General features: G+C 45.6%; 5 protein-coding genes across 6 annotated transcripts; 4 read left to right on the plus strand and 1 right to left on the minus strand.

The window, feature by feature from the left end:
- The first annotated feature begins 17,314 nt into the window (after positions 1-17,314).
- On the plus strand, positions 17,315-32,448 carry LOC137534663 (gastrula zinc finger protein XlCGF53.1-like). Of its 2 annotated transcripts, none has more exons than XM_068256276.1 (7): positions 17,315-17,388; positions 19,543-19,680; positions 19,811-19,981; positions 21,608-21,686; positions 21,809-21,906; positions 22,030-22,234; positions 30,537-32,448. In XM_068256276.1, exons 2-7 carry the CDS (start codon positions 19,585-19,587, stop codon positions 31,406-31,408), a joined length of 1,521 nt encoding a protein of 506 aa, XP_068112377.1. In that variant the 5' UTR covers positions 17,315-17,388; positions 19,543-19,584; the 3' UTR covers positions 31,409-32,448. The 2 variants fall into 2 exon arrangements, with proteins under 2 accessions (XP_068112377.1, XP_068112378.1); XM_068256277.1 differs by having other exon boundaries at positions 17,344-17,388; positions 19,563-19,680.
- Positions 32,449-41,804: 9,356 nt separating this feature from the next.
- On the plus strand, positions 41,805-90,924 carry LOC137536848 (zinc finger protein 585A-like). Its single transcript, XM_068259035.1, has 6 exons — positions 41,805-42,432; positions 49,793-49,881; positions 84,770-84,848; positions 84,962-85,059; positions 85,160-85,424; positions 86,864-90,924. The coding sequence occupies exons 1-6, from the start codon at positions 41,805-41,807 to the stop codon at positions 87,712-87,714; spliced, it is 2,010 nt and encodes a 669-aa protein (XP_068115136.1). The 3' UTR covers positions 87,715-90,924.
- Positions 56,268-71,930, minus strand: LOC137534651 (oocyte zinc finger protein XlCOF6-like). Its single transcript, XM_068256258.1, has 8 exons — positions 71,828-71,930; positions 65,177-65,238; positions 64,253-64,338; positions 64,033-64,137; positions 63,836-63,923; positions 61,671-61,768; positions 61,448-61,556; positions 56,268-57,875 (listed from the first exon to the last, which is right to left on the minus strand). The coding sequence occupies exons 2-8, from the start codon at positions 65,208-65,210 to the stop codon at positions 56,401-56,403; spliced, it is 1,995 nt and encodes a 664-aa protein (XP_068112359.1). The 5' UTR covers positions 65,211-65,238; positions 71,828-71,930; the 3' UTR covers positions 56,268-56,400.
- A 6,474-nt stretch (positions 90,925-97,398) lies between the features above and the next one.
- On the plus strand, positions 97,399-107,865 carry LOC137534666 (gastrula zinc finger protein XlCGF57.1-like). Its single transcript, XM_068256280.1, has 6 exons — positions 97,399-97,438; positions 100,235-100,305; positions 101,756-101,853; positions 101,988-102,252; positions 103,042-104,615; positions 105,335-107,865. Exons 2-5 carry the CDS (start codon positions 100,275-100,277, stop codon positions 104,136-104,138), a joined length of 1,491 nt encoding a protein of 496 aa, XP_068112381.1. The 5' UTR covers positions 97,399-97,438; positions 100,235-100,274; the 3' UTR covers positions 104,139-104,615; positions 105,335-107,865.
- Positions 107,866-120,668: 12,803 nt separating this feature from the next.
- Positions 120,669-138,756, plus strand: LOC137534659 (gastrula zinc finger protein XlCGF48.2-like). Its single transcript, XM_068256272.1, has 7 exons — positions 120,669-120,757; positions 123,334-123,452; positions 129,715-129,864; positions 129,982-130,048; positions 130,160-130,257; positions 132,200-132,491; positions 137,321-138,756. Exons 1-7 carry the CDS (start codon positions 120,739-120,741, stop codon positions 138,286-138,288), a joined length of 1,713 nt encoding a protein of 570 aa, XP_068112373.1. The 5' UTR covers positions 120,669-120,738; the 3' UTR covers positions 138,289-138,756.
- Positions 138,757-144,179: the final 5,423 nt, after the last annotated feature.

Raw genomic sequence — 144,179 nt, forward strand, 5'->3', positions numbered from 1 at the left:
TACGGGTACATGAAAATACGCGTCTTTTAAATCCACGGAGCACATCCAATCTCCTGGCTGTAGAGCTGAAATTATGGATTGAAGACTTTCCATTTTGAATTTTGGGACTAAGATGTATCTGTTTAAACTTTTTAAGTCCAGCACTGGCCTCAATTTCCTGGTTTTCTTCTTTATCAGAAACAGTGGTGAGTAATAACCTCTTCCTCTTTCTGAATGCGGTACATGAATCACTGCTCTCTGTTGAAGTAACTCTGCCACATAATCTCTGAGAGTTACCCATTTTTCCTGATTCTGTGGAATCTTTGTTTGAACAAAACGTTTTTCTGGAGGTAAAGTCCTGAAGTCCCACAGATGACCCCTTGAAACAGTTTCGACCACCCAACTGTTTTGCACCTCTCCCGCCCAGATTTCCTTGAAATATAGAAGTCTGGCTCCTACCGGAAAACCCTGGACGGGCAACACATCAAAAGGGCTTTGAAGCTTCTGCCGAAGTTGGAATAGATCTGGACTTATTTGACCTCTGGAAAGCCGTCTGTGGCCTACGCCAATTTTTTCTATATTCTCTACCTGGCCTGTATGACTTGGCCTCTGTATACCTGTTAGGCTGCTGTCTTCTAAACTGCGAATAACTCTGTTTTCTAAATTTTCGGTCTTGCGGCAACAGTCCCGACTTGCCGCCGGTCACCCTGGAGATCGCCGCATCCATTTTAGACCCAAAAAGATTTTTGCCGTCAAAAGGGATCTTTATCCAGGACTGCTTTGATGTGGGATCCGCCGCCCATGGCTTCAACCATAATGATCTCTTTGCCATTACACTGTACAACATAGCTCTGCTTGCGGACCTAATTATATCTACACTTGCCTCACCTAAAAAATCTGCTGTTAGACTTAAGTTTTGTAAGGTATCTATAATATCTTCCATACTTCCCTTCCTACGAATTCTTTTCTGAGTGTCCTCCACCCAGATCTTCATTGCTTTCGCTATTGATGTTAGAGAGATTGCTGCCCGAGAACATTCTCCGGAGGCTAGATATGACCTTTTAAGATCTTGATCGATCTGTCGATCCATCACATCTCTGAAGTAGACTGAGTCTTCCAATGGTAGAGTGACGTTACGAACGATTCTGATTACCGATGCATCCACCACTGGAACCGATTGAATTAATGATTCATCCTCTTCTTTCAAAGGATATAGTTTTTGAAACTTGTTTTTAAACGATGGTTTTTTCACTGTTTTGTCCCATTCATCCTTGATAACGTCTCTTATTTCTTCCATCAGAGGAAAAGACACTTTCACCTTGCGCAGATTCTTGAAATATCTCCTTTTTTTAGGTTTTGGAGAAGAGGCGTCTTCCTGTCACTGAATAGTGTCCTTGACTTTTCCCACATAAGACGGCACCAGCGAGAAATCGAAGCTTTCTGTCTCTTCTTCAGAATCGTCTTCCGAACTTCCATCCTGAGAGGAATATTTCGACTCTCTAGATGTTGGAGCTCTATGATCCCACGTCATTTCAGCTACCGTGTCTTTAACAACTTGTTTAATGAGAGTCGATACTTCCCTATCCTCACGGGCAATGTCCAAGTGACACACATCACATACTTTCTTGTTGGCCAGAGATGGTCTGCCACAAATCCAACAGCCCTCCCTCGGAGGCAAAGACTTTGTCTTAGATCAGTGGTGCTCAACCTTTTTTGGTCCGAGGGCCGAACTTCAAATCAAGAAAAATCTCGAGGGCCGGAACACATGCATACAAAATTTCGATGTAAAACTTTTAACGTTTTTCTAGTAACAGTTAACATGGTGTTGGAAATGGAAAGAAAACGACAATATAAGAATTGTTGTACTCACCATTTGATGCACATTTTCTTAATGAGAAGTTTGCGGCTGTTTTTCAGAAACCAATTTCTGGATATTTGGCTCCAAATTGTGGGGCTGAGGGGGCTGTCGGCTCTGTGTGGGGCTGAGGGGGCTGTCGGCTCTGTGTGGGGCTGAGGGGGCTGTCGGCTCTGTGTGGGGCTGAGGGGGCTGTCGGCTCTGTGTGGTGCTGAGGGGGCTGCCGGCTCTGTGTGGGGCTGAGGGGGCTGTCGGATCTGTGTGGGGCTGAGGGGGCTGTCGGCTCTGTGTGGTGCTGAGGGGGCTGCCAGCTCTGTCTGGTGCTGAGGGGGCTGCCGGCTCTGTGTGGGGCTGAGGGGGCTGCCGGCTCTGTGTGGGGCTGAGGAGGCTGCCCGCGGTGTCCTGCAGGGGGGAGAGGGTAGGGTGGTATTGCGCAGCACTAACTTATCGACTGAGGCTGCCCGCGGTGTCCTGCGGAGGAGAGGAGAGGATCGGGTGGTATTGTAGTGTCGCACTCGGCAGGTATTGCGTAGTCCCGCGCATACACCAGCGTGAGCTCCGTATTCAGCCCCGGGTAGCGCTGGGATAGTTAGAAAGCCTCGCTCATTGGTTACTGCAGGAACCTTCCTCCAATAGGAATTAGGCTGATTCCTATTGGAGAAAGGTTCCTGCAGTAACCAATGAGCGAGGCTTTCTAACTATCCCAGCGCTACCCGGGGCTGAATACGAGCACACGCGGGTGTATGCGCGAGACTACGCAATACTTGCCGAGTGCTGATACTTATAACTGTAACAATACCACCCGATCCTCTCCTCTCCGCAGGACACCGCCGCGCGGGCCACAGAAACTGGCCTCGCGGGCCACAAATGGCCCGCGGGCCGTAGGTTGGGCACAGCTGTCTTAGATGATGTGGAGGCAATAGGCTGTTCAGATTCTTCACTAGAGGACAAAATCCTTCTACACGAGGATTTACGAATTGGTTTTGGTGCTGACCACAGCCCTTTATCCGCTTCTGAATCACTTGAAGAAGACTTCGAATCAAGATGTTGACTGATGACCGTATCCAGTAATTTTTGTTTGGATCGGTTTTGTAATCTTCGACGTACGCCATCCTCTTGAGGGCGTCTGAAAGAAAACCAACAGGACAATATTGAGCTGTTGGACCAAATCTCTCTCTCTTTTTTTTTTTTTTTTTTTTTTTATACTTACCACCCTTACCTTATAGCTTTAGAGCTCTCTCCCTTATTTTTCCCCATTACAGCTGTAATCAGAAAAAAAGTCAAAATGAATCTGGTGCTCTACTGCTCCTCAAAAGAACTAAAAAGATAATTTTAAAGAAATATTTGATAACCTATCTCTAGCTACTATTGTGTATATGTATATACTCAAAACCCAAGAACCTTCTATAACAATCCTATCTGTGAGGTCTCACTGTTACCCTTCTTCCTACCTGAGACAAATTTATGTGGCCCAACAGCACAGCACGCCAGCGCTCCTATCTGCAGCGCTGACGCTGAATAAGTGGCCGTTTATATAGCGTCTGAAGCCAATTTCCGGCTCCAGACGCTGTTTGCCCCAAACAAAGATGGCCGCCGGAGAACTTCCGCCCACAGCCTAAAAGAGAGCCGGAAATCTCGCGCGCCCGCGCGAGACTAGTCCAAATGCCGGCCATTAGAGGCAGACGCCGCACGGAGTGGAGGAGGAAGAAAAAACCTAGCGAAAGTCTCCTTGACCTCGCGCCAGCATGCGCTCCCCCTAATCTGACGAGCAGCAGAGCAGAACTCTATCGGTAAGCAACTCACAAACTTGCCGATCAGCAAAGTTGCTAAAAAAAAAAAGTTGATTACAGCTGAAGAGGCCCACAACACCATTTAGGTGTATAGCGTGGTAGCAGGAATTTCTTTTAAATAATAGTACCCCCGGGAGAGAAAAAGTTGTACAGCTGTACAGGGGGTTCTATGCCTTATAGGATCATTTAGAAACCTAAGACATAGACTCCAACAGGAGAGGCTGAACCTGTTGGTATCCGCACCAGGCGGAGGTAAGGGACCTGTAGACATCGATGGAATCCTTGCTGGAGGCGAGGACAAAAAAAAAAGAATGGCAGTATGGGGTGGGGCATAGCTTTTAACATCTTTGGACATCCTACTGGGGCAAAAGGGGAGGGACTTTGCCCATGAGTATGCTGACATGGAGATACCAGGGAAATGTGTATGTACAGTGCCTAGCACACACATAACTGCTGTGTTTCTTTTTTTTTTTTTCTCTGCCTGAAAGAGTTAAATATCAGGTATGTAAGTGGCTGACTCAGTCCTGACTCAGACAGGATGTGACTACAGTGTGACCCTCACTGATAAGAAATTCCAACTATAAAAGACTTTCTTAGTGGAAAATGGCTTCTGAGTGCAGGAAAGAGATAAAAGAGATAAAAAGGGTCAATAATTCATACATTTTAGCTCTGGTATACTTCAATGAATGTGTCATTGAGCAAAAACAGTTAAAACTTAAAAAGTAGATTTAAACATAAATTAAAACTGTAATATCTTAAAAAGTCCCCGGCGCTGTGCCCCCACCACCACCACAACCACCAGCGCCTGTGCATGATTACTTTACCTGTCAGTGTCCGCCACTGTCTCTGTCCTCCTCCTCACACACACGCCCCACGTGGTCGCAAGATATAATGTGGTTGCGTGTGTGACGTCACCCGATTGAGCACGTCGGCCCGAGATTTTGCAGCATGTCCAATCGATACATGTGACCAATTTCAGCCCGAAATTGGTTGCATCGTCAACTGGGCATGCACCAATTGTCATCCGATTTGATTATAATTATCGGATGGTTGATTGCCCGCCAAGTCCCCTGATGTGTGGCCACTTTTAACCTTCTTGCCGGTTATCCCGAGCTCAGCTCGGGGTAACCTGCGCAGGAGGATTTCTCAGGCCCCGCTAGGCCGATTTTCACAAATTTTTTTTTTACTGCACGCAGCTAGCACTTTGCTAGCTGCGTGCATATCCCGATCGCTGCCAATTAGCTGCTACCCGCCGCACTGCCCCCCCCCCTCCAGACCCCTTGCGCAGCCTGGCCAATCAGTGCCAGGCAGCGCTTAGGGGTGGATCGGGATTCCCTCTGACGTCATTCCGCCCCATCGCCATGGCGACGGGGGAAGCCCTGCAGGAAATCCCGTTCTGAACGGGATTTCCTGCTTGCAAACATCGCCGGCGGCGATTTTTTTTAAAAGTGCTGCGCCACCCCCTTGCTGTCAGAATTGGAACGGCAAGGGGGTTAACCTCCTTGGCGGTAATCCCGAGCTGAGCTCGGGGTATGCCGCCGGAGGTCGCCGCTCAGGCCCTGCTGGGCCGATTTTCATTCTGCAAAAAGCAGCACACGCAGCCGGCACTTTGCCAGCCGCGTGTGCTGCCCGATCGCCGCCGCTCCGCGGCGATCCGCCGCGTGCAGCGGCGAAAGAGGGTCCCCCCAGCCGCCCGAGCCCAGCGCAGCCGGAACAAACAGTTCTGGCCGGCGCTAGGGGCTGGATCGGGCGGCTCTGACGTCAGGACGTCGACTGACGTCCATGACGTCACTCCGCTCGTCGCCATGGCGACGAGGAAAGCGAAACAAGATAGGCCGCTCATTGCGGCCTATCTTGTTACTTTCGATTGCCGGAGGCGATCGAAAGTACGCTTCCGGAGCGCCCTCTAGTGGGCTTTCATGCAGCCAACTTTCAGTTGGCTGCATGAAATATTTTTTTTTTTATTTAAAAAAAACCCCATTTCAGCCTCCCTGGCAAAATAAATAGACCGCCAGGGAGGTTAATGTACCCTGCTGTTTCTGCTTCTCTGCATTCATTATTAGCCCTTTATTTAAAGGGATACTGTAGGGGGTCGGGGGAAAATGAGCTGAACTTACCCGGGGCTTCTGACAGTCCCCCGCAGACATTCTGTGTTGGCGCAGCCACTCACCGATGCTCCGGCCCCGCCTCCGGTTCACTTCTGGAATTTCTGACTTTAAAGTCAGAAAACCACTGCGCCTGCGTTGCCGTGTCCTCGCTTCCCCTGATGTCACCAGGAGTGTACTGCGCAGACACAGACCATACTGGGCCTGCGCTGTGCGCTCTTGATGACATCAGTGGGAGCGAGGACACGGCAACGCAGGCGCAGTGGTTTTCAGATTTTAAAGTCTGAAATTCCAGAAGTGAACAGGAGGCGGGGCCGGAGCATCGGTGAGTGGCTGCGCCAACACAGGATGTCTGCGGGGGACCGTTAGAAGCCCCGGGTAAGTTCAGCTCATTTTCCCCTGACCCCCCTACAGTATCCCTTTAAGAGCTGATAACATCTGAAAACATTGAGTGAGAAGCTATCTGAACATTTTCTATGGCCAAAATGATAATTGTTTTCAGTGGAAATCTCAGGCCCAGTACACACTGAGCGCATCCGCCGGCCGCATCCACCTAAAAATCCGCTTGACTAATGTAATTGAATGGGCTGGTGCACACCGGCGGTTTGAGGTTTTTAGCAAACCGCAAACATGCCTCCTGCTGCACGTTTGCGGTTTGCAAAAAACCTCAAACCACCGGTGTGCACCAGCCCATTGAAATAAATAGCCAAGGGAATTAACAGGCGGATGCGGCCGGCGGATCACATCCAAATCCGCTCAGTGTGCACTGCGCAAAATCTCGTACGCTAGCGTTTTGTGGATCTGCTAGCGGTTTTGGTGTGCACTGGGCCTAACGTGTACAGGTGCTGTTTGATGTCACTGGTTTCCATTGGATTACTTTACTCTGATGGAAGTTTCCATGACATTAAATTGCTGGTGCATCCCTTTCTATAGACCAAAACACAGCAATTGTTCCTCCGGATCTTTAATGATCATTTCAGGCGACACTTTAGTGTCAGGAGATAGGTGTTTTAGAAGTGATGCAAAACCACTACCTAATTTTAAGTTTGTTTAAGCACACTTAATAAGAACTTTAAAGTGAGAAGGATATGGAGGCTGCCATATTTATTTTTAAACAATACCAGTTCTGCTGATCCTTTTAGCTATAGACCCTGAAAAAGCAGATCTGGTGTTTCTGAGAAAAATCTGACAGGATTAGCTACATTCTCATTTCAGGTCTGTGATTCATACACTACTGCAGCCAAAAAGATCAGTAGGACAGCCAGAAACCTAATATTGTTTAAAAGGAAATACAGTAAATATCGCAGCCTCTCACTTCAGGCTCCCTTTAAATATAAGTACACTAAGACGTCAAGTACCTTTCCAATTACTGACTTGAAACAAGCAAGCAGGACAGGTTCTTAGAAGTGTACCGGAGATGACGTGACATGCTGAGATAGACATATGCATATACAGTGGCAAGCATACAGACGCTTATGCAATGCTTCTCTTCTTTTTTTCCCTGCCTGAAAGAGATTATAATTAGCTATGGAACTGACAGTTTTTCTCCAGTCGGCTCACTGATAACAAATTACAGCTATAAAACACTTTCCTAAGCAGATACCTGGGCTTTTTACTGTGAGGGGAAAAGATAAAAAGGTCAATAGTTCTTGTATTTTCACTCTGGGACTCTTGAGACACTGCAGTTGAGCAGAGACTATGAAACGTTAAAACTGCTTTGTAAATGTTTATACATAAAATAAAACCTTGAGATATCTAAAAGAGTCATTTTTAGGAGTAGAAGGACAGATCCATTTGTTTATCTCAGTTTATTTTCATTTCTGGTTCTCTTTCATTTAATTAGCGGTATACTCCAGGCCTGAGACTGGGAAACCAATGAATGCCAGGGGATGAGCAGAAACACTAGACAAGCATGCTATTTGTTGGTTATCAATGGTAGATGCCATTTATCTCCCTATGGGGATAGGATATCACCTCTTAATAAGTGTGGTGGATGTACACAGCTGTAGACACAAGTGTAGCTCTCTCACCACCATCAGTACCTCTGGGTGTTTCAAGCCCTACTCCATAGAACCAAATGAATCCATGCCATGCACTAATGAGGATCAACCAATCCGAAACAGTCTGTACGCATGTTGGATTATTATGGCTCTGTACAAATGAACAAGCTGACACATCATTGCATTCCAGCGGATCTGGAGGTGCGTCTTGCTTCTGAGGGCAACAATGGTTAATTTGCATATATTCAACAGTGAAGCACTGAGAGACATCTCGGAGCTCACTCCAAGCTGAATTATCGACAATTCTTTCTGTTTTAAGAAAGCAAACTTTTGTTTACCATCAGAATCACCAAAACACCGATGAAATCATTAAAGTGAAATATTTCTATTGGTGAGGGAAAAAAGCAATCTTCACGCTCAAGGGATTTTTAAATGTAAAAGACAAGACACAGAACATCTATATTGCGCTTTTCTCCCGGCGGACTCAAAGCGCCAGAGCTGCAGCCACTAGGGCACGCTCTATTGGCAGTAGCAATGTCAGGGAGTCTTGCCCAAGGTCTCCTGCCTGAATAGGTGCTGACTTACTGAACAGGAAGAGTTGAGATTCAAACCCAGGTCTCCTGTGTCAGAGGCAGAGCCCTTAAGCAGTACACTATCCACACAACTATTCCACAGGGTTCCTAATGGAGCCTGAGGTATAGGAGTGTTTACATTTCTGGCCAGTCATTGGATAAGTCCAGGTGTGGAAATGATTATCAAGCACCTCCTTTATGCACATAATTACTCCTGCAGCCAGGTGGGGCATTGCTGAGTAGTCTGTGCCCCACACAGACAGAGTTGAATCATCCATAAGGCAACTTAGGCAGGTGCCTGTGGCCTGGCGAAAGACAAGAGACCCGGTTGATGCTTGCCCCCAACAAATCTAACCAATAAAAACCAGGAGGCCATCAGGGATGGGCCAAAGTTGCATCCTACCTAGGGCCTCATTTCACCTGAATCCTTCTCTGCACAGAGAGAGCCCAGATCCTGGTCTTTAAAAAAGGGCGATATCAGCTTCAGCCAGTCTTGTAAATCCATAGCTGTCTGCTAATTCTGAAGTAAACATACTTTATAATAACAATAAAATTACAAAAATTATTTTTGGTGCACTGATATAGCTTTGTAGCAAATTTAATTGTTAACAGTTTAATTCTAAAGCATCAAATTTAAATATGAATCCTTGGACAGAGCAGAGCAGTTATGTTAATTTTAGTATCATGATAGGGGGATAGAAGCAGCAGGAGGAGGTGAGTGCAGGGCTATCATGAGGTAACCCACTGGTTTGGCCACTCCTACACAGGTTCTCGCCTCCCTCTGCTGTCATTTCCTGTACATTTGTGGCCTTAGGCCCGCTGACCACGTTTAGTGGTATTATACACTATTTTCCTGTATTGTGTGGCATCTTGCTTCATACAAGAATGAAATTTGTTATGTTAATAAAACCTATTCAACTGTATCACAACAAAACAGTGCACTATCAAATCCATATCCATGGAGAAAGGTTAGACACTATTACACAAAAACAAAGCAATCCATGGTCTACATATCACAACAACTACACACAAGTGTAAAAAATGTATAACAACTTTATTTAAGGACGTATTCAAAGACAATAATAAAACAGGTATACTGCTAATTATGCCAGAGGGAAAATTTATAAGTACAAAAATATGCGTGTGTTAATATAATCAGCTCAGTACAGGTAGGGGCACAAAAGTACATATATCACACAGTACTAGTCTCTCCTAGGCAACTGCAGGGATGGATCTCACTATCTAAATTACCCTGAGAATAGCAATAATACAGTATATAAAATGCAGTGATAGGTGAAAAAGATACATGAGGTCCAAACTGCCAGTTGGACCAAGAGGGACCAGCGTAAGGTGGCTGTGTTTTCTTACTTGTTACCTTTCTCACCTACCGCTGCATTCCCCTAGCGCGGAAACCAGGCCGAATCCGCAGAGTTTGCCTGCAGGCAAATCGCGCGGGAAGACTGCCACAGGACACAATGGCGGCACCGGCCGAATCGCTTACCTTAGCAATTCATCCGACATTGCCATCAGTTTCCGTACGGGAGGATGCGAATACCATAAGCCGCGGCATGCAGCGTTCCCGCAGACCAGACAGTGCCGCCGCGCATCTCGCAGCCGCGCGCGGGACTAGTGGAAACGGGGCCCTAAGGCAAGCATGAAACATTTTCCACTGCAGCATAGGCAAATTAAGTCTTGTATGTATTGAGTACGTTGAGTAGTAGTTGTGGCCAGAGACTGCGTCGGGATCTTATTCAGACCCATGGGTAGGAACCATGATAATATCTATTTTTGCAGACCTTTTCAACGCCAACGCTGTGCATTAGTTAAGTCTGAGGGGAAATAAAGAAGCAGAAAAAGACAACTCAGCATGCCCTGCAACTTCCTTTGTGCGGCAATGTACCAAATACAGTAAGAGTCAGGTAAACTGGGGAATGATCATTTATCAACAAGAAAAGTAATAGTGATTTTAACTTTTGGATTGCCTGGTTAGCATCTGTATTACTTGTTTACCAGATAAAAAATTAAGAATTGATTTTTGATTTTATGCCCCACAGTTATACTTTAAAGACTGCTGCAAGTACAATTGCTATGTCTGAGTCCCTGCAGTCTAACCAGGTAGCCAACCTTTGTACAAACGTATCCTGTTTATCCTGGCTGTCATCATTACGGTAGTTCATCCATTTTCATCAAATTGTTGATTTTTTTTTATAAGGTCTGGCCCTGATCGACATCCAGTATTTTTCCATATGGCGATCCACAAACAGGTTGCTATTAATATGAATATGAGTATGGATTTCTTAGCCTTTCTTATGGACCCTAGCAAGGCGGAAAGCAGAGCTGTCTCTGGTATACAGGAGAGAGTCTGGAGGTATAAGATTTTGTAAAGTCTGAATACCTTACCTTAAGCCCAGAATGGTGAAATTTTGCTGCAGGACCACCAAATGTCATGATAACTGCCTTAGGAGCAAATACAGAGCCAGCATTGATCTGAAGTAAGAGGGTCATATGTGTGCATTCCATCTGGGTATCTGTGCCATCTGGAGAATAAATTGTGGTTCTTTTCCTGGTCCTGGGCTTATTTCGAGGGGGACATTTTGTGTGAAAGGATAAAGCAGTGGTTCCCAACCTTTTCCTGCCCTGGGAACACTTTCTGACCAAATTTTTCTCCTGGGAACGGCGAGGAGGGGGGCCTTGGGGGGGGGGCGGGTGTTTGCGCGACCTAGTGGACAGTGCCGTGCGCAGCAGGCTATTGGGGGGGGGGGTGCGGCTGCATAGCTAGCATAATTGCCCCAGTGTAGGAGGGAGTTTAGTTGCCTCAGTATAGCTAGTATAGTGCCCCAGTATAGCCAGTATAGTGCCCCAGTATAGCCAGAATAGTGCCCCAGTATAGTGGCCCAGTATAGCCAGAATAGTGCCCCAGTATAGCTAGTATAGTGCCCCCAGTATAGTGTCCCCAGTATAGCCAGAATAGTGCCCCAGTATAGCCAGAATAGTGCCCCAGTATAGCTAGTATAGTGCCCCAGTATAGCCAGTATAGTGCCCCCAGTATAGCCAGTATAGTGCCCCAGTATAGGCCCCAGTATAGCCAGAATAGTGCCCCAGTATAGCCAGAATAGTGCCCCAGTATAGCTAGTATAGTGCCCCAGTATAGCCTGAATAGTGCCCCAGTATAGTGCCCCCAGTATAGCCAGTATAGTGCCCCCAGTATAGCCAGTATAGTGCCCCAGTATTGCCAGAATAGTGCCCCAGTATAGCCAGAATAGTGCCACAGTATAGCCAGAATAGTGCCCCAGTATAGCCAGTATAGTGCCCCAGTATAGCCAGTATAGTGCCCCCAGTATAGTGCCCCCAGTATAGCCAGTATAGTGCCCCAGTATAGCCAGAATAGTGCCCCAGTATAGCCAGTATAGTGCCCCAGTATAGCTAGTATAGTGCCCCAGTATAGTGCCCCCAGTATAGCCAGTATAGTGCCCCAGTATAGCCAGAATAGTGCCCCAGTATAGCCAGAATAGTGCCCCAGTATAGCCAGAATAGTGCACCAGTATAGCCAGTATAGTGCCCCAGTATAGCCAGTATAGTGCCCCAGTATAGCCAGAATAGTGCCCCAGTATAGCTAGTATAGTGCCCCAGTATAGCCAGTATAGTGCCCCCAGTATAGCCAGAATAGTGCCCAGTACAGCCAGTATAGTGCCCCAGTATAGCTAGTATAGTGCCCCCAGTATAGCCAGTATAGTGCCCCAGTATAGCCAGAATAGTGCCCCAGTATAGCCAGAATAGTGCCCCAGTATAGCCAGAATAGTGCCCCAGTATAGCCAGTATAGTGCCCCAGTATAGCCAGAATAGTGCCCCAGTATAGCTAGTATAGTGCCCCAGTATAGCCAGAATAGTGCCCCAGTATAGCCAGAATAGTGCCCAGTACAGCCAGTATAGTGCCCCAGTATAGCTAGTATAGTGCCCCCAGTATAGCCAGTATAGTGCCCCAGTATAGCCAGAATAGTGCCCCAGTATAGCCAGAATAGTGCCCCAGTATAGCCAGAATAGTGCCCCAGTATAGCCAGTATAGTGCCCCCAGTATAGTGCCCCAGTATAGCCAGTATAGTGCCCCAGTATAGCCAGAATAGTGCCCCAGTATAGCTAGTATAGTGCCCCAGTATAGCTAGTATAGTGCCCCAGTATAGCCAGTATAGTGCCCCCAGTATAGTGCCCCAGTATAGCCAGAATAGTGCCCCAGTATAGCTAGTATAGTGCCCCAGTATAGCTAGTATAGTGCCCCAGTATAGCCAGTATAGTGCCCCCAGTATAGTGCCCCAGTATAGCCAGAATAGTGCCCCAGTATAGCTAGTATAGTGCCCCAGTATAGCCAGTATAGTGCCCCAGTATAGCCAGAATAGTGCCCCAGTATAGCTAGTATAGTGCCCCAGTATAGTGCCCCAGTATAGCCAGAATAGTGTCCCAGTATAGCCAGAATAGTGCCCCAGTATAGCCAGAATAGTGCCCCAGTATAGCCAGTATAGTGCCCCCAGTATAGTGCCCCAGTATAGCCAGTATAGTGCCCCAGTATAGCCAGAATAGTTCCCCAGTATAGCCAGAATAGTGCCCCAGTATAGCTAGTATAGTGCCCCAGTATAGCTAGTATAGTGCCCCAGTATAGCCAGTATAGTGCCCCCAGTATAGTGCCCCAGTATAGCCAGAATAGTGCCCCAGTATAGTGCCCCCAGTATAGCCAGTATAGTGCCCCAGTATATCCAGAATAGTGCCCCAGTAAAGCCAGTATAGTGCCCCCAGTGTAGGCAGAATAGTGCCCCAGTATAGCCAGTATAGTGCCCCAGTATAGCCGGTATGGGTAGGTGGTGCCCCCCGCCCGTCCCCGCCGCTGTTATTACCTGCCGCTCTCCCCTCTCCAGCGCATGTGTTTATTCAAGGCAAGCAACGTATCTCCCGGCTGCTCTGTGATGCGACAGGAAGCAGGGCAGCGGCTTCCTGTAGCGGCGATATGTATCGCCGTTACTATGGTAACCGAGCCCTGATTCCTGCGCATCACAGAGCAGCCGGGAGATACGCTGCTTGCCTTAAATAAACACATGCGCTGGAGAGGGGAGAGCGGCCGCTGCTAAGGTAATAGCAGCGGCGGCCGCGGGGACGTGCGGGAGGGGGGGGGGGGGAGAGGACGGCACACCAGGCAACATGCCGTGGCACACTGGTTGAAAAACGCTGGGATAAAGAATTTATCCCAGTCCACCGGCTCTAAGTCTTTACCTAAGTCTTTATGCCATAGATTTTTGTCAATCGTAACTTGTCGATTGTAACAGTTCCTGCTGTATCAATTAATGTGGCGTACACCCGAGACATAAGATGATCTGGCTTGGATTGGAGGGAGCATAATTGTTCAAAGAAGGTAACGTCTCTGTGGACATTTCCCTTTTGAGCTCTGTAAAATTCCTTAAGTTGGGCTGTATGCAGGGCCATAACTATGAATCCTGGGGCCCCACAGCAACACTCTTATTGTTCACAATCCTTCCCTTGCCTCCCCTTGGTGACCCTCACAGCATGGAGGCTGATGTTGCAAAGGTCATAAAACAAGTGTGGACATCAGGGTCTTCACTCTCATAACGTGTGTGGCTACAAAAATATCTGATTTGTAGTACTTGAGGGAGGGAAGGTTAGTAGTTGGGCCCCCACACACACATACACACACCTCTGGGCCCTCCTGCAGTCACAGGGGCTGCTACCTTTAGTTATGCCCCTGCTGTAAGGAACCAGTAAGCACTGGGAGCCCAACTATTTACTTTAATCCACATTTCTGGAGGGGTGAAGGATCTCTCTCTTAGATAGTGCCTAAATTATGACTACTTTCTCCCCGACTTAGGAAGGATGTGGCAAGCTCTGCCTCATCCCAAAAGCAGTTCCTTTATCCAAAATGGTGTTGGTAGTGGGTCTATACTTCTTACCTATCCATCAGGGGCGTAAGTAGAAATCCCCGGGCCCCCCTGCAAACAAAAAAAAATTCATGCCCCGCCTCCCCGCTCAGGGCCTTTTTGGGGGGCGCAACATAAGAGGAGAGTCCCTAAGCAGGCCTTAGGGCCTGGGCAGGGGTTGCATCCCCTTTTGTTACGCCGGTGCTATCCATAGTATTGCTCTTGGATCGAGAGGGGACTCTATGGTGATTATGGAGAATTCTACTACGGAAAAGACCTAGGATTAATATTAACATGATACCTAGTGAAACATGGGATCCCCTCCTCCCCCCCCCCCCCACCCCTTTTCTTTAGTTCTAATAAGCATATTATAGTTACTCACTACACAAAGAATTGAATGTGTGCATTAAACACCAAGTGAACACCTGACATATCAGGCTAAGCACATTTGGCCTGCGGGAATTAGTTCATGCTGCAATAGCACTATCCAGGAGCGCCACGGGGAGGCTTTCCAATGCCTCCATACAACCGGGGGACCGCGGGGTCCCAGGCTCTCTCACTGCCAGGTGGTGAGAGCCCTGGAGTGGGTTGTCTGCGCCTGTCCTTCCCCCCCCCCCCCTTGGAGTGCTGTGTGAGCCAGCCCTGAGCTCCAAAGCTCAGTGCGACCCATGCTTCATACCTTTCCTTTACAAATGTGTTGCACCCAAGCTATGCTCAGTTGCAGAACGCAATGGACGTTACGGTAAGTGCCTGTTTTTAAATATTGGGAGGTGGGTGCGGACGATTCTCCCCGGCGCTGGCCACGCTTGGGAGGGTCGCCTGCACCACCCAGCCTCCCCCTCCGGGGTGCTGCTGTGGTTCCCAGGCAGTGAGAGTGCCTGGGACCCCGCGGTCCCCCGGTTGTATGGGGGCATTGGGAAGCCTCCCCGTGGCGCTCCTGGATAGTGCTATAGCTATTGCAGCATGAACTAATTCCCGCAGGGCGACCGCTTTGCGGCATTGGTTTTTGACCCTGCATAAGTTAGCATGCGAAAGCGAATGCATATTTGCATGAGCATTGCCTCATGAATAGCCAATTAGGTCAAATTTGCTTAGCCAGATATGTCAGGTGTTCACTTGGTGTTTAATGCACACATTCAATTCTTTGTGTAGTGATATTATAGTTACTGCACAATTTTTTTTGCCCCTCCATAGGAACCTTGTTTGTGATTTCCTGAGCTCCTGCAGAAAGTACCTCGGGAGGTGGAGCAGGATTGCATGTAGAAATCTGGGGAGAATATCCATTTTGAATATGTTTGCTCTGCCTAGGATATCTTCAGCGGTGTCCATCTCTCCAGGTCCTTAGTGATTTAAGATAGAAATAGGACATAGTTTAATTTGTATAGGTTATTTAATTTGTATAGGTTATTTAATTTGTATAGGTTATTTAAATCATGTTTATTCCCAGATATTTGATGGAAATGCCCTTTAAAAAGGCAAGGCTGTTTTCAAATTGTCCATTGTCTGTTGGGGGATATATATATATATATATATATATATATATATATATATATATATATATATATATATATATATATATATATATATATATATATATATATATATATATTGAGGACCTCTGTTTTTGTTAAATTGATTTTTAAAATGTCTTAAATTGCTGAATGTTTCAGCTTCTTTCAAGAAGTTTGGGAAAGTTATGTATGGCCCGGGGGCTCAACAAAGTTGACGCGTGAATCTTTTTTATGCAAATTCTGTATGCAAGAGGCGGAGGAGGAGGAAAGGTAAAAATATAACTTTCTCTTCTTGCACAAAAATGTCTGCAGGTTTCCCATTTAATTTACTGGCATAGAACTGGTATTCAGGACCGGATTTACCATTAGGCACTGTAGGCACATGCCTACAGGCTCCTGATGATGGAAAGGCGGCTCAATCCCCTGCCAAATGCCTGTTTTCCTTCTTCCCTATGCAGAGTCCTGATGAGAATGAAAATGAGAGGTTATTTATTCGCCTCCCTTCAATCATGGGCACGCCGATGGGCGTGGCCGCAGCGGCAGCCCCAGGACCGCCTAACACCGATTGGCGTAAAGTCCTGGGGCCAGCTAATGCAGGAGATCGCGCGCACACTGCGCGCGCATCTCCTGCTTGGGGGGCGGAGCTCCACCTTGCCTTCAGTCTCCGAGCGGCTATTGCCGCTCGGGAGACTGTTAGACGGCGTGATCGCCATCTGTTTACACTGTACAGCGCTGCGATCAGCAGCAGCGCTGTACTGGGGACAGCCGTGTGACACGGCTGTTCCCCTGGGGGACAAGAGAGCGATCGGCTCTCATAGGCAGAAGCCTATGACAGCCGATCGCCATAATTGGCTGGCTGTGGGGAGGAAGGGAGGGAGGGAGGGAGGGAGGGAAGGGGTTTAAAGAAACAGTTTAAAAAAAAAAAACACAAACACTAATATTTATTATTAAAAAAATTAACATGGGGGGAGCGATCAGACCCGACCAACAGAGAGCTCTGTTGGTGCGGATAAAAGAGGGAGGATCACTTGTGTGCTGTGTTGTGCGGCCCTGCAGCTTGGCCTTAAAGCTGCAGTGGCCAATTTTACTAAAAATGGCCTGGTCACTAGGGGGGTTTAGCCCTGCAGTCCTCAAGAGGTTAATACTGAGGTTCCTCTAACTACCCAATACTTGGGAGCATCTCTAGCTACTTGATATTGAACATACTTCTGGCTACCTAATACTAAGGGGCCCCTGTAGCTACCTATGATGCGCAAGGGTAGTAAGGGAAAAGTGACAGCTGGGCAAGCCAGGACATTTGCGGTGCAGTTTGGTGGGGGTTTGAGGGTTCATAGAAGGCAGAGTCTAAGGTGCCAGGACATCTGTGCCTATAGGCTCCTGTGAGGTAAATCCGGGCCTGCTGGAGTGCTGGTATTGTGGGAGGTGATCCTGTTGGTCAGTTAGTTATCCTGAATCACTTACATCGCAGAGAATGCTATAAAAATGCTATAAAAAAAAAACCTTGCTATTAAAATGAATAGAAGGTGCAGTTCCTCTACTCACCACAAGATGGTAATCTGACTGATAGTGGAACGCACAGATAGGTCCGGGTGGAAGCCACAGATAAGAAAAGGGAGGGAGGAAGTAGAGAGAAGACATTGCTGGGACTGGCAGCACTGGAGGTAATAAGATATGTATATAATATATGCAGTAACTCCTCTTCCCCGTGTCCCTTCCTCCATCACTATCACTCAGCTGATAATATAAACATATATGCTTTATATGTATAGTTGGATTTCTTCTATTCATTTCATTTACATGATGGCAGAAATATTTGGGAATTGACAGCTGAGCTTCCCATTCTCCAGTACAGTGTTGAGTATCACAGATTCATTCACATTAATCTGAGCAGATTCAGAAGAGCTAACACTAATATTCCCCACACTCACTCGCACGTTGCCATCAGTATCTTCACCAACATTGGGAGAATCCCATGCAACAGGGGAGAAAACATAGCAGCCTCACTCTACTGCAACTCTTATGGGAGTGAAATCAGGGATGCCTGTGTTTGATACTAACCACGGATGCACTTTACTATAAGGCATTGTTAGTATACACTGGGCAGCCATAACATTAAGACCACTGACAGGTAGAGTGGCGCATGTCAGTGTGATATGCTAAGCAAAACGTAATCACTCAGCTCATGAAGGTGGCACCACATTAATCAAATGGAGGGAGGAGAGTCAGTAAACCTGTTAAAACATCTTCTGCTGGGAGCAGACAAAGTGGCATAGCGGTGGGGGTGAACACAAGTCTGACAGCTGTTTCACAGTTACTGCAAAACAGCTGTCATGCTTGTACACCCCCCACTGCTGTGTCACTTTGTCTGCACCCAGCTAAGTGTTAAAGGTGCTTTTCCAGAAGGTATAGTGTCTCTCCTCTCTTTATTTGATTGATATGTTGTGTTCCTGCAGCACACATACCTCCCAAGCACATGTTCAGCTGGTTTCCATCTCCTCGGGGGCATCTTGTCTCTGGCTTTTCTCTCATAGAAAGTGTAACTTGAAGATAATGCATTAGAAGCACCTGAGTGACTTTGTTATGTCTAGATGAATGGGTCAGAGCATCTCCAAAATGACCAATCTTGAGGGTGGGCTCGGTGTGCCATGATTAGTACCTACCAAAAGTGGTCCAGGGAAGGGCAGGGTCATGGGTGCCGAAGGCATGTGGTGAGAGAAAGAAACTCCACCTTGTTCAGTCTCAGAGATGAGAAGACAGTCCAGTCTGCAGGAAAAGACTCACAGATGCTCATGGGAATGAAGCCTACTGTATGAAAAGCCTAATGCTGGCCATGAAAGGGAGGTGTCAGAAGCCACCGCTGGCTGTTTGTGGTGTATAGCTGCAGGCCAGGCATTGCTCATGATGACACCCGTTTACTGCTTAAAAGCACCTACAATGGGGCTATGAGCTTAAGAACTGGTCTGTGGAGCAATGGAAGAAAGTGACTTAGTGTGGGAAATTAGCTTTTGTCTGGTTTCCAAATACCCAAAATGTCATTAGATTTCACACCAGCCCAATTCAAGGAGGCCCCACTGCATAACTTGCAGGCCTAAGGATCTACTGCTAACAGCTTGACACCTCATACCACAGGACACCTCCAGAGGTCTTGTGGAGTCCATGTCTGGATGGGTCAGAGAGATTTTGGCAGAACAAAGGCCACCTACACAATGTTAGGCTTAATATTAGGTTGTTATGAAGTTTTGGCTGGTCACTTTATAACCATTTAACTATTCAGAAATATGGTAATTAAAGGAGAACTCTACCCTGTGTGCAATAATAATATGCCCTTAGTTAAATCAGTTATTGTAATTAATCCTGTCATACTTTTATTTCCTTGCTTAAAGTGTGCTTTAAAAGATTATGATAACATTTCTGCTATTGAAAACACCATGCAAAGTGGAGTGAGATACCAGACCTTATCACACCTTCTGTTGCTGCAACTCTGATAGACTGTTTCACTCAGGCATCCTTTTGTATTTTAAGATAACACTTTTGTCCTGGCAAATAATCTGCTTCTCCTGTTATCACCAGGCTCATTATTTTCCACAGCAGATTGGTAATTGCAGAGCAACTTTATTATGCTCATGCTTAATTGCTTTCTAGTAAAGGCTTGCTAGTATAGGCATATAATAAGAGTTTATAATCAACATACTGGGGTGACATGTCTATATTATTAAATGGGGCTAAAATAATGTAAAGTTGTGGGAGGGTGCACAGAAATCTAATATTCACCCTTCTTCCATCCCCGCTGTGTGAAAAATAATAATTCTTCCCAGTTTATATTTCCACAACACAGAAGAGTTTCCTGAGTAGATCACATGACCTCATCAGTGAGGATGGAGGAGGACCGGAGTCAAATGACTGAGAGGATACTAAATCTCACCCTGGAGATCATCTACCTGCTGACTGGAAAGGTGAGGAGGTCTGGGAGGGTCACATGACAGCACTCTTATCTTTATTTATAAAAAGCACACCTGACTGGAGAGGTGAGGAGAATTCTGGGAATGCACATGGTGATTGTTGTTACTGAATGTTATTACACAGGATTATGAAGTGGCGAAGAAGATGTCAGGAGAACTGTTGACCCCCAGCAGTCATCTCCATGGCCCATCACCCATCACAGGGCCTCCACCACACCCGCCAACACCTGAGAGAAGCAATGAGAAGAAGATTCTAAAAGTAATAAGTAAAATGATTAAGCTGCTGACAGGAGAGGTGAGCAGTGCTGAGAATCATGGGGCATTATGCGATGACAGGTAGAACGATGTCTGGATGGTGACAGTGTTATTCTGTGTTTCTACTCCCTATAAGACAGCAGTTTTCAATATGAGGGGTAGGGCTGCTCAAATCCGATCCGGGAGACATCCGGATAGTTGCTATCCAGATATCTCCCAGTAAACCTGTGCGGGGTGGGGGGGTCAATCTTACCTGTCTGACGTCTTCTTCGTCCGTCCCTCGATGCCTCCCACGATGCGCTCCACGCGCGTCACGTGATTACAAACACTTCCTCCTTCAATCCAGAAGGAGGAAGTGTTTGTAATCACGTGACCGCCGCTTGGACCGCATCGTGGGAGGCGCCGAGGGACGGACAAAGAAGACGTCAGACAGGTAAGATTCACCCCAATGCACAGGTTTACTGGGAGATATCCGGATAGCAACTATCCGGATGTTTCCTGGATCGGATTTGAGCAGCCCTAATGAGGGGGTCCTGTGACACCTGACAGGACAGGCCTAAAGGATGGTAAACATAAGGTCATATAACAACCCCAGATGTAACCCTGGTGATATTTGGAAGTGTTTGACACCATTGTAACTCCTGTCTAATCACTCAAGACCATGTAGGGGACCCACAGTCTGTGGCATAAAGCAATTCATTGCACAACAAACAGGGTGGTGTATGACAATTATAATAATATACCACAAGCACAGGCAAATTAAACAGGTATTGGCTCATTCAATGTTGTGAAATTATCTATAAATGTAGAATTACTTGTGGAACAGACCACAACATAACAGGGCAAGTCTATTGGGCAATGGTACTTTTTGAAGTGCCTGATGGTGCGACTGGTACACAGGAGCAAAGCTGTGATAGTTAAGCTCTGTGTGTGGTAACTAATTGTTCCAGATTTAGGTAGGGCAAAACAATATTCCCTGTGACCTCTGCCGTTCTCAGTGGTGCTTGGGGGATAAGGGGGCCCGATCCGGTGTGTAGCAAGTACAGAGCAGAGCGTCATACATTACCTTCATTTAGCGGTGCGACATGTCCTCTCAATCCTCTGTTCTTCACTGTAGCCACTGTACAGTGTTTCCCTGATGCTCCCATCTCTGCTTGTCATGTGACATGCAGAGACGGGAGTCGCAAGGTGATAAACTGTACAGTGTAGAAAAGAGGAGTGAGGATGTGTTGCACCTCCATACGAAGACAATGTATGATGCTCTGTTCTGCTCTGCACTTGTCACAGACAGGACCAGGATCCGAACGACCGGTCGTTTGGAAAAATCAGACGTGTGTATGCACCTTTAGTCTCTGTTAGGGTTCAAAGTGTGGTCAAAGTCTGTCAGTGTCCAGTGACAAACTACAAAGCTGAGAAGGCACTACAGTGGTTCCTACAACGCTTGTGGTAACTTGTAACTTCAACACATTTTTGGGTGGCTTTAGGAAGCTGGAAAATGATATAAGGGTATCTTGTCTTAGTATATTTGTCATGTTGGCATTGTCCACTTTTGGCTAGATATGGAGTTCTTAAGTTTAATGAAGATCTTAGATGGGTACCCCAGCTAAAGATATTTAAAATATTTCTATAGTGTGCCAGGATTTCACTGTCTATTTTCTCCATGCAGGATTGGCAGTATTTAAAAGGACACAAGGATCTCCATGTGGACATCATGATGGAGAATCAGCAACCCTGCACATCTCTGGGTAAGAAGAAACTTTCATTTCTTACAAAGGAGACAGCAGTACGGAGGGTCCACCTAAATCCCCCAGTCATCTGATAATCACATGAAAACATTGTGTTCAGTCTGTGTGTGTGTTTCCTACAGATAGATCCAGTAACAGAAACCCACCAGAGAGATGTTCAGGTCCTCTTTATTCCCACGATTATCCACAGAAAGATCTCACCATCCCCCACCATTTTCAGGTAGATGAAGAGTTGAAGTTTTACAAGTCAAACATGGGTCCAGACTGTAGGAAGAGATATTCTTGTTTGTTGTATCATTTTATTAGTGCTCGCCTGTTAAAGCTGATCTTTCTCTGGGATTAGGCTGAAGAATTGACTGAACTAAAAGTTCACATTAAAGAAGAAGAAGAAGAGACCTATGATATGAGTGATCAGCAGTGTACGGAGGAGGGGGAAATACTGGTGACAATTAAAGGGGAAGAAAAAGAGACATTTGTGATGGATGATCAGAAGTCTACTGAGGTGGATGATTTGATGGGGACCAAGGAAATAGGAATTGCTGGCGAAGGTAAAACCTCAGTTATTGTAAGCTGAAACTGAAAGGTTAAAGGATACCTGTAGCTACCCAGTGAAGAAAAAGTTGCCGTACATACTAACCTAAGAAGTTGGAAAGGCTCTGGATCCCTTAAAACCTTTCTGGTCCTCTACAGGTCTCCTCGGTTCCCTGCTGGGCCCCTGTACAAATCACCTGCCAACTGTAAGGATCGGTGTCAGCACGCAGAGAGAATCTGATCATTGGCGATCCGCAGTATCACCAAGAATGCAGATACTGTATATACCTGATTATTGATGATCTGCAGAATCACTGATAATCAGATATATTGCTAACCTCTGGACACCTACAGGTATGTGGGTGTTTGGTGTAACAGTAGTACTTTGAGTGAGGACCACCCGAGGAGCAGGTGGTCCTTGGAAGTATGAGAAATACCTCCCTTGGGAAGTGCAGAGATCTTGCGGCAGCCTGAGACGTCCAAGGGGCGGAGTCCCAGGCTGGATAGCAAGAAGACCAGGTAGCTAGTGACCCCTGGAAGATGGGCGTCACAAGCAGGTCTGGAGTATAACACAAATGATAACACAGTTCCCTAGTCTTGGGTGAGAGGTCCGTGGTCTCAGCACCCTGGAACTAGTCTGGAATATAACACAAATGATAATACAGTTCCCTAGTCTGGGGTGTGAGGGCCGTGATCTCAACACTCTGGAACTATGCTAGAGAATAACACAGATGGTATACAGTATTCCTAGTCTGGGGTGTGAGGGCCGTGATCTCAACACCCTGGAACTATGCTAAACAATAATACAATGATAAACAAAAGTAATCTGGCTCAGTGTGAATTCCCAGGTCCTCCTGGTTCAAACACACTGTTGGATCTGACTAAGGTCTATATGCTTCCACGTAAGTGTTCGCAATGGCAGACAACCAGCAACTGGCAAGCAAGCTATATATATAGTTGCAGGACTCTGCCGCCCCGCCCGAGCCACTCAGCCAATCAGGAGTCCAGCAGGAATCAGCTGATCGTCCTGATCAGCTGATCCATCTCCAAATGGCATAAAGGTCCTGACTTCTGGCGGGCGCGCGCGTAGCTCTCCATCCAGGTGCACTAACAGAGCCAGCCATACCAGACACACACTGCTGCGTGCAAACCGCTGCGTTCGACGCGGAAACAGCCGCCTTGCTGCCAGTACATGTGGCGGCTTTTCTGCGATCTATCATAGTGTCAGACGCATGCTGCTGCGTACAAACCGCCGCGCTGGACACGGAGCCAGCCGCCTTGCTGTCCGTACACGCGGCGGCTTTTCCGCGTTTTCTCACACCAACTACACCTTCGGGTCTCCTTGGTAGTACTCAGGTCTCTGAGTACCTCCAAAGACGAGTGGCTACTTTCTGCGCATGCGCAAGTCCGTGCTAATGAGTACTGGTTGCGGAGCCACTCATCTTTATAGTCGGAGGCTTGAACGTAGACCCAGCAGTGGAACGACCCCCTCATTCCACTGCTGGGTCTCCGTTCCAGCCTCCAACTTTAGTTCAGTAAGGACCGTGAAGGCTCTAATGGATCCAGAGCCTTCCCCCTTTTTCGGTGACTAACTTTTTCTTCTCTGGGTGGTTACTTTAAATTTAGCATTGTATGCAAAACAGTTACATTTGCCTTTGGCTCTTCTGAGCACAGAGACTTGGGAGTTGTATAGGTTAGCTTGGAATCGGCTTCTGCTGGGCTAGCTGTGAGAGGACTGCACCAAGAGACACCACACAGGACTTCAATGCCGTCACTCACACTTGCCCTCTGTTGATGAAAATGGACTGGGGGTACTGTATACGGAGCAGAGCTGCTGGAGAGGCATCATGTCTTCCTGCCATCCAGTTGCCCGCTTCCATAATTCTCATGCTGGTTGCTAGAACTGACCAAAAGTTTAGTTTTGTGACTGATCACTGTCATGTCCAGAAGATGGTTTCCTTCATCTTTCGGGCCAACAGCCTAAAACAGGCTCTCTATATGTGGGGTTTATGTGGCTATGTAATGTTAAAGCTACAGTGGGTTGCAAAAGTATTCGGCCCCCTTGAAGTTTTCTGCATTTTGTCATATTACTGCCACAAACATGAATCAATTTTATTGGAATTCCACATGAAAGACCAATACAAAGTGGAGTACACGTGAGAAGTGGAACGAAAATCATACATGATTCCAAACATTTTTTACAAATAAATAACTGCAAAGTGGTGTGTGCATAATTATTCGGCCCCCTTTGATCTGAGTGCAGTCAGTTGCCTATAGACATTGCCTGATGAGTGCTAATGACTAAATAGAGTGCACCTGTGTTTAATCTAATGTCAGTACAAATACAGCTCCTCTGTGAGGGCCTCAGAGGTTGTCTAAGAGAATATTGGTAGCAACAACACCGTGAAGTCCAAAGAACACACAACACAGGTCAGGGATAAAGTTATTGAGAAATTTAAAGCAGGCTTAGGCTACAAAAAGATTTCCAAAGCCTTGAACATCCCACGGAGCACTGTTCAAGCGATCATTCAGAAATGGAAGGAGTATGGCACAACTGTAAACCTACCAAGACAAGGCCGTCCACCTAAACTCACAGGCCGAACAAGGAGAGCGCTGATCAGAAATGCAGTCAAGAGGCCCATGGTGACTCTGGATGAGCTGCAGAGATCTACAGCTCAGGTGGGAGACTCTGTCCATAGGACAACTATTAGTCATGCACTGTACAAAGTTGGCCTTTATGGAAGAGTGGCAAGAAGAAAGGCATTGTTAACAGAAAGCATAGGAAATCCTGTTTGCAGTTTGCCACAAGCCATGTGGGGGACACAGCAACCATGTGGAAGAAGGTGCTCTGGTCAGATGAGACCAAAATGGAACTTTTTGGTCAAAATGCAAAACACTATGTGTGGCTGAAAACTAACACTGCACATCACTCTGAACACACCATCCCCACTGTCAAATATGGTGGTGGCAGCATCATGCTCGGGGGGTGCATCTCTTCAGCAGGGACAAGGAAGCTGGTCAGAGTTATTGGGAAGATGGATGGAGCCAAATACAGGGAAAACTTGGAAGAAAACCTCTTGGAGACTGCAAAAGACTTGAGACTGGGGCGGAGGTTCACCTTCCAGCAGGACAATGACCCTAAACATAAAGCCAGGGCAACAATGGAATGGTTTAAAACAAAACATATCTATGTGTTAAAATGGCCCAGTCAAAGTCCAGATCTAAATCCAATCGAGAATCTGTGGCAAGATCTGAAAACTGCTGTTAACAAACGCTGTCCATCTAATCTGACTGAGCTGGAGTTGTTTTGCAAAGAAGAATGAGCAAGGATTTCAGTCTCTAGATGTGCAAAGCTGGTAGAGACATACCCTAAAAGACTGGCAGCTGTAATTGCAGCAAAAGGTGGTTCTACACAGTATTGACTCAGGGGGCCGAATAATTACGCACACCCCACTTTGCAGTTATTTATTTGTAAAAAATGTTTGGAAGCATGTATGATTTTCGATCCACTTCTCACATGTACACCACTTTGTACTGGTCTTTCATGTGGAATTCCAATAAAATTGATGCACGTTTGTGGCAGTAATGTGACAAAATGTGGAAAACTTCAAGGGGGCCGAATACTTTTGCAACCCACTGTATAGGCTTGCTAATACACCAGCGGTTTTGGATGCTTGCCTGGCTTACAGGGTTGAAGAGATAATTTGCATATTCAGTAGTGGTGCATTGTGGGTAACCACAAATGTTCACTTATAGCTGAATTATTGCAAGTTTCCTTCTGTTTTAAGAAGTCAAATTTCACCAAGCATTGCTTATTAGTAGGAGGGCTTTTCAGTTTCTTTTACCCCTAGTGGTTTGGGTCACCCCGAGCTGCTTGGATACTCTCTTCATCTTTACTTTAACTCTTTCCAATCATATGTTGGACTTTGTCCAACATTGGCGCTTTCCAGCATAGGTCCAATCTCGGACATAGACAAACATAGGAAAAATGGCTTCAGCCAGGTGGCGCTATTGCTGGATAAACTCTCCTTTAGATCAAAGTGTCAACATTTTGAATGTCGCCGGGTAAATTCTCAGCTATACCACGTAATTTAAATATTACTAGGGCGCATTTGGGCTTGTCAGTTTTCTATACAACGCTGCGATTGCACCAGGTGATGTAGTATGGTAGAGTCCCAGTTATCTGGAACTCAACTAACCAGAAGTCTCAACCAACCAGTACAAATCGCCGGCAGTACTCACAGTTGTGAAGGCAAACTTCTTAGGCTGTTTGTGGGCTCTGCTGTACTTAACTAGATTCCATGGCTCCTCCAATGTTAATATACTTTCAATTACTGTATTTTAGCATTTAATACAGAGGTCATGGTATGTACAGTATATAGAGTGGGGTATAGTACTGTATTAGCTAGGCCGAGTTTTCACAGAGTCTAAAGCGAACAAGATAGCACACTTATCTGGTAGCAGCCGATCCCCATCAGTGCAGGATAACCGAGACTTTACTGTATATTATATGGTAGATATATGAATTTCTCTTTAGAAATGTCACATGCCTCATCAGGGCCGTGCAGAGGGTCCTTAAGTGGGGGGTGCTCAAATTTAAAAAAGGGGCCTGGCAACATCTTCCCCCGCATACCCCCCTCCTCGTTTCTGGCTAGGGGGTATTGGTTGTCAACAGTGCTGAATGCAGATGCTGGGTGCCATGTGGGTTCTGGGTGTGAGTACAGAGTCTCATGTGGGTTCTGGCTATGGGTGCAGGTACTGGATGTGACATGGGTGCGAATACTTGGCACTATGCCTGTACTGGGTGCTGGTACTTTATGTGCGGGTACGGGTTAAATGGGTGCTTGGTGCAGATAGTGGGAGCCATGTGGAGGCTCTGTGCAGGTGTGAGTACTGGGTGCAATTTTAGGCATGGGTGCAGATACTTATACCTTTATAGCAGTATCAAGCAGACTTTGTGTCTCCTTCCAACCAACTCTTTTGGCGCCACCACCCTCAAATCAGCAGTGATAGGTGCCCACTGTTAGTGGGTTAGAGTGGGCACAGTGGAGCCCACAGTGGAGGCACAGACTCACCTTTCATTACTGGGACCTCTGTCCCTCTTGATCAGCACCCAAGCTTCTTTTCAGGCAAAGAAGAAGTGGTTACCAATATGCAGTTGTTGCTAAGCATTAGTAGATGCAAAACTGCAGTAAGTGCCAAGGTGCAGCGGGTGGTAAGATGCAAAGGTTCACTTTGTGCTAAGTTGCAGTGGGTGATGAGATGCCAAAGTACAGTCTGTGTCAAGCTGCTGTGGGTACCAAGGTCCAGTTTGTATTGGGTGTTTATTTGCAGTGGGTGCTATGCAGTATTGGGTGTTGAATGAGTAGCAGATGTTGATAAACAATAGTGGGTGCCATGTGAGTGTTAATTGGTACAGGGAGATATGTGAGTGTTGGACATGAGTGAGTAGGGAGTGTCATGTGTGGTCTGGATGTGTGCCTTGGTAGAGTACTCTCCCATATGGGTTCAGACCAAGGATGGGTACTGGGTGCTATTTGGGTCCTGGCCATGGACGGGTACTGGGTGCATATAATGGCTTTGGAACTTGGTGACGTGCGAGTACTGTGCCATGTGGGTGTTGATTATGGGGGTATTTGGGTCTTAGATACAAATACTGAGTGCCAAGTGGTTACTGGGAGTGAGTACATGGTGACATATGGGTGATGGATGCTGGATAGTAGGGTATTTGTTGTCATGTGGGTGCTAAAGGCAGATGCTGGGTGCCATGTGGATTCTGGGTGCTGACACAGGGTGTCATGTGGATTCTGGCTTTATGGGTGTGTATCAACTATCATGAAGGTGTTGATTGCAGGTACTCAGTCCCTTGTGAGTTCTGGGTGCAAGTACTGGATGTGATAGGTGAGTGCTTGGTGTTTGTACTGGGCACTTAGTGCAACTGAAACTACTGCAGATGAAGCATGTGGGTGTTGTGTGCAGGTACTGGGTATCACATAGGTGCAAATACTTGGTGCCATGCCTGCACTGGGTGCTAGCTATGGGTGGGCATTGTGTGTTATGTGGGTTCTGTGTGCAGGTACTTTGGGTGCTAGTACTAGTTATGTGAGTGCAGATAGTGGGTGCCATGTGAAGGCGGTGTGCAGGTGTGAGTAGTGAGTGCCATGTCGGGACTGGGTGCAAGTACTGTGCCATGTGGTGTGGGTGTGAGTACTGGGTGTCCGCTATAGGGTGAAGGGGTGCAGGTACTGGGTGTCATGTGGCTATTTGATGCAAGTACTAAGTGCCATATTGTGGCCGGATGTGAGTATTGGGTGCAGGGTGCAAATACTGGGTACTTGCTATAGTGGGGGTTACTGGTTGAGTGTAATGTGGGTGCTGAATATTGGTGGGATTGTTGTGGGTGCAGGGGGTGGGAGATCACTGTGGGTACTGCTATGAATGGCATAGTTGCTGCTAGGGGAGGTAGAGGTTAGTATGGTTGCTGGGGGAGGTAGAGCTCAGTGTGGGTGCTGGGGGAAGGGTAGGTCACTGTGGGTGCTGGGGGGGAGTAACTGTGGGTGCTGTGGAAGGTAGAGGTCAATATGAGTGCTGGAGGAAAGGGAGGTCACCGTGGGTCCTTTGGGGGAGGTCACTGTGTGTCTTGGGAGAGGTAGAGGTCATTGTGGGTGCTGCAGGAAGGGGAGGTCACTATGGGTGCTGCTGTGAATGGCATAGTTGCTGCTAAGGGAGGTAGAGGTCAGTATGGGTGCTGGGGGAAGGGTAATTCACTGTGGGTTCTGTGGAAGGAAGAGATCAGTATGGGTGCTGGAGGAAGGGGAGGTGACTGTGGGTGCTGGGATAGTCAGTGTAGTTACTGGAGGAGGTAGTGGATGCTGGGTGTTGGGAGAGGTCGCTGTGGGCGCTGGCAATGGGAGAGGTGCTGTTTTTGGGTTGGGAGGTCCCTGTGGGTGCTGCAGGGGACAGGAAGGTAGCCACTGGGGGAGGGAAAGATCACTGTGGGTGCTGTGGGAGGGATAGGTCAGTGTGGGTGCTGGGGTAGGCAGGATCACTGCTAGAGCTGGGGAGGGAGAGGTCACTGTGGGTGCTAGGTGGAGGGAGAGGTAACTGTGGGTGCTAGGTGGAGGGAGAGGTAACTGTGGGTGCTAGGTGGAGGGAGAGGTAACTGTGGGTGCTAGGTGGAGGGAGAGGTCACTGTGGGTACTAGGTGGGGGGAAAGGTCACTGTGGGTGCTGAGGGAGGGAGAGGTCACTGTGGATGCTAGGTGGAGCGAGAGGTCACTGTGGGTGCTAGGTGGAGGGAAAGGTCACTGTGGGTGCTAGGTGGAGGGAGAGGTCACTGGATGCTAGGTGGAGGGAGAGGTCACTTTGGGTGCTAGGTGATGGGAGATATCACTGTGGGTACTGGGGAGGGAGAGGTCAGTATGGGTCCTAGGGGGAGGGAGAAGTCACTGTGGGTGCTAGGTGGATGGAGAGGTCACTGTGGGTGCTGGGGGAGGGAGAGGTTACTGTGGGTGCTTGGTGGAGGGAGTGGTCACTGTGGGTCCTAGATGGAGGGAAAGGTCACTGTGGGTGCTGAGTAAGGGAGAGGTCACTGTGGATGCTAGGTGATGGGAGATATCCCTGTGGGTACTGGGGAGGGAGAGGTCAGTATGGGTCATAAGTGGAGGGAGAAGTCACTGTGGGTGCTAGGTGGATGGAGAGGTCACTGTGGGTGCTAGGGGAGGGAGTGGTCACTGTGGGTACTAGGTGGAGGGAGAGGTCACTATTGGTGCTGGGGGAGGTAGAGGTCAGTATGGGTCCTAGGTGGAGGGAGAGGTCAGTATGCCACACTAGGATTCCTGTTTGGGCCTCTTCACTGCAAAGTGTCCCAGGCGGGGGGCGGAGCTTCCCGCGGGTGGGCGGGGCTTATCGCGATCGGGGGCGTGGCTTATTTTGGGCGCCGAGAGGGGCCTTTTTTTGAAGGTTTTAAAAGGGGGGGGGGGGTGCCTGGGCACCCAGAGCACCCCCCTCTGCACGTGCCTGTGCCCCATAAATAAGGAGGAGACTTTATACACCATATGATAGGTCTATCTCCATCTATATGGATGATGTTTCTAACAATTGAAGGTAATTTAGATCTATCTATCTCCACTTGTCCCCAAAATGTACCCTGTAATGTAGAAATGGTTTAGTGGTATTTTGCACTTTAGATGATTTTTATATTAGTGTTAGAGTTGTACCATTTTCCACCCCATGATTCTGCTACAATATACATGACTGTACACTTTTACCATAAGAAATGAAAATGAATGGGCCTTTAATATTATTATCTTCCCAATAGATGGACAGGCTGTGGGGAACACCTCGGAGGGACGTCTTATCTCACCTCCAGATTATAAAGCAGAAGATAATGGCGTCGCACAATATTCTCCAGGAGGAAACCCCTTTACTGGAAATACTCATCACAGAATGTACTTTGTAGTTGGATCACTGGGTCCCTCTGACATCAAGAATTCACCTACTTTTACCCAACCTATAGCTCCTCAATGTTTCAGAGGGAGCGGATCTCCAGATCTCGATAATCCTGAGGAATCCTCTGATAGGTCACATTCTCTTGATGCAAAATGTCACGCGGCAGACAGTTTACAAGCTGTGCCCAGTTCTGAGGACTCTTCTGGGAAAACTCATACTGTCAAGAAGGGAGATGATAAGAGATTCCCATGTCCTGAGTGTGGGAAATGTTACACAAGAAACTCTCATCTGATTGTCCATCTCAATGTACACAGTGGGGAGCGTCCTTTTTCATGTTCAGAATGCGGAAAATGTTTCAGTCAGAAGGGAAACCTTCTTAGACACCAGAGGAGGCACACAGGGGAGCGACCTTTTATATGCACCGAGTGTGGGAAATGCTTCCTCCTCAAAGCGGACCTTGTAAGACACCAGACTGTTCACACGGGCGAACGCCGTTTTCAGTGTTCAGAGTGTGGGAAGTGCTTCAGTCAGAAGGGAAACCTTCTTGTGCACCAGAGAAGTCACGAAGGGCAGCGGCCATTTTTATGCTCAGAGTGTGGAAATGGATTCAGTCTTAAAGTAGATCTCTGCAGACACCAAGAAATGCACACTGGTGAACATCTGTTTTCGTGTTCAGAGTGCGGGAAAGGTTTCATGCAGAGAGGGAACCTGAGTATACATCGGAAAACCCACATTTCCTGATGCTGGTGGCGAATGACCAGTGACTGTTCATTAGTTGTGCTCTCAGTAGAGGAAGTGCATGATGGAGAGGAGGAGCTTGTAGGAGATGCAGCCGCCCAGAAGCTATAGGTGGAGTCACAGATACATTGCTATGCAACACTGTTTTTCATTGTCTAACCCCAATCATTCCCCTAATCCACAGGTGTCGAACTCCAGGCCTGGAGGGCCAGATCCATGCCAGTGTTTAGGATGGACCAAGAAAGAGAGTAACATGTTCTACCTGATGGACCACACCTTTCCTGATTCAGACCCATCAATTTATGTGAGCTGTGTCAAAAATGTGTGAGGACCTCAGCCCTCGCAGGACCGGTTTGACATGCCTGCTTAATCCAAACCAATTCTACTGCCTGAAGCCCAATCTTAGCCTCATTCCTTAACAACCCCCCCCCCCCCCTTATAACACCTAACATATGCGTCCCTCCTTAACGTAAACTTCTTCCTGTCACAAACCACCTTCATAATACTTAAACTTATAGCAAGCCTGTGTGGAAATTAAAAAAAAACATAAATAAAAAAATAGATATTTCATTAGAGGAAGGCCTCTGGATATTCCGAGGCTTTACAGAGTCTTATAGGGAAGAATATTTACAAGGATCTGTTTAAAGATCAGCAATAATCAATAATACACTACTAGTCTGCGGACCTCATCGGCATGTTTATTGCAACCAGAGACATTAATATCTATCATCAAGTTGTGAAGTCTTTTAGAGTAGCACCTTTCATCAAGCTGGCCCCAGAAAATGTCAACTCAACTTTTGGGGAGCCGTTCAAATCTGTCAACCAATCTTTTGGCGAGCCATTCAAATTCTCCTACTCCAGGGAAAGGGGACCTGGTAACCTCGGAGACTGTGAAACCTGCCATGACACCACTACAGTGACAGGACAGTCATCAGAGACTTCTACTTCAAGAAGTCTGTTTATTGGTTGTAGTTTTCTCCATTTTTTTTTTGTCCTTTAGGTCCTAATGGAGATAAAAATCCACCACATACATGGAACATTTAATGGTTTATTTATGTCATATTTTACATATTCAAATAAAATAATGCTGACATCTGCATTTACCACCTAGAGAGTTTTTCTTCTTACCTCAGCCTGTATTATTATTGGTTATGATTTGTCATGTTCCATTTATTCACTACTTTTTAATTGTTATACTGTAGTGTGGTCCTGTTTTGCACCCTTCCGTACAGGGTAGTGCATATAAAACTGGCTACGACTGCCTGCCAAAAGCTCGGGAATATAGGCAGATGGCAGCCTGTTCCTACACACCTGTACTCGATCTGTGCTGTGTGTGTGGTCTCTGGCTTTATTGCAGCCTGTGTTGCCTGTCTTCACTAATGTATGGGTAACACTCTCATATGGCAGCGAATACAGGTGACAGAGGCTTCAATAAAGCCAGAGACCACACAGCAAGGAGCAAGTACAGATGTGCAGGGAACCACCACATGTCTTCTTACTCCTTAATCACGCCTCAGATCAGGTCCCCACAACACCTCTACTCACACCTTGATCACACCCCCAATAAGGTCCCCACCACACCTCTACTCACACCTTGATCACACCCCCAATAAGGTCCCCACCACACCTCTACTCACACCTTGATCACACCCCCAATAAGGTCCCCACCACACCTCTACTAACACCTTGATTACACCTCCAATCAGGTCCCTTTTACACCTCCATTCTCACCTTCACCATACATCCAATCAGGTCCCCACAACACCTCCACCTTTATCACATCTCAAAGCAGGTCCCCACCAAACCTCTACTCCATGACACACAACAACGCGCCCACATCATCGGAAAGTCCTAGTGACGTGGGCGCATTGTAGCGCAGGACGGGTGCATGCCCGCGCATGTGCAGAAGACGCCAATGCATCCAGGGCCGACAATACTTTAGAGGCTGCCAGTGGGGCCCAGGAGAAGACCGGAGCTGCAGAGTGGGACACTAATGACTTCTAGGGGCTGGAAGAAGCCCCAGGTAATTAAGGCTACATTTCTTTTTCTCACCCAGTATTCCTTTAAGGATTTACTTTAGAGTGGGGGAGGGAGTAAAAGCCAATGACACCTCTCTGCACCATGACTGTATTGTAGAATGGGTCCGAATACACAACAAAGAGCTCAGAGAAGAAGAGAGCTCAAATCATTTAAAATAAATTAGCTCATCGGGTGGGATTCAAAGGTGGTTTCTCCCAGGGTTTTAGTTTAGCATCAGTTTAGCTAGTAATGGGTCCAAGTTGAGCTTGACGAACTCTAAAGGGGAGGGCGAGATTATAATCCCAAGATACTTGAAGGAGCTCACCCAGAGCAAAGGTGTCGCTGAGTGGGGGTGAAATGATCCACTGGCATAACATATCACTTCCTTGAGACCAGAGTCTGTACCACAGTCACTTATAACCTGCATAGCAGTGCAACGAGTCACCGGGATCTTTCAGGTACAACAGGATAGCTGGATAGTGTAATGGTTAAGGGCTCTGCCTCTGACACAGGAGACCAGGGTTCAAATCTCGGCTCTGCCTGTTCAGTAAGCCAGCACCTATTTCAGTAAGGAGTTTCATGGACAAGTCTCCTTAACACTGCTACTGCCTACTGAGTGTGCTCTAGTGGCAGCCTCGCAAGCGCTTTGAGTCCGACAGGAGAAAGGCGCTATACAAATACTGCAATTATTATTAATAATTATTAGCATAAACACTAATTTTGGCAAACCCAATTTATAAAGGAGGGTCCAAATCAAATTTGTACAAGACTGCAAACAGAAATTCTCCTTCAAAGTATTGAAAGCCTTTTCAGCATGGAGTGAAATCACTACACGTGTACCAACAGCCCTGTTTCTAGGGGCGGGCAGTCCAGGTTACCGCCTGGGACACAGTAAGGGAAGAGGGCGCAGTGAAGGAGAGGGGAGCTTTAGCCTATAAACTGTCTGGTTTGTAAAGCTGCATATAAATCAAATAAAATTTGAATGTAGGGAGAATTTTTTTGAATCTCATTGAACACCCCTGTTCAGTAAGTTGTATTTAATCATTTAGTATGGAGTCATCAAACGGTTACAAATTAATAAAGGATGCAGTTTATATATTGTCCACAAGATGGAGCAAGCGTAGGTCACTAAGTGGAAAGCATAGACGCATGGGAAATTAGGGTTAAAGATGCAGAGGGAGGAAGTAGAGAGGAGACATTGCAGGAACTGGCACTGAGGTATTAATTTATACTTACAATCAATAATCCCATTGGCTGCAGAGTCTTATTATAGATAGCATTATATGTCATTTATAAATCACTCCCACATAATAAATATTAAAGCGGATCCGAGATGAAACACTAACTATAACAAGTAACTTGTCTATATATCTTATCTAAAGTTTAGATAGTTTACACAGCATATCTAGCTGCAAAAGTTTAAAAAGTGTATGAATATTTATTCCTGTGATACAATGGGGGCAGCCATGTTCTTTTTGTCACATTGTCACAGGCTAAGAGCTGGAGATGGTATCAGATTTCTTGTGTGTAAATTCAGTCCCCTCTCCTCCTCCCTCCTCCCCTCTGCCTTTGAAATCAATGGCTAGTAACACTTCCCCCTCCTCCTGCCCAGACTGAACTCCTGTAAGCCCTTGCTATTGTCTGAAAATGCCAAGGCACTCGGAGGGCTGTGGGCGTGGCTTTTATAGTTTATAGGGAATTAAACTATTAAAACAAAAACAAAAAAGTATTTGGCTTGAGGAATGCCTTATAAACTATAGGAAAGGGACACAATTATGCAATGAGTAAAAGTTCATCTCGGATCCAGAGAGACAAATGAAGAAATTGCATGGTTAAACACTAAAAACTGACACAGGAGAAAACCCTGTCTAACCCAGTTTACATAAGAGGTAGAGGGAGGAAATATAGGTAAGCGAGATGGGATAAATTAGTAAATAAGGTTTAGGTCAGATATTATATATATAGATATTTATAAAGTGCCAACATATTACGCAGCGCTGAACATTAATTTAGGTTACAGACAATATTTAGGGGTGACAAACAGCAATATGACAATACAGGAATACAAGAAAACCAGATCACACAGCACAGTATTAGTACAAGGTAATGCTTAGTCAGTCACTGGAGGGGAGCATGGAGATTAGGCAAGTTAGGTTCACTCAGATGCATAGCATTAGTGTACAGTAATGGAGGTGCATGATCAGGTAGGACACAAAAGGAGGAGGACCCTGCCCAAAGGCTTACAATCTAGAGGGAGAGGTAAGGACACGAATGGTAGGGGACCAGAGTTCAGCTGTAGGTTTAGAGCACTTGTGAGGGGTGGTAGGCCAGAGTGAAAAGGTACTTTTGAGGGCCTTCTTGAAGGTGTTGAACAAGGGGGCTGCCCTAATAGGTGGAGGTAGGGAGTTCCATAGTGTTGGAGCGGCTCTTGAGAAGTCTTGGAGGCGTGCATGGGACTGGGTGATGCGGGGGACGGTCAGGCGAAGATCATTGGAGGAGCGGAGTGAGCGGCTTGGTGTGTATCTCTGAGCAAGATCAGAAATGTAGGTTGGACAGGTTTTGTGGACGGATTTGTAGGTCAGACACAATATCTTAAATCTGATTCTGGACTGGATAGGAAGCCAGTGGAGGGATTCATGGAGGGGAGCCGCCCTGGTGGAGCGATGGGAGGAGTGGATAATTCTGGCTGCCGCATTCATGATGGACTGCAGTGGGGCTATTCGGGTCATAGGGAGACCAGACAGAAGGGCATTGCAGTAGTCGAGGCGGGAAATTATGAGGGCATGTATGTGGAGTTTGGTGGTGGCAGAGGTCAGAAAAGGGCAAATCTTACAGATGTTTCGAAGGTGGAAGTTGCAGGACTTTGTGAGGTTTTGGATGTGGGGAGTGAAAGAGAGTGCGGAGTCCAGGGTGACACCCAGACAGCGGGCTTGAGAGCTAGGGCGAATGGTAGTGTGGTTAACAGTGACCTGCACATCTGGGAGGTCCAGGGATGACCGGGGTGGAAAGATCATAAATTCCGTTTTGTCTAGATTTAGTTTCAGGAACCTAGTGGACATCCAGGAGGAGACCTTGTCCATGGTAGTGGTGGATATGTCAGGAGTGTGGAGGTAGATTTGGGTGTCATCTGCATACAGATGATAGTTAAAACCCATGGAGGAGATAACCTTGCCAATAGAGGATGTGTATAGGGAGAACAGTAGGGGGCCGAGGACCGAGCCTTGGGGGACTCCCACTGAGAGGTGGTTAGGGGTGGACGAGGACTCATTGAAGGAGGTCGTGAAGGAGCGGTTGGAGAGGTAACAAATCCACCAGAGAGATGTACAGGTCCTCTTTATTCCCCAGATCGTACACAGGAAGATCACACCATCCGCCAACATTATCAGGTAGGTAAAACTGAAGTACTGCAGCTTAAAGTGACTTCCAAACTAGATTTTGGCATGGAATTTCAGTTCATCAGTGCTTCCATCATATGCCTATTAATTCTATAATTTGGATGTTTTAGGGGGATAAACAAACTGATATGAAAGTTGAAGTTGAGGGAGACGAAGACACACGTGTGACATGTGACTGGCAGTCTTTGATGGACTTTAACATGACATTTACCAGAAAATTAGGAATGCCATTTGAAAGTGAAAAAGAATCTTTTTTTACTTATTGTAAACTGGCATGTCCAAACAGGACAAGATGCTGCACACTATTCAAAAACCTCAACAAGTGAGGTGGGAGGAGATACTGTACACCAAATGAAAGGCCCATCTCCATTCCTCAGTATAACATCATGTTCCCAACAAATGAGGAGGAGATACTGTACACCATATGAAAGGTCCATCTCCATTCCTCAGTATAATATCATAATAAATGTGGAGGAGATACTGTACACCATATGAAAGGTCCATCTCCATTCCTCAGTATAACATCATAGCACCAACAAATGAGGAGGAGATACTGTACACCATATGAAAGGCCCATCTCCATTCCTCAGTATAACATCATAGTACCAACAAATGAGGAGGAGATAGTGTACACCATATGAAAGGTTCATCTCCATTCCTCAGTAGAGTTGGGCCGAACGGTTCGCCGGCGAACGTGGTTCGCGCGAACTTAGGTGGTTCGCGTGCGGGTACCGCACGCGAACGTTTTGCGGAAGAAGTTCGGTTCGCCCCATAATGCACCTGAGGGTCAACTTTGACCCTCTACATCACAGTCAGCAGGCCCAGTGTAGCCAATTAGGCTACACTAGCCCCTGGAGCCCCACCCCCCTTATATAAGGCAGGCAGCGGCGGCCATTACGGCCACTCGTGTGCCTGCATTAGTGAGAGTAGGGCGAGCTGCTGCAGTCTCTCATATAGGGAAAGATTAGTTAGGCTTAACTTCTTCCTGGCTGCATACCTGTTCTGTTCAGTGAGCCCTCAGCCCACTGCATACCTGTACTGTGATCCTGCCACTGCATACCTGTTCAGTGATCCTGCCACTGCATACCTGTTCTGTGAACCCACCCACCACTGCATACCTGTTCAGTGATCCTGCTGCCACTGCATACCTGTTCTGTGAACCCACCCACCACTGCATACCTGTTCAGTGATCCTGCCACTGCATACTTGTTCTGTGAACCCACCCACCACCACTGCATACCTGTTCAGTGATCCTGCCACTGCATACCTGTTCTGTGAACCCACCACTGCATACCTGTTCTGTGAACCCACCCACCACTGCATACCTGTTCAGTGATCCTGCTGCCACTGCATACCTGTTCTGTGAACCCACCCACCACTGCATACCTGTTCAGTGATCCTGCCACTGCATACTTGTTCTGTGAACCCACCCACCACCACTGCATACCTGTTCAGTGATCCTGCCACTGCATACCTGTTCTGTGAACCCACCACTGCATACCTGTTCTGTGAACCCACCCACCACTGCATACCTGTTCAGTGATCCTGCTGCCACTGCATACCTGTTCTGTGAACCCACCACTGCATACCTGTTCTGTGAACCCACCACTGCATACCTGTTCAGTGAACCCGCCACTGCATACCTGTTCTGTTCAGTGGACCCGCCACTGTATACCTGTTTAGTGAACCCGCCACTGCATACCTGTTCTGTTCAGTGGAGTTTGGTGTGTCAGTGTGAAGCAGTACCTTAATTACACTACCTGATTGATGTATACACATGCAAGATGTTTTAAAGCACTTTAGGCCTGTCATTTAGCATTCAATGTGATTTCTGCCCTTAAAACGCTGCTTTTCGTCAAATCCAGATTTTTCCCGGGGACTTTTGGCGTGTATCCCACTCCGCCATGCCCCCCTCCAGGTGTTAGACCCCTTGAAACATCTTTTCCATCACTTTTGTGGCCAGCATAATTATTTTTTTTTTCAAAGTTCGCATCCCCATTGAAGTCTATTGCGGTTCGCGAACTTTAACGCGAACCGAACCTTCCGCGGAAGTTCGCGAACCCGGTTCGCGAACCTAAAATCGGAGGTTCGGCCCAACTCTATTCCTCAGTATTACATCATAGCACCAACAAATGAGGAGGGGATACTGTGCACCATATGAAAGGCCCATCTCCATTCCTCAGTATTACATCATGTTCCCAACAAATGAGGAGGAGATACTGCACACCATATGAAAGACAAGACAAATAACATTTATATCACGCTTTTCTCCTGGCGTACTCAGAGCGAAAGGCCCATCTCCATTCCTCATTATAACATCATAGTGCCAACAAATGAGGGGGAGATACTGTACAACATATGGAAGGCCCATCTCCATTCCTCAGTATTACATCATGTTCCCAACAAATGAGGAGGAGATACTGTAAACCATATGAAAGGCCCATCTCCATTCCTCAGGATAACACCATAGTATCAACAAATGAGGTGGAGATACTGTACATCATATGAAATGTCTGTCTCCATTACTCAGTATAACATCATAGTACCAACAAATGGAGAGGGGTGATACTGTACACCATATGAAAGGCCCATCTCCATTCCTCAGTATAACATTATAGCACCAACAAATGAGGAGGAGATACTGTACACCATATGAAAGGCCCATCTCCATTCCTCAGTATAACATCATAGTACCAACAAATTGAGAGGGGTGATACTGTACACCATATGAAAGGCCCATCTCCATTCCTCAGTATAACATCATGTTCCTGTAACGATTGTGGAACTTTCTCCGTGAGCAGCGCACAACGCATGCGCTGATACGGCGGAAATCCTCCACAAGCGTATAATTGCAGGAACCCAGCAAAAGGTGCTACGCACCCGTAGAGGGAAATTCCTGTCGGCAGATGGCGCTGGGGAGTGCAGAGGAACCAATCCTCTGTACCTCCACAAATGCCAGACAGGAATTGTACGAAGCGCAGAACGCAATCGCAAGAGAGGCGATTGCGAATGAGAACGAGCAAAGGGACAGATTGTATATGTGTGCGCCAATCTAGTCGCCACCCCGCGACCGCGCACACACAACAGCAGATACGAAACAGAAACGCAACCGCAAGAAAGGCGATTGCCAGAAGTGACACAAGGCAGATCAGAACAGAATACGAGGATAGCAAAGGCACAGCAAATCATGCAATGAGGAGATGCGGAAAATAACAAATGCTAGCTAACCGCGAACACCGCACTCATTCGAAACAGTGCACGCTGTTATGCGCGGTCTCCACGTGATAAGCACAATAGAGACAAGCACGCCTAACTAACCATCGACAGACAAACATGAAACAGAGGACGCGAACGCTTGCTTAACGGTTACCTCACCGAGCCTCCAGCAAGCGGTCGTAGCAGACAAGACAGACACACGAAAACAGGGACAAGCGAGAGATAGGATCCACAGCACTAGCGAAAAGTGGCTAGCGCGATCCAGGAAGACAGAACAGAAGGATCCACAGCACTAGCGCGAAGCGAGTGCGATCCAGGTACAGAGTAGCAGAACAGAAGGATCCACAGCACTAGCGCAGGATGCTTAGTGCGATCCAGGGAGGCAGAACAGAAGGATCCACAGCACTAGCGAAAGTGACTAGCGCGATCCAGGTACAGAGTAGCAGAACAGAAGGATCCACAGCGCTAGCGCAAGATGCCAGCGCGATCCAAGTGAGACAGATCAGAAGAGATAGCTGGTAGCAACCGCTGCACCAGCTATACTCCAAGAACAGAGATCAGAACCATTTCCTGTCGACCACCGCTGGGACAGGACAACAGCAACAGAACAAACAAACGGATAAACAATCCTAACTGCACTAAGGAAACCTGCCTAGTGCAGTTTTCCAGGAATTACTCTAAGCTGATCTTCAAACCAAGAGCATGGCTGACACTCTCCAGAGTGTTTCACAGGAAGACTCCTTATGACCAGCCAAACATTGTGGGAAAGACATAGTACTTATAGTACACGCCTCCAATGAATGTCGCCAGGCAATTTGCATGACAACGTATGCAAATTCCTCTGCAAGCGCAAGCTGCAAAACTGACAGAAGCTCTTCTTTCCAGAGTCCTGCAGCATGTAAACCTACACAATGGTCAAAAAGCTGCCTGCCTGCACAGGCAGCTGAGCAAATCATCACAGTTCCCAACAAGTGAGGAGGAGTTACTGTACACCATATGAAAGGCCCATCTTCTCCATTCCTCAGTATAACATCATAGTACCAACAAATTGAGAGGGGAGAACCTGTACACCATATGAAAGGCCCATCTCCATTCATCAGTATAACATCATAGTACCAACAAATGAGGAGGAGATACTGTACACCATATGAGAGGCCCATCTCCATTCCTCAGTGTAACATCATAGTACCAACAAATGAGGGGGAGATACTGTACATCATATGAAAGACCCATCTCCATTCCTCAGTATAACATCATAGTACCAACAAATGAGAAGGAGATACTGTACACCATATGAAAGGCCCATCTCCATTCCTCAGTGTAACATCATAGTACCAACAAATGAGGAGGAGATACTGTACACCATATGAAAGGCCCATCTCCATTCCTCAGTATAACATCATAGTACCAACAAATGAGGAGGAGATACTGTACACCATATGAAAGGCCCAACTCCATTCCTCAGTATAACATCATAGTACCAACAAATGAGGAGGAGATACTGTACACCATATGAAAAGCCCATCTCCATTCCTCAGTATAACATCATAGTACCAACAAATGAGATGGATAGAAGTTAAGAGAATGAATGTTCTATAACATATTATCTCCCAAATAGGTGGAAAGGATCTGGGGAACACTTTGGAGGGACGTCTTATTTCACCTCCAGTTAATATACCATAGAAGATAATCCTGTCACACAATATTCATCAGATGGAAAAGCCATTGCACACTATTTTTGCAACAGACCATACTCTGCGGACAGTTCAATGAGTTTCTCTGATTCTGGGGGATCTCCTGATAAATTAGATTCTGTTATTCCTGATAGTGATCTATCATGCCGCAGTGTGTACAGACCCCGAAATCTCTCTCATCCTGAAGAATCTTTTGACAGATCACATCCTGCATCTACACATCTGAGATCTCACAGTGTGGTTAGTTCATCAGAGCCCCTGAATTCTGAAGAATTTTCTCCAAATCGAACATGTACTGCTAAACAGCCAAGTGAGAAGATACTTCCTTGTTCTGAAAGTAGCAAGTCTTCGCAAAATAATTCCACTCTTCCTTTACCAATTAGAGATCAGATGGCTAAACTGAAATTTTCATGTTCAGAGTGTGGGAAAAGTTTTAGTCAGGAAACAGATTTTCTGAAGCACCAAAGATTCCATTCTGGCGAATGTCCTTTCTCATGTTCAGAGTGTGGAAAAGGTTTCTTTCAGGAGGTTACGCTTCTTACACACCAGAGAAGTAATGTGGGGGAGCATCCTTTTTCATGTTCAGAGTGTGGAAAAGGCTTTAGCCAGAAGAGACACCTGCTTAGACACCAGAGAAGTCACACGGGTGAACATTCCTTTTCATGCTCAGAGTGTGGGAAATGTTTCATTTATAAAGCTTGGTGTAATTGCCTTCTTAAAACAGAAGGAAATTTGCAATAATTCAGTTATAAATGAACATTTGTGGTTACCCACAATGCACACCTACTAAATATGCAAATTATCCCTTTTTGCCCTTGGTAATCCAGAACCGCTGGTTTATAGCAAGCCTATAGCTTTAAGTTTTACACAGCCATATCAAACCCACATGTAGACAGCCTGTTTCGGACTTGTGGTCCTCATCAGTACATGGTAGGGATTGATAAGGCTGTATGAAATAGGGCTTGGTCGAGTACAACAGAGTAACCAAGCAGCTCAGGGTGACCCAAACTATTAGGAATGTATAGGGGGATAAAAGGAACCAAAAAGCCCTCCTACTAAAAAAGCAAAGCTTGGTGTAATTGCCTTCTTAAAACAGAAGGAAATTTGCAATAATTCAGTTATAAATGAACATTTGAGAATTTATAAAGGAGTCCTCCTTAGACACCAGAAAAAACACATGGGAGAACATCTTTTTAACTGTCCAGAGTGTGGAAAAGGTTTCATAAACAACGGAGACCTTATTAGACATCTGAGAAGTCACACGGGTGAACATTTGTTTGCTTGTTCAGAGTGTGGGAAATGTTTTACTCAGAGAGGCCATCTCATTAGACACCAAACATGTCACAAAGACGAGCGTCCATTCTCATGTTCAGAGTGATGAAAGTGCTTTTCACAGAAGGGAAATTTAATCATGCATCAGAAAACACATGTCGTCTGATGCTAGCGGCACGTGTATGGAGACATTTCAAAGTGGATGTATTTTATATTATAGATAAATGGAATGATAGAGACCAATGTGTAGATCTGGCTATGCAGGTGCTACAGAGGAGCTACAGGTGGAGTCTGGTGGGTGGATCTCCTGGTGACTTCTGTTATCTATTGAAGACTTCAGTGGAGAGATCCTGATTCAATCATTCATGGTTTTCTTTAGAAACCTAAAGTAATTAAAAAAAAGCCAGTTTAACTTACCTGGGGCTTCTACCAGCCCCTGTAGCCACCCTGCGCCCGCACTGTCATTGAGCCGTCCTCCGGTCCCCTGCAGCGCTCCACTTCCGGTTCAGGCAACTCAGCGAGTCAATGGCAACAGTGCTTGCATGGCCCCACCGCGCATATCCTCTGTCGAGCTTCTGTTGCCGGGAGCGTCCTGCACAAGCGCAGTATGAGAAAATCTCTACTGCGCATGCACAGGATACACCCGGCATCAGGAGCACGATTGAGAATGCGTGCAGCCAGGGCTGCGCAATCGCAGTGGCCATCGACTCAATCGTCCTCAATCTCACTCCTGTTGCCGGGAGAATCCTGTGCATGCACAGTATGAGAGAATCTCTGCTGTGCATGAGCATGATGCTCCCGGGAACAGGAGCAAGATCAAAGACGCACGTGGCCAGGGCAACACAAGCACAGTTGCCATCGACTCGCTGAGTCTCCCGAACCAAAAGTGGATCGCTGCGGGGGACTGGAGGATCACCCATTGACTGGCGCAGGGGGCTGGTAGAAGCCCCAGGTAAGTTAAACTGGCTATTTTTCAATTATTTTAGGTTTTCTTTAAGGGCCGATTTCCACTTAGCCACAGTGCGTGTTGTGGGGCATACATCTGAAATCGGCGCGGGGAGACTTGGGCGCAGGATACAGCTGTTATATGGCTGATCCTGCTTCTGCACAAGTCCAAGCTGTATTAATTACTATTCCCCCTCCAGGCCGCCATGGATACTGGGGAATGATATAATTCAGCTTCCAGCTATTGCTGGAGGCCGAATTATTGTGTTTTAAAAGCAACTTCAGCTCTGTCTTCTGACGGCGCCGACGTTACTCACTGAGCGCCGCTGTAGATGTGATTCCCACTATAGTCTATGGTGGCACCGGCTGAGCCCAAATCTTCTTGTGCTGAAAAGGACTGCTCCGCTTTTGGGACGCATGCTGGCACATGTAGTGATATGAGTACGCATCTGGATCTCCTAGTCATGCCATGCATGGCTATAGGCATTCAGGTGCATGCTGCAGAAAACTGCAGCATGCCATCTAATATTGCACCGCAGTGCAATTCAGATGGCAAACTATGGAAGAGAACAAAGTGCTGCGTTCAAATGCCTGAATACAATTCTGCTACTAGTTTTTTTTATATAGTAATAGATTTAAGGCTGTAAATAATTTTTAGAACAAAGAAGAAATGTTTAGTTTTACCTTTAGCTCTGTCTCCATTCGCGTCAATCTGCGCTGATCGCTGCCTCTCCCCACCCCTCTCAGTGAAAGAAGACTGAGAGGGGCGGGAGAGGAGGAGATCAGCGGGGATTGACGTGAGCTGAGGCAGAGCTACTGCACAAAGCTCTGCCTCTAGAAGGCCTTTTTTTGCCCCGGGGATTTCTTGGTGATTAAGGCCTCGTTTTGCCTTGGGAATGCAGCGTTTTAGCTATGGCATTAATGCTGAAGAGGTCTGGCTAATAAAAAAGGTAATTTTCGAGGCTTCAGACTCTCTTTAAAGGACCACTGTAGTGAGAGGGATGTGGAGGCTGCCATATTTATTTCCTTTTAAGCAAAACCAGTTGCCTGGCTATCCTGCTGATCCTCTGCCTCTAATACTTTTAGCCACAGACCCTGAACAAGCATATGCAGCAGAGCAGGTGTTTCTGACATTTTTGTCAGATCTGACAAGATTAGCTGCATGCTTGTTTCTGGTGTTATTCACACTACTGCAGGTAAATAGCTCAGCAGGGCTGCCAGGCAACTGGTATTGCTTAAAAGGAATTCAATATGGCAGCCTCCATATTCCTCTCACTACAGTTCTACTTTAAGTCAGAACACCTGATCTGCATGCTTGTTCAGAGTCTCTGGCTAAAAGCAGAGAGGCAAAGGATCAGTAGGACTTCTAGGCAACTGGTATTGTTTAAGCCCCTTTTACGCTTACCTAGGTTTCCTGCATTGCGTTCCTCTCTGTTGCCGCAAGGGCAATGCAAGGCTATGGAGCCTTGCACAGCAGAACACTTAATGCAGCCCGTTAACAAGGGGCAACAGCGCATTACCTCCGTACTTCGGCAGCGACGTGTCGGCGGAGGAAGCATTGAAGTCATTGGTTGACGCATACATTTTAGAAATGTTGGTGGGAATACGACGGAAACCCCTGGAAATCCAGTGATGTACTTCCTGTTGAGCAGAGAGTATGTCACTGGGCGAGGGGCGTGAGGGGAGGGCAGAGGGGGAGGGTGCTATGCATATGACCCTGTTGGCGTACTATGCTGCAAGGTCACATGTTTGTGCTTTTGTGCATGCGGTGGGGGCGGGGCATCGCAACACAAAGTGTAAAACCGGCCATAAAAGGAAAGGCAGCCTCCTAATCCCTCTTACCTCAGGTTCCCTCAGGTTCCACACTGATTTATATATACAGTACAGTAACACTTTAAAGAAAACCTGTAGCCAGATTAACATAGAGGCTGACTGCTGTCTGACAGATATGTTTAAAGTGTTTCGGACGCATCAGGCAAACATCCCCCTCTCATGATCAGAATGTGGGAAATATTTTGGCCCCTTAGCTGACAAAAAGACAATCCCTTTGGTTAAGTTCTATAGGGAATAATGGCAAACCTTGTTTTTTTGTATGTACGTATGCATGTAAAACACAGCTTTTCTACAGGGTTCCTAACTGAGATTGCCATGATATGGGATTATTGTCCATGTTTCCTGCCAATCAGTGAATTAGTGCAGGTCTGGGAAAATAAGTAATAAGGGCTCCAACTCTATGCCGCTGGTTTACTCATGCAGCAAGATGGGAAGTTCTAGGCAGTCTGTACCCCACACATAATTGTAAGAAAAGCAATTTCAGCTTCAGTCTGTTTTGGAAGCTCAAATCTGCCTGGAAATTAAAATAACATTATACATTTTAAGGCGGATCCGAGATTAAAAACTAACTAGTAACTTGTATATATATCTTATCTAAAGTTTAGAAAGTTTACACAGCATATCTAGCTGCAAACAGCTTCAAAAGTTTATGATTATTTATTCCTGTGATACAATGAGGGCACCCATGTTCTGTTTGTCACATTGTCACAGGCCGATGGCTGGAAAGGCTATCAACTTGCCTGTGTGTAAATTCAGTCCCCTCCCCTCCTCCCTCCTCCCCTCTGCCTCTGAAATCAATGGCTAGTAACCTCCTCCTGCCAAGACTGAGCTCCCATAAGCACTTGCTACAGTGCCAAGGCACAAAAGGAGCTGTGGGCGAGGCTTGTTTAGTTTATAGGGAATTAGAGTATTGAAACACAACAAAAAAAGTACTTGGCTTTAGGAATGCCCTATAAACTATATGAAAGCAATACAATTATGCAATGAGTAAAAGTTTTTCTCGGATCCACTCTAATAACATTAATTTTCAAAAAGTCTCTCCAGAGAACTGATATACATTTGTGGTGATATTTAGAGAAAGTGGGGCTTCATTGTTAAAGGGGAACTGAAGTAAGAGGTTGCCTGGCAGCCCTGCTGGTCTATTTCTCTGCAGTAGTATCTGAATAACACCAGAAACAAGCATGCAGCTAGTCTTGTCAAATCTGTTAAGGCTAGTTTCACACCAGGACGTTGCGTTTTAGGGGACGTTATGATCGCATAACATGCCCCTAACGCAACGCCTGGCGCTCTCTAAGGTGGACGTCAGAGTGAGCCGCGTTGTGCAGCTCACTCTGGCGTCTGTGATGCCGTGATGCGTACTCTTGTGCGCATGCGGCATCACGTGGTCTGCCGGCCAATCGCTGCACAGAGCGGCCGCTCCAGGAAGTAAACACTGCACGTCACTGAGTGCAGTGAATATTAATTAGCCATGTGCCTGGCCGCTCTCCGCTCCTCCCCAACGTTACTGAGCATGTGCAAGCAGTCTATCACGGCTCTGCCGCTTACAAAGTACTGCATGCAGTACGTTGTCTGGTGGCGCAGCGTTACTGTGTAACGCAACGTGGGCACTGTGAACAGCCCATTGATTTTTCATTGCTGTGCGGTGGGGTGCGTTACAGGCTGCTCTAACGTGCGCCTGTAACGTCCCACTGTGAAACCAGCCTTAAGTCTGAAACACCTGATCTGCTGCATGCTTGTTCAGGGGCTATGGCTAATAGTATTAGAGGCAGAGGATCAGCAGGGCTGCCAGGCAACTGGTATTGCTTAAAAGGAAATAAACATGGCAGCCTCCATATACCTCTCTCTTCAGTTCCCCTTTAAGGAATTAATACCAGTACACCAAAGAGCAAGGATATTCCATGTCCAGAGTGTAGGAAAGGTTCAGAGTGTGGGAAAAATCCAGAGTGAGGGAAATGCTTTCTGTCACATAGCAGGAATATACATACCATTTCTGCATTGCAGTACCTGGTTTTGTGCATATAGAGATTACTGTAATAAAATATTGCATTTCCGTGTTAATACATTTTTTATTAATGTCAACATTTGTAGTTGTTCTTATGATGAGTGTGTTGGTTTTAGGGAATCTTATGCTGATTAGTTAAAGATTTAGATATATGTTTAATTTAATTAATTCACATATAATGCAGTTATCCTTCTCATACTACCACTGATACAAAGCAAAAAGAAACAATAAAATAAAATTGGATGATCACCTCACTTGAATGATCCCTTTAATCCTTCTGGTCAGCCCAGTCCCTACTGTGTAAAACAACAAACAAAGTCTGCAGGTCACCAGAGTGCACAGCATAACATATATTAGTGTTTTACTCACCCTGGAGGTAGTCTTTCTAAATAATCAATGCACAACACTCTCTGCTAACTGGCATTGTTCATCTTAATTCACTGCACCCTCTGCTGCTTGCCGTTGCTCATCTGTGCTCACTGCACCATGCATTGTTCCTCTGTACTCACTGCACCCTCTGCTGCTGGACATTGCTCCTCTGTACTGACTGCACCCTGCATTGTTCTTCTGTACTCACTGCACCCTCTGCTGCTGTACATTGCTCCTCTGTACTGACTACACCCTGCATTGTTCCTCTGTACTCACTGCACCCTCTGCTGCTGGGCATTGCTCTTTTGTACTCATGACACTCTCTGCCAACTGGCATTGTTCATTTGAATTCACTGCACCCTCTGCTGCTTGACATTGCTCATCTGCTCACTGCACACTACATTGTTCTGTGATCATTGCCCTCTCTGCTGCTAGGCATTGTCCCTTTGTACTTTCTGTCATCTCTGCTGCTGGATATTGCCCCTCTGTTTCACTACACCCTCTGCTTCTTGTGTTCCTCTGCATTCACTAATCACTACACCTTCTTCTTGTATTGCTTTGTATTCACTTCACCCTTCATTATTACTCTGTACTCACTGCCTCCTTTACTGCCCTGCATTATTACTTTGTACTCACTGTGCTCTTTTGTGTCTTGTTCTGTGTCTCTGTGCTGATGGCACTCTTTGACGCTTGGCAGTGTTATTCTGTATGCAATAAACCCTCTTCTGGACATTAGTTATCTATATATGCTGCCCTCTCTGCTGCCTGGCAATGTTTCTTTGTGTTCTCTGATGCTTGGTATTGTTTCTTAATGCTTACAACACCCTATACTGGAGGGCATTGTTTCTTTGTACTAACTGCATCCTCTGCTGTTTTGTTCCTCTGTACTCAGGGCACCCTCATCTGTTTTTTCCTCTTTATTCACTGCAGCTTGTAATGTTTTGTTCCTCTTTATTCACTGCACCCTTTGCTTCTTGTGTTGCTCTGCATTCACTGCACCCTTTGCTTCTTGTGTTGCTCTGCATTCACTGCACCCTTTGCTTCTTGTGTTGATTTGCATTCACTGCACCCTCTGCTTCTTGTGTTCTTCTGCATTTACTTCACCCTCTACTTCTTGTGTCCCTCTGCATTCACTGCACCCTCTGCTTCTTGTGTTGCTCTGCATTCACTGCACCATCTGTTTTTTGAGCTCCTCTGCATTCATTGCACCCTCTGCATCTTGAGTTGCTCTGCATTAAACTGCACCCTCTGCTTCTTGTGTTCATCTGCATTCACTACACCCTTTACTGATTTCTTCCTCTGTACTCAGGGCACCCTCATCTGTTTTTTCCTCTTTATTCACTGCAGCTTCTGATGTTTTGTTCCTCTTTATTCACTGCACCCTTTGCTTCTTGTGTTGCTTTGCATTCACTGCACCCTCTGCTTCTTGTGTTCTTCTGCATTCACTTCACCCTCTACTTCTTGTGTTCATCTGCATTCACTACACCCTTTACTGATTTGTTCCTCTGGCGTCACTGCACCTCCTGCTGTTTAGTTCCTCTGCATTTACTCCACTTTCTTCTGTTTTGTTTCTCTGTATTCACTTTCTCTTCTGCTGTTTTGTTCATCTGTATTCAATATTTCCTCTGCTGTTTTCTTCAAGCAGAATACACATTGAGTACAAAGAAGCAGTGTCCACCAGCAGAGGGCACAGAGAGTACAAAGAAACAGTGCCCACCAGCAGAGATCACAGTAAGTACACAGAAGGGTTCCAGTGTTGACAGGGAGTGGGTACGTTTTTCCTGTAGGGATGGAATCTATATAGAGATGATCTACAAAGGGATTGACTCCTCAGACTTACCAGCAATAGCAATGGGGCAGTGAGTTGACCTGGATCAGTTAGCTGATGGGTTCAGCCCCTTTCACACTGGCGTGGTGCGTTGGCCTGTTTTTACCGCAGGCAAATGCTACGCTAGTGAAAGTCTAGGGGGCCTTTCCCACTGACGCGATGCGGCGGAGGTGACATAATCACCCCGACACGAGCGCATACCTACGTTGCCATTGACTTGCACTGCAACGTGCGGTGGACCGGAACTCATGTGAGTCTATTGCGATCAGGGGTGCCTCTAGCCATTTTGTCACTCCAGCCCAGAAAACCTGTGGCTATTTGTTGGCTGTTTTATTAAAATAAAGTGGACATAGCTTTTTTGGAACCCACTGAGAGCATCCCTCTTTGATTTCCGTGCACTTGAGTGCACACACAGGTTGTGACTGTTCATGCTTCTTCCCCATGACCAAGGGGCAGGTGAGTGTGTACTGAGAAGAGGCATCAGGTGGATAAAGACAGGAGTTCACAGAAGGGAGCATGGCGGCCGGACAGGTGAGTGTGTACTAGGCAGAGGCATCAGGGGGGTGAAAACAGAAGTTCACAGAAGGGAGCATGGCGGCCGGACAAGTGAGTGTGTACTGAGAAGAGGCATCAGGGGATGAAGACAGAAGGGAGCATGGTGGCCGGACAGGTGAGTGTGCACTGAGAAGAGGCATCAGGGGGTGAAGACGGAAGTTCACAGAAGGGAGCATGGCGGCCGGACAGGTGAGTGTGTACCGAGAAGAGGCATCAGGGGATGAAGACAGAAGTTCACAGAAGGGAACATGGCGGCCGGACAGGTGAGTGTGCACTGAGAAGAGGCATCAGGGGGATGAAGACAGAAGTTCACAGAAGGGAGCATGGCGGCCGGACAGGTGAGTGTGTACTGAGAAGAGGCATCAGGGGGTGAAGACAGAAGTTCACAGAAGGGAGCATGGTGGCCGGACAGGTGAGTGTGTACTGAGAAGAGGCATCAGGGGGTGAAGACGGAAGTTCACAGAAGGGAGCATGGCGGCCGGACAGGTGAGTGTGTACTGAGAAGAGGCATCAGGGGGTGAAGACAGAAGTTCACAGAAGGGAGCATGGCGGCCGGACAGGTGAGTGTGTACTGAGAAGAGGCATCAGGGGGTGAAGACAGAAGTTCACAGAAGGGAGCATGGTGGCCAGGCAGGTGAGTGTGTACTTAGAAAAGGCATCAGGGGGATGAAGACAGAAGTTCACAGAAGGGAGCATGGTGGCCGAACAGGTGAGTGTGTACCGAGAAGAGGCATCAGGGGGATGAAGACAGAAGTTCACAGAAGGGAGCATGGCGGCCGGACAGTAGGGATGCTCATTCGGATTCCGCGGAAATGCAATTTCCGAAATTCCGATCGGAATTTGCATTTCTGCATCGGAATGCGGAAATCGGTAATCCAAGTGTGTTAGGCGGATTTCCGCCGGAAATCGCGGAAATTTCCGCCGGAAATCGCTGAAATTCTGCCCGACTTTAACATCGATTTTCTCAAAAACTATAAGGTCTTTTTGAAAACATTTTTTGCATCTTGTTCACAAGATTCAGTTTAATAAACCCTGAAAATGTGGTGTTTCTAGGACTTACGGGGGCTTTGCTATTAACCGCTAGTCGGCAGATTTTTACTGTAAAGTAAAATGCAGAAAATCTGCATCTGCCTATTTTCTGCATTTATATTACATTAAAAATCTGCCGACCTTAGTGGTTAATAGCAAAGCCCCCGTAAGTCCTAGAAACACCACTCTTCTGAACAAGATGCAAAAAAAAGTTTTCAAAAAGACCTTATAGTTTTTGAGAAAATCGATGTTAAAGTCAGGCAGAATTCCGCGATTTCCGGCGGAAATTCCGCATTGGAATGCAGAAATTGGTACCGGAAAGCGGAATCGGTAATTGGCAATTGCGGATTTACCGCGGAATCGGAAATTGGCATTTCCGACCATTCCTACCTGACAGGTGAGTGTGTACTGAGAAGAGGCATGAGGGGTGAAGACGGAAGTTCACAGAAAGGAGCATGGCGGCCGGACAGGTAAGTGTGTGCTGAGAAGAGACATGAGGGGTGAAGACGGAAGTTCACAGAAAGGAGCATGGCAGCCGGACAGGTGAGTGCTCTCCACTGCAAACACTCTGCTGGACCGCTGGGGGATCGGCATTAATTAGGAGGAGCCGTCAACCAGCTCTTGGGGCCCCGGATGGTAAAAATGGGGAGTGGCAGTAACAGCAGTATTGATTTTTATAGATTTTATATTGCTATTCAAAATCTATTTGCAGTGTGTGTAAATAGATCCCTCTCTGATCAGATTTGGATTAGATTAGATCTATTTTTTGGCTAAATTGGGTGGCCATTAATGAATATATGGCCACCTTATGAGCATTTGACAATAAAGGTAACCACAATAAGCAAGTGAACTATCAGCCATAGAACAGTAACAGATAATAACAGATTGGGATGTGTGAAGTAGTCTCCCGATCTGTCAAGTTACAGCCAAAAAAGAGACGTGTGGATAGGCCAAATGGGGCTAAAGGTGCGATGGATGCAGATCTCTCTATCTGTTCAGAGGGAGAACTATTGGCTGCCCATACACCGGAAGCCGATTCCCGATCAATTTCAGCATGAAACCTCTTGGGAATCGGCCTCGTAATGCTGCCCCTGCCACCTGGCCACTGTCTCCCCAAATGTCAATGTGCCCAACCCCCCCCCTCCCCGCGCATTCATATCTTACCTGTTCCAGCTGCTGTGATTGTCCAGCCACTCCAGGACTCATTCGCTGCTTCCCCATGAGACACATGAACATGGTTACAAAGCAGATACTAACCTCGATGGAGGGAAGCCTCTGGATCCTAGAGGCCTCTCACCTCCTCCAGAAGACCACCGCTGGAGGCCAGGGCTCTCTGGAAGTTCTCAGCTGCACTCCCTTTCATGAACAAGCGCAGCCACACTGTGTAGGCGGACGTCGGCTTAGGCACGGGCACTGGCAGTAGGTTGTACTCAGACAGGAGAATGGCTGCGCGAATCTCTTTAAAAAGCCCTTGCTGGAACGACGAGTTGGAGGAGGATGGGGAAGCCTCTGGATTATGCTGAGGCTTTCCTCTACTGAGGTAAGTATCTATTTAGGGCACTTTTTTTCTTACAGGTACTCTTTAAAATTCAGCCCTATGTGGGTGCCCATCAGTTTACTTTCCACTAGGTAGCAGTGCATATTCATTCTCTTCCAGTGTTCGTTAATGCCCCTTTTACTCTAGCAGGCTAAACCTGTGTTGCGTTACCCTATCTATATAGAAAATGCCAACGCAGGGGCAACAGCATGTTACTGCCGGACTTTGCGACGGCGGAAGTAATGTAAGTCAACACCATTTAAAAAGGTTGTTGGCAATGTTTCGGCGTGCATGGCGATGCTATGCATATGACCCCATTGCCGTACTCTGCGGTTGGGTCATATGGTTGTGGTATTTTTGCGTTGCATTGTGATGGGAGCGGGGCACTGTACCGCCATCGCAATGCACCACAACGCACACTTTAAATGAGAAACTGGCCTCAGTTTCTCCAATGAACAAAACCTTGTCTGGGCATTTTGTGCACTTGATCGCATACACCACGTTAGATGATGAAAATCATGCAATTTCTTTTTTACCTACTTACAAATTTGATACCAATTTATGTATAATTTTAAACTAGGCCAATCAGAAGCAACTGCATTTGATTGGTCTATTTTCAAGCTGAATGTAAATTTGCATGAACTGGAAAATATGTGCAATTTGTTGATTATCTTTACTCCTTTAATAAGGTGTATTACTGCTGTTCTTCAATCCTCCTATATGGCTCTATAAAATGAATATGCTGTGAGGGTTTTGTCTGGATTTTCAGGGACATTTAGGAATGATCTGCCTGTTTGCTAACTGTCCGGAAGAGGTGCATTATGGGAGTAGCTATGCAGACAGTATACACATGGCATCCATATCATACAGCTCATACTGTTTTCTTCTCACATTTCCACCCTTTAAACTGGAGCTTTCACTCTGGAAGTGGCGATGTAAGAAGAAGGAACATCGAGCGCATCGGAAAGGAGGCAGAGGCTTTAGTGAATTAACCCTTGCATATGCAACCTGCACCCTGCAGGACAATTTCACATTTTGCAAAAGCGTTTTCACTCATTCCTGACAACAAATTCGGTGAAGGTGCATATCCATCATCAGAATGATGCCAGTCCCATTTCTGTTTGCCATGCAACCCTCATTATGTGTCTCTGCCAATGCCCCGCCCCTCTACATCCTCATTAACAATAACAACAATAACAATAATATTTATATAGCGCTTTTTTCCCATAATGTGTCATTATGTGTCTTTGTCAATGCCCTGCCCCTCTGCACCCTCATTATGTGTCTCTGTCAATGGCCCACCCCTCTGCATCCTCATTATGTGTGTCTGTCAATGCTCCACCCCTCTACATCCTCATTATGTGCATGTCTGTCAATGCCCCTCCCCTAAGCATCCCCATTATGTGCATGTCTGTCAATGTCACTCCCACCCCTCTGCATCCTCATTATGTGTGTGTCTGTCAATGCCCCGCCCCTCTGCATCCTCATAATGTGTGTGTCTGTCAATGCCCCACCCTTCTGCATCCTCATTATGTGTCTCTGTCAATGCTCTACCGCTCTGCATCCTCATTATGTGTGTGTCTGTCAATACCCCACCCCTCTGCATCCTCATTATGTGTGTGTCTGTCAATGCCCCGCCCCTCTGCATCCTCATTATGTGCGTCTGTCAATGCCCCACCTCTATGCATCCTCATTATGTGTGTCTGTCAATGCCCCACCCCTCTGCATCCTCATTATGTGTGTCTGTCAATGCCCCGCCCCTCTGCATCCTCATAATGTGTGTGTCTGTCAATGCCCCACCCTTCTGCATCCTCATTATGCGTCTCTGTCATTGCTCTACCGCTCTGCATCCTCATTATGTGTGTGTGTCTGTCAATACCCCACCCCTCTGCAACCTCATTATGTGTGTGTCTGTCAATGCCCCGCCCCTCTGCATCCTCATTATGTGCGTCTGTCAATGCCCCACCCCTATGCATCCTCATTATGTGTGTGTCTGTCAATGCCCCGCCCCTCTGCATCCTCATAATGTGTGTGTCTGTCAATGCCCCGCCCCTCTGCATCCTCATTATGTGTGTGTCTGTCAATGCCCTGCCCCTCTGCATCCTCATAATGTGTGTGTCTGTCAATGCCCCACCCTTCTGCATCCTCATTATGTGTCTCTGTCAATGCTCTACCGCTCTGCATCCTCATTATGTGTGTGTGTCTGTCAATACCCCACCCCTCTGCAACCTCATTATGTGTGTGTCTGTCAATGCCCCGCCCCTCTGCATCCTCATTATGTGCGTCTGTCAATGCCCCACCCCTATGCATCCTCATTATATGTGTCTGTCAATGCCCCACCCCTCTGCATCCTCATTATGTGTGTATCTGTCAATGCCCCACCCCTCTGCATCCTCATTATGTGTGTCTGTCAATGCCCCACCCATCTGCATCCTCATTATGTGTGTCTGTCAATGCCCCACCCCTCTGCATTCTCATTATGTGTATCTGTCAATGCCCCGCCCCTCTGCAGCCTCATTATGTGTGTATCTGTCAATGCCCCGCCCCTCTGCATCCACCATGTTTACAGACAGGCCATCATCATACGCTACGTCTTCGCTCCTCTCCCTGGTCGCCACACTGGCATTTTCACTGCAAACTCCCCACAGCCTTCTACTTCCCAAATATCATTCAGATTCTTACAGCCCCCTTACTCACTCAAGTTTAGCTGAAGTGATACAATGAGATAAACATGGGTGCATATATTACTAGCACTACTAAGCAATTGTCTGAAGTCCCTTTCCATTTTCCGGGATTGCAAGTGTTAAGAAAAAAAAAAAACTAGAGTTGTTATCCATGCAAATGACCTTGTCGAACAGTTTGTGGAATTTAAGCCCTCTTTTCAGAAAGGTAAATAGAAGTCAAAAACACTTTTGTCTGGCCAAGAGCACACTATTGATAAGGTTTTAGTGACAAAAAGTTCAAAGGGTTCTTTCTTGTTTGTTTTGCAGCAAAAGGAAGCAGATTTTACTTCCAACTGGCATGGCTGCTGTTTAGAATTTAGTTTACAAAATACAGCAGTTAAGCTGAAAATATATAGCTAGATTACACCATCCCTTTGTACATTTTTACATCACTTACTCAACTAAAGAATGTCAAAACAACCAGTTAGAACAAAGGAAAACGAAGTATGTTCTTTTCTTTATTCTGGCTACATTCACATTACAGCTCCTTCTCCTAGAAACTTCTTCTCTTTTTCATATGATATTTCTATCAACAGAAGAATGCAAAATATAAGACTTAAATTTCACCATTCCAGGCATCAGTAGGCATGTGTTTTCAGGTGCGCAACTAGATTCTTCTTCAGAGTAAACTGCTTCCCACACTCGGCACATGAGTAATGCTCGCCAGTGTGAATTCTCTGGTGTCCCACAAGATCTCTCTTTTCGACAAAGCTTTTCCCACAATCTGCACATGCAAATGCCCGACCGCTGGTGTGAACTTTCTGGTGCCTCACAAGGCTACTTTTCCCAGAAAACGATTTCCCACACTCTGTGCATCGGAACGGCAGCTCGCCTGTGTGACTTCTGCAGTGTTTAAGAAGGGATTCTCTCCCAGTGAAATTCTTTCCGCACTTTGTACACATGAAAGGATGCTTTGCTGTGTGACTCTTGCAATGATTAAGAAGCGATCCTTTATCACCAAAACATTTCCCACAGTCTGAACATGAAAAAGGAAGATCGCCTGTGTGAATTCTGTAGTGTTTCACAAGGGATCCTTTTGCTCTGAAACGTCGCCCACATTCTATGCACGAGAATGGAAGCTCGCCTGAGTGAATTCTCTTGTGTATAACAAGTCCCTGATTGTCACAGAAGCATTTCCCACACTCTGAACAGGAAAAAGGCCGCTCCCCTGTGTGACATCTCAGGTGTCTTAAAAAGTTCCATTTCCAAGAAAAACCTTTCCCACACTCTGTACATGTAAACCGGGTCTCACCTGAGTGTTGTTTCTGGTGTAGCTCAAGGGTACTTTTCTTTGTGAATGATTTCCCACACTCTGAACAAGAAAATGGCCGCTCATCCCTGTGACTCTTTTTGTGTATAAGAAGCTCTTCCTGCTGGCTGAAACATTTCCCGCAATCCCAGCATGAAAATGGACGTTCGCCAGTGTGACGTTTTTGGTGGAAGAGAAATTCCGCTTTCCCAGTAAAACCTTTCCCACACTCGGAACATGAAAATGGCCGCTCGTCTGTGTGACTCTTCTTGTGTGTATAAAGGGCTTTATAGTGAACAAAACCTTTCCCGCACTCTGGACATGAGTAAGGACACTCACCTGTGTGAAGTCTTGAGTGTGTGCGGAGGTTTCCTTTCAGGGCGAAGGATTTCCCACACTCTGTGCATTTAAATGGCCTTTCCCCGGTGTGCACCCTCCAATGTATAAAAAGCTGTGATTTTAGTCTAAAACGTTTTCCACACTCAGGACATGGAAACTTCTTCTCATCTGCTTGTGTTACAGGATCAGATTTGCTGCAGGATTCCTTAGAATTAGGCGGATCGCTTGATCTATTAGCAGTGTGAGGTGTTGGTTGGATATTTGAGGTAACAGGAAGTGATCTGTCAGCAGATTCCTCAGGATTAGAGGGATCCGGTGATCTCTCCTCGTGGTAAAGTCTGTGATGTGTATTTCCAGTAATGGGGGTTCCTCCTTGAGAATATTGTGTGACGCCATTATCTTCTGCATTATAATCTAGAGGTGAGGTAAGACGTCCCTCCGAGGTGTTCTCCACATCCGGTCCATCTATTGTGGAGATAATAATAGTTATAGAACATTCATTTCCCTGTATGCATGCAGCAGTCATGTATGTTGCTCTAGCAGTGAGTGATGGCACAGAGCTCTGGCATGTGTGACAGGAGTGCTGGGGAAGAGATCTTGGGGTGCACATCTCTTCCTGTCAGAGGTGTTCCCCGCATCCTGTCCATCTATTGAGGAAATAATAATAGTTATAGAACATGCATTCTCCTGTGTGCAGGCAGCAGTCATGTATGTGGTTTTAGCAGTGACTGATGTCACAGAGCTCTGGCATGTGTGACAGGAGTGCTGGGGAAGAGATAATGGGGTGCACATCTCTTCCTGTCAGAGGGTATCCCCACATCCTGTCCATCTGTTGGGGGAATAATAATAATAGTTATAGAACAGCCATTCTCCTGTGTGCAGGCAGCAGTCATGTATGTGGCTCTAACAGTGAGTGCTGGCACAGAGCTCTGACATGTGTGACAGGAGTGCTGGGGAAGAGATAATGGGGTGCACATCTCTTCCTGTCAGAGGGGTTCCCCATATCCTGTCCATCTATTGGGGAAATAATAATAATAGTTATAGATCATGCACTCTCCTGTGTGCAGGCAGCAGTCATGTATGTGGCTCAAGCAGTGACTGATGTCACAGAGCTCTGGCATGTGTGAAAGGGGTGCTGGGGAAGAGATAATGGGGTGCACATCTCTTCCTGTCAGATGTGTTCCACACATCCTCTCCATCTATTGGGGAAATAATAACAATAGTTATAGACCATGTATTCTCCTGTGTGCATGCAACAATCATATATGTGGCTCAGTCACCATACGTGGGAGGCAAATCCACTTCTAGCAGGCAGGTTTTAATGACTTTATTCCAGCTTTGCTGGCTCACTTATGTGTGGAGATCACTTATGTGGTAATCTGGCAGTATGAGCACATCACAACCAGGGGAGGGGGTTTTGTGGTGTGGCGCACCTTACCATAACCAAGGTGTGACGCAACACTCAGTCTCATAAGCAATAGTCCAGCAAGTTAATTAATCTGGTGTTGACACATGCATTCAAGAATAAATAATCGCATTGCAAAAGCGGTGTGCTAAAAGAATCTCTAAACTATTGCTCACAACCAGGGGAGGATGGGGAGCATTTCATTAGGGAGGAAACACAACGCAGTTGCCTGGGAATGGGGAGTCATAGTGGGTGGGGCTACAGATGATAACGTCTGTATACACAAGTTACAGATCCCTTCACCTATAGGGTATCTCAGCACTCCTGTGCTTCTGCATTGCGTCTAAGCTTCAGAGTGCTTTCAAAATGTCTCAGCGGACCATTCCCTACCCTCAAAATGTGCCCCTTGCATTGTAGGTCCCCCTGTCTCCAGCTCTATAACACTTACTGACTGCTATCAGATACTGTGACTCTTGACAGAGATCGGGGAAGGTGTTTCTGTGTGTGTGTGTGTGTGTGTGTGTGGGGGGGGGGGGGGGGGGTTATCTGTGACTGCTGACAGAGATTTGGTGGAAGAAGTTGTGACGGGCGGAAGAGAATGAGAGATTTATGACTACTAACCCAGATTGTGGACCACCTGTGACTGCAACAACAAACAACATTTGTAAAGCCAGGGGTCGAGACCTGCGAGAATGCGGGTGGACGGCGTCCACTTACTTTTTCCTCAGCGTGGACGCCATCCACCCTGGCTTGCGTGGAGGGAAGCAGCGCAGAGAAGGAGAGCTATGGGGACAGCGGGGAAGGGCGGAGGTCTCCCCCCCCCCTTCCCTCACCTAGGGGCTCTCCTTCCTGGCTCTCCCCTCCGGTATTTTTAAAGTTCGGCGGCTAAAGTGGGCGGAGACTTACCGCCGTGCTTCCAGCCGCAACTCGCAGGGGACGCTCTGCTCTGTGCGCGGCTAGAGCTAGTCTGGTCTTGAGTATTTTTGGGGGATACACTATGGCAGAGCTCAAACTTCCCCGGCAGACCTTTTACATCGCTACTAAGGTCATGTATATTTGGCCCCACCCATCACCACGCCCACGTTATGCTTGACCACGCCCATTTTGTGGTGCGTTTTTCAGAGTGAGTCCACTCACTTCTTTTCCTAGGACTAGACCCCTGTGTAAAGCGCTTTTCTCCTGTACGACTCAAAGCACATAAGCATGGCTCAGGCCAGTATTTGGTTGATTGGTAAATTTTGGTCCAGAGGAAGAATTCTACAAGTTCACAAATGCCAGGCTAAACAGGTGGCTTTTCAGTCTAGATTTGAATAACTCCAGGGATGGGGCTGTCTTTACTGGGTGTGGTAGGGAATTATAAAGGGTAGGGGCTGCATGACAGAAAGCTCTGGCCCCAAAGATTTTGAGATGCACTCTGGGAGTGACCAAGTTTATGGATCCTGCTGATCTGAAGTTGTCACAATCGATTTACTGCGCTTCCTTAACCCTGTAAAATTATTTAAAACACGCACATAGTGCACAGTATTGTCTAAAAAGACTACAATTTGCAGCCCGTGCCTGCACTCCTAGGGGGTAGTGCCTCCACCATATGAGGGAAAATGTGTCACTCTCCCTTCGTCAGCTCGCACACCTCCGACTCCTCCCGACCCGTGTCGTCACTATGTACCCCTGAATGAGTCACGCATAGTGACGAAACGCGTTGGGCGGAGTCGGAGGTGTGCGCACTGACGTCACGAAGTTACAAGCAGGAGAGACAGTGTGGTGGCGTGCGGCTCTATTTTATCCGCGGTAAGGAGCGTATGTACCCGCTGTTATCCTGCATAAGTGTCACATTAAAGTTGGATGCTGCTTTTACAATTGGGTCCTCCTTGGCTGACTACTGGATTATTGTGATATGCTGGCATTCAAGACGCGCTTCTGGTAAGTGCATTCACGAATGGAGAGTGACACAGTCTCCCTCATATGGTGGAGGCACTACCCCCAGGAGTGCAGGCAAATTGTAGTCTTTTTAGACAATACTGTGCACTATGTGCATGTTTTAATTAATTTTACAGGGTTAAGGAAGCGCAGTGAAACGATTGTGACTGTTGGTAGATTAAGGTGAAGTGACCTGCTGTTTTTGCTGCGATCCCCTGACTATTGAAAGGATTGATTTCCATTGGAGTGCAGTTTAACCTTTCTGCTATTGGTGATCTGAGGTTGTGAGAGGTGTGGTAAAGTTTCATGTCCTTCATGTATCCAGGGCCCAAATTGAGTAGGGATTTGAATGTCAGCAGTCCAAAAGTAATGGGGAGCACCAATGGCTTCTGGTAGATGCTGGGAGGGCTACTTCTAACACCTTTAACTGCTGGTAGATATGTATAGCCCATTTGTGACATCTGACAGGGATTTTGGGCCACCTGTGATTGGTGGAAGATGTTGTGGGGGTAGAGTTGGCAAACTACTGGTGAACAATGGCAGTCAACTGGGGCCTCTGGAGGCAACTGATATAGATTGGAGGCTGCCTGTCACATAAGGCTTAGGTGGAAGCACAATGTCATAGTGAGGAAAAAGAGATAAAAAAATGTTACGTCACCTCATACTGAAGGAGGACAACCTATGATATAAATACACAATAATTCTTTTTACTGACCTGTGCTGACCTGTGAAGGGATTTCCTCATTACACTGCTCATCACCCCTCACATACGCCTCTTCTGGCTCTTCTTTCACTTCTACCTTAATAATGGCTATATCATCACCCTAAAATAATACAGCAAAGAGAACAATATGAGATTATAAGCATCACTTAGCTTTCCTACAGATATAAGATGTGGAGCCAGTTTTGTATTCAGTGATACCCTCAGTTCCCCCTACCTGATAATGGTGGAGGCTGGTGGGATCTTCCTGTGGACAATCCTGGGAATAAAGAGGACCTGTCCATCTCTCTGGTGGGTCTCTGTTACTGGATTCACCTGCAGGAAACACAAATACTTACTGAGAATGGCAAAGAGGATATTTCATAAAACTCTGAGGCCGGTTTCACACTGCTAACTGGCGGTATTAGAGCATTGCGGTGCGATGATCGCACTGCTAAAAATAGTCATCGGGGATTACCGGCGGCAATGCGCAGAAATCCCCCTTCTGATGGCAAGCCAAACAGGAAGTGAGGCTCTCTGTTGCTCACTTCCTGTGGCCAAAAATCAAATTGTACGGAAGTGTGTACAATAGACTAACATGACTTCCGGTTCTCCGCATGTTGACTGGCAATGTGCTGTTGCTTTTGCGGCAAAACGGGCACTACCAGTGTATCGCATCACACTGCGCAAGCTATGAAATGCCCGATAGACTTACACTGGCATAGCGTTGACCTGTGGCAAAATAGGCCAAGGCAATGCACCAGTGTGAAAGGGGCCTTACACTTACTTTCTTCTGTTGGGGACACAGGAAGTGAAGTCTATAGGTCTACGGCACACCCAGCAACCCTCACACCTCTGTCAGTGTCAGCTCTCACCCATCACACCCCACAATGAAGCCAGGAAATATCTGCCCCTTTACCAGCACAATCAGAAGAGAGAGTCACACTGCTAAGGGTGGCAGAACTATATTGTGGAGAAGGAGACAACTTCTTATGGCTAATGAAGGGACCTCATTGCTCCCTCTATCAGTGGCCAAATGACTCAACGTGAGGCACCACAACTCCCAGAATGCCCCCATAGAACTACCACAGCTCCCTGCATGCCCCCATAAAGGCATCACAGCACACAGCATGGCACCACCACAGCACCCAGTATACCTGCATAAAGGCACCACAGCACCCAGCATAACCTCGATTGATGCACCACAGCTCCCAGCATGCCCGCCACTGAGGCACCACAGCTGACTGTCTGGAGGACATCCGGGGCACCACAGAATAGATCCGGGGGAAGGGCCACTGATGTTTGGGGATAGCAACGCCCCTGCCTCCTGCTGTCATGACACGGGATGTCATGTGGTCAGAGACCTGACTTATTGAGGCATCTCCAAGCCTCTTAAGTGAATCCCGCTCTTCTGACTTCCCTATTGCTGACCAATGCTTGTCTCCATTCCTGAATGCTTGCTGAACCTGGCCTGGCTGACTATCTCCTCTGTTACTGAACTAGCCTATGCCCATATCTATTCTACGGCCAGGGCCGGCGCTACCATTAAGGAAAAGGAGGCAGCTGCCCCAGGGCCCCAGAGCTTGTAGGGGCCCCCCGTGGCTACAAGAGGAAAAAAAAATTTTTCAAATCGGCCTCAAATCGGCCAAATCGGCCTAGTTTTTGAGAAAATCGATTTTAAAGATTCAAAGGGAAAAAAAACACATTTAAAAACCTGCCGAATTTAATGGTTAATAGCAAATCCACCTTAAATGCTAGAAACCCTAAATTTGCAGGATATGTTAAGGAGATCATTAGGAATAAAAGGAAAAAAACAATTTTTCAAAAAGACCTTATAGTTTTTGAGAAAATCGATTTTAAAGTTTAGAAGGAAAAAAGTATAGTTTTAAATGCGGTAAATGTAACTTTTAGTAGCAAACCTAACGGTAGTGTAATTTTACATGCATCAAACGAAAGCGCAATAAATTTCCTGACGGGGTTTCCAGGGGGTCTATACGCAGCCGCAGCGCTTTGGCCAGGGATCGCTATACAGCCGCAATATGGCTGTATGAAGATCCCTGGCATTTTTTCCTATTTTCCCAATTTTTTTTATGTTTAGAGTGTGGGAATTTAAAAAAAAAAAAAAAAAATTATGTGGGGTCCCCCCTCCTGAAACGTTTTAACCCCTTGTCCCCCATGCAGGCTGGGATAGCCAGAATGTGGAGCTCTGACCGATTGGGACTTCACACCCTGACTATACCAGCTGCAAAAAAGGTCCCCTAATGCCCTGTCTACGGCTCTCCTGGTTGTCCTGGTGCTCTGTCCGCAATTTCAGAGCTCCAGATGGTGAGTCACAAGAGTACCTGTCCTCATGGTGAAGACTCTGTATCACCTGGTATGTATACCTAACAGTTTATTACTGACCTGTGCTGATCATAACAGGATCATAGTCACCCATCACATCCATCTCTTCTGGTTCTTCTTTAACTTTAATAGCAATCCCATCTTCACCCTAAGATAAGATCATTAAATAGAAGATTAATTTAAAGGTCCAGGCGGCTTTCCAAGAGATGATGCATCATGGTGTTGCTTTAGTGTCTGCAGAGACCCCGGGTCCTTACTTGATAACGGTGAGGGTTGATGTGGTCCTCCTGTGTAATGTCCCAGGAATATAGAGGATCTGTGTCCTCTTTAATCTCTTTTTTAACCGTAATCATATTTTCAGCCTACAATAAAACCAGAAAATATAAATTAAGAGCTTATAAACTCCACACAACTGCCCTACAGATCACACAACATGGAGTCACTTTGAAATTTGACGAGACCCTCAGGTCCACCTACCTGGTAATGGTGGGGGATGGTGGGATTTTCTTGTGTACAATCCTGGGAATGAAGAGGACCTGTACGGTTTCTGGTATTGGATTCAGCTGTAGAAGACACACAAACTGCATACTGTATATTATTTTCAATCAAGTATTTATCTACATGTATCCCCAACACTCTATGTATGTCGACCCCTTGCATCACTTGCTCAATCTCAAGGCTGCAGGACTTCTCCAGAGCAGCACCCACTCTATGGAACTCCCTCCCCCCATCAGGGTCACCCCACCTTCAACTTATTCAAGCAGGCCTTCAAGACCCATCTGTTCAACATTGCTCACCCTTCATCTTCATCTCTGCATCCTCCTCCATTGCAGGGCTGTGGAGTCGGTACAAAAAGGTTTATGAAACCACAACTCCGACTCCTACTCTGACTCCAGGTACCCAAAATGGCTCCAACTCCGTCTCCTCGACTCCTTAGTCTAATACTTAGCAGGGCTGTGGATTTTGTCCAAAAATCATCCGACTCCTCAATTTGTGAAACCACCAACTCCGACTCAAACTACAGGTACCCAAAATAGCTCTGACTCCTCGACTCTGACTCCACAGCCCTTTTCCCTTGGACTCTGCCCCACCCCTTAGATTGTAAGCCTATGTGGCAAGGCCCTCCTCCCATTGTGCTCTTCTCCATTAGCATAATGACTCAATGACTCGTGTGCTATACTTATCCCTACATTGCTACATCACTATTTTATGTACTATTATTGAATGCTGTAATAACATTATTTGATGCTATAATGTTTCCCCAATTGATTGTACAGCACTGTGTTATATGTTAGTGCTTTATAAAATTGATTAATAATAATAATTTATTAGATGATGGAGGGAATGAACTCGCCATGCTGTTCTCTCCTTTACAAGACAGACATAAAAGTCTCCTCTTACCTGGTGATGTTAGGGGCGGCTGATTCTCCATCATGAGGTCCTTATGTCCATTTAAAGTGACACTGAAGCAAAAAAAAATATATGATATATTGAATTGGTTGTGTAGTATGGAAAATTAATAGAACATTAGTAGCAAAGAAAATAGTCTCATATTTTTATTTTCTCTAATATTTGCAGATTACACATTACACTCAGCATTCTAAATGATTTCACAGAGCAGGCTAATGAACTTTTGAACTTTTTTGCAGAAAAAAACAAAATACAGTAACAGACACTTGAGATGATAAGCTTCAGAAGACAGAGCTCTCTGCGACTTTGAAAGTCAAGATCAGTGAAGCTCTTTTGCATAGATAACAACTGGAGTTTCTTAACTCTTCCTGTACTGGACAATTATTATATTCATATCTCTGCTGCTAATGTTTTATTTCCTAGCGTACGTACACACATCCAACTTTTTCAACCAACTTGTCGTCTGAATGTCGGTTGAACGACAAGTTGGATGTGTACGCACTGTTGAGTGACTGATAACAACCTGTTTGCCCGATCCGCTCAGCGGATCCATTGGACCAACAGTCGTTTAAACGACTGTTAGGTTCGTACATGTGTACAAAAGACTTTTAGTTGTTTGTGCAACTAATAGACATTCAAACAACAAGTCATTTGATCAGTTTAACCACTTAACGACCGCCTAACGCCCATAGGCGTCGGCAGGTCTTAAGTGGTTTTCCATGGAAGCGGCCTTTCCATGGCAGTTTACGGAGGGTGTCTCCGTGAACAGCCGGAGAGCCGCCGATCACGGCTCGCCGGCAAAATGTAAACACGCGGGGAAGAAATCCCAGCTGTTTACATCATACGGCGCTGCTGCGCAGCAGCGCCGTAAGACAGATCGGCGAACCCCGGCCTCTGATTGGCCGGGGATCGCCGCCATATGATAGGCTGAAGCCTATGCTACAATGCGCAGGACGGATATCCGTCCTGCGCAGCCCATGGAGGGACGGAGAGGAAGGGAGCGCCGAAAACGCTGCGGAGGGGGGCTTTGAAGAGCCCCCCCGCAAAGCGCAGCAAGCCGGAGGCAATCAGACCCCCCCAGCAGGACATCCCCCTAGTGAGGAAAAAAGGGGGTAAGTCTGATCGCCCTGGCATAATCCTGATCTGTGCTGCGGGCTGGAGAGTCCACGCAGCACAGATCAGGCAAAACACCCCTGGTCCTTAAAGAGAACCCGAGGTGGGAATTACTTTTACTATTGGGGCACAGAGGCTGGTTGTGCGCACTAAGACCAGCCTCTGTTGCCCCATCGTGTGCCTCCATGTCCCCCCTGCTCGCCGCTATACCCCCCGCATTGCTGGCGACACGCAGCGTGTCGCCAGCTCAATGTTTACCTTGCGCTGTCTGTCAGCGCCGCTCCCCCGCCTCCTCCGCATCGGCGCCACCCGCCGCGTCACTTCCCTCCTATCAGCGGGAGGGAAGGGACACGGGCGGGTGCGCCGATGCGGAGGAGGCAGGGGAGCAGCGCTGACTGACAGCGCAAGGTAAACATTGAGCTGGCGACACGCTGCGTGTCGCCAGCAATGCGGGGGGTATAGCGGTGAGCAGGGGGGATATGGAGGCACACGATGGGGCAACAGAGGCTGGTCTTAGTGCGCACAACCAGCCTCTGTGCCCCAATAGTAAAAGTAATTCCCACCTCGGGTTCTCTTTAAAGAGAACCTGTACTGAGTAAAATTATTTAAAATAAACACGAGGAAACTTCAAATGACCATTACATAGTTACCTTGCCATCAGTTCCTCTCAGAAGCTCACCATTTTCTTCTGACAATGATCCCTTGCAGTTCTGACAACATTTTGTCAGAACTAAAATATATCAGTTGCTGTCAGTTATAGCTGAGAGGACAACTGATGTGTCCATGTTTCCCTATGGCTCAAGTGGCGATGTTACAGTTTAACTGTGTGCTGACCTGAAAGCTGTTATGGAGTAATGGCCATTTTCAAAATGGAGGACAGAGAATTTAATTGATCACAGTGGACGAACCGGATGCCGGAGAGGAGAAAGAGATTGATAAGTAGAGTACACGGGAGGTAAGTATGACTTGTGCATGTTTATTTTGGCTTTTAATTTCAGTTCAGGTTTTCTTTAAGTTGTTCAAGTCCATTGTTCTATCCAGTCCATTGTCCTTTATCAAGTTGGTTAAACGACATGTAAATTATGTAAATTAGCATATCAGCCGCTTTGTTGGTCAGTGTGTACATGATGTTTGAACGACTTGTTGTTTGCACTTAACCACTTTACCCCCGGCGGTACGAATTTCTCCGTCCCTTTTTCCATCCTTTAACCCCCAGGGACGGAGAAATCCGTACCTTCCGCGCTACCGCCGCTGTCCGCGCTCTCGCCGCTCGTAAGGGCGCACCCGCCGCTTGTGCACGCCACCGCCCGCTCGCCCGGAGATCAATGAACGGGAAAATCCATTCCCGTTCGTTGATCTAAGCCCCCGCAATGATCCGCTGCTTCTATTAGAAACAGCGCGATCATTGTGATTCTCCCAGCCTCCTACTGCTTCCTGTAAGCATCCTTCCGGACGCTTACAGGTCGCATGTAAACAGACTCACTGTGGCCATCTTGTGGCTATATAGTAAACTACACCCTAAAGCATTTTACACATACAAATATATTGTATTACACAATAAATTAACTCATTACCTCCCACACTCCCCAATTTTTTTTTTTGTAATTTAAAAAAAAAAAATACAATAAAAAACAAACAAACCATAAATAGTTACCTTAGGGACTGAACTTTTAAAATATTTATGTCAAGAGGGTATAACACTGTTACATTATAAACTACGGGCTTGTAATTAGGGATGGACGCAAAACTGAAAAAATGCACCTTTATTTCCAAATAAAATATTGGTGCCAAACATTGTGATAGGGACAAAATTTAAACGGTTTTATAACCGGGACAAATGGACAAATACATTTCATGGGTTTTAATTACAGTAGCATGCATTATTTAAAAACTATAATGGCAGAAAACTGAAAAATAATATTTTTTTCCCACATTTTTTCCTATTTTCCGATTAAAACACATTTAGAATAAAATAATTCTTGGCATAATGTCCCACCTAAAGAAAGCCTAATTGGTGGCGAAAAAAACAAGATATAGTTCATTTCATTGCGATAAGTAATAATAAAGTTATAGACGAATGAATGGATAGAGAGCTGAAAGGTGAAAATTGCTCTGGTGTTCAAGGGGTAAAACCCCTCAGGGGTGAAGTGGTTAAAGTCGTTGAAATTACCAGTTTAATGACAATCAGGCGTAAAGTTGGACGTGTGTACGCACCTTTATCTGCACTACACATACAAATCATTATATCATAAAGCTGGCCATACATTAGAAGATTATGGGCAGATTCGACCAAGAGACAAATTTATCTCTAATCGAATCTGATTAGAGATAAATTTGTCTCCTGGTCGAATCTGCCCATACACTACAGGCCGATCCCCGTCTGATTTCAGCATGAAATCATCAGGGAATCGGCTAAGCCCGCCACGTCCACCCGGCCACTGCCCCCAAAATGTATAAATGTATGTAATGTGTGTGCATTTATACATTACCTGTTTTGTAGCAGCTTCCGCACGGTGTCCATCCATCTCGCCGGGTAACAGCCGCGGACACGGTAGCAGCGCATAGCGTCTGACGTCAGACGCTATGCGCTGCCGGCGTGTATGCGGAACCCAGCGAGATGGTCGGAAACTGCGTGGAGGCTGACACCAGACAGGTAATGTAAAAATGCACACACTACATACATTTATACATTGCGGCGGCAGCGTCAGGGGTTTCGTCGTCTCGTCGCTCGTTCGCAAATCGCCCGTCGTACCGCCGCACACCCGACCAACCAACTTCGGCCCGACATCTTCCAGCATGTGCGATCGACCGTGCGGCCAATTTCTGTCCCGAAATTGGTCGCTTTGTCGGTCGGGCATGCACTTGGCAGCACCAATTTTCATCCAATTCGATTAAAATAATCGAATTGGATGGTCGATTGGTTGGTTGGTGGGCTAATGTACGGCTACTTTAAGTTTATTTTCACTTCAGATTCCCCTTAAATACTCCCAAATCTGCATGGAGAAATAGATAGAAGTCACCATAGAAGTCATTAAAAAAAAGCAGAAACATAGGAAAGCTAGAGGACAGCATATCATGACTCAGAAAGCTCCCTCTACTGGCCGACAACACCCCTTCCCCTAGGCGTCAAGCGGAACTGAAATAAACTTAAAAAATAATAGTTTCACTTACCTGGGGCTTCTGCCACCCCCCGCTGCATCCGACATGTACCCTCGAGGTCCTGGACTGATCCTCCATTCCCCCGCCGTGGCTCACTTTTCTTCACGCAGTGGAAGCCAACTTCTAAGTCGACCTCCACTGTCCCCTGGCCATTGTCAGAGCAGGATCATCCACCAGGCAACCTAGGCAGGTGCTTGGGGTCTAGTGGGTGTCAAGGGGCCCACCTGCCACCTTCTCCTCCACTTCAGCTTACCAAAAAGACCACACTACATCTTAATCCATCTCTGATCATTGCATATGTGTTGTTCTGACATTATCTGATGCGAAACAGCGCAATGGACATAGGGGTGTGCGCACTAAACTGCATTAAGCTGGATTGCATGCCTAAGGTCTTACATGCGATGAGCAGGGCAAATTGCATTGCATGTGTTGTATTGGATTCTGCTCTACTCATTATGCTAGGGGTGTGTGGTGTCCAGAGGAGTCTGAGGACTTTCTAATGGAGACAAAAGAGACACCAGGAGCCCCTTATGGTGTATCATGTCAGGATGAGGTCTTGTGACAGTAGAGAGTAGCAAAGGTACTCCCAAGTGTGGCTTGCTAGACCAGCGACCACAGCGTAATAGCAGGTGAGGAAGCCCCTTCCCTACTCAGGTTCTTTGATCTTCAAATGTAAGGGTCACACTCCAAGGAAAAAACAATGGTTCACGTTCAACAAACAACAACAAATGACGATGTGCAATGCAATGAAAAGGACGGGCGATGTCCGTTCATCACTTAGACAGTTTAATACAAATGTGTACAACTTTGTCCACTTACAGCACCCATGGGAGGGCTTGTAACAACAAAATTTCACATGTGGAAAGACATTGGAATGGACGGCACATGACGGACGTGCAATGGCCATTTTGCATCAAGCTGGAACTTGGTCACGCTGCGGTCAACTGCCTCCGAACTTACTTTCATAACAGTTCAGACACTGTTTTATTATTTGATCTGAGGAAGCGGACTGTGCTCCGCAAAATGCGTCATCGTCTAAGTGTCTGATTATTAAATCTTATTTTAAAGTTGGCATTGCCCCCCCCCTCCCCTTTTAGGGCGTGATTCCACTTGAGCGGCGCGCGTCTGCAAGACGCGCGCCGGCTCTTCTGGGTCTGCGGGGAAAGCAGACGAATCCCATCAGCCGTGCCATGCGCGGCTATGGGATCCGCAGCCTCCCGTGCCGATTCGGATGGAAAAGCCGGCCGAATCGCTAGCGGTAGCGATTCGGCCGGCGTTATCATTGCACCCTATGGCAGAGTTTCCCCGCACTATTTGCCTGCGGGGAAACTCTGCGGATTCGCTGCGGTTTCCGCTCAAGTGGAAACGCGCCCTTAGAGGTAAGCCAGTGATCTTTTCTTATTTATTTCATCCAATGTTATTTTTGGGGCGCCTTCTCCCTCCCAGTTACTCATTATTCTGTTATCCTGCTTGACGCAGTTTAGTGCATACACCCCACGGTGTCAAAGGGGCCTAAAAGATTGCTCCACAATGCTTTCAAGTCCCGTACTTTCTATTGGCTACAGAGGTGAAGTGAAATTTGACAAGGCAATTTTTCTTGCACAATACTAGAGTCGATAAGATGTATATAATTCAGAGTTTATGCAAATTAGATTTATGGTTATTTTATGCAAATATATGCAGATTAAAAATGGACCAATCCAACGCAGCAGCTCATGATTTTAATTGGTCCATTTCTAAGATGTACAAATTTGCATTAATTTCGAATTATTAGCATTTCTTCGACCATCCAGACACTACACTGAAAGAGGGGTCACATTTACAAGGATTACGTGTGATTAACCTGCATGCCAATGCGCAATTAATCCGACAACCTATGGGTCTGTTCACATTTAATGTTATTTCTGTATGCAGGAAAAAAAAAAAAACGTACAACGTGCAGCATTTTTTTCTGCACATCGTGCACGTTTCTCATTTGCAATGACTGGCTATTGTGGCTATTGGTGCCTGTGGCGAGCAGGAAAATGACTGCCACAGTAGCCTGATTGCAGAAATAGTCAGATTAGGAAGACTGATACCTGATAAACATGTCAGGCTATCAATCATTCGATCTTAAATGTAAGTCACCCTGTGCAAAGCGCAAATAAAACCACCAAAAGTGGAAATTCACAACTCTCGAATCCCTAGAACTCTGGTTTGTGTGCTGAAGGCATGCTTTGGGTGGGGGATGCTGCTGTACCCCCAAATCCACCACATTCTTCCTGCCTAGACCAAGATCCTAACCACCACTATTCCCTGCCACCCCTCCCCCATGCCATCCGCAGAAAATCCCTAAATTAATGACACTACTACAGTATGTACAGTATGTACCTGCCCTTCTCTGCTGCCAGTCCCAGCAATGTCTCCTCTCTGGCTGCTTTCTTACATCATTTCCTGTTTATTCAGCCAATAGCATCACGTCTGTGCGTGCCAACTGCTCGTCACCAGATTCTCCACCTACTGGAAAGTATTAGAACTGCAGTCTATTCATATTAGAGATACTGAAGCGAAAAAAAAAATGTGATCTAATTAATTGTATGTGTAGTACGGATAATTACTAGAATATTAGTAGCAAAGAAAATATTCTCATATTTTTATTTTCAGTTATATAGTTTTTTTTTTATAACATTGCATCATCTAATATTTGAATTTTACACACTACTCAGCATTCTAAATAATTTTGCAGAGTAGCAGTCAACTTTTGAACCCCTTCTCAGCAGAGAAAAAGAAGATAAAATCACTGACAGTTGAGATAAAAGGCTTCAAAACACAGATCTCTCTGCGACTTTGAAAGTCGTGGTGCTCAATGACTTTTTTGCATAGAAAACAACTGGAGGTTCTTAGTTTAGCTTCTTCCTGAACTGGAAATAACACTTATGTCTCTGCTCCTAATGTTTTATTTCTTAGTTGTACAACACATACAAATCATAATATCATAATTTTTTTTCTCGCTTCAGTGTCTCTTTAAACACATTTATTGATGCAATACAATGTTTACAAAGGTAAAGGAGCCTATTCATGCCATGGTACATAACATATACTACACTGAAGACTTGACAGGACATGATGCAGCAATAAAAGAAATGTAGTCAAATATATTAGAATATCCGTGAACCATAATGTCTACACCCACTTTCCAATTTAGCATGACCATGGCCACTTTTCACTGTGGCGTGCTACGCACACCATAGGTGACAAGCTATATAGCAGCAAGGAAGCTCCCCCCATATATATATATATATATATATATATATAATCAGCACCACTCCAGGGTATAATCAAAAGTATCACAAAGTTTATTATATCATAAATGTCAATTATCAAACACACAAGTGTAAAACCAATAAAAACCAGATACACTCTCTTATGGGAATCAATAATAGAATGTAAATGATCAATATTCAATATATGACCTGGTGACACCTATTAATCTGCACAACACTGTGTTCAATTTGATACAGTGTGTGCTTGAACCCAGATTCAGATAAAGTGCAATCAAGTGAACAACTTACAAACAAAGTGCATAATCATATAATTACATAAAGATTGGCCATTTACTTTAAATGATGCTGGTGATGGTTGGTGTAAAAGGTATAGGAGTGTATACGATACATTACCCAGGTAGGTTAGGCAGACCAGGAAGTACACAGGAGGAGAGTGTGGCGTCTCAGTTGACACATTACTTTTTGAATATTTCTAAGGAATTGATTCTAACAAAACGTTTCCAGCTGTGATGATCCGCTCTGCTGGCTGCACAGGCAGACAGCTGTTTGTCCATTCCTCTAGTCTGTGGGCTGCAGGTCTCTGGAACAGAGACCTGTCTTTCCATTGCAAGTTTCTGTTCTGTTCTCTTGCTGGGGAATTTGCATACATTCGTTATGCAAATCCCCTACCTGCCTTCTTTGATGACTGGGCTGGCACTATAAGAGCTTTATGTTTCCCAGAATGCTTTGCTGGACATTTCCCTTCCATGCTCAGTTCCTGATGGACACTGCTGGAGTGTCAGCCATTGCTATCTAGTATAGTTAATTCCTGGGGGTTGCTTTAGGCTCCCCTGCTAGCCCAGTCAGGTTGTATTATCTGTATTGCCTGTTCTGTCTTGTCTTGCCTGTTTGCCATTGTCCTGTCCCTATGGTGGTTGACAGGAAATGGTTCTGATCTCTGTTCTTGGAGTATAGCTGGTGCAGCGGTTGCTACCAGCTATCTCTTCTGTTCTGTCTTCTGGGATCGCGCTAGCTACTTTTTGCTAGCGCTGGGGATCCTTCTGTTCTGTCTCCTGGGATCGCGCTAGCTACTTTTTGCGAGCGCTAGGGATCCTTCTGTTCTGTCTTGTCTGTCGCGATTGCGCTGTCACCAGCGGCGGTTGATAGCGAATCCAGTGCTGGGCCGAAATTACGCATTAGCGTAATTACGCATCGTAATTCACTACAAATGCACCGTAAGCGTTACGTGTAAGGTTACGGTATTACGCGTAATTAATTACGCGTAGACCGTGGGGTTACGTTTTACGCGTAACAAATTACGCGTAAGACAGTAAACTCCCATTGAAATTACACAGTCTGCCGTAATCGCGTAATATTACGCTCCCGTATAATATAAAAAAGCCGCCGACTTTAAGGGTTAATAGCAAAGCCCCCTTAAGTGCTAAGAGCCTCAAATTTGGAGAATATATTAAGGAGATCAGAAGGAATAAGAGGAAAATTTTTTTTTTCAAAAAGACCTTATAGTTTTTGAGAAAATCGATGTTAAAGTTTCAAAGGAAAAATATATACATTTAAAAATCCGCCGACTTTAACGGTTAATAGCAAAGCCTGCTTAAAATTTAGGAACACCAAATTCACAGGGTATATTAAGGGGATCAGTGGGAATAAGAGGAAAAAAATTTTTTTCAAAAAGACCTTATAGTTTTTGAGAAAATCGATTTTTAAGTTTCAAGGGTGAAAATGTCTTTTAAATGCGGAAAATGTCAGTTTTTTTTGCACAGGTAACAATAGTGTTTTATTTTCATAGATTCCCCCAAGTGGGAAGAGTTTTACTTACTTCGTTCTGAGTGTGGGAAATATAAAAAAAAAACGACGTGGGGTCCCCCCTCCCAGACCTCTTTAACCCCTTGTCCCCCATGCAGACTGGGATAGCCAGAATGCGGAGCACCGGCCGCGTGGGGCTCCGCACCCTGACTATACCAGCCCGCATGGTCCATGGATTGGGTGGTCTCGGAAGGGGAGGGGCAGCCAAGCTTTCCCCTCCCCCTCCGAGCCCTTGTCCAATCCAAGCAAGGGGCTCTTCTCCACCTCCGATGGGCAGTGGAGGTGGAGGCCGCGATTTCCTGGGGAGGGGTTCATGGTGGCATCTGGGAGTCCCCTTTAAAAAGGGGTCCCCCAGATGCCCACCCCCCTCCCAGGAGAAATGAGTATAGAGGTACTTGTAGTACCCCTTACTCATTTCCTTTAAGAGTTAAAAGTAAATAAACACACAAACACACAGAAAAAGTATTTTAATTGAACAAAAAACATAACCACGAAAAAAGTCCTTTAATATTCTTAATTAACCATTAATACTTACCTGTCCCTTTAAAAGCCAGTTCCCACGCAATATCCTCGGAAATATACTAATCAGTTACAATGTAACAAAGTTATTACAATGTAACAACTTTGTTACATTGTAACTACGCCGCACCCGACGTCACTCACCGCCGCCGCCGCCTCCGCATCTGTGCTGCAGGACCCGACAGAGCTCTGAGCTATAGCTCAGAGCTCTCTAAAGCATCTTTGTATTTGGGCTCCAAGGAGCCCCATTGGTCCTTAGCAGACCAATGGGGTTCCTTCTGATTTGAAGGAACCCCATTGGTCTGCTAAGGACCAATGGGGCTCCTTGGAGCCCAAATACAAAGATGCTTTCGAGAGCTCTGAGCTAATATAGCTCAGAGCTCTGTCGGGTGAAGGGACGCTAAGTCCCCGCCGGCTCCGCTGCCCTCCCCGCCTCTCCCACATGTCACCTATATACATGCTGGCACCCATGGGTGCCAGCATGTATATGAGTGACAGGTGTGGGCGGAGTGGACGGCGGGAGCCGGCGGGGACTAGCGTGTATGCGGCGGCCGGCGGGTGAGCGGCGAGTGACGTCGGGTGCGGTGGTGTTACAAAGTAACAAAGTTGTTACATTGTAATAACTTTGTTACATTGTAACTGATTAGTATATTTCCGAGGATATTGCGTGGGAACTGGCTTTTAAAGGGACAGGTAAGTATTAATGGTTAATTAAGAATATTAAAGGACTTTTTTCGTGGTTATGTTTTTTGTTCAATTAAAATACTTTTTCTATGTGTTTGTGTGTTTATTTACTTTTAACTCTTAAAGGAAATGGGTAAGGGGTACTACAAGTACCTCTATACTCATTTCTCCTGGGAGGGGGGTGGGCATCTGGGGGACCCCTTTTTAAAGGGGACTCCCAGATGCCACCATGAACCCCTCCCCAGGAAATCGCGGCCTCCACCTCCACCGCCCATCGGAGGTGGAGAAGAGCCCCTTGTCCTTGGATTGGACAAGGGCTCGGAGGGGGAGGGGAAAGCTTGGCTGCCCCTCCCCTTCCGAGACCACCCAATCCATGGACCATGCGGGCTGGTATAGTCAGGGTGCGGAGCCCCACGCGGCCGGTGCTCCGCATTCTGGCTATCCCAGTCTGCATGGGGGACAAGGGGTTAAAGAGGTCTGGGAGGGGGGACCCCACGTCGTTTTTTTTTATATTTCCCACACTCAGAACGAAGTAAGTAAAACTCTTCCCACTTGGGGGAATCTATGAAAATAAAACACTATTGTTACCTGTGCAAAAAAAACTGACATTTTCCACATTTAAAAGACATTTTCGCCCTTGAAACTTAAAAATCGATTTTCTCAAAAACTATAAGGTCTTTTTGAAAAAATTTTTTCCTCTTATTCCCACTGATCCCCTTAATATACCCTGTGAATTTGGTGTTCCTAAATTTTAAGCAGGCTTTGCTATTAACCGTTAAAGTCGGCGGGTTTTTAAATGTATATATTTTTCCTTTGAAACTTTAACATCGATTTTCTCAAAAACTATAAGGTCTTTTTGAAAAAAAAATTTTTCCTCTTATTCCTTCTGATCTCCTTAATATATTCTCCAAATTTGAGGCTCTTAGCACTTAAGGGGGCTTTGCTATTAACCCTTAAAGTCGGCGGCTACCTAACATTGATCCATGCGTCAACTTTTCCGCTTGGCAGCATGACCTTACGCAATAATTGCTAGTAGGATTTTACGTGTAAGCCTATAACTTAATAACATGAATTACGGTATACTTACGCGTAATTGCGTAAGTGCTATGCGTAATTGTAGACATTTACAAAATTACGCGTAATGATCCGTAAGCGTAGCTTTCTCCATTACGACCAGCACTGAGCGAATCGCTCTGTCTTGTTTAGATCGCACTAGCCGCGAGCGTTAGCGGCTGTGGATCTTTCTGATCTGTGTTCCTGCTTGGATCACCCTTGCTCTGGCGGAAGAGCGGTGGATCCTTTCTGCCTAGTTCCTGTTTTTCGTGTGTCTGTCTTGTCCGCTACGCTTGCTGCAGGCTCGGTGAGGTAACCGTTAAGCAAGCGCTCGCGTCCCCTGTTTCATGTTTGTCTGTTTATGGTTAGTTAGGCGTGCTTGTCTCTATTGTGCTTATCACGTGGAGATCGCGCATAACCGCGTGCACTGTTGTGAATGAGTGCGGTGTTCGCGGTTAGCTAGCGGTTGTTATTTTCCTTATCTCCTTATTGTATTTGCTGTGTCTTTGCTACCCTCGTATTCTATTCTGTTCTGCCTTGTGTCACGTCTGGCGATCGCACCTCTCGCGATCGCGTTCCTATTTCGTATCTGCTGTTGTGTGTGCGCGGTCACGGGGTGGCGACTGGATTGGCGCACACACATACAACCTATCCCTTTGCTCAATCTCATTCGCAAGCGCCTCTCTTGCGATTGCGTTCTGCGCTTCGTACAATTCCTGTCTGCCACTTGTGGAGGTACAGAGGATTGGTTCCTCTGCACTCCCCAGTGCCATCTGCCGACAGGAATTTCCCTCTACAGGTGCGTAGCACCTTTTGCTGGGTGCCTGCAAATATACGCTTGTGGAGGATTTCCGCCGTGTCAGCGCACGCGTTGTGCGCTGATCACGGAGAAAGTTCCACAATCGTGACACCAGCGCTCTCATTTCATGAAACATTTGGGTTTTGATTGGAACCATTTGCAATTACCAGTTCAGTTTTGCATAGATGTGGTTGTTTTATGCTGACCACACAGCTTCCACTTGACTTGTGATCATTTGATACCACTTTTGACTTAATAATGCAGTGCCAGTAGCTGGTGTGACTGTGGGAGGGGAGCTACAATGCTTGCCAGGACCAGGTCATGAAGTGTCGGACTCGCCTTCAGGCACATCATGTGGTGGTTCAGTTCACCATTTTTGCATATGTGTATCAGCGCCAAGGAAACAAAGTGGCCGCCGCTGAGAGAAGAACAATGTCCAGAGTTCACAAACAGGTAAATTATATAGAATCAGGGCAGAATCCAACAAAGAATAAGAGCAGGCAAATCTCCACCACACTAAATATCGGGGTCACGGCACAGCTCTGCAATCATAGATACCCAAAAAAAGGAAAGAGGTGTACCAGCAGGGGCGTAACTAGGCCCCACCGGGCCCCCCTGCAGAATTTCAGAGCGGGGTCCCCCCTCCCCTGTGGCCCGCTCGTGGCCGTTTTGTGGGGGCTGGAGGGGTGGCAGCATGAGGGGAAAGCCTTGGCCACAGTCGGCGGGGAGAGGGGAAGTTTCCCCCCTCTCCCTCACCTCGGGGCTCTCCCCTCTGCGCTCCCCTCCAGCTAGTTACAGTGTGTGGGCGCAGGGGCTGCAGGGCCTATTGTTACGCCACTGTGTACCAGCTGGTGACAACCCACATTATAAGGTTGTATCAACGGTTTGGTAGGACATTAGGAAGCAACAGTCCATCCAGGATATCCACACCAATTCAGCAATGATTCGTCACGAATGGATATCAGTAAACATCATAAAAAACAAACAAACGGCAACTCTAAGTGTAAACCGTTTAATATAGAGTTTTCATAGTAAAAACAGCATAAAAAATATCATAAAAACAAAACTTACATATGGGGCCCATGCAATGGGAACCCCTAGAAATTTGCACGTGTGTATGGGTCAGCAGTATAGGACAGTATAAAGGTGCTGCCTGTCTCCTTCCCGACCGGTTTCGCAAATTAGTGTCATCAGGGTATTTCCTTATAACCTTATAATGTGAGTTGTCACCAGCTGGTAAGCCTCTTTCCTTTTTCTGGGAATCAATGATTGCAGAGCTGTGCCGTGAAACTGATATTTAGTGTGGTGGAGATTTCCCTGCTTTTATTCTTTGTTGAAGACTCGTCTTCTGTTTTTGGATTCTGCGCTGATTCTATATAATTTATCAGTTCACCATTGCCTGGCTCTACACAGGCTAATGGTGAAAACTGAACAGTTTAACAAGATGGAATTTCATTCTCCATAGGATGAGGAGGTTGTGGAAGCAATTCACTGTGGCCAGACCCTACCTGCAAGAGACAGGCACACATGGGACAACATGACCACTGCTGAACTATGTGACTGGGGAACAGTGGACTTCTTAAGGAGGGAAAGGTGGAGGGGAAAGGCTGTGCATCCCTAAACACATGTTGCAACTGAATGGTTAATCGCACAGGCATACACCGCCTCTGTCAGACTGAAAAATGCATGCCCTGCATCCAAGACAAGTGCTAACATTTATTAAACTAGGAGGAACTTTAGCTTCCAATATGGTTTGCATGCAAAGTATAATATACTAGACACTTGCGCCACGGTGAGGCAAACCTCCGGGCAAGTGACCTAACCTAAATTTAAAACCTTGGGAGCAGCTAAGCAAAAAAAATGTGTAACTTACATTTTGTTGAACAGCGTAAGTTACACATTTTTTTTGCTTAGCTGCTCCCAAGGTTTTAAATTTAGGTTGGGTCACTTGCCTGGAGGTTTGCCTCACCGTGGCGCAAGTGTCTAGTATAATATACTTTGCATGCAAACCATATTGGAAGCTAAAGTTCCTCCTAGTTTAATAAATGTTAGCACTTGTCTTGGATGCAGGGCATGCATTTTTCAGTCTGACAGAGGCGGTGTATGCCTGTGCGATTAACCATTCAGTTGCAACATGTGTTTAGGGATGCGCAGCCTTTCCCCCCACCTTTTCTTAACTCTGTAACTATGTAACTATCAGGTTAGCTGCTCCCAGCCCCTCCTCCTGAGTTTCCTGTTTGCATGATAAGTAGTAGCAGATTTGCATATGATTTGCATCTGAATTGAATGCGAAGTGTGCAGAAAATCTATTTAGGTGCTGCACACTGAGCTGGTGGTCATTTCAGATGCAGCCTTAGTGGTATGCGCTGGCGTTCTCCTCGTTGTTCTCAAGGAAGGAGATGGTCTCCAGAATGAAAAGGTCAGTAGGCAAAAGAGCAGAGCGGCTAGGGGGCTGCCTGGAGATGAAAAACCCCCGGAGACAGAGCAGACCTGATCAGAGGGGAAACCAAGTAGTAGGGTCATAAATTGCCTGGAGGTGGGCGTTGCTCTGAGGACCAGGAGTAAGAGGTGGACGAGCATCTGTTGCTAAAGTGATGCATTGCTTCTTGAAGAACTCGCCCAGAAGGGACAACTTCAGGATGGCCACCCTCAACACAGACACAGGGTGATGCAGCTGAATGAATACCTGATCACTGGCTGGGAAATTCCATCAGCTACGAGCCCTAGGTAGCCCTGCTTGCTGCCATCAGTAGCACCAGCTGTGCAGATCTAATGGGTATGTTGGAAGAATTTTAGCAGCTTGAGTGTCCCAGGCCAATTCCTACAGCAGAAGCACTGAGCTAGGCCTGAGGGTCCATCAGTGATCGCAACAACACCAAGGGATTGATGGAACATATTATTTGAAATTGCTTAATTTATATAGTGGAATTCAGATGCTCATCCACTCCATGCTACTCATAGCCACTTTGTCAAATCTGGGAGGAACAGAGCTTTTTCCCAGTCACTCAGTTTGTGCAGATGTGGCAAACAAGCAACAACCATTCCTAATATGTGCAGCTAATTACTTCTACAGTAAGGTAAAGTTACATCCGGCTGTCTGTACCAAAAACTATTGCAACACAGTGAAAAGAATTCAAACAAAATATGAGCTCCAGTTTGGGCTCACCATCAACGTCAGTTTTGCAAACTCATAGCTGGCTACAGACTGAAATGGAAAGGTATATATCACTATCCTACTGAGTTTTACCTATTCTACATAATGATGCGTCTTAAGAAAAATGCCTATATTATCTTCCATGCCTTTTATTAACTAGGCCATTGATGTTAAGAGCCCCATTTCACATCCTTGTGGTACACAATACTGGTTTTTAAAAAACCCTGGATAGTGTAATGGTTGGATGGATAGTGTAATGGTTAAGGGCTCTGCCTCTGACATGGGAGACCAGGGTTTGAATTTTGGCTCTGCCTGTTCAGTAAGCCAGCACCTATTCAGCAGGAGACCTTAGGCAAGTCTCCCTAACACTGCTACTGCCTATAGAGCGCGTCCTAGTGGCTGCAGCTCTGGCGCTTTGTCTTTTTTCTTTAAACAAATACCACTTCCAATTTGGACCACTAGCATTGGGGGCCACACACAAGCAGGTGATCATTGGGGGAAGGTGAGGAGGCCAAAGTCATGTGCAGAAATGAGGCTGAAAGTACTTTGTGGCTAGTGGCAGATATTGTGGCCACTTTGGACTGATGGCAGGAGCCACACTGTAAAATTCCAATAGATACTATAACAAAATAAAAACACAGAAACGCTCTGGTCTGCACCTCTCATATTCTCCACAAGGTGGCAATAACAGATAACCGAAGTTCCTGAATCTCTATTTATAAGTGAAATGGGAGGAAACAGAAAGGAGACGGTGGTGGGGTGGCACTAGAAGCAGAGATATTCTTTGTGCATTACATTTGCTTGGATTTGTAGTCGCACAGAGCAGTGGAAGAGGTGGCTCAGTGAAGAGGGGAAAGGACCCATAAGCTGGAGCAGGTAAATAATTTGTGCCAGGGCTGGTTTATGGTTAAATGGGGCCCTGGGCAAAAATGAATATTGGCCATAATCACACCTCCCCCCAACCCCTCTTTGTCACTCATGCCTCCCTCTGGATTCCAGTAATGATACCCCTCAAAGTGGTCCTGACCTCTTGCACAGGATAGAAGGAAAAGATGGAGAAATGCACCCTGTATGTATTTAGAGTGTTTAGTCTGTCTATATCCCCTCATCTGTGACTAATCAATAGAGATCTAATCAGTAAACACAGGATGTTAACAATATGTCTCCTTCCACAAAAGCAGGAAGTAGACAAACTGCAGATTTATTGCAGGATTTGTATCAGCTGTAACAGAAATGTTTTTCTTTAAAGGTTTTTATGCTGTTGCGTATCTTCTAGAGCTCAGAGGAAGTTCTGAGTTCAGTTCCACTTTAAGGAGGAGACTTGGGGCCCCTATAAGCTCTGCGGCCCTGGGAAATTGCCCAATTTGCCCCTATGGAAGTAACAGCCCTGATCTGTGCACAGCAGAGCACACTACATTTAGGAGGTGGGGTGGAAAGGTGAAGTGTGGGTTGACAACACTTGCATTTTAATTCAAGTGTTAGGGGGGAGAGAAAACAACAGAGGTTGGTGGTAGCTAGCCACACACATTGAATCACTGTCACCCAACAGTGTTCGGGAGCAACAGTACACGGTCTGGCAGGCCTGACGCATCGGAGAGCGTTTGGGGGACCACTTTACACATGTTCACACACTAGATTCTCAGTTTGGCTCTGTACAATCTGAGGTATGTATAGGCCTTTAAGGGATAGTAAAATAAGGTTTGGACACAATGTTTACAATGTCAATACTATATGAGCAAAGGCGCCTCTACCCCAGTTACTGTGCTCGTCAAGGGTGAATATGTCCGAAACAGCTGCCAACAGGTAGACTGTGTCCCGGAACACAGTGAAATAATAATGTTGACCATTGGTTGGGGGCTTCACTACCGCTTTAACTGCTGCAGTTTAAAGTACCCGATGTGATACCGTGTGGGTACCGGCGACTGCAATGCATGCTGGGAGATGGAGTTCATCAGAGTGTGTTTTTTTCACACTATGCACATTGCGTTGTGCGTCCTGAAAAAGTTGAAATGAGACGCTTACAGTGAAGCACATAGTCCACAGACGTATGCTTCACTGCAACTCTAATTGCACAGGTCATCTGGTAATCGCACCGCGTGCTGCTCATCATTCTGATACAAGCAGCCACACTGTGCCGCTAACAGGCAGATGTACACGAAACATTGCAATATAAGCGCATCACATTCTGGTGCCCAAGTGGCTGCAGGTCTAAAGTGTTTTGAGTCCTCCAGGAGAAAAGCACAATATACTGTAAATGTTATGTGTCTTGTCTTGTTTTTGTAAGTTGTGCCTAGCCTTGCTATCACCATCAACCCCAGGACTCCAGGGTCCCACTCCCTTCAGGAGGTCTCTGGCCTCAAGTTTTTGGCAAAAACTTTTGCCATTATTGTAAATCAATGATCTATATTTCCCAAGTGATCAGATACTCTGTTATTGTCTGCATCATCATGCTGTTCAAGTTTTTTGTATAAAAAGGATAGGTATACAATATAATGGAACTCAACAGAGCTATAAAAATATTTCAAAAAGGAGATATATATATATATATATATATATATATGTATATATATATATACATACACACACACATATATATATATATATATATATATATATATATATATATATATATAATATATATATACAGTAATTAATGTAGAATAATGAAAACGATCAAACAAACAACAACAGCAGCCAGGCATTCCAATAAAGCTAAACACACAAAATGGATACACATTAAATAATAGTTATGCTCTGTTCCAGACAAGGGAAAATGTAAGTGCAGCAGTAGGTAGATACACCCTTAGACAATCCATTCTTCCCAGGTATTTCAATACTGGCATAGAAAATCCTGTCTGAAAATCCAGCTAAAGGGATAAGTCTGGAGTCTTCCATTAACATGTGTATCTGTATGGGTCTTGGGTGCTCCCCTCGACATGGAGGGGGTTATCCTTGACCTGTAGAGAAGACGAGAACGGGAGCCCTTATGGTGCAGTATTATTAGCATAAAATGAAGATGTAAAATTGTGAATAATTTATACTCACAAAGGTGGGTTGCAATCCTGCAACCACCGTAAATGCGTGCAGAAGAATAACCATCTCCGCTCGGTATCCCGGGCCCTCTGGATCTGGGTGGTCGCTCCCCTCCTATTGTCCTGTTCCCTGGTAGCTTGTGCCCAGAGGTAGGAGTGACACCTCAAGGAGGTGATGTATATACAAGTGAAGCACGTCGGTGGGGGAGCCCAAAGGTATGTTGTGGCAATAACTCGCTCTGTTACAGTCAGGCAGGAGGAGAAGTTAAACAAGGCGGAGAGGAGACCTTGGAAGAGCGAGTTATTGCCACAACATACCTTTGGGCGCCCCCACCGACGTGCTTCACTTGCTTCCATTAATATGCAATTGACCAATAGACTGACAGTACCATATGGCGGTACATAGCAGGGAAGGCTCCTGGGACAGAGTCATTGTTAAAGCAGCATGTCATTGTGTCATAATGTGTTTTTGGCGTTCTTCACCTTTCATTTGACGAAGGCGTAGATCACTGAAATGCTTTATGAGGTAATAGCACGCTGACACTGGATCCACTTCTCAGCTGGTTCTCCTCTCCCAGTAGATATGAGTACTCCAATTTCCACCAACGCCATTATCCACGGCTTGAGGAAGAAGGACGGGACTAGGCACCACTGGAGGGAAAGCCTTGATTTTATTATATGCCTGCAATTTTTACATTCTACCAAGTGCAATATGGTTTTAGGATTTGAAAATAAGAAAAGGGTTAATGCACGATAGCGCACTCCTAGTTCTACGTCTTAGATCCCCATCACTGGCCCACAGTATTGGAGCTGCGCTCGTTGCTACCTCAGAAATTGTTCCTGTTGGTCTGTTTGCGCTGTAGCCCAGGTATCTTACTGTACTACTAATAACAAGGTAGCTTTCTGTGACCTGTTAGAACATCCAATAGACTCTGTGAGACACGTCTGTGTGGTGACTGTCACTGTGTGTGTCAGGTTCCTATCATTCTCTGTTTTTCCATGCAGGAGGGGCAGTATTTAGGGGAACATAAAGACTTCTACAAGGACATCAAGATGGAGAATAGGCCACCCCTCATGTCACCGGGTAAGAGGAGACTTATATTCCTTCTGAGGGAGAAAGCAGTATGGAGTGTCCACCGTTTATCATGTGTCTATCACATAGAAACAATGTATTCAGTCAGTGTGTGTTGCCTACAGATGGATCCAGTAACAGAAGCCCACCAGGGAGATGCACAAGTCCTCTTTATTCCCGGGATTCTACACAGGAGAGTCACACCATCCCCCACCATTATCAGGTAACTAAGGAGATCACAGTTGAAAAGTTAAATCTCTATGTAGACTGACTCCAGTAGTGCTCCCATTTTATACATTTTTTAAACCATTGTGTGGTTGCAGAATGAAGAACAGACTGATGTTAAAGTTAAGGTTGAAGAGGAGATTTTCCTGAAGGGTCATCAACAGTGTAAGGAGGACGGTGAACTGATGAGGACGATTAAAGAGGAGGATGAAGAGACGTACATGAGGGGTGATGAGCAGTCTGCAGAAGAGCATTACATAACAGTGACAGTTAAGGAGGAAGACGAGGAGACGGATGAAGGGGAGAATCCGGAGACTCGGGGGACTGTTAAACTGGAAGATTTTCATCTGGATGACAGCACAGGTGAGTAATAGATAAGATACAGACTGCAAAACAAATTTGAGGAGGAGATACAGTACACCATATGAAAGGCCCATCTCTATTCCTCAGTATAACATCATAGTGCCAACAGATGAGGAGGAGATACTGTACACCATATGAAAGGCCCATCTCCATTCCTCAGTATAACATCATAGTACCAACAAATTAGGAGGAGATACTGTACAACACCATATGACAGGCCCATCTCCATTCCTCAGTATAACATCATAGTACCAACAAATGAGGAGGAGATACTGTACACCATATGACAGGCCCATCTCCATTCCTCAGTATAACATCATAGTACCAACAAATGAGGAGGAGATACTGTACACCATATGAAAGGCCCATCTCCATTCCTCAGTAAACCTCATAGTACCAACAAATGAGGAGATACTGTACACCATATGAAAGGCCCATCTTCATTCCTCAGTATAACATCATAGTGCCAACAGATGAGGAGGAGATACTGTACACCATATGACAGGCCCATCTCCATTCCTCAGTATAACATCATAGTACCAACAAATGAGGAGGAGATACTGTACACCATATGAAAGGCCCATCTCCATTCCTCAGTAAACCTCATAGTACCAACAAATGAGGAGGGGATACTGTACACCATATGAAAGGTCCATCTCCATTCCTCAGTATAACATCATAGTACCAACAAATGAGGAGGGGATACTGTACACCATATGAAAAGCCCATCTATATTCCCCAGTATAACATCATAGTACCAACAAATGAGGTGGAGATACTGTACACCATATGAAAGGTCCATCTCCATTCCTCAGTATAACATCATGGCGCCAACAAATGAGGAGGAGATACTGTGCACCATATGAAAGGTCCATCTCCATTCCTCAGTATAACATCATAGTACCAACAAATGAGGAGGAGATACTGTGCACCATATGAAAGGTCCATCTCCATTCCTCAGTATAACATCATAGTACCAACAAATGAGGAGGAGATACTGTGCACCATATGAAAGGTCCATCTCCATTCCTCAGTATAACATCATAGTACCAACAAATGAGGAGGAGATACTGTGCACCATATGAAAAGCCCATCTCCATTCCTCAGTATAACAGCATAGCACCAACAAATGAGGAGGAGATACTGTACACCATATGAAAGGCCTATCTCCATTCCTCAGTATAACATCATAGCACCAACAAATGAGGAGGAGATACTGTACACCATATGAAAGGTCCATCTCCATTCCTCAGTATAACATCATAATAAAAAATAAAAATACAATAAAAGGCTATATATCTAAAAATTAAACTATGCTACAATGGTTCTAATAATTATAAGTAATACACATACAAATCATAATATCAAGTTTTTTTCACTTTAGTGTCACTTTAAGGTGATGAGTGAATTTTCTATAACTATTAATAATTCCCCAATAGATGGACAGGATGTGCAGAACACCTCGGAGGGACGTCTTATCTCACCTACAGATGATAATGCAGAAGATAATGGCGTCACACAATATTCTCCAGGAGGAAACCCTGTTACTGGAAAGAGACGTTCCTCAGCCAAATCAGACCAGAGAATTTACAGAGGTGGAGGTCCTTTTCCGTGCTCAGAGTGTGGGAAGCAATATACTCAGTGGTATGCTTTTCGTGCCCACCAGAAAATACACACTGGAGAGCATGTTTTTCAGTGTTCCGAGTGTGGGAAATATTTTTCGAGGAACGCAGCTCTTCTTAAACACCAGAAATTACACACTGGTGAGCGGCCTTTTGTATGCTCGGAGTGCGGGAAAAGCTTCACTCAAAAAGATCACCTCATTAAACACCAGAGGATTCACACAGGCGAGCATCCTTTTTCGTGTTCAGAGTGTGGGAAATCCTTTAGTCAAAAGTCAGCTCTTCTTGGACACATGGTAATTCACACTGGCGAGCGGCGCTTTTCATGTTCAGAGTGTGGGAAACGGTTTGCTCGGAGGTCTGATCTTCTTACACACCATATCATTCACACAGGAGAGGGTCGTTTCACATGTACAGAATGTGGGAAAAGTTTTAATAGGAAATCATCTTTTCTTACACACCAAAGACTTCACACAGGTGAGCGGCCGTATTCGTGTTCAGAGTGTGGGAAGCAGTTTAATCACAAATCTGCTCTTCTTAAACATCAGAAAATTCACACTGACGAGCGTCCTTTGCCGTGTTTTGTTTGTGGACAACGCTTCAGGCATAAAAGAGATCTTAAGAGACATCATAAAGAACACACTGGCATGCGTATGTTTTCATGCTGAGAGTCTCCATGGTCAGATCTCATTAAACATGGCAGAATTCACACCGGTGAGCCTCCTATCCCATGCTCGGAGTGTTGGGGTTTCTTTCCTTACTCCGCCACCTGAAGCTGCACTGCTGGGCTGAGTGGGTCTCATCAGCTGCCTGAGGTGATTGGTTCGGCTGCTCACACTGCTGTCTGGTATGAAAGTAGCTCACCAGGAGTGCATGGTAAAACACGTTGTTGCATGAATGTTATCAGCAAGGGGAGGAACAGACACACTGCAGTCAGGCATTCCTATGAAGTTCCTTCCATCTTCAGGCAGACCTGAAGGGCAGTAATAGAAAGGATAGGCAGCTGAATGTGGAGCAGTATTATGGTAACAGCAAGCAGGACATCACACATACTGACACACTATGGAACAAACTCTGTATACTCACCAGTATGGCATGGAAACTGAAATTCATTTCAATGGAGCTAGACTGACAGAACCAGCTTACAAGTTTTTCCTTTATAGTGGCCTTACTTATAGCTGTCATCAGTAGAGTAAAGATAGTGGAAGAGGATGATTTTACAGAAACAAGCAGCAGCAGGTGGTGTAGTGGATAGCACTCTCGCCTTCCAACACTGGGTCCCTGGTTCAAATCCTGTCCAGGGCTCTATCTGCATGGAGTTTGCATGTTCCCCTTGTGCCTATTTACTAGACAAATAACTATAGTAGGGATTAGATTGTGAGCTCCTCTGAGGGACAGTTAGTGACATAACTATGTATATATATATACTAAATAATAATATTAAAGGATGGGACTCCAGAGCTGTTCCATGGACATAAGGTGTGTCTTCCTTTAATAGTCCCATTCATCAGGGGTAATAAGTATTGACACATACATCCCTGAGGCTTAGGTGATGTCCCTAAGGGAGTAGATTCCCAACTTCAGAACAGTTAGTGGTTTTATGTAAGCACATCCTAAGCACAGTGGAGTTGGGAGCAGGTTTGCAATCTAGGCTGGTGAAAGCTGCTGTCACTGCTGCAAACCCTGCTGTGTATAAATAGAGTTTTTTTTTTTTTTTAATTTATACCAACAGAAACCACTTCACTTTGCAGCCTAGTCCTTGCTCAAGAGCTTGCTGACCTTAATGGACTGCTTTCTCTCATTGAACTGAACACAGTCTGTCTTCTCTTATCTGTAGGACCCATCCTGCTGCCTGTTCCTGTGATTCTGTGATGCTTTTGCCCCCCCCCCCCCCCCCCCACACACACACACACATTCAACACACACACCTCTCCTCTCTCCCTCTGTTTTCCAACTACACTCTCCATAAGGGACACTATGAATAAATGCTCTTATCCATATGCAAATCACAGTGCCAGTAGAAGAGATAGTTGTATGTTGATGTTTATGCTTTAATACCTATTGGGTCATGTGACCCAAAGTTTCAGATGTGACAGTATTCTGGAGCTACGTGACATGAATTTGTCGATTGCCACGCACGTTGGGCAAGACATGAGTACCATTCAGCAATGTATGATATGATAGGATGCAGGAACATCAGGAGAGGAAGTGGGTCAAACCAGCGCATGACAGAGCGCACTGAATGGCAGATTCGCCAAATGGCTCATTAAAGACCCATTTGCGTTGGCAACTGACATACGAAAGAACTTGTTACTGTCAACGGTTGTGTGCAACCAAAGCATCTGCCCCAAACCATGATGCTGGTATATGGAGCCGGTGTGATGCTAAGTGATGTGGGCTGGCAAGTGGCATTCCCCAAAATGACGCCACAAAAGTCCACAGCTGTTAATCCTTCACAGGCAGAAGCAACTTTCATCCGCAAACAATACCCGATGCCATTTACTGGTCCAGTTCTGATGATGGCGACACCACTCCAGACATGCAGTCTTTTGCTGAGGGCTTCCTTGCACCCTAGTGGCTGGCCACGTGTGCCCCACTTTACTTCATGCAGCCTGTTGGTGTGGTTGCACGTTGATGGTGGTAGGCAGTTTTGGATATCACTTGTGGTTGCAAATAGGTCTTGACACATCGCTGGATGTTACTCACATCGCGCCCAACACGTGACAATTGCACACATTGACAAATGCAGGTCACACAGCTCCAAGATACGCGCTCATCTGAAACGGGATGTCACGTGACCCAATACATACGAAAACTTAATCATTTGCATATGACTCACTCTGCTACCAGTATTGTGATTTGCATATAGTTATGCACGTTTTCATAGTGTTGAAATTTCTCTTGTGACGAATGTAATTTAACGTCATGTTTACTTAAAATTGGTGTGTTGCCTCTGGACTAATTCTGTCATTGATGATTATTTAAAGCGCCAACATACTCCGTGTCGTTATACAAAGTGAGGAACAAACATGGGGTACATTATAATACATACAAGATCTAGACACTGGTACAAAATACAGAACTGGTAATTCAATTGACAAATGTAACATGATGAATAACTTGAGGGAGCATTTAACCCATTAGCAGCTGCAATAGAGTTAATTCGCTTGAGATAAGTGCGCTGCTTTTGACCTCAGTTGTTGTGCTGTAAATTCTTGGAATGTTTTGATCTCTCTATACTAGCTGAAAATATAGAAACTAAAAGCAGAAGTCCTTTGTTATTGTCTCATGCTGCCTCCTAGTGACAGGTGGCCATAAATACACATTACAGCAGTACTAATTAGAAGCAAGAAAGTGTGACAAATAAGAAATAAAAAATGTGCTATAATAAATTGGCCTGGAGAACTTGCAAGCCTCTAAATAAATTGTCCTCTAGAGATAAAGACTAAAAGACTGATCACCTGTTAGGAAAATGCATGCTTCAGGCACATCATTGACAACATAAAATATGTATACATAAATATAACCTACGTGCTTGTTTCATAAAGTTAGCTGAACATTATAAAGTCGCATTTTGCTTACTGCAGTTTATTGCTGGTTGTTTTGCTTATTACCTGCCAGTTTGCTTTGTTACTGCCCAAAGGTCTCTTTTGCTGGATCAGTTTGTTGTACGAACACTGCTATACAATGTGCACAATCCAAAGTCCTCCTAAAGCCAACAAACAGGAGGATCTGCCATGGAACATGTCTGCTGATTAATCGATTCATGAAATAATGGTGAGCTTTGTGGGTTGCCTGATTCCTATGTCACTGGTGTCACATGTTTTGCATTGTATATAAAACCTCCTTCAGTGTGAAATAAATCTGAAGTTGATGCAGTTCTGCCTTGTCTCAGTATGTTATTTATTGAAGGGTGACGTAGGCCAGGGGCGTAACAACAGCCTGTGTGACTGCAGGGGGGCCCAGAGGTGTGGGGGCCCCCAACTACTAAACTTCCCTCCCTACGAAACTCCAGATCAGGTTATTTTGTTGCTAAACATGTTATGGGTGTGAAGATCCTGATGCAATATTTACAAATAGGTATGCACACCTTTAAATAAATAGCACAAGTAACTTCTAATAAGGGGTGCTGAGTCTATAAAACAGGCCTGTTATAGGCCCTACACAACCAATATATGTACAAATGACTCGCACACCAGTCCAAAAGTATATGCAAAAAGATCGTTTGTATTAAAAAACAGCCCTTACAAAATACACAATGTGAAAAAAGATTACAGCACATAGAACATATACAAAATACCACAGTAAGTGAATTTAGCAGCAATCACAAAAGAGGGATCTCATATCAAACAACAGCATACATGATCAGTACTCAGATTATACAGGAACCTATACATCAGCAAGTGCCTAGTGCAATAATATACAATGAGAACCCCATGATCTAAAATATATACCCTGACAGCGCGCCGTTTCGGAAGTATTCCTTCGTCAGAGACCCTTTTGTCCTCCAGCCTAGTCACCTCCTCTCACTCTCGCATCCAAGACTTCTCACGGGCTGTCCCTCTCCTTTGGAACTCCCTCCCTCAGCCGGTTCGTCATGCCACGAGTCTGGAAACCTTCAAACGTACTCTGAAAACACACTTGTTCAGACAAGCCTATAATTTGCTATAGGCAGCACTGAAGGCACACTGGCTCACCCACTAATCCTTGTGTTTCCTTCCCTTTTGTTTCCTCCCCACTACCCTCTAGATTGTAAGCCCGCAGGGGCAGGGGCCTCCTCCTAGTGTTTTCTCATACTGATGTTATTTTAACATATGTACATGTACCAACTACATGTCAACTATGTATGTATCTATATTTATTCTATTCAATGTCATGACTGTACAGTGTCTTGTATTTCTTATGTATATTTGTTCCCCATTATTTGTTTGTATTATGTACAGCGCTACGGAAGATGCTGGCGCTATATAAATAAATAATAATAATAATAATAAAGTATATACCAGATGGGATAACAGCAACCGGAAGGTTATCTCATCTGGTAAATACTCTCTGATAAAGGAATACTTCCGAAACGGCGCGCTGTATATTATTGCACTAGGCACTTGCTGATGTATAGGTTCCTGTATAATCTGAGTACTGATCATGTATGCTGTTGTTTGATATGAGATCCCTCTTTTGTGATTGCTGCTAAATTCACTTGCTGTGGTATTTTGTATATGTTCTATGTGCTGTAATCTTTTTTCACATTGTGTATTTTGTAAGGGCTGTTTTTTTGAATACAAACAATCTTTTTGCATATACTTTTGGACTGGTGTGCGAGTCATTTGTACATGTATTGTGAAGATCCTGATGGCCAGTTGGACACACTTGTTTTATGATCCATGCAAAATGCTGTTATGGTCACCATGAGGAGGCAAGGAAAGGGTCGTGAAAATTAAGGGGCCTTCATCGAGGGGGGCTCTACCTAAACACTGGGCCTCATTGGGGTTGATACACAAAGCTGCGGCAATATTGCTGTGCGAAGACAGTGCATGGCAATATTACTGTTACTACCGGCAGCAGGTTACCACGAGCTAAGCTATTAGCACAAGTCCTACGAGCTGCTACTCAAGTACTGCGAGCATTGCTACCGAAACGAGCATTCATTTAGAATTAGATTTATTTGCCAAGCACAACTGGGTCATGCATACAGAAGACATGCAGGACTCAACGGTAAGAGTTAAGACACATAATTAAACAAATGAAACAGCATTGTAAGCAAGAATTGAGAGAGTTTTCTAGTCAACAAAGTGGTAAACATGGGGAAAGGTCCTGGAGCCATGTGCCAAGGCAGCCATCTATGGCACAGAAGCAGCAATGAGAATAAAAATACTTAAAATGTTTAAAAATGGAGATATTGGTGAACTTACCTCCAGAATTCAGACACAAATTGTGTAATTTCAAAACAGGGGTTCTTTATTAAGAAAACAGGCACTGCTACTCCACATGCAATGCGTTTTGCGGACGTACCCACTTCCTCAGGCAATAACGTGGAGCATCTGTTTATCCAGTCAATTGAGCCTGGTGCCTCCATGCTCAATTTTTAAACTTATTTTAAATATTTGTATTCTTATTGGTGCCGCTGCACCATCTCAATATGTGATATTGTCCACCCCTGATGGAGGGGTGTTTCCCCGCTAGTCTTCTACAAGCAGGGACAGGATTGTGATCCATCTTTGCATTTCCAGTGGTTGCCTTTCGGGTGACCCACCCTTGTGAGTACTATAATACAGCTAAAATATCTTAGAACTGGCTGGATAGTGTACTGGTTAAAGTAAAAATCGACTCAGCAGCACTGAAAAGTCCTGGTGTTTCTCCACTTGCCGACCGCACGCTTATACCGTGCGTCGGCAAAGTGGCAGCTGCAGGACCAGCGACGCAGTACTGCGTCGCCAGCTGTAGGCTGATTAATCAGGAAGCAGCCGCTCGCGCGAGCGGCTGCTTCCTGTCAAATCACGGCGGGGGGCTCCATGAATAGCCTGCGGGCCGCTGATGGCGGCTCGCAGGCTAAATGTAAACACAAGCGGAAATAATCCGCTTTGTTTACATTTGTACGGCGCTGCTGCGCAGCAGCGCCGTAAGGCAGATCGGCGATCCCCGGCCAATCAGCGGCCGGGGATCGCCGCCATGTGACAGGGGACGTCCTGTCACTGGCTGCACAGGACGGATAGCGTCCTGTGCAGCCCGGATCACCGGGGAGGGGACAGGTAGGAGAGGGAGGGGGGAATTTCGCCGCGGAGGGGGGCTTTGAGGTGCCCCCCCCGCCAGCCACACGCAGGCAGAAGAGATCAGACCCCCCCTGCACATCATCCCCATAGGGGGGGAAAAAGGGGGGCAATCTGATCTCTCTTCCTGCACCCTGATCTGTGCTGGGGGCTGTAGAGCCCACCCAGCACAGATCACTAATAACCACGCTGGTCCTTAAGGGGGGGTAAAGGGTGGGTCATCAAGTGGTTAATAGTTTCACAGCATCAGAACTTTGTTTCTCTTATACAAGCCTCATTTTTAGCTGCACAGAAGAAAACTGCCTGGACATTTTTTCCCCTGATGCTGTGCAAAGCATGATGGGATTTCTGATGTTGTTCTCGTTCTGCTGTTTTGGTGCAATTTTCTTTTTTTACATTTTGAATTTGACATTTGAAGCCTAGCGCATGCAGCTGGGAGGGGTTATCGGGACACAGGACAGTTGGAACTGTGTCTTATGCTCCCTGTCACCGCCTTTCAACCAAAAAAATGGCTGCCCACATGACAAAGATGGCAGCCCCCATGAATCACAAACATTTGCCTGTTCTTTTAAAACAGGGTGAGTAAAAAATTATATTACCTCTCAATTCTAATTAACATAACTAATGTAACTTAATGACAGTATGTTTGTTTAGGCTGAAGTTCCCCTTTAAAGGCTCTGCCTTTGACATGGGAGACCAGGGTTCGAAACCTGGCTAGGGTCAGTACCTATTCAGTAAGGAGTTCAAGGCAAGACTCCCTAACACTGCAGGGTGGCTTCTTGAGCACGTCCCAGTGGCTGCAGCTCCTCTTGAGCGCTTTGAGTCCAACAGGAGAAAAGTGCTATACAAATGTTTGGATTATTATTAGAAGGTGTCTTAACACACCTTCAAAGTAGATGGTGGGGAGAGGCACACCTTTCCGTAGTATTCGGGTGCATAACCACGGATGTCAAGCCACATCCAATAAACAGTCCATTAGTAGAAAAGATCTTGGTTAGCACTCCAGCTTCTCAGTGAGCAAAAAGATTTTTTATTTTCCAGTTACATGTCAACACTTAAGTTAACAATTGTTTCGGGGCCATCAGGGGTCCCCTTCTTCAGAACAGTGCAGACAAACACACCTTCATTCTGGTTTCTGCTCTGATTACTTCAGCCCACATCAAAGTGACTTATTAATTGTTAAATTGAAAGGCTACTATTCTCTCCACCTTCTACTTGATCTCCTCATACCTTTTCACACAGTGGACCATCCTTTGCTTCTCCATATCCTCACTTCTGTGGTCATCTATGGTCTCACTTTCAAAGCTTTTGTCCTACCTCACTGGTACTTTCAGCATTGCACACTCAAAACCCTCCTGTTGTAGTACAACAAGGTTCAGTCTTTGGACCCCTCCTTTTCTCCTTCTGAACCTCCCTTGATTAGTTTATCATCTCATATGGCTTCCAGTAACCCCCTATGTATTGATGACCCTAAACCCCCATACAAATGCTAGATGGTTCATGGCTGGGGTGGCCGGTCTCTGCTGGGAATCTAGTGTGTACAGCCTTACTGATGAATCGCAGAGTGACCACAAATGTCAGATTGTCTCTGGCCGATTCACCCCCCCGCCTCCCCCAAACATACACACACTTCATAGCAACATTTCTAACAGCGCTGTGGCCCGAATCTATGACAGTGGCAAACGCACCTTTGATCCATCTCTGATTTTGATCTGGCTGCTTTAATCTCTTATGTCCCTTCCAACCACAATGATATCTCCACCTTTGTGTCCTCTCACTTCCTAAAACTTTATATGGATAAAATAGAAATTGTCAGTTTTTCACCCCTATCTTTCATCTAAACTCCCCCCGTTGTTTTCCTAATGTACTTCAGTGATAACATACTAGCAACAGCTGCACCTGGGGCCATTGCTTTGATTCAGCATTCTTGTTCAATCCTCATGTTATCGAACAGGTAAAAAAAAGGCATAGGTGGCGATGTTAACAGCAGCAATAAGCGATAATTTGGGCACTAGGGCCGCCCACTATGCAAACTGTGGCTACATATAGCATGTGCAAAGTCTCCGGCACTCAAATTACTGGTAGGATCTTTAAAGGACAACTGAAGCAAGAGGGATATGGAAGCTGCCATAATTATTTCCTTTTAAAGAGAACCTGAGGTGAGAGGGATATGGAGGCTGTCATGTTTATTTTCTTTTAAACAACGCCAGTTGCCTGGCAGCCCTATTGATCTTCAGGCATAAAGGATACCCGAAGTGACATGTGACATGATGAGATAGACATGTGTATGTACAGTGCCTAGCACACAAATAACTATACTGTGTTCCTTTTTTTCTTTCTCTGCCTGAAAGAGTTAAATATCCAGTATGTAAGTGGCTGACTCAGTCCTGACTCAGGAAGTGACTACAGTGTGACCCTCACTGATAAGAAATTCCCCTTTTTATCTCTTTCTTGCTCTTAGGAGCCATTTTCTGCTAGGAAAAGTGTTTTATAGTTGGAATTTCTTATCAGTGTGGGCCATACTGTAGTCACTGAACTCCTAATCTTCCCGCCCCGTGCTGTTTCACCCCCCTATAGACCTCTACGTCACTGTCAATGGCACAATCATTCGTCCAACCACACAAGCCCGCTGCCTGGGTGTCACCCTGGACTCAGCCCTCTCCTTCACCCCCCACATCCATAGGGCCTGCTATTTACATTTACGCAACATCTCCAAGATCCGGCCTTTCCTGACCCCAGACACTGCCAAACTCCTTGTCCATGCCCTCATCATCTCCCGCCTGGACTACTGCAACTCCCTGCTGTCAGGCCTTCCTCAAAACCGCATCGCCCCCTACAATCCATCATGAACGCAGAAGTCAGACTCATCTACTCCTCCCATTGCTCTGTCTCCATGACTCCCCTAAGCAAATCCCTTCATTGCCTTCCAATTCACTTCAGAATCGGCGGTGCGGCCGCATGCCTGCACTGGTGCAGAAGATGCCGACCTGGTGAGGTTGGCATCTGCAGTGGAGGGGACAGCTGGAAGCGGAGCTGCGTCGAGGGAGAGATAGGCTGCTAGGGGCTGGAGGAAGCCCCAGGTAAGTAGATCTTGGTTTCTTTTTTACCTCGGACCTGTCCTTTTAAAGACTGAGTTCCACGGCTCCCCCAAGGTCAATAAACTGGTATGCTGTTATGTATATAGAGTGGGTATAGTACTGTGTTAGCTAGCCTAGGCGTATTTTTAACATGGAGTCTACTGCCCATAGCAGCAAACAATAAAGTAAAAATATATAAGTTTATTTTAAAAAGTGCTTTTTTTATTGTTCGCATGCTTGCAGACAATTTGGAAGACTGCAACTTGCTTGCAAGCACTATGCAAAAATGCTTACAAATATTTTGGTGCAAAAACTCTGTATATATTAAACGGAGGCTAAAACGCTGATTGTTAGTGGGGAAAAAGAAAAATTCTGACAGATTAAACCAAAAAAGATCTACTGTATTATTTACAACTTGAACATGCAGAACTTTAGTTCACACTCCAGCAGGTGGCGCTTTGACAGGAAGAGGTGGGACATACAGACAGGAAGTTATGGGTTAGGGAGGAAGTAGAAAGGAGACATTGCTGGAGCTGGCAACAGAGAAGGTAATACAATAATGTAGTCTTGAATATTGCACGTTCTGACGCTTGTATTTGCTGCAACATTAGAGATGTCATAGAGATGCGCTGGCATTTGTAGTTCTGATCCAAAAGAGAAAGAGAGCATGTTGAAAATGTATTCCTCAATCTATCTACTCATCTGACTATGGCAGGCTTCAGTGGGGGATACTGGGATTATTATTGCTTCAGATGCAAGAAGAATGCTATCACTATAAACACAGCATGCTGGGAGTTGTAGTTCAACATGTCGAAAAGATAGAAGGATAAAAAGATGGTGCGTGCAGTGCTTTAGAAATAGGGGATGCAGAGGTTGCAGCCACCCTAGAGCTCATGGATCAGGGGATGGGGGTAGTCTCTGGGTGGATGGACAATGGGCGTGGCGTAAGTCACTGGATAGGTGGAAACTGGGGGTTTCTCTAAGTCTCTGGGTGAGTGGACAGTGGGGGTGGTGTGAGTCTTTGGGTGGGTGGACATTAGGGGTGGTGTAAGTCTTTGGGTGGGTGGACAGTTGGGGTGGTGTAAGTATTTGGGTGGGTGGACAGTGGGGGTGGTGTAAGTATTTGGGTGGGTGGACAGTGGGGATGATGCAAGTCGCTGGATGGGTGGAGTGGGTGGGTGGTGTAAGTCTCTGAGTGGGTGGAAAGTGTGGGTGGTCTAAGTCTCTGAGTGGGTGGAAAGTGTGGGTGGTCTAAGTCTGTGAGTGGGTGGACAGTGGGGATGATGTAAGCATCTGGGTGGGTGGACAGTAGAGGTGGTGTGAGTCTCTGTGTGGTGATCAGTGGGGGTGGTGTAAGTCTGGGTGGGTGGACAGTGGGGGTGGTGTAAGTCTCTGGGTGGGTGGACAGTGGGGATGATGTAAGTCTCTGGGTGGATGGAAAGTGTTGGTGGTCAAAGTCTCTGGGTGGGTGAACAATGGGGGTGGTGTCAGTCTCTCAGTGAGCCTATAGGCACAGACTAACCAGCAAGCTCATGGTGACCCAGAACTCATTGGGGTGTGTAAGGGACTACAATGGTCCTAAAAGCCCCCTTACTATGATGTTAAGAAAAACAAAAGTTTTCTTTCCTAAAACAGAAAGAATTTGCGATAATTCAGGTTGGAGTGAGCTCGAGATGTCTCCCAGGCACCACTGCTGAATATATGCAAAAAAACTTTTGTTTTTCTTAACATCTTAGTAAGGGGGCTTTTAGGACCATTGTAGTCCCTTACACACCCCAATGAGTTCTGGGTCACCATGAGCTTGCTGGTTAGTCTGTGCCTCTCGGATTTACAAGCCCTACTCCATAGAGCCAAATTAATCCATGCCATGCACTGATGAGGATCAAACAATCCGAAACAGTCTGTATGCATGTTGGATTATTATGGCTCTGTACATATTAACAAGCTGACACATCATTGCATTCCAGCGGTTCTGGAGGTGTGTTTAGCTTCTAAGGGTACAATGGTTAATTTGCATATATTCAGCAGTGGTGCCTGGGAGACATCTCGAGCTCACTCCAACCTGAATTATCGCAAATTCTTTCTGTTTTAGGAAAGTAAACTTTTGTTTTTCAGTGAGCCGATGGGAGGGCGGTGTAAGTCTCTGGGTGGGTGGACAGTGGGGATGATGTAAGTCTCTGGGTGGGTGGACAGTGGGGATGATGTAAGTCTCTGGGTGGGTGGATAGTTGGATGATGTAAGTCTCTGGGTGAGTGGACAGTAGAGGTGGTGTGAATCTGTGGGTGGTGATCAGTGGGGGTGCTGTAAATTTCTGTGCGGGTGGACAGTGGGGTTGGTTTAAGTCTCTTGTGAGTGGGGATAATGTGGGTGGACAGTAGGGGCGTAAATCTCTGAGTGTGTGAATAGTGGGAGTGATGTAAGTCTCTGATGGGTGGACCGTAGGAATGGTGTGAGTCTCTGGGTTAGTGGTCTCCTCCTGAGGCTGCCCCCGCTACCACATCTTATGGAAAAGCTGTCCCACTACCCTCGTGGGTCTCCCCTTGAGCTCACCCCCTCACCTCATGGAAGGGCTGCCCTGCCCTCCTCTTGGGTCTCCTCCTGAGCCTGTCACCTCACCTCCTGTCATGGAAGGGCTGCTCTGCTTCCTCATGTGTCTCCTCCTGAACCCCTCACCTCCTCTCATGGAAGGGTAGCCCTGTCCCTTTTGTGTGTCTTCTCCCAAGCTTGTCCCCTCTCCTCATGGAAGGGCTGCCCTGCTCCCCTCATGTGTCTTCTCCTGAGCCCCACACCTCATGGAAGGGCTGTCCCGCCCCTTCATGTGTCTCCTCCTGAGCCCGTTCCCTCACCTCCGCTCATTGAAGGGTTCTCCCGTCTCCCTCATGTGTCTCCTTCTAAATACCTCACCTTATGGAAAGGCTGACCTGCTCCCCTCATGAGTCTCTTTCTGAGCCCCTCACCTCATGGAATGGCTGTCCTGCCCCCTCATGTGTCTTCTCCTGAGCCTCTCACCTCATGGAAGGGCTGCCCCACCCCCTCCTGTGTTTCCTCCTTACCCCCCCTCTCGCCTCATGGAAAGGCTGTCCACGCCCCTCATGTGTCTCCTCCTGAGCCCCTCACCTCATGGAAAGGTTGCTCCGCCCCCTCATGTGTCTCCTCTTGAGCCCCCCACCTCATGGAACAACTGCTCTGGATAAATAAACCGGTAACATGGTAACACTCTGGGGATGGGTTCAAACTTACAAACAACACTTAAGGACATTATTCAGTAACTGCATGAGATATGTCTGTTTGGTGACTATCACTGTGTGTGGGAGGTTCCAATAACAGTATGTTTCTCCATACAGGATTGGCAGGAATCACAAGGACCTCTACAACATTGTTGTGATGGAGAATCGGCCACCCCTCACATCACCGGGTAAGAGGAGATTTTTATTCCTTGCAAAGGAGAGACAAAAGACAGGCACTCCATGTTGCAGGTACATGAGAGATGTAACAAAGCATTAAGCAATAATCCTCACCAGATCTGGTGGCTAAAAGAGTCACATGACAATGAACAGCTTAAAAGGCTTCGGACCAACTTCTCCATTTGTGGAGAGTACAATTGTCCTCAGCTGGTGCAGGATAACCGGTTCACCTAGTAGTCCTGGGCAGCCGGGTAATAAGATGATCGGAGGCCACGCCCCCTGGTTGTCAGTGTATAGCGGAAAGGTTAGAGCTGTTACTCTGACTTAGGAGCTAAGGTAGTCCCCACAAGAAACACATTACAACTTGCTACGGTCCCGGTTGTCTGGAACACAACTACCCAGCAGTTTCAAGTAACTGTCACAGAACGCCGGCAAGTTTCACAGAGGAGAAGAGTGACTTGTGATGCAATGGTTGAGCTCTGCTGGGCTCCAAGACTCCTCCAGGGTTCTGCCGCCTCTTCACTGGCCAGGAAATAGCACCATTCAGCAAATGTTTTAAATTTGTTTTTAGAGTGCACCTCCGCACTTAGGGCGTACCTTCCACGGCTGCCTACAACTAATTTAGGCACTGGCTTCTGAATCGCGGCTAGGCATCTTTCAGAAACTCCTCTTCACACTTCTCCCACCCAGAGGCCATCCATCTGTGGCACTCCATACTGCTCCCACCCAGAGGCCATCCGTCTCTGGCACTCCACACTTCTCCCACTCAGAGGCCATCCATCTGTGGCACTCCACACTGATCCCACCCAGAGGCCATCCGTCTGTGGCACTCCACATTGCTCCCACCCAGAGGTCTTCCGTCTGTGGCACTCCACACTGCTCCCATCCAGAGGCCATCCGTCTGTGGCACTCCACACTGCTCCCATCCAGAGGCCACCCGTCTGTGGCACTCCACACTGCTCCCACCCAGAGGCCATCCGTCTGTGGCACTCCACACTGCTCCCACCCAGAGGCCATCCGTCTGTGGCACTCCAAACTGCTCTTACATTCCTGGGGTGTTTCAAGTTAAGTTTGTCTTTATTTGTGTCAATAGACTTTCAGTTACTGTATTTTAACATTAATCTCTTTCATACCACAAGTCTCTCTGGCCCCTTAAGGACCAGAGACTTTTTTACTCAGACACGAGCAGTGATTGGCTCACAGTGATCACGTGGTCAGGAGTCAGCTGCATGTACGCGGCAAATGCGGAAGTTGAAATCTAAGCCTTAGCAGAGATAAACAGACATAAACAGGGCATAGATTTCAACTAGCCTTGTCTGGAAGTGGTAAATACAGAGGTCTGCTACCATGTTGTAAAGAAGAGAGCAGTACACAGGGGCAATCTAGGACACCCCCCCCCTCCCCCCGCATTATGTGATTAACACATAGAAACTAACCGCTCATTGTGTGCATTTCCTACAGATGGATCCAATAACAGAAACCCACCAGAGAGATGCACAGGTCCTCTTTATTCCCAGGACTGTACACAGAAAGATCCCACCATCCCGCAACATTATCAGGTAACTGAAGAAATATCAGTCCAGAAGAAACTATGTTTTGCATGTGAAAATATTCTTCTATGTAGGGCAGGCTCAATCCTATATTGCTACCATTGTAGAGCTGTTGTTCTTGTTTTATCATTTCGTTGCTGTAGAGTGAAGAACAGATTGATTCCAAAGTTAAGGTTAAAGAGGAAGAAGAGACATATGTGAGGGATGATCAGCAGGCTACGGAGGACGGTCAACAGATGAAGACAATTAAAGAGGAGGAAGAAGAGAAGTACATGAAGGGGGATCAGCAGTCTCCAGAGGAGGGTTACATGATAGTGACAGTTAAAGAGGAGGAAGAAGAGGAGGCGGATGAGAAGGGTGATCCGGGGACTGTTAAACGAGAGGATTGTAATCTGGATATCAGCACAGGTGAGTAATAAACACGAAGGGTGCCCATATAGTACTTTTTTTTTTCATAGTGATCAAATCTGTCAGAAATCGATGCCACAACACGGCCAGCCGATTCATTGTTTTAATCGATTTCTAGCCGAAATGGGTCAAAAGGAATGATTGGGCATGCAGGTAAATCTAAGTCGCAAGGGCTTGATCGGGTGCCTGCCAGTAGCTGCGTTCAAATTCCTGATTACCATCGGACCCCTGGCTGGTCTCTCTGAAATGTATGTGTACCCCGTGCCTGGGGTGAGTGTTGCATGGTGACCGGTTACCACTTCTCCTCCTGTGTTTTCTCCCAGAGTAAAATGTACTATAAATCACTTTTTCCTATTTCACTGTCAGTTACAGTAGGTAGTTAAAATCTGACATATCTAGCAGGTTTTGGACTAGTCCATCTCCTCATGGGGGATTCTCAGTTATTTCTGATCCGCAGTTGCTCAGTCCAACTGCCAAAATATTGTGCAAAAAAGGGAGGGCCAGCAGGCTTCATTGTATAGATCCTTTTTAGGGGGTGCTTTTATAAAGAATAACGTTAATACTGCGAATCTCTCATGAGGAGATGGACTAGTCCACAACCTGTCAGATATTTCTTCCTACTGTAAGCGACAGCAACATAGGAAAAAGGTTGTTTATAGTGCATTTTATGCTGGGAGAAATGTAAATTTTATAAGTATGTATTTTAAATGTAACAACTGTTCATGATAGTGGTCCTGTAAGGACAGGAGAATGCAAGTTCTATAACTATTATTATTATTTACCCAACAGATGGAGAGGATGTGGGGAACACCTCAGAGGGACGTCTTATCTCACCTCCAGATGATAATACAGAAGATAATGGGGCCACACAATATTCTCCAGGAGGAATCCCCGTTACCGGAAATACACATCACAGACTTGATGAGAAGAGATCACCGGATTCCTCTAATCCTGACAGATCTCATCCCATTACCCCAAATATTTACACAAGATTGCAAGATACAAATAAGTCACCTAATCAATGTGGTTCTGGAGACTCTTCAGGTAAATCGGGTATTTCTACAAAAACATTTCCCTCATCAGAATCGGACCAGGGAATTCACTCAAGTGAAGGTCCTTTCCTGTGTTCAGAGTGTGGGAAATCGTTTCCAAAGAAGGCAGGCCTTATTAAACACCAGAAAATACACGCTAGTGAGCAGCCGTTTTCATGTTCAGATTGTGGGAAACAGTACACAAGGTGGTCCGCTTTTCTTGCTCACCAGAAAATTCACACCGGTGAGCATGTTTTTCAGTGCGTAGAGTGTGGGAAATGTTTTTCTAGGAATACAGCTCTTGTTAAACACCAGAGAATACACACTGGTGAGCGGCCTTTTTCTTGTTCAGAGTGTGGGAAAAGCTTCACTCAGAAAGATCACCTCCTTAAACACCAGAGGATTCACACAGGGGAGCATCCCTTTTCATGTTCTGAGTGTGGGAAATGCTTTAATCAGAAATCCACTCTTCTTAGACACCAAGCGATCCACGCTGGCGAGCGTCCTTTTTCTTGTTCAGAGTGTGGGAAAAGTTTTAACTGGAAATCGTCTTTTCTTGCACACCAAAGGCTCCACACAGGGGAGAGTTGTTTTACATGTACAGAATGCGGGAAAAGTTTTATTTGGAAATCAGCATTTCTTGCACACCAAAGACTTCACACGGGTGAGCGGCCATTTTCGTGTTCAGAGTGTGGGAAGCAGTTTAATCACAGGTCAGCCCTTCTTACGCACCAGAAAATTCACACAGCGGAATGTTCTTTACCGTGCTTTGTTTGTGGACAGCGTTTCAGGCATAAACGAGATCTTAAGCGACATCATAAAGAACACACTGGCATGCGTATGTTTTCATGCTGAGAGTGTGCGACATGGTTTCTCTTATCAAACCCTGGTGAATTTACAATGGTGAGCATCTTTTTCCATGTCTTGTTATTTCTTTCCTTACTCCACCACTTGGGAAGCTGCACTGCTTGGCTGGGTGAGTCTTATCTGCTGCCTGAAGCAATTATTGATAGTGGCTGCTCACACTGCTGTCTGGTGGGAAAGTTGCTCACCAGGAATTCATGGTTAAACTCACTGTTGCATGATGTCCTCAAACTGCAATGACCCAGTTTTGGGCAGAGCTGAGGTGCAGTAGAAAGTTTAGGCAGCTGAACTCTCTGCCCCGCCAGCTGTTACCGCAATGCCGCTACCTTCACACTCACTGAAAGACTATGGAACAAGCTCAGCATACACACCAGAATGGCATAGAAACTGACATTTTAATGTACTGGGGATAGACTGTGTCAACTTACATGTTTCAGCCTATACAGCAAGCTAAAGCCTTGTACACAGGCTATTTTGCAGTAGGAGAACAGAGGCGCCAGCAGAATAAAAGTGGATAAAACCTTTAAAATTTGCTTGGAGGAAGTGGTGGACTTACCTCCATAAAGCAGACACGAAAGACTGTCTGAAAAGTAGCAATCACATTTATTATATGGTACCCCAAAAGTGCAACGCGTTTCGCAGGCCGAGCCCGCTTCATCAGGCAATAAAGTGGGGACAAAACAGAATTCCAGCAGTAGCAGGTGTAGCGCCTCACTGAGGCGCTACACCTGCTACTGCTGGAATTCTGTTTTGTCCCCACTTTATTGCCTGATGAAGCGGGCTCGGCCTGCGAAACGCGTTGCACTTTTGGGGTACCATATAATAAATGTGATTGCTACTTTTCAGACAGTCTTTCGTGTCTGCTTTATGGAGGTAAGTCCACCACTTCCTCCAAGCAAATTTTAAAGGTTTTATCCACTTTTATTCTGCTGGCGCCTCTGTTCTCCTACTGCAAAATCGTGTCCACCCCTGGTGGAGGGGTGATCTACCCCTTTTTCTCATCTACAGAGAGCGACTTCTTAGCCCTGAGTGAGGACAGGTCTAATCTCCTCACCTGCTTATACAGTGGTTGCCTGTGTGGTAACCCACGTTTGTGAGTATATTCTTCTCACTGATTTGCCTTACTTCGTTTATGTTTTAACATACTACACTATATTGGGCTCTCGGTTTCTCTATATTGTACACAGGCTAAATTGTTTTCGGCAGAGGCGGACCTGGCGTAGCATGTGTACAGCAGCCCCTGATCCTTCCTAACATGTCTCCGAGACATCCGACTGGCAGATTGTCTTGGCCGAGTGCAGGCCAGCGTTTTGTTCCACCACTACTCACCCCCACCACTCCGTGCTGCACGAGTACCAAAGATCTGCATTACACTATTTAAGGAAGCCATCCCTGAATCAGCCAGGTCTCCCAGCCACATCTATAATTCAACAATCACAGTCTTACGCAGTATTGGGGTATCTCTGGCTACAGCTCAGGGCCAAGTCCTGTACAGACAGGTCGCTAGTCTGCAGGTTAATAAACAGGCATAAACTGTTCCTACTGTTGTACTGTTGCTATGGAGCAAGGAGGAAGGACAACGACAGACACATGACAGAAGGGGAGGAGTGAGGTGGAGAGCAATGGCCTTGGCCAAGATAACCTGTACACATGCTAGATTCTCTGCAGAGGTGAGCTGAGAACCACGTAGCCTGTTTATTGGTACCTGATTAAACATAAGTGCATTCTAATACAAATGAGTGTAGAGCAGGTCTGTGATCTGGCCAGGTTCTAGCTGCTGTCACTGCTGCAAGCCCTGCTGTGTATAAGTAGAGGGCATTTCTTTTACACGAATGATAATAATTCAAGTGAGACCTGCATTAGTGTTAAAGCGGACCCGAGCCCAGAACTTCCTCTTACTTATTGTGACACATACAGACACACAATGCAAAGTGAATTGCTCTCCTTTTTATCTGCTTTCAGGAGTGAATTCTAAATTGCCCACACCTGTTACTTGCCCCAGGTGATTTTAACCACATAAGGACCATGGGCTTAAACCCCCCTAGTGACCAGGCCATTTTTTTACAAATTAGGCCACTGCAGCTTTAAAGGCTTGCTGCAGGGCCGTACAACTCAGCACACAAGTGATTTCCTCCCCCCTTTCTGTCCACCAACAGAGCTTTCTGTTGGTGGGCTGTGATTGGTCCCCCAATGTTTATTTATTTTCTTTTTAAATATTTATTTTTTTCAGTAAATCTTTGCAATTTTTTTTTTAACCTACCCACCCTTCCTCCCTCGCCCCCCCCCCCGCCAGCCAATCAGCGCGCTCGCTTGTCATAGGCTTCAGCCTATCACAGCGGATCACTTCTGTGCCACCCAGGGGGACAGCCGTGTCACACGGCTGTCCCCAGTACAGCACAGCCGTAGATTGCAGCAATGTACTTTCGCCATCTGACAGTCTCCTTTTTTTATATATAATATTTTTGACAAAATAATCAAAATAATACATGACAAAATAAATGAACATACATAACTAAACAAAGAATAAACAAAATAATAAAAACAAAAGCAACAAAATCAAAAACCATCCTCCTCAGACAGCAATAATTCTTTATACTCATCAGTATTCATAAATTCAGAGCATCCTGACCATTTAATGCAATAGCTCTCCCACCTATCCGACTGTAACGCAATCTGTCTGTCTCCTAGCAGCGATCGCCGCTGGGAGACTGATGGTGGAGCGGAGCTCCGTCATTCAAGTGGAGATGCACGCGCGATCTCCTGCAAAACCCTGCCCTAGGACTGCACACCAATCGGCGTGGAATGGTCTTGGGGCTGCCGCCGCGTTCACGCCAATCGGCGTGGAGCGGTTGGCAAAGGTTTTAAAGGAGCATCACATGCTTAAAAAAAATCTTATTTTTCCAGAATTTTGAAATGGTGCCAGTAATTTTGTCCAGCCCATTTTTGGAGGTTTGTGTCAGAATATGTCCAAGTTGCTTTATTTCCTGCTTTTTTTTTTTTTGTTTTGTTTTTTTGTTCCAATACACACAAGGGGAATAAAAAATGTCTGGGGTGCCAACAATTTTGGCCATGGCTGTAGCTGTCTTCATAGTGTGGGCACCATTGGCCAAAGGTTTGGCTTGTTTGTAGTTTGCTGTTTTTTTGTTGTTGTTTTGTACTTTTGGCCCTTGCACCATTGTGAATCTACATAAAGTCACTTTAAAGCGGACCTAATCTCAGAACTTCCCCTGTGCTCTAAAAGATAAGCAACAGCCTTATAACCTTTAAAGAAAAAAACATTTCTTTGTTACAGCTGATACAAATCCTGCAATAAATCTGCAGTGTGTCTACTTCCTGCTTTCATGGAAGCAGACATAGGATTAATAGCCTGTGCTTACAAATTAGCAGCTCTGCCGGGCACGGGAGATTCCTGAGCTGACACAACTGAAGAGATCAAATTACAGTGGCGATTACTCACGGATGAGGGGGGATTAGGCAGGCTAAACTCTCTAAATACATACAGGATGCATTTCTGTATGTTTCCTTCTGTTCTGTGCAAGAGTCCAAGTCCATGTTGGTGGAAGGAGGGGTGCCTGGTTAATGCTGTAAGGTTTAGTCAGGCTTTTTTTTTTTTTAATTAAAACAAACTTTATTTGTACAGATAAACAAAGAGCAGATTAATCATGTAACAGAGTGAGTATTACTCATGATACTGTGCACAACCATAATTCAATGACAATAATGTGATCAATAAAATGTTTCGTTAAAAATCTGTTTGTGTTTTCATTACAGTCCGCTAACTTTCAAACACCTCTGTATTGCTACACACACACACACACACACACACACACACACACACACACACACACACACACACACACACACACACACACACACACACACACACACACACACACACACACACACACACACACACACACACACACACACACTGTACACACACACACACACACTGTACACACACACACACACACACACACACTGTACACACACACACACACACTGTACACACACACACACACACACACACACACTGTACACACACACACACACTGTACACACACACACACACTGTACACACACACACACACAATTTCCCCTCAGCGTGTATCACACGCTGAAATAAACTTGATCCTGCAGGTAACGCTGCATGGCCCCAATGCTGTACAGACGTATCGCTAGGCAATAGCCGAACCACATTCTGTCTCTATGAGGATGGGAGATTAGGTGATGGCCTCGGGAATGATGGAGTGTAAAGGAAGAAAGGAGAACTATTGACTTGGCTGCTAAGATATTAAGAACTTTGTGCAACATTTATCAAAGCATTACCAAGAGTTTTTTCTTCTTAAACAGTTCTGACCAGCAGGGCAGACAGTTCTGCATGATAATAAGAAACTTCTTAAATCCTACGTAATAGCGGCAGTTTAGCGTGGATTTCTAGAACTGCACTACAGTTAAAGCGGAATATAACCCTGCATTTCAACTTTGCTCTAAAACATTATTTACAGTATATTATATGCAACCAGCATTTTGTTTTTTACTAGACCAGCATTGGAAGGGTTACACACAGAGCTTTAAAGTTCCTGGAGAGATATGCAGATGCATCCGAAATTCAGATAGATACATTTAAGTAAACAAAATGTATCTAAGTGTGGAATGTGACTCACTCTCTCTGACTGTGCAGGAGCAGGAGGACAGCCAAAGAGTGTGTAACATTCACCACTTGTTACATTCTGTTTAGTTAAATGTATCTATCTGAACTTCGGATGCATCTGCATATCTCTCCATGGAACTTTAAAACTGTGTGTAACCCTTCGAATGCTGGTCTAGTAAAAAAAAAAATGTTGGTTGCATATAATATGCTGTAAATAATGTTTTAGAGCAAAGTTAAAATGCTGGGTTATATTCCGCTTTAAGAAAAGTGCAAATCCATCCCTAAACTGCCGCAGATTAAGAAGTGCTTAATAGCAGTTCTACAGATTGTGCATCTTTCCAGGCTATGCATGATTTGTGACATGCTCCTCCCCCCTGCTGCCAGGTGTCCTGTGAAGCTGTTCTGTGCTTAACCCTTCCAGTGCTGGGCATTGATGCAATACAGCAGATGTATTGGTTACCTCAGCAACAGCAATTTCTCTCACACACTGCACTGTCTGAGAAACCTTCCTAAGGGCTCTTTCACATCTGACAACGCGAACAGGAGCCGTTCTCCTGCACGCGTTGTCTGCCTGCGGCGTGCCGTCGGGTATCTGCGGTGCGACGCAATCAGCGGCGGTAGCTGGTAATTAAACCCGACGGAAACCGCCGGCTCGCGGGTGCGTTGGAGGAAAAACTGCGCCGGGGTGCGTCGGAACCGCAACGCTTGGAAACGCAGCGTCGAGTGTGAAAGGTAAAATGAAAGTCTATGGACTTTCATCTTACCTTGGTTAACGCAAACGGCTTCCGGTTGCGTTAACGCAGAAAGTCTGCCCTAATGTGAAAGGGCCCTAACTCCTCCTGTTGTGGAACAGTTTAAGAAAGATTCTGCACTATTTAGGTTTTTTTTTAGTATGTCTGAGACAATTCTGCACGGATTTCAAAAAACCTATTAATATTTTGTCTCAGATACTCTTGATAAATGTCCCCCTCTAACCCTGGATTGAACTTCATCCCAATCAGTAGCGAGAACTTACCTTTTCTCAAATAGACCATCAGGAGAGTCTGTATGGCTGATATTGTGGCGAAACCCCTCCCACAGTGTAATGCCATGGCCCTTACAGTTTCCTTTTTGTGAACCTTGTTGCTTTGTGGGAAATGATAGCTGCAACTGCCAAGCAAGCAGTATTTACTATCTGCTGTGCATATATATTCATTAAAAAAGCAACCTTTTTAGCCTGTCATAGTGGGTGTGTTAATAGATAAAGGCAGTTGGTACTGTTTTCATGTCTGCCAGTAGTAAAGATGAGGACCTGCAGACTCACGGAGGATCAAACAACATGTACAAATTGTACAGCGAGTATGAATTATTCCTTCATCTATCTTCTATTTTTTTAAATTATTTTTTCATTGAGCATTTTTGGAAAGGAAACACAACACAAAACATTGGCTTCCTTCTCACACGCAGGTGAGGAAGCACAAACACTACAGTGGGGGGAACCTTACCCTGCACCCAACAGTGACCACCCCCCATGCCCACCCCTCTACAGCATTGTGCATAAATGGTACAGCCTTTGATCAATGTAGCTTATCTTTACCAGCAAATATCAAACGTTGTACTTTGTCAGATTGGGCGATACCAGTACAACTATTTGACCTTCTCTATCCATGGTTTCCATATTTTATTAAAGTGCACCTGAACTCAGAACTTCCTCTCTGCTCTAAAAGATACACAACAGCATAATAACCTCCCAAACAATGTATTTGTTACAGCGGATACAAATATTGCAATAATTCTGCACTGTTTCTACTTTCTGATACATGAAAGCAGACATAGGGTTGACAGCCTGTGCTCTCAAATGAGCTTATCTGCCACCTCTGCCATTGGCAGTCATGGAACGCAGGTAGAGATCAAATCACAATTTGTGATTAGAGACAAATGAGGGGGAATTAGATAGGCTAAACTCTAACTACATACAGGGTACATTTCCCTATGTTTTCCTTCTATCCTGTGCATGAGTTCAGGTCCATGTTAAACTTGTCAGGACAACCTCTGGCTATGTACATGGCCTGATATAAGCATAAAAAGTTATTCATTCGTTTTTTCCAGCATTGCATTGACGGGGGTTCCGTTGCCTTCCAGTTTAATAATATTGCTTTCCTGTAATAAAATAATAGTAACCCTATCAGGTAACGCTGTGGTCTGGCAGGAGGCAGGGATGTATATGGCCCAGTAGGCACCAGGTGGGGTCCAGGGAGACTTAAGTGTTGGCAGCTACTGAGATAAAGTCACACACTTGTGTCCAGTTTGAAATGATTGCTGGTTAGCCAAAAAAACATGAAGAAAGTTTGCATCATCAGAGTCACAACGCCAGCATTTACCGGAGTGGGAGACGTCAAACTTTACCAATTTCACTGAAGACATGTAGACTCAATAAAGTTGAGTTCGTCCCTATATGCAATGAGGTACTCGAAAGGTTTGATCCATACCTCTTCCTAGTCCTCGTCGTCCAATGGTGGCAAAACAAGGTCAGCGGCCGATGTCTTCCCAGATGGCCTCCTTCCCCCAATTCTGGTGTCCACAGTAGTTTACAGATTCTCATCCGCAATAAATCTACAATGCATGTAAAAATAGTAGTAGACTCATCTAAGCGTATCAATCTTCCAATTTAATATCAATTCCGTTTAAAAACAAGTGTTAAAAGATCACTCACATCAGGGCCCTTATGACATGGACCCAAAGCAGAATACAGTGTTATAAGTGTCACAGCCAGGATGCCGTCCAGCCAAATGTCCACCTCGCACGACCGGTTTCACTATCACAGTTTCCTCAGGGGCCCCTGATGAAACTGTGATAGTGAAACCGGTTGTGCTTTGGGTTTCTTTCACAAGGGCCCTGATGTGAGTGATCTTTTAACACTTGTTTGTAAATGAAATTGATATTAAATTGCAAGATTGATACGCTTAGATGAGTCTCTTACTATTTTTACGTGCATTGTGGATTTATTGCAGATGAGAATCTGTAAACTACTGTGGACACCAGAATTGGGGGAAGGAGACCAGCTGGGAAGACATCGGCCGCTGACCTTATGACGCTTTGTTACAGACCCTGTAATTAAGGTCTGTAGGAATCTGGTAAGCGCATCTGGTTTTATGGTGATTCTGGTGGTGGACTCTTGAGATTAGGGCTGAAGGTTTATATATATCCACACACACGTATTGACTGTAAAAATCAGCACACTTTCTCCACCTTGATTTCTTGTGCATACAACATGTCTGGCAGGGGTGGTGGTGGGAGAGGGAGTGCCATTGCCTCTGCCACTTCTTGGACTGGTCCACGGCCAGGGAGAGGGCGCTCAGCTGTAGAGGGTGCAGCAGAGAGGCAACTATCAGCAGCACAGCCTGGGCCGAGTCAGCCGACGCCGGTGGCACCCATTTTCAGCACCTTGGGTTGCCGTGTAGACATTCAGGAGAGTCACTCACAGGCATTGATGGAAATGATGACGGAGGTGGAGACAATCATGATTTTATCCCAGACCTCCACTGTGAGCTGCACTCCCAGCAGCAGCAGTACAAGTCTCCTCCTGCTGTGGTGCCATGGTTTTTCTGTACTGCCGCACTGACTGCTTTAGTCCTCATCCTGCTGCCGCTGAGTTTCACCGCCAGGGGCCATGGATGCATGTCATTTTTTGGGCAGCATTATCATGCTGTGGTACCACCAGTGAGGTGCCATGGTCGTTCTGTGCTGCCGCACTGACCGCTTAGTAGAGATGTCCTGAAGGGTTTGTATGCGAACGTATTCGCGTAAACAACGCAGGTTTGCGTTCGCATCGGATCGCAAACATTATGCGGGTTCAACCCGCCCCCTATGCTACATCATTGGGCTAAATTTTGACCCTCTTCATCACAGTCAGCAGACACATGGCAGCCAATCAGGCTGCACTCCCTCCTGGAGCCCCCCCCCCCCCTTATATAATGCAGCAGCATTGGCCATTTTCTCACTCTGTGTGCTGCTGTATTAGTGAGAGAAGGGAGAGACGTTGGAGAAATAGGGAAAGCGATAGTTAGCTAGGTCTGTTAGCTTGCTTCTTGCTGATATTTGTTGCTGAAAAGCACCACCAAAACAGCTCTTTTGAGAGCTAATGTTTTTGTGATGTGTTTTTTTTTTGTGTGCCACTGACACTGCATATACAGCCCTGTCTGTCGTAGCTGGCCCTTGCTAATTATAACTATACTGTGCCAGGCCCAGCACATTCAGTGCATCCATTTTCACTGCACCTGTGTGACCGCACGCTGTTTTAAATAGCAGTCTCTGCATACATTTCACTGCACCTGTGTGACTGCACGCTGTTTTATATAGCAGTCACTGCATACCTTTCATTGCATCTGTGTCCTTTAGATTGTAAGCCTTTGGGCAGGGTCCTCCTCCTTTTGTGTCCTACCTGATCATGCACCTCCATTACTGTGAACCCATGCTATGCATTTGAGTGAACCTAATTTGCCTAATCTCCATGCTCCCATCCAGTGACTGACTAAGCATTACCTTGTACTCATACTGTGCTGCATGATCTGGTTTTTCTTGTATTCCTGTACTGTCATATTGCTGTATGTCAACCCTAAATATTGTCTGTAACCTAAACTAATGTCCAGTGCTGCATAATATGTTGGTGCTTTATAAATACAATAAATAATAATAATCTGTGTGACCGCACTCTTTTATATAGCATTAACTGCATACCTGTTCACTGCACCTGTGTGACTGCACATTGTATTAGTCAAGTCAGTGCATACCTTTCACTTCATTCCCCCCAATATGGACAAAACAACAGGCCAACAGGCAGAGGCAGGCCACCCGGCAGGTCTGTTCGAGGTCGTGCTGTCGTGATTTCGTGTGGCCCTTGACCAAAGTACAGTGTTCAGAAGAAGGCACGTGCCATCAACCCCCAATATTGTCAGGACTTAGTTGACTATTTAACACAGAACACCTCATCTTCCTCGGCTTCCGCACGGAAGCGTGACATATCTTCCTCCTGCTGCTCTGATTCTGGCACCCCACTTAACACTCCGTCGGCAACCATCACCAAATTGCCATCATCCCAGGGCTCAGCGGTGTGGACATTTTTGTGTGTTTCTGCCTCAGATGAGAGCAGTGCCATCTGTACTCTCTGCATCCAAAAATTGAGCCATGGAAAGACCAAGACCCGCATAGGGACAACTACCTTACGAAGGCACATGATGAAAAAGCACAAACTGCAATGGGATGACCACCTGAGGTAAAGCAGCACACAAAAGCAAAGCCACACAACGCAGTGAAGATACCATCACACAATTATTTCTCAACAAAGGTGATACCCAAACTGTACCGTGATGTTGAAAGGCAAGTGGTGTCATCTCTGGCACACAGCGTTGGGTCAAGGGTCCATCTGACCATGGATGCCTGGTCTGCAAAGCACGGTCAGGCCTGCCCGAAGACTAAGGCCACATACACACATCAGACCATAGTCTTTTGAAAATGAAAGATCACAGACCAATTTTACCACCTTCCATGTAGTATGAGAGCCATACCTTCACAGTCTTTTCTATGGAGCTGAACTCCCCATCAGAAAAAAAACTTTGCAAGATGCTGCACACACAGATGCTGTACAGACACAAATGATCAGTATCTGCAAAAGATCTGTTCCTGCAAAAGATCCGTTCCTGCAAATTGCATTCATAGTCTGAGATCTACAGATCACCATACACACCTTGTTTACCTGACATTCATCTGCAGATCAGACAATCATCTGCAGATCTGAAAATCCATCCTGATGGATCAGATCTGCAGATGAATGTTTGTTAAACAAGGTGTGTATGATGATCTGCAGATCTCATAGACTATGAATGCATTTTGCAGGAACGGATCTTTTGCAGGAACAGATTTTTTGCAGATACTAATCTTTTGAATGTCTACAGCATCTGTATGTGCAACATCTTGCAAAGATTTTTTTCTGATGTGGAGTTCAGCTCCATAGAAAAGACTGTGTAGGTATGGCTCTCATACTACATGGAAGGGGGTAACATTGGTCTGTGATCTTTTATTTTCCAAAGACTATGGTCTGATGTGTGTATGAGCCTTTAGGGATTATAACCCTGCTGTGCGTCAAATCCGTAATTTTCCCCAGTACTTTTGGCATGTATCCCACTCTGCCATGCCCCCCTCCAGGTGTTAGACCCCTTGAAACATCATTTCCATCACTTTTGTGGCCAGAATTGGTGTTTGTAGTTTTGAAAGTTCGCCTGCCCATCATTCGCATGATTCGCTGGTTTGCAAACGTTTTGCAAACTTTTTTGCAAGTTCGTGTTTGCGGTTCCCGAACTAAAATCCATGGGTTCCCGACATCTCTAGCGCTTAGTCCTCCTCTTGCTGCCACTGATGTTCTATTTCACTACTTAGCAGCAGGAGAACAGAGGCGCCAGCAGGATAAAAGCGGATAAAAACTTTAAAATTTGCTGGGAGGAAGTGGTGGACTTACCTCCATAAAGCAGACACGAAAGACTGTCTGAATAGTAGCAATCACATTTATTAAATAGTACCCAAAAAAAGTGCAACGCGTTTCGCAGGCCCAGCCCGCTTCATCAGGCAATAAACGTGGGGACAAAACAGAATTTCGGCATTAGCAGGTGTAGCGCCTCAGGGAGGCATTTTGCACTGAGGCGCTACACCTGCTAATGCCGAAATTCTGTTTTGTCCCCACGTTTATTGCCTGATGAAGCGGGCTGGGCCTGCGAAACGCGTTGCACTTTTTTGGGATACTATTTAATAAATGTGATTGCTACTATTCAGACAGTCTTTCGTGTCTGCTTTATTGAGGTAAGTCCACCACTTCCTCCCAGCAAATTTTAAAGTTTTTATCCGCTTTTATCCTGCTGGCGCCTCTGTTCTCCTACTGCTCTACCGTGTCCACCCCTGGTGGAGGGGTGATCTACCCCCTTTCACATCTACAGAGAGCGACTTCTTATCCCTGAGTGAGGACAGGTCTAATCTCCTCACCTGCCTATACAGTGGTTGCCTTTGTGGTAACCCATGTTTGTGAGTATAATTTTCTCACAATAACCTTTATTTCATTTATGCTTAACCACCTGAGCGGTCTGGACGAGCTCAGCTCGTCCAACACCGCCGGAGGTCGCCGCTCAGGCCCTGCTGGGCCGATTTTCATCAAATAAAAAGCAGCACACGCAGCCGGCACTTTGCCAGCCGCGTGTGCTGCCTGATCGCCGCCGCTCTGCGGCGATCCGCCGCGAGCAGCGGCGAAAGAGGGTCCCCCCAGCCGCCTGAGCCCAGCGTAGCCGGAACAAAAAGTTCCGGCCAGCGCTAAGGGCTGGATCGGAGGCGGCTGACGTCAGGACGTTGGCTGACGTCGATGACGTCACTCCGCTCGTCGCTATGGCGACGATATAAGCAAAACAAGGAAGGCCGCTCATTGCGGCCTTCCTTGTTTATTCTGGGCGCCGGAGGCGATCGGAAGATCGCCTCCGGAGCGCCCTCTAGTGGGCTTTCATGCAGCCAACTTTCAGTTGGCTGCATGAAATAGTTTTTTTTTAATTTAAAAAAAACCCTCCCGCAGCCACCCTGGCGATTTAATCAGAACGCCAGGGTGGTTAACATACTACACTATATTGGGCTCTCGGTTTCTCTACACTTTATTTCACTACTTAAGTCTGCGTTCCCACTGCTATTGGCCACAGACAACTCTGCTGCCATGTCATTGCTATCGCTGCAAGGTGAAAAAAAACCCAAACATTTCCAAAAACCTCTCTGGGTGTTTTTGTGGCGTCGGCCACTCATCCTTCTCCAGTGGTACCACCACCGCCCAGGTGCCATTGGGACTCACTCACCTTCACCTCTGTGATTGCTTAACCTCTTGAGGACTGCAGTGTTAAACCCCCCTAAAGACCAGGCCTTTTATTTTTTTTTTTGCTGAAATGGCCACTGCAGCTTTAACATACCTCCCAACTTTTTGAGATGAGAAAGAGGGACACTTAAGCCATACCCCTGCCACACCCCTGCCACACCCCTTCACACCCCTAGTCATGCATACCATAAAGATTTCATTAAAAAAATACGTTCTATAATTCAAACCACACTGGTCTTTTCTATCCTTGTTCATTTTCCTTCATAGTAACATTTCAAAATTAGCAATATATATCAATTTAAAGGATGGGAATAAAGTTTAGAGTCAAACACATTTTTTAGTAGAGAAATATATACTATATATTTACATAGAAAGAGGGACAAATGAGGAGGAAAGATGGACAGAGGGACAGGGCTCCCAAAAATGGACTGTCCCTCCAAAAGAGGGACAGTTGGGAGCTATGGGCTTTAAGGCCAAGCTGCAGGGCAGCACAACACAGCACACGAGTGATTCCCCCCCCCCCCCTTTTCCCCCCACCAGCAGAGCTCTCTGTTGGTGGGGTCTGATCGCCCCCCTTGTGTTTATTTATTTATTTATTTTACAAATATTGTTGTTGTTTATTTTTTATTAATTATTTTTACTCTACTGTTATTGGGGACATACCATGCATGGAATTGATTCCAGGCCTCTATAACCATTTTCATGGAAATTGTAAGGGGATTAGGAGGTTTTAAGCCAGGGTACAGGAGCTAAGAGAGAGTCTCATATGAACCATCCTGTGCAGCTTCCAGCACCATTGCTGCCCTTGTCTGATCTCATCCACCAATTAGCCGTTACCAGTTGACTAGCTAGGAAGTACTTACACAAGCTGGGACATGCCAATCCTCCCTCAGTCCATGGCTTTTCTAGTAAGGCTAATCCTGGGTGTCTTATTATTCCAAATACAACTACATATGGAATTCAACAGCACAAAGAAGCTCTTCGGTATCTTATCTTCTATTTTTAACATCTCATTTTCAATGTATTGATTAATTCCCCCCTCCCCACTACTATCTTTGGTTAAAGTTCCTCTTTAAGAAAGCCAAACCATTACGCGACCTTGCCAGACCTCAGGGGACCTCATGTACACGGTAGATTATCGGCCGAGACAGCCCCAGCCATCCGCCTCGGCCATGAACAGTCTAGTCTGTATACGAGGCAGTCAGTTCTGTCTGTCTGTTAGTAGAGGAGACCCTGCCTGCACGGTAGCCAGTTACAATCATTGTCCTTAGAAGGCCGTGTGCTATAATGTTAGACCCTGGAGTAGTGCTGTGATGTTAGACCCTGGAGTAGTGCTGTGATGTTAGACCCTGGAGTAGATTCTCTATGCAAAAGCTCTGGCCAGCCTTGAGTGGTGCTTCCTGTATATTTCCATTGTTCATATACAGTCTCAAGACTGGGTGGAATGCGTACATGTAAAACAGCTACAGAAAGGCGGAGACTGGGCAGAACGTGTACATGTAAAACAGCTACAGAGAGGCGGAGACTGGGCAGAATGCGTACATATAAAACAGCTACAGAGAGGCAGAGACTGGGCAGAATGCATACACGTAAAACAGCTGCAGAGCGGTGGAGACTGGGCAGAATGCGTACACGCAAAACAACTACAGAGAGGCGTAGACTGGGCAGAAAGAATACATGTAAAACAGCTACAGAGAAGAGAAGACCGGGCAGAGCGCATACCTGTAAAACAACTACAGATAGGTGGAGACTGGGCAGAACACGTACACGTAAAACAGCTACAGAGAGGCAGAGACTGGGCAGAATGCGTACATGTAAAACAGATAAAGAGAGGCGGAGACTGGGCAGAACGTGTACATGTAAAACAACTACAGAGAGGCGGAGACTGGGCAGAAGGCATACATGTAAAACAGCTACAGAGAGACGAGACTGGGCAGAAGGCGTACATGTAAAACAACTACAGAGAGGCGGAGACTGGGAAAAAGGCGTACATGTAAAACAGCTACAGAGAGGCGGAGACTGGGCAGAATGCGTACATATAAAACAGCTACAGAGAGGCGGAGACTGGGCAGAAGGCGTACATGTAAAACAACTACAGAGAGGCAGAGACTGGGCAGAAGGCGTACATGTAAAACAGCTACAGAGAGGCGGAGACTGGGCAGAATGCGTACATGTAAAACAGCCACAGAGAGGCGGAGACTGGGCAGAAGGCGTACATGTAAAACAACTACAGAGAGGCGGAGACTGGACAGAAGGCGTACATGTAAAACAGCTACAGAGAGGCGGAGACTGGGCCGAATGCATACATGTAAAACAGCTACAGAGTGGCGGAGACTGGGCAGAACGCGTACATATAAAATAACTACAGAGAGGCGGAGACTGGACAGAAGGCGTACATGTAAAACAGCTACAGAGAGGCGGAGACTGGGCCGAATGTGTACATGTAAAACAGCTACAGAGAGGTGGAGACTAGGCAGAACGCGTACATGTAAAACAGCTACAGAGAGGCGGAGACTGGGCAGAAGGCGTACATGTAAAACAGCTACAGAGAGGCGGAGACTGGGCAGAAGGCGTACATGTAAAACAGCTACAGAGAGGCGGAGACTAGGCAGAACACATACATGTAATACAGCTACATAGAGACGGAGACTGGACAGAAGCCGTACATATTAAAGAGGTGCCTCTTGGGAGTGTCAATATTTAGAATATCATTTGGGATATTTTTATAACGGTTTAGCATTAGTCATTTCCGTGCCTCTATTCACTACATTGCTTATCTGCACTGTTAAATCATACATGTCAAACTCCAGTCCATGGGCCAAATGTGGCCCTAAGAGCCATTAAATGTATTTCCCTAAGTGGTTCCCCACTTTGCATTATGTTTGGCCCACTCTAGATCACCAGGGAAGCCATATGGGGCAGGTAGGGGAAAGCATTAATCACTATGGAACTGTATTGGGAAGGGTTGGAGCCACTAGACACCAGGGAAATGTATTTGGGAGGGAAGACCACTAGACACCAGGAAACTGTATAGGCATTTGAGGGGGGGGGGGGGGGGGGAGGCAATTAAACACCAGTGAACTTTATAAAGGAGAAAGATATGGCCAGTAGACTTTTGAGGTTGGCCCCACGACTTGGTCCCAGTGTTCAATTTTGTCCCACTTTGTATTTGAGTTTGACACCCCTGTGTTAAATGAACTCTCTTCCTAGGGCCGGGGCTTCCATAGGGGCATACTGGGCAATTGCCCAGGGCCTTCGAGAAGGCTGCCTGCCCCCCTGAGGATGGAGACTGAAGCGCATGGACTGATGGAGTGTGTCAGCTGGACAGGTGAGTTCGCTCTGCCGCTAAACAGGTGTCCCGGAGACCACAATAAAGGTGGCCATACACTATACAATTTTTTAAATATTTGTTCAATTCAAGAATAGCAATACATTCTTCTGACTGATTGGTCCTATTTTTGAAATGTTACAATGTACCACACACATATGTTAAATTTTTCCCCAATTATGATAAAAATGATTAGAAACTCTGAGAAAATTGCTATTAATAAATTGACAATTTTCCACAAAGCATTCAATTTTAATAAAAAATTGATCCGAAAAATCCACCATTCCCGATCAATTTTTATTGAATAAAAATGGGAAATCCGATCGGATTTCTTGCTTAAATAAAAAAAAAAGCTTTCGATTTTCCAGGAAATCCGTTTTTTTAAATCGAATTGCTGTAAAATCAGATCATTTTATTGTATCGTGTGTGGCCACCTTCAGACTTTCACAACTAACATAAACTGCTAATTGCCGGGGGAAAAAGGAAAAGAAAACTCAGATGTATTCCATAAAGAATAAAAAACAAACAAACAAAAAACCAAATAGTTGAAATAGTAGCTAAAACAGGTTCTGTTATTATGCAGTTCTCTTACTCTCCAGAAGGTGGCGATCTCATGGAAAGCAAGTCATGGGTTAGAGAGGAAGAGGAAGTGGAAAAGAGACGTTGCCAGGACAAAGGAGGTTAGAATAATTATTGATGTTATTTTCGGAGAAATGTAACTGCTCGACAAATAGGGAAGATGTCATTGAGAAATGCTGGTATGTGTGGTTCCCTCAGAGCCAAAACAGAATGGGCATGCTGAGACTTGTAGTTCACAACATTGGGGCATGGTGGGACATTTATTTATACACATTCAAGAATGATGTGAACACTACAAATAGACTATGCTGGGACTTGTTGTTCTCTTGTTGCTTGGTTTGGAGCACTTGCACTTTCTCTACCTATGTAGTTGCTGTGCAGATAGGTCTGTCAGTGCAGTGGGAGCCTATCACTGGTGCATGCTGGGACTTCTTGTTCTGCAGATAGGTCTGTTTATGTAACAGACCAGTGGGGGCCTATCACTGGTGCATGCTGGAACTTCTTGTTCTGCAGATCGGTCTGTTTATGTAAGAGACCAGTAGGGACATATCACTGGTGCATGCTGGGACTTTCATGTTAAAGTGGACCTGAACTCTTGCACATGGCAGAAGAAAAACAGAGAAATGCACCATGTATGTATTTAGAGAGGTTAGCCCAATCATGGTCAAACTTGGCCCTCCAGCTGTTACGGAACTATAAGTCCCACAATGCATTTGCCTTTATGAGTCATGACTGTGGCTATCAGACTCCTGCATTGTGGGACTTGTAGTTCCATAACAGCTGGAGGGCCAAGTTTGCCCATGTCTGGGTTAGCCTGTCTAATCCCCCCCTCATCTGTGATTAATCACCACTTTGATTAGTCACAGATGAGGGTGATAACTCACAAATTCTCGGCAGGGCAGCTAATTTGTAAACCCAGGATGTTAACCCTATGTCTGCTTCCATGATAGCAAGAAGTAGCAACACTGCAGATTTATTGCAGGATTTCTATCAGCTGTAACAAAGAAATGTTTTTCTTTAAAGGTTATTATGTTTCTGCTTATCTTTTAGAGCAGAGAGGATGTTCTGAGTTCAGGTCCGCTTTCACAGATTCACCCGAGAGAGTGATCAGGGGCATCCTGGGACTTGTAGTTCTGATCAGTAGGGCATCCTTGGACTTGTATTTCTGATCAGTGGGACATTCTGGGACTTGGAGTTCTGATCAGTGGAACATTTTGGGAGTTGTAGTTCTGTGGATCCAATAGAGATGAATGGAAAGAGAGACCAGCCGAGCATGCTGTGACTTTCAATTTCTCAGATATAAAAGAGAGAGACCAGCTTAGTATGATGAGTAAGAATTGTGTGCTAGTCCAGTTGAGGGGACCCAGGAGGAAACCTCACAGTCCAATAGCTGCTCCCTGCAATTTGATCGCTGTCACTGATTTGTAAGAGATAGAGGGCCCAGCGAAATCACAAACTCTGATATTGCACACCAGGACCCCCGGCCGCTGGGCTTCGGGCACCGCCCTCACTTTGGCTACTGCCTCCAATCGCAAAACTAAACCTATTTGGTTGAAGCCTTGGATAGTGTTTACTGATCAGTCCCCTATTTACTTACAAATTAGTGGTCATGACCAAATTGCCGTAGGCAGATATTGGCTTTGGGGCTCCTCAACTAGACTAGCGCCGATATTTGTAGTGATCAAGACAAGAAGTGTGCAGTCAACCGGCACTATAAGAATTACAGTCTTTCTTTTGACAGAGTGGGATGTATAGAGGATCAGGCCAACAAAATCACCTTGGCAATAGCTACTGCGTGCTCATGATAAGCTCAGCGAAAGATGCATAACATTGATCAATGGAATGAGACCAAGTTCCATCAGGCACTGCAGTAAATTCAAATGTATTCAATATCCAAGCATAGTGTGAACCATCACATGTGGACTTGCTGTTTTCAAAGGCAGGTGCATAAGTCACTGCCAAACAAATGGTGCAAAAGTGACATGAGTTGACATTTCTTGGTGGATCAGCCTCGGAAGAAGGATCACTGTGCGAAACTGCCGTTAGGTTACCTGTTATTGCACTGCACCCACCACCACCCACCTCAGATATGGTAGGATTCTTATCTTACCCAGAAATGTCAACTTATGTCACTTTTGCACCATTTGTTTGCCAGTGACTTATGCACCTATCTTTGAAAACAGTAAATCCACATGTGATGGTTCACACTATGCTTGGATATTGGAACTTGTTCCTATTCCATTGATCGATATTTGTAGTGATTCAACAGAGAGAATCCGTGACAGAATGTAGTGGGGAATAATCGGATTTGTTCTTCTACAGGGCCAAAAGAAAAGACCCAAGTGAGGTGGGCTGGGAATTGTACATCTACAGCCCCCCAAAAAAGAGAAACCAATGGAGCATACTGGGACTTGTATAATACAGATCCATGAAAGAGAGACCAGTGGAACATGATAGGATTTGTAGTCCTATGGGTGCAACAGAGAGAGAGAGTGTGGTGGGACATGGTAGAACTTTTAATTCTATAGGTGCTAAAGAAAGAGCCCAACTGTAACATGCTGGGCATTGTAGTTCTGCAGGCATACACATTACACCCCTATTAGTTCTCACAGTCCAGTTAGCCTGATTTTATCTTTATATATTTTAGATTTTTAAATAATCTCTGCCATGTGAGCAGCACATGTAACATATCCCCATACTAATACAATCCGTGGTCTAAGCCATCTAAGCTTTTGGTAATGTTATCCTTCTGCAGAGAAAGCATCCTACATTAATCACATGACCGCATCAGTGAGAATGGAGGAGAACTGGTGTCACATGACTGAGAGGGTCCTAAACCTCACCCTGGAGATCATCTACCTGCTGACTGGAGAGGTGAGGAGGATTCTGGGAGGGTCATGTGACCTCTCATATCTGTTAGTATAACTCAGGCATGGTTGTGTGGTCTAGATCCCTTGTGTCAGTGGTGAAGACAGGAGCTAGGTACACGTTTTACACTTTTGTCATTTGAAATGATGTATAGCATGATTGAAATGGCTCCTGGCCTCACAGGGTGTTTAGTTTAGCTTTATGGAGAGGGAAAGGGGTAAATGCGTGAGCAGCAATTTCTCACTATAACAAGTGACACTAGGCAAGAGCAATCTGTCTTGGCAGGTCATTTGTAGGAAGCCAGCAATGCCAGAGGTCACCTGTATGCATTTTTTTTTAAAGTGGATCTGAACTCCTGCACAGGACAAAAGTACAACATAGAGAAATGCACCCTGTTTGTGCTTAGAGAGTTTAGCCTGTCTAATCCCCCCTCATCTGTGGCTGATCACAAATGTAATTTGATCTCTCAGTTGTGTCAGCTCAGGACTCTCCTCTGTCATGGCAAAGCAGCTAATTTGTAAACACAGGATGTTAAAAATATGTCTGCTTCCATGATATCAAAAAGTAGACACACTGCAGATTTATTGCAGGATTTCTATCAGCTGCAACAAAGAAATGTTTTTCTTTAAAGGTTATCATGCTGTTGCTTATCTTTTATGCTGGAAATACACGGGTCGATCCGGCGGCCGAGTAGCTGCCGGATCGACCCCAGCCGCGTCCATGCTCGTCTACGCGGATCGATTACCGCTCGTCCCCGCCGGCGCTTCTTATCAGCCGCTCAATTCCCTGCCATTGTCCGCCGGCGGGGATCGAGCGGGGGCCGAGCAGCTTGATCGGACCAGCTGAATATTATCAGCTGGCCGGATCAGCTGCTCGATACACGGTACAGAAACGTACCGTGTATCCTCAGCATTAGAGCACAGAGGAAGTTCTGAGATTAGGTCCGCTTTAAAGAGGCTTTATGTAGATTCACAATGGTGCAAGGACCAAAACTACAAAAAAAACAACAAAAAACAACCAAACTACAAACAAGCCAAACATTGGGCCTATGGCACCCACTCTGTGAAGATGGCTATTTAACATCAGATATGCTTTGAATAAACACAAAATACTTGACAAACAGTTTTAACCCTCCTGGCGGTCTGTTAAAAACCGCCAGGGGGCAGCACAGCAGTTTTTTTTTTTTATTTTTTTTTTTTAAATTATGTAGCGAGCCTAGGGCTCGCCGCTGTGCAGCAGCATCCCCCCACCCTCTTCGATCGCCCCCGGCGATAAAGCCCGTCCGGAAAACCCGTTCTGAACAGGATTTCCATTAGGGCTTCCCCCGTCGCCATGGCGATGGACGGGATGACGTCCTGACGTCAAAGGGAATCCCGATCCACCCCTCAGCACTATCTGGCACTGATTGGCCAGGCAGCGCATGGGGTCTGGGGGGCGGCGGGGTTACTGCCTGGAAGGTAAATGTCCCTAGTTGGCAATCAAGGTACATATCTCACTGATTCCGCCTCAGATTTGAGTACAGTGTAACGCTGATATTAATTCTAATTAAGTTAGGAATAATTGAGTTGCCGCAGACAACCTAGGAATGCCAAACACGTTATATTAACTTGCACAGCAGCAAATTATGTATTTTCCCATGAAGTGATATAGGTAATAATAAAACTTATTAGTCTGGGGCCAGTCTGATGAGTGTTTTTCGGCTGCACAGCGCAGACCTTACTCACATATGCCCTGTCAGGATGGGTTTACCCATAACTGGAGGCGTGGCCAGAAGACACTTAGGGATCCTTTTCTGCCACGGTGGGGAGTAAGAAAATACAGGAAACCTTTGGAATATCCAAAAGCTTCCCTCTACCAAAGTAAGTATCTAACAATTTATCGAGCAATGCACCCTATATGTATTTAGAGAGTTTAGCCTTTTTAATTCCCCCTTTGTGTCTAATCACAAGCTGTAATTTAATCTCTCCCTGTGTCACATGACTGCCAAGGTAAATAAGCTCATTTGAAAGCACAAGCTGTAAACAATATGTCTGCTTCCATGAATCAGGAAGTAGAAACTGTGCAGATTTATTTTAGGATTTCTATCAGCTGTAACAAAGAAATGTTTTTTGTTTAAAGGTTATTATACTGTTGTGTATCTTTTAGAGCAAAGAAGCCCGTCTGAGTTCCGGTCTGCTTTAAAGTGTACCTGAGATGGGGGGGCGGATATAAAAAATGATACATACCTGGGGCTTCCTCCAGCCCCCCTCCAGACTGATCGATCGCTCCCCTTGCCTTCATCCTACATCGCCTGGATCCTCTGCAATTTGGCTTGTAAAGTCCTTCAGTTGTCGCCAGCGGGGCATTCTCTGTGCGCTCCCGTCGTGCGCAGTTGTGTAGGAGCAGAACGCTCCCGGTGACAGGAGCGCGATAAAGCATTTGTGTGGCTGGGCCGCGCATGCACAGTACGCACCGGACAGAAGGATTTTATGGGTTGAATTGCAGAGGATCCAGGTGACGTAGGAGGACGGCGAGTAAGCGATCAGCCTTGGGGAAGCAGGTATGAATAAATTTTTTTATAACCCCCCCCCCCCCCCCCCCCCGGTCTCAGGTACACTTTAAACAGAAACCGTAACCAAGAATTGATCTTCATCCCAATCAGTAGCTGATACCCCCTTTCCCATCAGAAATCTATTACTTTTCTCAAACGGATCATCAGGGGGGTCTGTATGGCTAATATTTTGGTGAAACCCCTCCCACAGTGTGATATCAGGACCATGGTGCTGACAGTTTCCTGTCTGTGAACCTCATTGCATTATGGGAAAGAACAGCTGTTTACAGCTGGGTCCAGCTGCCAAAAAAGCAAGCAGCATCTCCGTCCACTGACATCACCTGCCAGCAGTAAAAATGTCACCATGTGATAAATGTCAAAATGTAAATGAGGGGGAGGAAAGATTTTACAATGGGCAAACACTGACTAAATCATTTATACATAATTATTGTAAAAATGATTCACTTTTTTTATTACATTATTTTCACTGGAGTTCCTATTTAAGGGCTACGCTTACTAACATCTTCCAATCATATAGGGAGAGCATCTATTTTCATTGAGATTTTAAGACTACATTTTTCCGAATATAAAAAAAACAGGTTTTTCTTATTAGTAAACTGTTGCGGGTAGAACAAGGGCAGTCCTCTAGGATCTCTAAAGGTGGCCACTAATGATACAATCTTGATTGTACAATCTTACCAAATCTATTTATTAGAAGAGTAACCTGAGTGAATATACTTTGCGTGGATACTTTACATAGTATTTTCATACATATTACACAGATGTGCTAAGATTGTACAAACAATATTGTGTCATTAGTGGGCTCCTTAACTTACAGATTGTGAATGGTAGTTGTAATTTGTCCCTTAGAAAATAAATAAATCACTGAAGGCTAATATAGGCTGTACCTGAAGCACTTTTTACAGCTTCCATGCCTGCACACAGATTACATCCACAGCTGAGACAATCAGGAATGCACATTATTAAAGCAGTAGGATTAGCCATACTATGCTAGGGAAACAAAACACATATATAAGTAGATAAATACTTGATCTACTTACATAACACATGTATTGTACTGTCCACATTTTGATTTCAGTGAATTTTATATAGTAAATGAAGAGAATTCTGTTCTTGGTGGGGGCCATGTCTTTTGCCCACAACTGAGGCTAAATCCTGATGTCATTTCTGCCTATTTTTTTTCTTTTCTCCTCCAATTGCTGAGTCACCTCAGCCTTGCTTGTAAACACAAGTGAGCAGGGCATCAGGTTTCAGATAAGCAGCTAGACAGGGAAATAAAGGGAAGAGGAGGAATATATCATAGATAAAAAGAACCCCCAGCGTGCAACTGTTTGGCACTGACTACTAAAGGGCCAGTGCTCCTAAAGTATGTGATAACTCCAAATCATAACAGCAGAAAAAGTTTTGAAAGTTTTGAATGCAAGATTAGCACCTGTATAACTTAATACACTCAGACCAGTGGCTGTTGAAATTTCATTTTTATGGTGACAATCCCGCTTTAACCTCCTTGGCGGTATGGACGAGCTCAGCTTGTCCATAACCGCCGCAGGGCACCGCTCAGGCCCTGGTGGGCTGATTTTCGTAATTTTTTTTTAAAAACACGGTAGCTGCGTGTTGGGGACGATTGCCGCCGCGTAACAGGGCCCCCCGAGACCCCGTGCGCAGCCTGACCAATCAGGGGTGAATCGGGACTCCCTGTGATGTCACAACGCCAATGACGTCATTCCGTTTGTCGCCATGGCAATGGGGGAAGCCCTGAAGGAAATCCCGTTCAGAACGGGATTTCTGGATGGGGTTGATCTCTGGCGGCAATCGGAGGGGTGGGAGGGATGCCGCAGGGAGGGGGGAATCATGTAGCTAGCGCTAGGCTAGCTACATGATTTAAAAAAAAATTCAAAAAATACTGCTGTGCAGCCACCCTGGCAATCTTAATAGAACGCCAGGGTGGTTAATGAAAAAAGTCTAACCACAGGCTCGTCACCACTGTGGCCTTTGAAATTGACATCTAGTGTAGGAGTGTAGGACTAGTATAGAATCAGAGAGGGATGGGTGACATTGTCAGTCTTCCTGCAGAAAGTCAGGAGGAATGGCAGACAGGCTGCCATAAAGCAGGAGGTCAGTAGAGAAGGCGGCAGATAGATACTCAAGAACCAGAGACGAGCTGTAATAGAATTCAGAACACTGAAATGATGAAAACTCTCTGCTGGGACCAGTTTTAAAAGGCATTTGGGGCTTGATTCACTAATCTGCAGGGCACCTTAATGTGAAGGAGCAGCCGCTAATGCATGCCTTACATAGCAGCGCTCGCTGATATGTAAGGAGCGTGTCTTCCTAAAGGTGGCCAAATTGTTCGAGCGATCAGATAATTGTAATCGGAAGAAAAATCATTCACTACACCAGTAATCTGCAAACTTGTCTCTCCAGCTGTTAAGGAACTACAAGTCCCACAATGCATTGCAGGAGTCTGACAGCCACAGTCATGATTCATAAAGGCAAATGCACTGTGGGACTTGTAGTTCCTTAACAGCTGGCGAGCCAAGTTTGCAGATCACTGCACTACACCATCAACAAACCAATCTTTGCTTCCTATCTATTACAACCAACAAGAAAATCCAAATTTTGGTTTGACCAAAATCCAATCAGACAACTATTTTTATAATCATTTGTAATCGATTGTGCCCATCAATGCAAATTATTTACAACCAATCCAATCAGAATTTCTGATCGCTCAAACGGTTTTTTGCTAGAAATTGGACCATTAGTGGCCACCTTTAGATAGGTGCATGCCTTCCTATATATAGTAACTATGTATAGGAAGGCACGCTCCTATCTAAGTAAGGCACGCTCCTTACAGAGCAGCGAGCGATGCTATGTAAGCCATTAGCGGCCGCTCCTTCACATTAAGGTGCGCTTGCTTTAGCAGTGCAGTTTAGTGAATCAAGCCCTTGATGCCCAACAATTATGTTCAAAACCAGCAGAAAGGTCCTTATGTGCTAGTCCCTTTTTCACCAATAGATGGCATGAGTATACATCTAAGGCGCACAAGTAATCTAAATTTAGACCAGTAAAGACCACACCAGAGAGAAAGGGCAGCAGCAGAGCTGAAGACAGTATAGGATAACAGGGCACCCAAGGGTGGTTAAAAGGAACCCGAGGTGTTAGACCTATAGAAGCTGCCATATTTAGTTGCCTTTTAAACAATACCAATTTCCTGGCAGTCCTGCTGATATTTCTGGTCAGTAGGGTCTAAATCACACACCTAATACAAGCATGCAGCTAATCTTGTCAGATTTGGCATAAACATCTGATCTACATGCTTGTCCAGGCTCTATGGCTTAAACTAATAGTCAGAGGATCAGCAGAACAGACAGGAAATGTGCATTATTTTAAAATGTAATAAACATGTCAGCCTCCATATCCCTCTCACTTCGAGTTCCCTTTAACAATGATTAGCATGTGAGTGGAGAGGTGAAGAGCATTCTGGGAGTGTCACATGATGTCTGGTTTCTCTGTGGCTAAGACAAACACTTGAGTGAAAGGAGCGAAGAGGATTGCTCATTAGATCAGTATTTCTGTATTACCATTGTTAACGATTTATGTACTGCCATCATATTCCGTGGCGCTATACTGAGTAATAAACAAACATGGGTACATAAAAATACGTCATTGGTAGGCAGTATAACTGTTATCACAAATATTGTGATTATTATTACACAGGAATATGAAGTGGTGAAGAAAATGTCTGGTGACCTAATGACCCCCAGCAGCCTTCTCCATGGCCCGTCTCACTTCCTGGTGCCTAATAGAAACAATGAGAAGAACATTCTAAAAATCATCCACAAGATGACTGAGCTGCTGACAGGAGAGGTGAGCAGTACTGGGAAATATGAGGGATTATTTAGAAGCAGCATAGTGTTGACATTGTGTGTGTTAGGTGACAGGTGTGTAAGGTGTCAGGATATAACTGTCTATTTCTCCATGCAGGAGGGGCAGTATTCAGGAGGACGCAATGATCTCTGTATGGATGTCATGATGGAAAATCAATCACCAGGTAAGAGGAGACTTTAGTTTCTTGTAAAGGAGAGAGTGGTCCACCTAGATCCCCCATCATCTGATAAAGACATAGGGACAATGTATTCAGTTAGTGTGTGTTTTCTTACAGATGGATCCAGTAACCGAAACCCAGCAGAGAGCTATACAGGTCCTCTTTGTTCCTGGGACTGTACACAGGAAGATCACACCATTCAACACCATTATCAGGTAGGTGAAAAAGAATGTACCATGTCACATACAGGTGTGTTCTGTTCTGTAATTAAGGCTTGCCAGGGAAGCATTTGGACTCTTCCTCACTATACATTCAGCCAGGATACTTCATGTGTAAATAGTGCCTTCTCTAGTCACGTCTATTGAGATCTGGGTTGGCCAATGACCTCAAAAGACACATGAGACAAATACCAAGCCAGTAATGTCAATAATACATTTTAGAATACTCAAAATCCCTGGTTGTCAAATAGTCTGGTCTGGAGCATAACCCTGTTCGCAATCAGGTCTGCAAAATGTTGGTTGCTCTTCAAAGTGTACCTGAAAATACCATATTTTTCAGACCTTGAGACACATCTAGGTTAAGAGGACAAGAAGAGAAAAAAATACTAAATGTGGTGCATCCGTAGTGCAGGGGCGTCTTATGGGTTTTATACCCCCAATTGTGTCCCTCTTATGTCCCCCTTGTACCTCTTTTGTTTAACTGTGTCCCCCTCATACTTCTTTTGTCTCGGTGTCACCCTTTTGTCCAACTTTTTCCCCCTTGTACCCTCTGTGCCTCCGCCTCTGCTGGGCTACCCCAACATGCAGTGTGCAGAGTATAATGCGCGTCTAAGCAGCGGTGCCTCCACACAATGGGCTTGATTCACTAAGACAAATAGCATGCCTTATCATAGTTAACATGCCTTCTCAGAGTTAACACACATTATCAGAGTAAACACACCTTATCAGAGTAGCATAGCGAGCGCTACAAACTTATGCCTGATAATCTGCAATGACGAGAGCTCCACTCGTCCTGCCCTGAGCCCTTGTGGGTCCAATCACTTTAAAGGACATTATCCCCGCACTTTGATTGGCCCAACAGGCTGCCTGTCAAGTTTCCTGTCAAGTGACAGGCAGCCTATTGGGCCAATCAAAGTGCGGGGATAATGTCCTTTAAAGTGATTGGACACGCAGGGGCTCAGGGCAGGACGAGTGGAGCTCTCGCCATTGCCAATTAGCAGACATACAATCGTAGCGCTCGCTATGCTACTCTTATAAGGGGTGTCAACTCCGATAAGGCATGCTATTTGTCTAAGTGAATCAAGCCCAATGAGCGGCATGTTCTGTCCCTCATGGCTTCCCCTAGTGCTGACTACTCTTTATTGTGTTATTACATGAAAGGGCTCTAGGGGAGGCCGTGAGGGAGAGAAAACATCGCCCATTGCGTGGAGACGCCGGAGCAGGTGAGACATGCTGCAGCATCCCTGCGCATTACTCTGCACTCTGCATGCTTGTGGAGTACAGGACAGGGAGTCCCCAACATGTAATCGTGATGGATCTGTTGCTGTTCCTATTGGCGGTCGTTCCTAAGTCGGGGATTCCCTGTATTTGGCCAATAAGACGCATTGACTTTTTTTATTTTCAAGTGCCTGGAGTTCACTTTAAGTAGAAAATGGGATTAGTTCAGCAAGGAGGTCCTCGTGGGAACCAATAAGCCTATGAGGTAGGCGACATAGAACTATGGACCTGATACACAAATTGCGGGTAATATTGGCATGCACAGGTAGTGTACAACAATATTACCAGTACTAACGCTAGCAGGGTGCAGTGTGTTGCACATCTAGTGGGACACCTGGTACATGGGTAATGTGAGCATCGCTATGGTAACATGGATTAAGCAATTGACATGCGTTACTATAGCAACTCTCGGTTTTCCATGTGCAGAAGTTCGCACTAATTGCGCAACAATCGGTTAGTACCGGTAATATTGCCTGCACTGTCTGCGGTTTGTGCAGATTGTACAGTGGAAGGTCACAGTCACACTATCCAACAACATTATCAGGTAAATGGACCTGATGGTATCACTATCCAAAACAAGATTCACGCTATTTTGTTCTGTGCAGTCTAAATCTGTTAGAAAACAACATATAATGGAAGCTCTGTAATTTTGTGGTTTTAGAATGAAGGACACGTTGAGTTGACTGTTAAGGTTAAAGCTGAGGAAGAAGCGATGTATGCGAGGGGTGATCAGCAGTCTACAGAGGCAGCTGAAATGATGAGGTCATGTAAAGAGGAAGAAGAGGAGACGTATGTGAGGAGTGATCAGCTGTCTTTGGAGGAGAGTGACATGATTGGCAAAATTAAAGTGGAAGAGGAAGATAAATATGTGAGCGATGATCAGCAGTCTGCAGATGACGGTGACACGATGTGGAGAATAGAAGAGGAGGAATGTCATCTGGATTTCAAGACAGGTAAATAATTAGCACTGAGTGAAAAAAAAAATCTTCCCAACAAATGAGATACTGTACACCATATGAAAGGTCCATCTCCATTCCTCAGTATAACATCATAGTACCAACAAATGAGGAGGAGATACTGTACACCATATGAAAGGCCCATCTCCATTCCTCAGTATAACATCATAGTACCAACAAATGAGGAGGAGATACTGTACACCATATGAAAGGCCCATCTCCATTCCTCAGTATAACATCATAGTACCAACAAATAGGGAGGCGATACTGTACACCATATGAAAGGTCCATCTCCATTCCTCAGTATAACATCATAGTACCAACAAATGAGGAGGAGATACTGTACACCATATGAAAGGCCCATCTCCATTCCTCAGTATAACATCATAGTACCAACAAATGAGGAGGAGATACAGTACACCATATGAAAGGTACATCTCCATTCCTCAGTATAACATCATAGCACCAACAAATGTGGAGGAGATACTGTACACCATATGAAAGGCCCATCTCCATTCCTCAGTATAACATCATCGTACCAACAAATGAGGAGGATATACTGTACACCATATGAAAGGCCCATCTCCATTCCTCAGTATAACATCATAGTACCAACAAATGAGGAGGAGATACAGTACACCATATGAAAGGTACATCTCCATTCCTCAGTATAACATCATAGCACCAACAAATGTGGAGGAGATACTGTACACCATATGAAAGGCCCATCTCCATTCCTCAGTATAACATCATAGTACCAACAAATGAGGAGGAGATACTGTACACCATATGAAAGGTACATCTCCATTCCTCAGTATAACATCATAGTACCAACAAATGAGGAGGAGATACTGTACACCATATGAAAGGTCCATCTCCATTCCTCAGTGTAACACCATAGTATCAACAAATGAGGAGGAGATACTGTACACCATATGAAAGGTCCATCTCCATTCCTCAGTATAACATCATAGCACCAACAAATGTGGAGGAGATACTGTACACCATATGAAAGGCCCATCTCCATTCCTCAGTATAACATCATAGTACCAACAAATGAGGAGGGGATACTGTACACCATATGAAAGGTCCATCTCCATTCCTCAGTATAACATCATAGCACCAACAAATGTGGAGGAGATACTGTACACCATATGAAAGGCCCATCTCCATTCCTCAGTATAACATCATAGTACCAACAAATGAGGAGGAGATACTGTACACCATATGAAAGGCCCATCTCCATTCCTCAGTATAACATCATAGCACCAACAAATGAGGGGTAGATACTGTACACCATATGAAAGACCCATCTCCATTCCTCAGTATAACATCATAGTACCAACAAATGAGGAGGAGACACTGTACACCATATGAAAGGCCCATCTCCATTCCTCAGTATAACATCATAGTACCAACAAATGAGGAGGAGATACTGTACACCATATGAAAGGCCCATCTCCATTCCTCAGTATAACATCATAGCACCAACAAATGAGGGGTAGATACTGTACACCATATGAAAGACCCATCTCCATTCCTCAGTATAACATCATAGTACCAACAAATGAGGAGGAGACACTGTACACCATATGAAAGGCCCATCTCCATTCCTCAGTATAACATCATAGTACCAACAAATGAGGAGGAGATACTGTACATCATATGAAAGGCCCATCTCCATTCCTCAGTATAACATCATAGTACCAACAAATGTGGAGGAGATACTGTACACCATATGAAAGGCCCATCTCCATTCCTCAGTATAACATCATAGTACCAACAAATGAGGAGGAGATACTGTACACCATATGAAAGGCCCATCTCCATTCCTCAGTATAACATCATAGCACCAACAAATGAGGGGTAGATACTGTACACCATATGAAAGACCCATCTCCATTCCTCAGTATAACATCATAGTACCAACAAATGAGGAGGAGACACTGTACACCATATGAAAGGCCCATCTCCATTCCTCAGTATAACATCATAGTATCAACAAATGAGGAGGAGATACTGTACACCATATGAAAGGCCCATCTCCATTCCTCAGTATTACATCATAGTACCAACAAATGAGGAGGACATACTGTACACCATATGAAAGGCCCATCTCCATACCTCAGTATAACATCATATCACCAACAAATGTGGAGGAGATACTGTACACCATATGAAAGGCCCATCTCCATTCCTCAGTATAACATCATAGTACCAACAAATGAGGAGGGGATACTGTACACCATATGAAAGGCCCATCTCCATTCCTCAGTATAACATCATAGCACCAACAAATGAGGAGGAGATACTGTACACCATATGAAAGGCCCATCTCCATTCCTCAGTATAACATCATAGCACCAACAAATGAGGAGGAGATACTGTACACCATATGAAAGGCCCATCTCCATTCCTCAGTATAACATCATAGTACCAACAAATGAGGAGGAGATACTGTACACCATATGAAAGGCCCATCTCCATTCCTCAGTATAACATCATAGTACCAACAAATGAGGAGGAGATACTGTACACCACATGGAAGGTCCATCTCCATTCCTCAGTATAACATCATAGTACCAACAAATGAGGAGGCGATACTGTACACCATATGAAAGGCCCATCTCCATTCCTCAGTATAACATCATAGTACCAACAAATGAGGAGGCGATACTGTACACCATATGAAAGTTGCATCTCCATTCCTCAGTATAACACCATACTACCAACAAATGAGGAGGAGATACTGTACACCATATGAAAGGCCCATCTCCATTCCTCAGTATAACATCATAGTACCAACAAATGAGGAGGCGATACTGTACACCATATGAAAGGCCCATCTCCATTCCTCAGTATACCATCACAGTACCAACAAATGAGGAGGAGAGACTGCACACCATATGAAAGGCCCATCTCCATTCCTCAGTATAACATCATAGTACCAACAAATGAGGAGGAGATACTGTACACCATATGAAAGGCCCATCTCCATTCCTCAGTATAACATCATAGTACCAACAAATGAGGAGGACATACTGTACACCATATGAAAGGCCCATCTCCATTCCTCAGTATAACATCATAGTGCCAACAAATGAGGAGGAGATACTGTACACCATATGAAAGTTGCATCTCCATTCCTCAGTATAACACCATACTACCAACAAATGAGGAGGAGATACTGTACACCATATGAAAGGCCCATCTCCATTCCTCAGTATAACATCATAGTACCAACAAATGAGGAGGACATACTGTACACCATATGAAAGGCCCATCTCCATTCCTCAGTATAACATCATAGTGCCAACAAATGAGGAGGAGATACTGTACACCATATGAAAGGCCAGTGTTCTCCCCAGGATCAATCAGCCGGGCGGAGCGCCCGGGTAAGATAAGTTACCGCTAGCCGCACTCTTCACTGACAAGTGCCCGGCTGTCAGGATGTGCTTTTTCCCCTCTGCGCATGAGATCTCGTGCTTCCCGGCGAGATCCTGCACGGATTGGCTCAGCGCATGGTAAGAGGTGTGACCATTGCGCTAGCTAGCTGCCGACTATTACTGCAGACTCAGAGGCTCATGACTGTCTGTTACTTTTAGTGTAAGCTCTGCAGGGATGTGCTGGGCAGAGAGTAGAGGCAGGCAGAGCACAATCATTCACCGGCTGAACATGTTAATTTATGTGCACGAAGTTCAGCGTATAAAGCGGACGGAGCAGTGCGGTGGTCTGTGATTCATAGCACGGGAGAAACACGTGCTAGAGTCATAGGAGAGCTGACAGCGGGATGGAGAAGTGTGGTGGGCTGTGATTTATAGCAGGAGGATCCCGGGCAGGTCACAGTGAGAGATGGAATGCTGTCTGGAGTCAGCCGCAATGTAAACTGCAGACATAACTGAGAGCCAGTGGCTGTGGAAGCACATAGCTCTCTTGTCGTTCTATTTGTGTGCTTGTGACGGGGAAAGTCCTGTGTCTCCAGACTGCAATTCTTCATACATGAATCTCTCCTGGACTCTGATGGGTCTGTTCTGCCTATGCGTGTCGGGTGTGTTTGTGTATATTTTACTTTCCCTTCTCCCATAGTCTGATTCCTTTGCCCACCAGCACCTCCCCATCGGCATCACACGGTGCGAGACCCCCCCCCCTCCATATAACCCAAAGGGAGATGGTTCCCTGTCCATTAGCAGCAGCCAGTCATGTACCCTCAATCCACTAGCAACACAGTATGAGGCATCTAGTATGAACCCCTCACCCACATCAGCTGCACCAAGGGTGAGATCTCCCTCCCCACCTAATAGCTGTCAGTGGTATTATCTCCACATCCAGTAGCACTTGGCGCAATCTTCTTCCACACCTAGTATTACCCAGGGTGATCGAAGTACCCTACCTGACACTTTTTGTGATCCTCCACACACACACCCTTCCCCCCCCCTCCCCCAGCGTGACCCTCCTTCTCCACTCAATGTGACCTTACTTCCCCACCCGGCTACTTTTTCATTCCACCCGGCTGGAAAAAAATTCTGGGGAGAACACTGTGAAAGGCCCATCTCCATTCCTTAGTGTAACATCATAGTATCAACAAATGAGGAGGAGATACTGTACACCATATGAAAGGCCCATCTCCATTCCTCAGTATAACATCATAGCACCAACAAATGAGGAGAAGATACTGTACATCTCCATTCCTCTGTCTCACATAAAGAAGTAGATAGGGTAAAGGTAGGTTCACTTTTTACCTTTATCTATCTTTAAGCCTCAATTGATTTCAGACTAAAAGATAGGGAGTAAATGTTGTATAACTATTATTATTATTCCCCGAATAGGTGGACAGGATGTGGGGAACGCCTCGGAGGGACGTCTTCTCTCACTTCCAGATTATAATGCAGAAGATTATGGCTTTACACAATATTCTCCAGGAGGAAACCCCATTACTGGAAATACACATCACAGACTTTACCATGAGGAGAGATCACCGGATCCCTCTAATCCTGAGGAATCTTCTGACAGATCACTTCCTGTTACACCATATATCCAGCCAAGATTTTATGATGCAAATAAATCACCTCATCTGTCTGATTCTTGGGAATCTTCTAGTAAATCCTGGATTCTTACACATACAGGTGAAAATATATCACCATCAACTGACTGGGACAATTATAAAATGAAATCAATGGTTTTATCTCAGAAAAGTCACACAGGTGAGCGGCCTGTTTCATGTTCAGAGTGTGGAAAATGCTTTACCAAAAAAACAGATCTTGTAAGACATCAGAGAATTCACACAGGCGATCGCCCTTTTTCTTGTTCAGAGTGTGGGAAATGTTTCATTCAGAAGTCACATCTTGTTAGGCATCAGAGGATTCACACTGGTGTGCGTCCCTTTTCATGTTCAGAGTGTGGGAAATGTTTTTTTATGAAGGCACATCTTGTTAGACATCAAAAAATTCACACTGGTGAGCGGCCCTTTTCATGTTCAGAGTGTAGAGAATGTTTTACTCAGAAGTCAGATCTTGTTATACATCAGAGAATTCACACTGGCGTGCGTCCCTTTTCATGTTCAGTGTGTAGGAAATGTTTTCATATGAACTCAGCTCTTATTGCACACCAGAGAATTCACACAGGGGAGTACCCTTTTCCATGTAAAGAATGTGGGAAAGGTTTTAATCAGAGATCAACCCTTCTTACACACCTGCGAATACACATGGGAGAGCGTCCTTTCTCATGTTCTGAGTGTGGAAAGTGTTTCTATGAGAAAAGAGTTCTAAATATACATCAGAAAATTCACACTGGGTAGCGCATTTTTTTTCATGTTCAGAGTGTGAGAAATGGCTTATGCGAAAGTCAGACTAGAGTAAAAACTTATCAAAACCATTTAAAAAGCGCGCAGTGGTGGGCTTGCCTCCTCAACAAGTAAAACGCAGACTGTGTTGATTAAAGTTCTACAGAGATACAGTTTATTTAAGTACTCCATAATGCAACGCATTTTGTAGGTTCTGTCCCGCTTCATCAGGCAATCAATGGAGTAAAAACTAGTACAAGTCTGGGTCCAAGCTAAACTCCTCTCTAGAGATTAGTTTGTGGCCATCCCTACTTGTGACTGCTTCTCAATGTATTCTATATTGATTTTTGTGCAAGTGGTACAAACACAAACTGATGTACTATTGTAATATTTTATGTATCAAACCTTTGCTCTGCATATAAATATATCATTCAGAGAGTACCCATTGCAGTATGAATAAAAGATACAAGAATCTGTCATTTACTTTTCTGGTTGGCAGGAGAGGTTTGTTTGTCAGTGTGGTCGGTGAGTTGGCCACATGGCCAGAGGTAGCTAATCAGAGACTTAGAAAACAGGATTCCAGGGGCAGTACTAGGCATTCTGTATTGATTGTGGGCACCACGGTTTAAAGAGAAACCATAAGTAATGCTGGGGGGGGGGCAATCTTTGACCACCCAGCGCAACAAGGCTAAGCAGCTAGGTAATGGAAGAGGCTACACAGGTTGTCCAGAGCAACTGCAGCCCTGGGCTTCCGATATCGCTGCAAATAAGACACAATGGCAGCGCAGTGCGATATTGCGCTGCCTATGGTCTGAGTAACCAGACAAAGAACAAACGGACAGACAGAACGCTAGCAAGACTAAGCGCTGCCCTAGCAATAGCAAGCATTCAGACAGATACAAGACAGGACTATAGATTGGAGCGTAACTAGTAGCAACCACCGCTCACAGTCATGTCCACAGAAGCAGAGCAAGCAGGTTAACAACCAGTCACCAGCAAGCATTCACACAAGCAAGACTACAGGAAAGAACGTAACTAATAGCAACTGCAGCCTACAGTTACATTTCTAGAAACTAGAGTAGCAGGAATACTACCAGTCACCAACCAACGTGGAGATGGCAGAATCCAAGCTATCAGGATAGTGGACTTCACTGACCCACCGCGAATGCAGCGAACGTCCATCAGGCCTGGAAACAAGGCAATACACAATAATACAGAAAAATAAACTGCTCAACTAACGGATAAATATATATTAGCAAGTCTGCATACATATTTATCAAGAAACCAGCTAAAGCACAAGTAATAAGGGTCGCATTGAACTACAATAACAGATCTTTTACAGAGTGACAAAGTGCCCAACAGACCAGCGTACTGACCGCTATGTCGGGCAGGGTCTAAAATGAGTGCGCTGCCCCTTCCCAAATATTCAATCATACAAACAGTTCTCTCCAATACTTCCTTAAATGTCCACAATCCAAGTCCAGATACTTCCAGGAATTCTCCCGTTGTTGGCACAGTTCATATGCAAAAGAGAGACAAAGAACACATAGTGCGATCCGTTTAAGTTGAAACTATATAGGGACCAACACCCTATGGGGTCCGGTTGTGCAGCTTGAATTAAGGGGTCACCTCAAATCCGTGATAGTTGACCAACAAATGGCACGCTCACCTGGTTGCAAGGCTGCCTAGCCCTACAGACAGCAACTGCGCTTAGGGGGTTAACCAGCTCCTTTTCCAACGTTATGTGGTGCATCCAACCCCTGATGAGTCGTATGACGTAACGCGTAGGGCGGAGCCTGGAAGGGAAGCGACCAGCAGCAGGAGGAGACGTCCTCTGAGTGTTCTTACTATACATAGCGCTTTTTATCTTGATGTTTGTGAGTACAACTCTTGTTTTTTATACAATAAATCGTGGATCTTACACTATTGGAAGCCCTTCAGTTTTTAGATGAATGCTTGATACCCTGCCATTAGACGGTGGAAGTGGATCTTAAACTGCAAGCACGGAGACTGAGACTGCACACCCTTAAAAACGTGGACAGCTGTCTGTGAGTGTGGACAGCGGCAGCAGAGGGTGAGCAGGAGATTTATAGGTGTTAGTGGTTGGACACTTGTTTGCCGTATAAGCAGGATTGCACTATGATAGCTTTTCATTGTTTTGTTTGAGATTGGATGCACCACATAACGTTGGAAAAGGAGCTGGTTAACCCCCTAAGCGCAGTTGCTGTCTGTAGGGCTAGGCAGCCTTGCAACCAGGTGAGCGTGCCATTTGTTGGTCAACTATCACGGATTTGAGGTGACCCCTTAATTCAAGCTGCACAACCGGACCCCATAGGGTGTTGGTCCCTATATAGTTTCAACTTAAACGGATCGCACTATGTGTTCTTTGTCTCTCTTTTGCATATGAACTGTGCCAACAACGGGAGAATTCCTGGAAGTATCTGGACTTGGATTGTGGACATTTAAGGAAGTATTGGAGAGAACTGTTTGTATGATTGAATATTTGGGAAGGGGCAGCGCACTCTATAAGCACTATTGATATTGATGAGATGTACATGTAGCATCTATTTGAGTTGCAGCAAGCCCAGATACAGAGGGGAGGGTGAGAAGAGGGGAGCGCAATTGACAAAACCATATTTTAAGGGTCTAAAATGGGAGGCAGACTTTTATGCTGGCATCAACCAATGGATGCAAGTATGCAAATTTCCACACAGCTGAATGGTAATCATTCAATCCTGAGCTGGCTTGATTACCATTTGCTAGCTGGCTGCGAATGCAAAGGACTCCCATAAGAAATACATGCAGTATTATGTAACAACATGCATGCAGGAAATCCAGGGCAATCCGGCCGCAGCTCAGCTGCAGCAAGCAATTGGTGGAATGACAGCATCCTGAGCTGCCCAGAACTGCAGAGCGATTGCAAATGACGATGTGACTTATTGCGAATGCACAACCAAATGCAAGCAGATAAGCCAGAACTGTCCTTTTGCAGCTCCACTGCAATGGACAGAACATGCTACAGGAGGGATCCTGACACCATAATCAAGAATCGAACTTAATCCCAATCATTAGCTGATAACCCCTTTCCAATGAGAAATCTTTTCCTTTTCACAAACGCATCATCAGGGGGCTCTGTATGGCTGATATTGTGGTGAAACCACAACCGCAGTGTGATGTCAGGACCATGGTTCTGACATTACATTGTGGGAGCCTTGTTGCATTGTGGGAAAGTTTCTATCTGACAAAAAAGCAAGCAGCATCTCCTTCCACTGACATCACCTGCCAGCATTAAAAATGTCACCATGTGGTAAATGTCAGAGGAAATATTTCACAATGGGCAAACACTGACTAAATTTATACCAAATTATTGTAAACATGAAGCACTTTTTATTACATTATTTTTACTGGAGTTCCTCCGTAAATGGAACATGCATGTTTTCTTGCATCATTGTAAGATATCTATGTTCAGCAAATAAAGGTTGCATACAGGGTGCAGCCATGACAGCGAGAATGAAAGGAATGCTTGGTTTTGAGAAGATTTGTGGCATGTTTGTGTCTGTATGACCTGTGAAGTAAGCATGTGACCACAACCATCCAATCAGAGGCTTAAAAAAAGGCTATGAAAGGCAGTACATGTTCTTTCATCACTGACATGAGGAGAGTGAATGAGAGTTGTGGACAACTGTGTTCAGATCCACCTTCTATTACAATGTACTGTGGCATTGATATTAAGCATAGAATAAATCATAACGGAAGTATAATAAATGCACAATTCATTAGATGATGATTAGACATTTAGGTATATCCTTTTCCTAATAAAGATGGTGAAAAATGCCCCTAGATGGTGTAAACCTACATGGATTTACAGCTTTTACAATAATATAAGCAGGTGACTAACTCGCTATGCTGATACCAACATGAGACTGTTAGCTATATATAGTACTTCATGTATGTGATTCTCCCATTTCAAATAAATCAGGTTAGTTTTGTATTTTGTAAGTCAGTTTTTGTTTCTTAAAGAGGAGCTGTTAGGTATAAGGTCTCAGAGAAAATAAACACATATATCAGTAGCTAAATATAGGCTGTACTTACATTACATATGCATTTCACTGTCCACGTTTGGATTTCACAGAATTTTTATATAGTATATGCAGAGAATGATGCTCCTGACAGCTCATGGCAGGTTCCATGTTTGTCTGTCTCCTATGAAGCCAAATGTGTCGTCATGTCCTGCCTGCTTCCTGATCACAGAAAAGCTCGTACTGAATAACACTAGTGTACAGTGAATATTAATGAGCCATGTGGCTAGGAACAATAGCGGACTCCTGCAGTGTACTCTGCCAGAAGATTTATCAGTGCTGTGCCCTGGACTGAGTTACATGCTATTGTTACTTGACCCTGTAACTTCTCATTAGCAGCCGAGGGGAGAGCCCCAGAATGCTTTGCAGTATGGTATGCAGCTTGCGTCTTCTTAAGAGCTTGGGAATAACAGCTTTGCTGATAAGCACACATCAAGAGAGATTTTTATCTTCAGTAATGCCTTTTTGACTTCCTTCTAAACTGTTTAACACAGGAGAATAGAGGTTTAAATTAGCTTTTGTAGCCTGACAGTTACTCTTTAACCTCCCTGCCGTTATAAAAAATTGCTGCGCACGGCAGGGAGGGTGTTTTTTGGCTTTTTTTTTTTTTTTGTAGCATGTAGCTAGCCTAGCGCTAGCTACATGCTTCCCCCCTCCCTGCGGCGTCCCCCCGAATGCGCCGATCGCCGCCGGCGCATTAACCCATCCGGAAATCCCGTTCTGAACGGGATTTCCAGGAGGGCTTCCCCCGTCGCCATGGCGACGGGCGCGATGACGTCACCGACGTCATCGACGTCGTGACGTCAGAGGGAGTCCCGAACCACCCCTCGACGCTGCCTGGCACTGATTGGCCAGGCAGCGCACGGGTCTCGGGGGGGGGGGGCACCCTCTGATGCGGCGGGTTGCGGCGAATCGGCGCGGAGCGGCGGCGATCGTAAGTTACACGCAGCTAGCAAAGTGCTAGCTGCGTGTAACAAAAAAAAATTTATGCAAATCGGCCCAGCAGGGCCTGAGGAATCCTCCGCAGCAGGTTACCCCGAGCTGAGCTCGGGATAACCGGCAGGGAGGTTAAAGTAGATCTGATGTCTTGCACAGGACAGAAGGACAACAGAGAGAAATACACCTTTGTATGTATTTAGAGAGTTCAGCCTGTCTAATTCCCCCTCATTTGTGTAAAATCACAAGGTGTTATTTGATCGCTCCCCCCTGTCACATGACTGTCTATGGCAGAGAAGCCCATTTGAAAGCACTGGATGTTAACAATGTCTGCTTCCATGAATCAGGAAGTATATCCACTTCAAGGACCGGCACCACACAAAGTATTTATAGCTCAGTGCTCTTTTATTATATCATCAGAGATATTGACAGCCTGCTGTTTCAGCCAAATGGCCTTTATCAAGTTGCTCCAAAATGACTTTTGGAGCAACTTGATAAAGGCCATTTGGCCGAAACAGCGGGTTGTTGCCTGTCATTATCTCTGATATAATAAAAGAGCACTGAGCTATAAATACTTTGTAGGGTGCCGGTCCTTGAAGTGGATATATACGTTTGTGACCCCTTGATACTGGGGAGAGGACCTGGGTACACCATCAAGATTACATACCTTTTTTGGCGCTCCTGGATCCATATCTTCCCCAAGGGGCATTGCTAGGGTCCTGGGAGATTAGGGGCACTAGGTTAGCGTTCAGCGCCGATGCATAAAAAAATGGGCGTGGGCCAAATGTGGGCGTGGTCATGAGTAAAAGTTCAGAACGAGTCAGCACCATCTTCAGTAAAATTAGCTCTTTTATTAGAAATAGATTAAAACAGCATGATGTCACATGCCTT

This window comes from Hyperolius riggenbachi, chromosome 10 (assembly GCF_040937935.1).
Source record: "Hyperolius riggenbachi isolate aHypRig1 chromosome 10, aHypRig1.pri, whole genome shotgun sequence".
In the NCBI taxonomy this organism is placed as follows: domain Eukaryota; kingdom Metazoa; phylum Chordata; class Amphibia; order Anura; family Hyperoliidae; genus Hyperolius; species Hyperolius riggenbachi.

Coding starts and splice junctions, on each gene's coding strand:
- LOC137534663 (XM_068256276.1), top strand. CDS start 19,585: ATGACCTCATCAGTGAGGATGGAGGAGGACCGGAGTCAAATGACTGAG. Junction 21,907..22,029: donor CCATCCCCCACCATTTTCAG/GTAGATGAAGAG, acceptor CTCTGGGATTAG/GCTGAAGAATTGACTGAACT. Junction 22,235..30,536: donor AATAGGAATTGCTGGCGAAG/GTAAAACCTCAG, acceptor TCTTCCCAATAG/ATGGACAGGCTGTGGGGAAC.
- LOC137536848 (XM_068259035.1), top strand. CDS start 41,805: ATGAGTTTCTCTGATTCTGGGGGATCTCCTGATAAATTAGATTCTGTT. Junction 42,433..49,792: donor TTTCATTTATAAAGCTTGGT/GTAATTGCCTTC, acceptor GTTTTCTTCAAG/CAGAATACACATTGAGTACA. Junction 85,425..86,863: donor TCATCTGGATGACAGCACAG/GTGAGTAATAGA, acceptor ATTCCCCAATAG/ATGGACAGGATGTGCAGAAC.
- LOC137534651 (XM_068256258.1), bottom strand. CDS start 65,210: ATGATGGAGAATCAGCCGCCCCTAACATCACCAG. Junction 64,339..65,176: donor GCCGCCCCTAACATCACCAG/GTAAGAGGAGAC, acceptor TGTCTTCTACAG/CTGAATCCAATACCAGAAAC. Junction 61,769..63,835: donor TCCTGTTATGATCAGCACAG/GTCAGTAATAAA, acceptor TGTTTCCTGCAG/GTGAATCCAGTAACAGAGAC.
- LOC137534666 (XM_068256280.1), top strand. CDS start 100,275: ATGGAGAATCGGCCACCCCTCACATCACCGG. Junction 100,306..101,755: donor GCCACCCCTCACATCACCGG/GTAAGAGGAGAT, acceptor CATTTCCTACAG/ATGGATCCAATAACAGAAAC. Junction 101,854..101,987: donor CCATCCCGCAACATTATCAG/GTAACTGAAGAA, acceptor TCGTTGCTGTAG/AGTGAAGAACAGATTGATTC.
- LOC137534659 (XM_068256272.1), top strand. Junction 130,049..130,159: donor GATGGAAAATCAATCACCAG/GTAAGAGGAGAC, acceptor GTTTTCTTACAG/ATGGATCCAGTAACCGAAAC. Junction 130,258..132,199: donor CCATTCAACACCATTATCAG/GTAGGTGAAAAA, acceptor TTGTGGTTTTAG/AATGAAGGACACGTTGAGTT.